Genomic DNA, 144,179 nt, shown 5'->3' with positions numbered 1-144,179 from the left:
CTTTGTGGATAATTTTTATATTGCAATACAAGTGATGGATATACTATGTGCCACACACATATTAAAGCATTATTCATCATTCTGCACTTTATGTGTGTGCGTGCAGTGCACTAATCTGAAGAACAAAATACTCAAATGGTACTGTAGGGCATTCTCTCTCTGTGCTTTTCTACTTTACACACAGAGGGGCTAATGCATTGATGTGTGCTGAAAATGGGCACTCATATTGAGCACCTGTTTTCCATTCATGCATGCAGCCACATCCTTTAGGTGCTTGATGTGGTTTTTAAATCAGAGGCTGCATAAAAAAGGGCACATGAACGGAGAATTTTGCCTTCATAGCACTCAATTGCTTCGGACACCTACAATTGTAATGGGCGCTCAATATGAGTGTTTGTTTTTATCCTGCTTTTTCAGGCTGATTTCTTTATTTTGCTGAGGTTGCTGAAGATGTCCATAGATAATTGCCCCTTGCTATGGCATATAAATTGTGCATCACACAAGATGAGTCATCAACATATGCAGACAAAATGTCAATAAATTGAAACTGAACAGATGTCTCTGCACTTACTTTCACAAAGTTAAATACTCAAAGAGCAACAAATTAAGAATTAACTTATATTAGGGACCATCATACTACCCCATGAATACTGAAGCCAAACTTTTATAGGCTTTCAGCTTTCTTACTGCTCGGGGTGCACTTTAATCATAGGTCCAGAAATATATTATTTAAGGTTTTTCTTAGATTTTTTGTAAAAAATATACTTCCCCCATTTGGCATAACCTGACATGATATCACGTTTCGCATACGCTGCCTCAGGGGCTGCCGATATACCTTCTTCAATCGGGAAGAAACTTGTATCTCAAAAAAGATTATTGCTCTGGAATAAAAAGAACAATTTTAAATTAAAATAATGGCACACCATCGAGATATATACATTCATATGCACTTCACAAAATTTATGCAGAGGGAGAGGGCATGAGGCAGGGAATAAACTGAGCAGGGCATTGAGTGGAGTAAGGGGGCAGAGAAGAAACTGACAGGGTATTGAGCGGAGGGGCAGGGAACAAACTGGGCAGGACATTGAGCAGAGGGAGGGGAAAGAGAACAAACTGGGCAGGGTATTGAGCAGAGGGAGGGTGCAGGGAACAAAGTGGGCAGGGCATTGAACAGAGGAAGAGGGCACAAGGTAAGTAGCAAACTGGGCGTTGAGCCTAGGAATGGGTGTGAGAGAGTTAGCTGGCAGCTGAGACAGGGGAGGAAGTGTGATCTGGGTTTCAGCCAGCGGAGGGGATTGCTGTGGGGCTTAAGCAGGGCTGAAGGTAAAATTATGGCACCAATAACCAGAGAACCAAGTGGGAGATTTTGCCCCCAGAAATTAGACAGCAGCAGGTGGGAGTCCCAGTTTCTAATTATCTTTAGAATTTGATGCCCATGGAGTATGCCTATGCTTAAATCCAGCCCTAGTTCTTAGCTTGATGTAATTTTACAGTACTCATGGGGGAATTCTGCATCTTTGAGTAGTAATTCAAAAGTAATACAAAAAAAAATTATTACTCAAAGGGAATGATTGTATTGTGCTTTGATTTTAAAATATTGATTGTGAACATGAGAAATAAGATTTGCTATAATGGATCAGGTGAAGGGTTCATCAAGCCCAGCATTCTGTGTCCAACAGTAGCCAATCCAAGTTACAAGCACCTGGCAAGTATCTAAATATTAAATTAATAGATCCCATTGAATGTGCTGGAGGCTGGCTGCTTGGCTGTGAAGAGGTACCAATTTTAATTTGTGGTCAACTATTCTGCATTTGGTATGATCGATTCAGCGTCCATTCTCCAAACCTGACTACCGGCACCAGAAGGAGTATATAAAATCAATATTAAAGTGTCGGGCACTTAATATTAATTTATTCACTCCTTCACGTATTGCTCATTGTTCCTTTTCACTGGCATTTGTCAGTGAATGGACCAATCCCCTTTCAGGACAGCCTTCTGAAAGGAGATTGGTCTTTTCACTGACATGTGACAGAAAAGGGACCAATCCGCAATACGTGAAGGAGTGAATAAATTAATATTAAGTGCCCAACACTTTAATATTGATTTTATACACTCCTTCTGGTGCCGGTAGTCAGGTTGGGAGAATGGACACTGAATTATCAGCGTCCATTTTCCTAACCTCTGCATGTGCACGGGGTCTATAGACATAGACATGTGCAGTGTCTGTAAAGGGCCCTTTCCAGTACTTTACAACATAGCAACAATGCCGTGGATCCAGTATTTCCATATATATGGTCATTTACCTGATTCATACATTTGACAGAATCAAGTTCTATGTACTTTTATACTGCTTTGTTTTGTTTTAATTTATATTTTCTCCCAGTGTGTCAGTTTGACAATCATACAAGACAGTAGAAATTCAATAATTCCTTTATTATACTAACAATATTGTATTAAGCCTGCTAATAATAGGACTGTGCATTAATTTTTGTAGTTTATGCATATTAATTTTTACATACAAAAAATCTGATGTTATGTATTTAAAATAGCATTTACATGCTTAAACTCCAGAAACAAATTAATCAAACTGAAGCAAAAGGCAACAATGAATGGATGAACCAATCTGGAAAATTTCTGTGTGAACATCCCTAGCTAATAAGGGTGTCAAGACGTACAAATTATGCTGGATACCTTTACAGTAGAAGATAGACTAAAAATTTCACTTCACATAGACAGAGATTTATACTTTGCAGTAAGAGTACTACAGAATCATCTGTATATATGAGGTTAAAAAAACCTTAATCTCTTTCATACTGTGAAGATTATAATGAGGATGGACAAGGAGGGACTCAAGGAGCTTCTGGTAATTGATTCTGCTCCCTTCCTACAGCTGAGAATGATTAAACACCAGGAACAGGTTTAGTAGGTCAGCTGTTTCAAAGGGATATGGAAATATCTAAAAGAAGAGGAAATTCTAGGTCTGTAAAGGAAAAGATAGTTCATGCAAAGGACTGAGGAACAGGGAGCAGAGGCAGCCTAGGCCAGTGGTTCCCAAACCTGTCCTAGAGGACCCTGAGCCAGTCAGGTTTTCAGGATCTCCACAATGAATGAGCTAGCATGAAAAATGTATCTCATGCATATTAATTGTGTAGATTGTGAAAACCAAATGCCTCGGGGTCCCCAGGACAGGTTTGGGAACCTCTGGTCTAGGCAGTTTGTTGGCTACTGAGACAGAAGGGCACAGATAAATTGATTCTCCTTTATCAGGATGAGGGCTATGGGCTCTTGATTTAGCTTGTGCATTAAATTACAGTATTACTTCTGTAACCTATGGTTAGGGTGGCAATATGTACCACAGGGGCCATAAAAAGAATTTTTTTAGTTCTCTTGGGGCTAGATCCTCATGCAAGCTCTCAAACAAAATTATTTCCTGCAGGGTCTGACTCCTTTGTTGGGGGGGGGGGGAGAGAAATTCCTCCTTTGATGAATGAAGTGACAGAGGTGCCTTTATAACTCTCTTCTCTGGGAGAGGTATAATTCTTTTGCTGCTCCTGTGAATGTTGTCAGTGCCAATAACACACAGGAAACGCTGAATGTCCAAAAGAAATATTTTATTGAAGGTGAATCAGATGAAGTAATGGCACAGATCAAAACAGTTCTTAACCTCACACAGGTATTTTTTTTTCCTGTTTACAGTCCGTCCTCTATCTATCTGTGTAAAGGTCTCTCAAATCCAGGGAAGGGAAAACACTTGGATAAATGAGGTTCCCAAGAGGGAAGGATATTCTTGTTTGGGCAGCAGAGACTGATTTAGGGTTTAGCCACATCTAGGCACTGCTGCTGATGTTGTGTCCTCTGTCCTTCTCCCATGGGTCCTGCCACCCCTGGAAAGTCAAACAACAGGGAGCAGGAGGTATAAAGTACAGCCCTACAGTTTGCTGCTACAGTTTGAGATAGATTATTTGGCAAAAATCTGAAATTTTTGAAGAACATTGGCAAATATTTCCAGCTTTTATATTAATGATACAAATATTACTTGTGTTTTCCAAACTTGTTTGTGTCTGTATATTTAAATGTTTTAATTGGGGGAGGAAAAGGGGTCTTAAGTATCAGAACAGGGATGAGATCTCAGGGATGAGCAGAAAAGGAGAGGGTGAGAGGAGCATGGATGAGGAGAGGAGAGGATGGAGAAGGACTAGGAACGAGGTGAGGGGAAGGTGAAAATACTCGGGACAGGAGGGAGGAGTATCAGAAGGAAAGATTAACTGGGGATGGTGAGAAAAGAGGTAAAAAGTGCTGGGGATGGAAAGGAAGGGATATGGGTGAAATCAGGAATCTGGAATGAGAGAAAAGGAGGGAGGATCCTTCTGGAATTGAGAAAGGGGAGGAGGATGTAGGATATTTCTGGTCACCGCATCTCAAAAAAGATATAATTGCGATGGAGAAGGTATAGAGAAGGGCGACCAAAATGATAAGGGGAATGAAACAGCTCCCCTATGAGGAAAGACTAAAGAGGTTAGGACTTTTCAGCTTGGAGAAGAGACGGATGAGGGGGTATATGATAGAGATGTTTAAAATCATGAGAGGTCTAGAACGGGTAGATGTGAATCGTTTTTTTACTCTTTCGGATAGTAGAAAGACTAGGGGGCATTCCATGAAGTTAGAATGGGGCACATTTAAAACTAATCAGAGAAAGTTCTTTTTCACTCAACGCACAATTAAACTCTGGAATTTGTTGCCAGAAGATGTGGTTAGTGCAGTTAGTATAGCTGTGTTTAAAAAAGGATTGGATAAGTTCTTGGATGAGAAGTCCATTACCTGCTATTAATTAAGTTGACTTAGATAATAACCACCACTATTACTAGCAACGGTAACATGGAATATACTTAGTTTTTGGGTACTTGCCAGGTTCTTATAGCCTGGATTGGCCACTGTTGGAAACAGGATGCTGGGCTTGATGGACCCTTGGTCTGACCCAGTATGGCATGTTCTTATGTTCTTATAGCCATCCCAGCTCCCTCAAAAGGAAGGGCTGTAGTGAATGGTGCCTCCCCACAATCTTCACCTCTCTGTCTCTAGTTAAAGGAGTTAAACTAAGGATGCTATTGGGAATGAATCCCTGCGGGTCATTATCTTTCCAACGTAAAAATATATGTATATTGTACAAGTTTTGAAGATGTAAACCTCATGCTATGAAAAGCATATGCACCTCTGTGTGCATGTGCAGAGTGAAACACCTGTACTGAACATACACACAGAATATTTAGTAAATGTATGGTATGCTTTCTTTTAGCCTCCTCCTAAAAGTTTAGACTGACATTCACATCCTGGGTAAACTGTTTGAAATAAAATTAAATGACAGTTAGTTACACCATGTCATTGTTGTGAAGTGGGTCATAACTCTGGTTAAGAAGAGGACATAGTTTTCATTTTTAGAGAAGATAATGCTGAAAGCAGAAGCTGCATCTTCCAGTGAATGAGTTATGCTTGTGATTTTTGGATTGCTGTGGAATAATGTATGTTTAAACTTGAAAAAGAAATAGAAGGTTAAACTTATCCTGTTTGTATAGTAGCTTAAGGAAAACAGAGTGCGTCAAAAAGACTATCTGGAGGGTTAATCTTATTCTGTGTGTGTGTGTGTGTGTGTGTATGTGAAGATCTTGCAAATGTCAATTGTTTTCTTTTTTATTATTATTTTTTTGTGGGAAGGTGAGCAGTTTCCAGGAGAAGTAATCAGTGGTATTTAATGCCCCTCCCCAATTTCCATCCACCACAGTCATACAGTTTCAAATATATGTGGCACCCTTACTTTCACTGCATTAGAACACTCTTTGTAAGAAACCTTTCATGCCCCCCAGCTCCTCTAACCTGGAGGTTCTGGATTGGATGTTTCACTGCTATTTAGCCCAGCCATGTTAATGTGGCATGGGGTTCACTTTGAGGAAGCAGTCAGAGAGTAAGGTTGCATTTTTTCCCACACTCTGGTAGGGCCTCCCAATGTTGCCCTGAGTTTTATTTTAGAAGCGATACCTCATTGTTCACTCCCTGCTAGAGGGTCTTTCTCACCATAAGTTAGGGATAGGTAGATTGTTTATTTCTAATCCCCTTTAAGAGCAAAAGGGTTCTCACCAGGAGACCAAAGACTTGTGAGCCTACTCTAAACACGAGGTAGGCAAGTACCAGCAGTGGATCCTGCTGCGAGACAGTGAAGAGTAAGACTAGAGAAATACTGTTTTAGAAGGCACTGTATTTTACCCTATTTTCCATCTGTAAAGTCATCCTCGCTGGTCATACTCAGAGGGCAGGGTCTGAAGACCAGTGAACCCATTCACAACTTGAATGTAGCAAGCACATGTGACATTATGAATATCAGTCTAGGAAGATGTATCCAGTTAAGATTTAAAGTATTTTTTGAACTTGAGTTAAGTGGGCAGGTTTTTTGATCTTCCCTCCCCACTGGGATTTCAATGCAAGGGTAATGGCCTGATCCCACTGACTTCTCCTTAAGAGAAGTCCCATGAAACATCAGAGAATAAAGGATGAAAGAACAATGGACTAAAGGAAGGAAGTCAAGTGTAAGAGATCCCATCTGGATTTCCATCCAAGGGACCAGGACAGGCTGGGTGTCCAGGATGAAAATGTTTAAAAGTTGGGATTTTGCAGTAAATCTGGGGATACCCCACTAGGATTCCCACACAGCTGCTGGGAGAGTTATGTGCATTAAAAATCACCATGTGCTCTACCCAGATATCTATGACAAGGAGACCTAACTACCCAGAACTATCTTGTAACACCATTCAGGTTTATACTCATCAATTTTGACAAATGGACTTTATTTAACTTTACCAATCAGAAAACTTTATTTTAATGCCCAGACCTGGTCCTGTCTGAGTTATTCCAGCCTCTCACCTTGGGGATAGCACCTAAAGTGCAGCATACACATTTGCGACCTTTCTCATCATCTGGGACATAAGTGAGAGCTTCCCCCTGTCAAAAGAGTCCACCCCAGGGATTAAGAGTCAGTGTGGGATGGAATGATTAGCCAGAGCAGCCCCAGAAGAGGTAAATGAAATGTGTGCTCTTAGAAGTAGTAGTCCTCCAAAAAAGGGGTTGCATTACTGACGTCCAAAGAACATGGGGCTCAAGGATGGTGCAAAAATGTATATAGGTTTGAAGTGAAATGTGAAGTTCAGCACTTGTACAATGTACCAAAAGAGCTTAGAAAATTAACTGCAATGTTTTTAACAAAATGGTGCTCATTCCCGCGTTTGAGTATCAGTGGGGAGAGGGGTGCACCAAAAGGAAATACACGTGACATATATGTCTGATGTCACTGCAGCATACGCAATGTACAACCAGTAAAGCAGTATAAAAGTGGCAGCATGCTCATCAACATGTTCCTCAGCATGAGGGATTGTGTGTAGCAGGTGTAGTGCTTAGTGGTCAGTGAGTAAGGCCGTCACTCATAATTTTGATAGAATAGCTGAGCAAGCGATCAAGTGTGAACTTTAACCAACTTTGCCATTATTACAAGTATGGTAATTCCTATTTCAAACAATTTCTAACCTTCATCAATTTATGTATTGTACACTCCGCAGCATTCATTGAATCAGAATGCCCCAAAAGCATTCGGGCTCCAGCGACAATACCCCTCCCAAATTGCCTACTGCTGAGGCCTACACATTGCAGACTGTTGGCGAACAGGGGGTTAGCAAAGCAATAGTCCTTATAGGTGGGCCTGGCCAATACTTTGACCTAATGCAAGCTGTGAAACTTGTACAGTACCATGCAGGCCTATGAATATTCTTTTCCAGTACCGGAGTCATTCTTGCTGTCGAATGCAACCACTGCAATGTCGTTCAACGTCTAGATCATGTATTATCTCATTGCTATTGCTGCAAGGGTCCCCTATTTCAAGATATCATTTTGGGCCCATGTATTACATGGGATGGCAGGCACGGCTATCCGCATCAAGTGCATTCTGTTGTCTAGCATTACCGGAATGGGAAGGCCCGTTTCTGCAGAGGGATCTGATACCAGTGGGAGTAAGACTGTAAGACAGAAAACTTCTTTGTCAGAAAAATCTCCTTCGCCAGTAGTGTCAGCAGCATCTGAAACAGTCCCTGCTGCAAAAGCTGAGCCGGGTTGAGGCCATAGCCCTGGAAGTGGTGATGCCAAGGATGTGGTGATGGAGGTCATCATGGAAGGCCACATGTTGGGTGGGTCTAGCAGAGATACCAGTGTACTTTCGTAGGCCGAGCAGATGGTGGTCCAAGAGCAATGTGAGCTGGAAGCACTGATTATTTTGTTGGTTATTGGGTGAAGTAGGTGGGTTATAAAGTCAGTAGAATCTCATCGTGCGAGGCCGTTAACCTCAATAAAGATCTAACCATGACACCTCAAACCAGTGCTACTGCCTCGGTTCACTTGAGCAGCCACAGCAACATCAGATACAGCATTGAATAGTTCAGTGTCATTGAGCCATCAGTGGGAGTTTCTCAGCAGCGGCAAATGGAGCGAAGAGACAACCACAATTACTCCTGAGCAAGCCAAATAAATGTACGGGGTTGTGATGCCCAAATGTAACCACATGGCAAGGGCCCTAAGACTTTCTGGAAATTTTGCTGGATGGCCAAAGGAGTTACCATTCAGACCCTCCAGGTCAGGCATTTCAATAGGAGCAGAATCTATCTCCAGCAGTGAGACACAGGACTCAGCAGAAAGGAAAGTGACAGCAGCAGAGAGCTTATATCCTTGGGTACCTCCAGAAGTGTCCGTGGAAAGAAATCTCCTGGACCAGCCATTACCATTGGCAACATGTGATCGGTCTTGGGTTGTACCCAGTGTTTTGGGAAAAAAGCCTAACATGTACAGGTTCTTGCAGGCCCAGTGCATCATAGCTCATCATGTCCAAGGGATCTTCAGACTACAGTTCACATACATCTCAGTGTATGTAATGAACTTTGTTGAAGAAAACTGGGATGCATGGATCTTGGCATACGCAGACCTAGAGACAATCAAGGATTCCAAGACTCTGAAATATACAAGAGACCATCTGGACTACTGGAAGAATTTAGACAGGAAAATAGCAGAACTGCTGCTTGCCAGGAACATCTTTAAACATGTCATCATCTATTACATGAGGAACAGGGAACAGAAACCCTAATGAATTAACTGTCTCCTGCCAAATGAAGTCACCATCATGAATTTCAGGCCAGAACATTACCAAAGGCGAAGGCTTCTGAAGAAGGAGGATGCTCCCAATGAGGATCTGATATCCCTGTAAGGTGGGATACCAGACTGCAACCCTGAAGAGACTGTTCCAGTTACAGAAGTGACTATGTTGTTTTCCTCTCTCTTTGTTGTTTGTCCTCTGTTTCTTTGCAAGGTATCCAGTTGTTGGTAACAGTTTCAGTTACAGTGACTTCTGCTGTTGTTCCTAACCAAAGAGACTTTTGCTGGCCCTCCTTGGGAGGGTGAAGACTCATGTCTCCTGCAGAGACTGTTAGTTTGTCCTCCGTGGGAGGATGAAGAAGAACCATTATCCCCTTTGGAGGGTGGACTGCTGAGTCAACAGGGATCATACTTCAATTAAGAAGAACAAAGATTCCACAGACATGAACCGTGTCAGCCCTTTGGGGAAGAATCTTATAATTAAAAATGTATTCTCAATGGAGAATTCTTGATTTTGAATTGATTGCAATGACTAGTATGACTACCTCATTTTAATGTAACATATTTCAATGTTTTTCTTTCTCTTCTTATGAGTTTATAAAGTTTACAAACTTAATTTAATGGATGTTTGATTTATTTATGTCAATTTTGTGATTGACTATTGCTTTTATTCACAGGTGGAATTCATTATTTCTTTACCTGGGAGTTACTCTGCATATGGAATGATACTCCTGTGCTTCAGTGTTGAAGCGGAAACCTATCATTTTATATGTGACAAGAAGGAGTTACAGAGAAAACGTAAAGAGAGACAGATTAAGGAAAGGACAAATTAAGAGAACTAATTTCTATTTGAGTATAAGGTATTCCCATGTATTCTGTTTCTATTAGAGTCCTCTCTCAAGGATGAAATTGTACTAAAGGATAACATTTGGACAAAAGAATACCTAATGGCTTTTCTTTGCAGAGACAGTGATGACATATGCTGCTATTAATGTCATATGTGTTGAATTGTGTTTAATTCAAAGGATAGTGAGAACATTTACCTCATTACTGGGTGGTGGAAGCACCCACATGTCTCCAGCAGTGGCAGTGCTGAACTCTGTTTCAAAATAATCACTATTCAGTTACAGGAATTATGGGCCCAAAGGTTGAGTCTAGGTTACAATGTAATATATTTCATTATGCCCTGTTGCTGTATAGGGCCATAAGTCTATAGGTTATGATGGCCATATCCTCTTCAGGGAGAGAACACCCTCAAGCAAGATTTATCATGATACTTGCTTACTATTTGTAATATTATTATATTATTTGTTTGAAATATTTGTGTCATTCCTCAGACCTTTTTTTTTTTTTTTTTTTTGGGGGGGGGGGGGGGGGGTGTGTGGCAAGACTGCTGGATTTGGCCAACAGATTTACCTGTCCCTGCATTAGAACACTCTTTGTGCCATCCATACCCCTCAGTCCCTCCCACTTGGAGGCTCTGGATTAGATGTTTTACTGTTATTTAGGCAAACCAGGTTTATGTACCATGAGGTTCAATTTGAGGAAGCAGTCAAAGAGTAAGGGTATATTTTTTCAACACTTTGATAGGGCCTCCCAACCTTGCCCTAAGAAGTTTTCTTTTAGAAGAGATACCTCATCATGCTGGCTGTACTCTGAGGTCAGGGTCTGAAGGCCAGTGAACCCATTCCCAACTTGAATATAGCGAGCACCTGTGACAGCATGAATGCCATTCTAGGAAGATGCATCCAATTAAGCTTTAAAATATTTTTTTAGTCTTGAGTTAAGTGGGGAGGTTTTTGGATCCTACCTCCCATTGGTGTTTGAGGTACTTGTGGGTTAATCCTTGGGCCGGTGGAAGATGACCACGCCCCCGGGGGAAGACCCCGAGAGGGACCACCGGTCAGGCTCAGAGTATGGAGACAGACACACACTGGGGTAGATTTTGAAAAAGTAGGCCCGCGCGTATTTTTGTTCGCGCACCAGGCACAAACAAGAGTATGCTGGATTTTAATAGATACGCGTGTAGCCGCACGTATCCTTTAAAATCCGGGGTTGGCGCGCGCAAGGCTGTGCAAAATTGGCAGCCTGTGCGTGCCGAGCCACGCAGCCTGCCTCTGTTCCCTCTGAGGCCGCTCTGAAATTGGAGCGGCCTCGGAGGGAACTTTCCTTCCACCCCCCCACACCTTCCCCTCCCTTCCCCTACCTAACCCACCCTCCCAGCCCTATCTAAATCCCCACCTTTGTTTGAAAAGTTACGCCTGCCCGAGGCAAGTGTAACTTGTGCGTGCCAGCCAGCTGCCGGTGCGCGATTCCCTGGCCCAGGAGCAGTTTCGGAGGCCTCGGCCATGCCCCGGGCCAGACCCACGCTCTTAGCCCCGCCCCCGGATGACGCATTACCGCGACACGCCCCTGACACACCCCTGGCATGCCCCCAGGAAAGCCCTGGGACTTACGCGCGTCCCGGGGCTTGCACACGCCACCGAGCCTATTCAACATAGGTTCGGTGCATGCAGGGGGAGCTTGGGGCAGGTTTTTTGGGGGTACGCGCGTATCTTATGCGCATATCCCTTTGAAAATCTGCCCCACTAGTTCTTTTATTAAACAGTATATTGAACCACCAGAGGTGGAAGTAGTGAGCTGGAAGTGCCCGGCAGGGCTGTAGTCCCTCAGGTACTGGAACAGTGATCCTGGATAACTGAGCTAAAGAGAAACTGAATATAGTGAGTAGGCAGAGTATGCAGAGTTCAGGAACAGAACCTTGATGGTAACACTCACACAATAGTCTCTAGAAGTAGTCCAGGTGTTGGAATGAGTTAGTCCCTCGAGGAGCGAGTACATGGTTCCAGTGAAAGCTCTGAGAGAGAGATGGTAACTCACTGGTGTAGTAGGAAGCGATGACTTCCAGGCAAAATAAGTATTCAGCAACCAGTCTGGGAACATGGGCCCTCAAGGGGCAAGTATCGGTTCCAGACTGTGACCTGAAAAACAAAGAGAGAGCGAGGCCCCCGAGGAGCGGGTACCCCTGGTAAGTCCAAGAAAGCAGAGTAGTGTAGAGCGAATACTTTCCTTGCTAACTCGAATAGTTAGCAATTTCTAAGACCTTATATATCCGGTACTGCTGATGTCATCTCAGGGGGATGCCCCTGAGGTTCGCGCCATTACTGGTACATCAGTCGGGGCCGTGCCGCGTGCGCGCCCTTAGGCCCTTGTGAAACATGGCGGATTGCAGCGTTGAGCCGCTCCGGAGACGCCGGAGGAAGACGGCAGAGTGACGCCGTGGCAGCCAACCTTCCACTTGAGCAAGAGGGATTCGCAAAGGAGGTGAGGAGGGTGGAGTGGAGACGTCAGGCAGTGACGTTCCAAACATTACCCCCCTTCAAAGGGTGATTTCCTCTTTGGGTAACAGGCTTAGGTTTTGAAAGATGCGCGAGGTGGAAATGACGAAGCATCTCTTTGGCCAGAATATTGGTCTGAGGCTCCCAAGAGTTTTCTTCAGGACCGAAACCCTCCCACTTTAGAAGGTACTCAAAAGTCGTGCCTTATATGATCATCTAGATCCTCTTCGACTTTGAATTTTAAGTTGTCTTCTGCATTGATGACAGGCAGATCTTGAGGTTTGGAAGAGAATTTTCTGAGTATGAGTGGTTTCAGATGAAAATGTGGAAAGTGTTATGAATATCAGCAGTAGTGGATGAGCTGCTGGGACGTCACTGAGCTTCAGTGAAAGTGGCAGTATTGGGAAACGTCCAAAGACCACTTCAAAAGATGACACAGTAGTGGATCTTCCAGCTTGATGGAGGGACTCCTCACGTCTTCCACTAGACGTCTGTGATTGAAGTTGCCTTCTGCCCCTGGGTCCATCGGGACAGGAGTCTGAACCGTGACCGGTCCAAGAGACTGGAAGGGAAAGCGGAGGATTGGGTGTGGTATGGCCTAAGAACAGTTCTCCTACAGAACTTAGGCTCATCCGTTTTCCAGACGAATGGAGCATGTAGAGAAATTATTGCCAGGCTGACCGCAGTACATTCATAGGCCGCACTTCTTCCATAAGAACATAAGAAAATGCCATACTGGGTCAGACCAAGGGTCCATCAAGCCCAGCATCCTGTTTCCAACAGTGAACAATCCAGGCCATAAGAACCTGGCAAGTACCCAAAAACTAAGACGTGAGGAGTCCCTCCATCAAGCTGGAAGATCCACTACTGTGTCATCTTTTGAAGTGGTCTTTGGACGTTTCCCAATACCGCCACTTTCACTGAAGCTCAGTGACATCCCAGCAGCTCATCCACTGCTGCTGATATTCATAACACTTTCCACATTTTCATCTGAAACCACTCATACTCAGCAAATTTTCTTCCAAACCTCAAGATCTGCCTGTCATCAATGCAGAAGACAACTTAAAATTCAAAGTCGAAGAGGATCTCTCTTTGCAAGTAAAATATCCATGACCAAGTTGCATTGGTTCATCTTTATCTACAGCTGGAATTACTGGAACCATCCGAGGGGCAGATATGGCACTAGCCTGTTTCAACCCAGATAACACCTTGGGCCGGAGTTCCTTCACCTTGTCCCTGAGCCAATGATAAATCCGAGTGGCCAAGGCTACTAATCCGTCCAGCGAGTCAGGTATTTGCTAGCAGCCAGCTCATCTTTTAAACGGGTATCCAGGCCTCTGCAAAAGAGTGTCTTGAGACATTTGGGGTCCCAGCGAAGTTCTTCTGCAAGAGTTTTGAACTCGATGGCAAATTCAGCCAATGATCTGCTGCCTTGCTTCAATTCCACCAAAGCAGAACCAGCTACAGCAGTTCGAGCAGTGTCATTGAAAACGGATTTAAACAAGTCCATAAATCCTTCTATGTCCTATAAAATAGGGTCCTTGTGCTCCCACAAGGTAGATACCCAAGACAAGGCCCTACCATCCAGGTATGAAAGGATGTAGGTGGTCTTGGAAAGAGCCATTGGAAATAAAGTTGGCTGTAAGGCAAAATGCATGCAGCACTGGTTTAAGAAGCCACGGGCCTTCTGAATTTCACCAGAAAAGCGGATAGGAGCCGCCAGTGGTACAGCAGTTTTTAAAGTTACCTCCCTTCCCCACAGATTAAGCCTTGAGCTCTACTAGCCAGAAAGACTTGTTTTCTATGGAACATCAGGGCATAGGCTGGAAGCCGAGTACATGCTTGGATATGAGGTCCTGCATAGGCTGGATGAGTAAGGGCAGGCTGAATGAGGCAAGGCTGACTAGACAAGGTAAGGCAGGCTGGATGAAGCAAGGTGGGCTAGAAGCTGGGGGCAGACACAGGCTGAGAGCTGGATATAGGTACTGGCTGTGAGCTGGATAAAGGGTCTGGCTGAGGACTGGCTATAGGTCTATTTGTGGATGATACTAAGATCTGCAACAAAATGGACATGCCTGAAGGAGTAGAGAAAATGAAAGGTGATTTAAGAAAGCTTGGATGCTGGTCAAGAATTTGGCAGCTGGGATTTAATGCTAAGAAGTGCAGAGTGATGTCTCTTTGGTGCATAAATCCAAAAGAGCTGTATGTGATGGGCGGTGAAAGACTAATGAGCATGGACTGGGAGAGGAGCCTTGGTGTAAAAGTGTCTGGTGATCTGAAGGCAGTGAAGTAATGTGACAAGGAGATAGCTAAAGCCAGAAGAATGCTGGGATGCATAGAGAGAGGAATAACAGTAAGAAAAAAAGAGGTGATAATGCCCTTGTACAGATCCTTGGTGAGGTCTTAACTGGAATACTGTGTTCAGTACAGGTGCCCATATCTCAAAAAGGATAAAGACAGAATAGAGACAATCCAAAGAAGAGTGACCAAAATGGTATGGGGTCAGCATCGGAAGACTCATGATGAGAGGCTGAAAGATATGATCTAGAAGACAGGAGATGCAGGAGAGATATGATACAGACCTTCAGATACCTGAAAGGTTTTAATGACAAACAATTGTCAAACCTTTTACATTGTAAATATATCAATAGTACTAGGGGTCATGAAATGAAACTCTAGGGAGAATGACTCAGAACCAATGTCAAAAAATATTTCTTCATGGAGAATTTAGTGAATGACTGAAATGCCCTTCCTGAGGAGGTTGTGAAGATGAAAACAGTGAAGCAATTCAAAGGAGCATGGGATAAACACTGTGGATCCCTAAGGCTAGAGGATGAAAATGAAGAAAGGAGTGCATGGGATAACTTGCTGGTGTGGTGGTTTCTATCCTTAACAAATAAGCCTCAATACTGTTAATGCAACTCCATCATTGCTCTTTGCTTCAACAGCAGAGGGAAAATGGGAATTGGATTCAAAGAGTAACCAATGAGGGTCCCAACCTTTACAGTTTGGGGAACTAATAAGCATGGGGGTAACTTGTTGATGCGACTTTACTACCCTTAACCAATAAGCCTGATACTTTTGATGCAACTCCAACATTGCTCTCTGTTTCCATGGCAAGGGTAAAGGGAAATTGGATTCAAACAGCATCAAACAAGAGCCCTGACTTTTACAGCCAGGGAATATCATAATCATGTATAATCTGTATCACTCCATGGTGAGACCGCACCTTGAATACTGTGTACAATTCTGGTCACCGCATTTCAAAAAAGATATAGTTGCGATGGAGAAGGTACAGAGAAGGGCAACCAAAATGATAAAGGGGATGGAACAGCTCCCCTATGAGGGAAGGCTGAAGAGGTTAGGGCTGTTCAGCTTGGAGAAGAGACGGCTGAGGGGGGATATGATAGAGGTCTTTAAGATCATGAGAGGTCTTGAACGAGTAGATGTGACTCGGTTATTTACACTTTCAAATAATAGAAGGACTAGGGGGCATTCCATGAAGTTTGCAAGTAACACATTTAAGACTAATCGGAGAAAATTATTTTTCACTCAATGCACAATAAAGCTCTGGAATTTGTTGCCAGAGGATGTGGTTAGTGCAGTTAGTGTAGCTTGGTTCAAAAAGTTTGGATAAGTTCTTGGAGTTTACTTAGGGATTAGCCACTGCTATTAATTGCATCAGTAGCATGGGATCTTCTTAGTGTTTGGGTAATTGCCAAGTTCTTGTGGCCTGGTTTTGGCTTCTGTTGGAAACAGGATGCTGGACTTGATGGACCCTTGGTCTGACCCAGCATGGCAATTTCTTATGTTCTTATGTTCTTATGGGGTAACCTGCATAGTGCGGAAGATACTAGCATAAGCTTGCTTGACAGACTGGGTGAATCATTTGGTCCTTTATGACATAATTTCTATGTTTCTATGCTTCTATGAATGTGGGCTGGATACATGTATTGGCAGAGGACTGGATATGTCTACTGGCTGGGGCTGGATATAGAGTACAAACTGGGGCTGGATATGAGGCAAAAGACAAGGGCAGGGCTTGGGGAATAGACAAGGGACTGAACTGGACTGGGCTGGACAAGGACTGGACAAGACTCAGGATTAGTCAAGGATTGGAGACAGGTAACAGGGAACAAGAAAGCCCATCAGGGCATAAGACTGAGCAAGGTAATCTTATTAGATCCAGATGCCATAAGGCAAAACAGAAAAGTCCAGAAGGGTACATAGTATGTTAGGGGGGCCCAAGAGGCCACAGAGCAAGGCCAAAAGTTCTGGAAGGGTCCAGAACAAGGCAGGAGGTACATAGAGGCCACAGAGCAAGGTGAGAGGCCAAGAAAGGCCACAAGGCTAGGCAAGGCAGAAGGCCTGAAGACCAAATGTTTAGCCAAGGTAGAAGGCCTAGAAGCCACAAATCTAAGGAAGGCAGGAGGCCCAGAGGCCACAGGTCTAAGGTAGAATAGCAAGGAAATTGTGGCTAGGTCAGAAAGCCAAGGTGATTCAATGAAGAGGCACTGATACATTGAGCAGACTGGGTCAGGTAGCGCTGATGTGACCAGTGAGGAGTAACTGGCACAGCTAGGAGGAAAGCTCACTGAGGACCCCTGGTGGAAGGAAGGTTCCGCATCAGGCAGAACCTTAGCATGGGGAGACTGTATAGAAAACACCATGCAGGAAATAGTTTCACGCTGTTAGGGGTTTTTAATAAGTTGTAAGGGATGCTTTTTATAGCAAAAATTTCCATTATTCTGTAGCTGAAATCTAGTTGCTGCATTTTCTGATTTTGTGGTTTTGCATGATTTCTCTCTTTCTACTCTAAGGGCCTGATTTTCAACAGCATTTATGTGCATAAAATTGGGTCTTACACATGTAAATGCCCTTTACCTGTGTAAGTGTGCTTTTAAAAATTGCTACAATATATGCAATTGAATTGTCCATAGGCTTTTCACATGTAAGGGCACTTTACATGCACAAATTACTTTTTAAAATTGCTATGACAGCATGTTACATTTATATTTAAAACTCCTTTTAAAATTACCCCCGAACCTCTTATTAGGGATGTGCAGACCAAAAGTTTAAGTTCATAAGTCGAAAGGGGGTCCCATTTGCGGTCAATATGGACATATGGAGAATTCCATAAGTTGAGTCTATGTCCATATGTGCAAATAAAAATTTAAACCCCTCACCCGCCTTAATCCCGCCCCCCCCCAACACTTACCAAAACTCCCTGGTGGTCCAGCGGGGTCAGGACGCCATTCCTGAACTCCTTTGCAAGGAGCACGTGACGTCGGCGTCACGTCGGAGTGACGCAGCGTCACGTGATTCCCCTCGGGTTCGCTCCCGGACCCCTCGTTGGGCCCAAAAGGCACTTTTGGCCAGCTTGGAGGGGAGCGAACCCGAGGGGAATCACGTGACGTCGGCGTCACGTCGGAGTGACGCGGCGTCACGTGATTCCCCTCGGGTTCGCTCCGGGACCCCTCGTTGGGCCCAAAAGGAACTTTTGGCCATCTTGGGGGGGGGCTCCTGACCCCCCCAAGCTGGCCAAAAGTGCCTTTTGGGCCCAACGAGGGTTCCGGGAGCGAACCCGAGGGGAATCACGTGACGTCGGCGTCACGTCGGAGTGACGCGGCGTCACGTGATTCCCCTCGGGTTCGCTCCGGGACCCCTCGTTGGGCCCAAAAGGAACTTTTCGCCATCTTGGGGGGGGGCCTCCTGACCCCCCCAAGCTGGCCAAAAGTGCCTTTTGGGCCCAACGAGGGTTCCGGGAGCGAACCCGAGGGGAATCACGTGACGTCGGCGTGACGTCGGAGTGATGCGGCGTCACGTGATTCACCTCGGGTTCGCTCCCGGACCCCTCGTTGGGCCCAAAAGGCACTTTTGGCCAGCTTGGGGGGGTCAGGAGGCCCCCCCCAAGCTGGCCAAAAGTTCCTTTTGGGCCCAACGAGGGGTCCCGGAGCGAACCCGAGGGGAATCACGTGACGTCGGCGTCACGTCGGAGTGACGCGGACGTCACGTGATTCCCCACGCGTCCGCTCCCGGACCCTGACGGAACTTTTGGCCAGCTTGGGGAGTTTTGGTAAGTCTTGGGGGGGGGGGATTAAGGAGGGTGAGGGGTTTAAATTTTTATTTAGATCAACAATCGCGATTTCCAACGTATTCAACATAGCTATGTTGAATAAGTTGGAAATCCGATCGTTTACGCCTCATCATTTTTTTAAGTTAAAAAAAAAAATAAGTTGCGTTTTCCATTTAAGTTCAAAACGAATGCACACCCCTACCTCTTATGTCATGCAGTATAGGAAATGGTTTCTCTTCAGCACCCTTTGTCTTGTGCTAGTATTTCTTTCTATGCATGAGGGATTTTTTGGAAAAAAAAACAGCTCAGTATTATCAAACATCAAACAGGGTGGGATAATAAAACTGAGATTGTGGAGGGTTTGGAGAGAAGGAAGTAGTAAAAAAACAGGTGCCGTGACATTGTAGTGAAACCTATATCTTTTTTTGACTATATTCATATTTTTGTTCTGGGGACAAAACATCCCTGGCCAGAATAACATAAACCAAGTATAAAGCAAAGCAAGTGTTGGAAGAATATCCCAAGGCTCCAAAAATGGGCACCAGCAACAAAGATGTGAACTCTTGATGTGGCATCAGCATCCTAAAAATGGGCACCAGCAACAATGATGTGAACTCGTGATGTGGCATCAGCATCCTAGAGCACCATGACGGGGAAATGAAGCAGAAAAGATGGCAGAAAACAACCCCAAGGAAAACACTGATAAAAGGACCAAGCAGAACAAACAGTGGTTTCAAGGCACCAAAACAATATGAGAGGTGCAAAGGTGTCCTCCCTCCCACTAGGCTGTCAAGAACAACTCTAGGAATAAGATATGGAGTATGACAGCAAGGCACAGTGGCAAACAGAATTCCAAAGTGTAAGGTCAGGGCACTCAAGCAAGGTTGAAAGGCACAAAGACCCAAAGATGCAGGGTAGAATTTGAATTTTCTTCTCAGTGGTAGCATAGTTGACTATATGCCCGCTGACTGTGCCATGCTAATGTGTGCGTGCAGGGAACATAGAGACAATACTGCACCGAGTGCCACAATGTGTGCTCTAGTTTTGACACTGCTGAGCTTAGTGTCAGACTTCTCAACACAGCCTGGAATGCTTCAATCTCTGCACTGTGCTAAGTGCTTATCTTGTGCTCACTGCTTATACTGCCTACTGCTCACTATATGGCAGAGACAAAATCAGAACAAGTCTGCAAGTATTTCTTCTCATATTCTGCTTCTACCCTCTCTACAAAGGAAAAAAAAGAACAGCAACACAAGTCTGACAGAGCTTCCGAAGCAGTGCCTGGCTGATTTTTTTTCTATTGTGTGTCTGGCACAGTGATATTCTAAAATTGGCTGCGGCCGAAAAGTTATTTAAGAACTTAGAGGGAACTCAAAGTGTCCTTCACAGATAGTGCTTTCAGAAGGAATTCATAGCAAATCTCAGATATGCTCAGCCTTCAAGATCAGCAACACTAGATCTGTTGCGCAGTGATATTTATTTAAAAAAAATTCTTACCTGCTCTTTCAAAGTTCACAGTGGGGTACAATAAAAGCATCCATAATAATCAAGGCACAAAATTGGAGTGGAAAAATGCCTCACTGCTATATGTCATCCCTGTTGTCTCCTTGACAACATTTCCATCTGCTAGCTGGCTGCTCTATATTTTGTATTAATTCATTACTGTATACCTGTTGCTCTCCCATGGATTTCTAGGAGCCCATTGAGTTTAATGGACTCGGTTAATTTCAGGATACCCATTTTTTTTAAATGAATATGATTCCCTACTGCATGGCTGGCTTTCTGTGTAGCTACAACCGATACAAAAAAAAATGCTTAAGTCAGTACAGCCACCTCATGTCCACTAAACAAACAATAAAAAAGATAAAATGGTAAAATCATTTAACTATAAAAAAAACAACATACATATAAATCTTTGCAGAGTGCTTGCAAATTAGTACATCTTCAAAAAATCTCTAAGAGCAAGAGAGTACCTTCAAACTTTTTTGCTCTGGTAACATATTAAAAAGAAAGTTTTATATATATTACCAGAGACAAAAAAATCAAAAGAGCCCTGTAATCAAGTAAAACATACCAAAAAAACGCTACTAAAATTATGTGAAGTACCATGCACAAAAGACTAAACTAAATATCTTAAAAACTGAACACACAAAGAATATATATAGTCACTATGAAAGAAAATAAAACTAAAAAACTATACAGAGATATACATAGTAAACATATTTTACCATATTGTCTTTATTTATTTATATTTGATAAAATGTATTAATCACTTTCCTGATTCCAAAGAATTGCCCAAAGTGATGTACAGCTTTAAAATCCACAAAACAAGGTGGGGAGAGGATCCAAGATGGCTCCCTGAATGGTTGCAGACTCGGACGCTCTCAGATTTCCTCTGAAATTTTGTATTACCTGAACCGATTCAATGCCTCACAAAAGAAAAGGCAAAGTGAGGGTGTATCCATCTGTGCCCTCACTTCCAGCTGGCTAGCGAGTGATCCTGCAGTTCGTGACACCCATTTTGCAGGAGTTCCGTCGCCGCCAGGGGAGGTATCGCTGACCCTTCCAGAGCCGCGAGATCAGCCGAGAATAACCCTCTCCAGGAACCGCCGAACAGGTTGAGTCGCCAGTGGATGACGACACAGGAGCAGCTCAGCAAAGTGGATTGCCCGGCGTTTTGGTGGAGTGGGAGAGTTCTTCCTCCCACCTCATGACTCCGGAGATCCCAGCGATGTCTAAGGACCTTACCGGGAGAGAACTGCAGATTCCATCGGCAGGAGGAGGAGGGAATGCGGTAAGTGGAGGTTTTAAACCCTCCCTGGAGGTAATAAGACTGTCTGTAATAACAATGGAGTCCCTTTGGGACTTAACAGTAGGGATGACCAGAGAGGTTAATGAATATACCCAAAAAACAGATGAACATTCCCTGAGAATGGATGCCTTGGAAAATCAAATTAAGAATGAAGGTCAAAAAAGCGAAATACTACAAGTTAAAAATGATTTGAAACAGCTTTCAGATTTAAATGCTAGTTGCATGAAAGAACAAGCAGCTTCAACCCGGAGGTTAGAAACTGTAGAAAACTATTTAAGGCAACTAAATATAAGGATATTGGACTTTCCCAAAGTATTGGGAGAACTGCCATTAATAACATTCAAAAGGTATTTAAAAGAGATCCTAAAGATCCCGGAAGAGCAAATACCTGCGGTGAAGAAAATGTTATACTTGAAACAAAGACAGAGCCAGATTCAGATATCCCCAATAGGGAATATTGGATATTTTGAAAATCTATCTGAATATCCAGAAAGCTCGGGATATGAAGTGGTTGAAAGATCTCTATTGTTTGTTTCATTGTTTTCTGAAATTGATAAGGCATTAATAATGAAATATTACTTCAAGGCAATAAATATTGAATATATGGGGGGTTTAATCCGTATATTTCCGGATTTATCCAGAGTAACACAAGCACGCAGAAAAGTTTTCCTAACAATGCACCCAGAGGCTCGTGTCCTTGGGGCTGAATTTCTTTTAAGATATCTAGCAAGATGTGTGATAAAATACTCTGGTAATGTATATGTTTTCTATAATCCAGAACATCTAAGGGAATTCTTAAACGCCAGAATAGTTACCCCTGCGGAATAAAGATATTCTCGCGCGTGAATAAGAAATGGTATTAAAGGAGCCTTATTTCTGTTTTTCAATTTTTTCTTAATTCTTCTCCCAATGTTTTCCATGCCTCTCCCTCAATATTTATTTGAATATTTGAAAGTTTCTGTATTTCCAGTTGTGTTTTAGTGAGGGGAAAATATATTGCTTATTTGTAAAACTTTCATGTAATTTCTAAGCAAAGTTATCTTTGTTTGTATTTGAAAAATCCAATAAATAAAGAATTTATAAATAAATAAATAAATAAAATCCACAAAACATAAAATAAGACAACAAAATCAACATAAAAACAAATAGCACACATATTCACATCATACAATTTACAATACTCTGCATCAATTAATCATGGTGAACAACACTTTCATCTTACACTTTCCATCTCTAGATCATTAATCAGGTTTTTTATTTCTTTCTAAATACTATAAATAATTCAGAAAGTATAAATCTCTTTAGAAAATTACTGTCAAGTAAAATACCTAATGGCACAAACTGGAGCAAATGCTCTTTGTACTCAGAGTTCGCAGCATAACAATAGCAGTTGCCACTTACTCCTCTGTCTGTCACCTATTTTAATCAATCCTCCCACCATACCCTTAACGTCCATTTTGGTCATTATCCCCTATGATAGTAAACACACATACTCAGTCTTTTTGTTATAAAACAGCCGCAGCTTTTATTATAACTTAACATGACAACTTATCATGTTAAGTTATAATAATAACAGGGGGGGTGAGCACCCACCCCCCCCTGCAGCCCGCCACGTGAACCAAGCGAGGCAGTCTGACTCTGTGGGCCCCCCACCTTGTTCACGAGCAAGGGAGCCATCGTCTCTTCACCTCCTGGCACCAACGGCAACCCCGCCATCATGTGATGACACCAGCACCACTTGTAATCCATCCTAACCGGCCCGGGTACCCACCCTTCCCTTGCTGCGACATAATCAGAATATTAGATACATAAGACTTCGCTAACTAGCAATAGTTAAGCTAACTGAAAACCTGTCCCAACACATCGTGTAAGTGGCATGGTAAGTGTAACATTAAAATTGATTGTTTGTTTGTTTTTTGATCAGGGTGAGTGGGTGGGAGTTTGTTTTGCTCTGGTGATCCGAAAAGGATCGCTCAGAGCATGTTGCAGCCCTTTAAAAGGCCATGGGAGTCATCCAAGGGTGCAGCTGGTGCCCTCCTATGATGTCATATCTCTCTCTCTCTCTCTCTCTCTCTCTCTCTCTCTATTTCTTTCTCTCTCTCTCTCTCCTAGCCTGCAGAACACTGAAACAGGCTGTCCGGAAACTTCGTGAACCACGATAAACCTTTACCGGCCTCTAGCGCACAACGTACCGCAAATGAAAGAGGTGTAGCTATTGGCCGCGTTAGGAGCCGCTCTAACACTGCAGCTGTTTTGCGGCACACGATAACTCTTTCCTACTTAACATATGCTCCGCCCCAACTCTGCCCCCTGAATACAAAATTAAAAATTTGCATTCGCTCTAGCACTTGCTTATGCTCTGTCAGATCTTCATGAACGAAAAACTGCATCTGGGATTCGTACACAATGTGTCCATTTCACTCATAACTAAGTCCTTGCTACCCATTTCTAGCACTCCTCTAATACTGAAGTTGTGTATCATTGTGTATCACAGATGTCAGATGTGTCATTGCAGAAAGACATTTAAAAGTTAGCTAGATACTTGTAGCCTGATAAGTTTACACTAGTATATTCAGCAGGAGGTTTAACCCATTGAATATACCAGACAAGTTATCTGTCTAAAATTCAACTGATAACTTGTCCTCTAAATGGCTTGCTGAATATTAGCCTCAACCTTTTTTGTATTGTGAGTGCCAGAAAGAAATGAACCCAAGAGTGGAACAGAAGGCAGCTGCACCTTATGTTCCTCTGCAGCTAATTTACATATTAACCAACAAAAGTTAGCAGCAAGAAGGAAGCTAGCAGAATGACACTAGGGAAATAATGAAACCTGCTCCTACAGCAGGCGTAGACAATTCTAGACCTTGCTATGCTCTAAACAAGCTTGGTTTTTAGGATATCATACATAAATACACAGTACATTTATTTATGTATTTATTTACTTATTTTTGTATTTATTTATTTAGATTTTTATATTCTACTTTTTCGACACTCCAAGGTGTACATAAAAGCAAATTACATCAGATATACTGGCATGCACTGCCTCCATTGTATACAAATGTTTCTCAGTCATATTCATTATGGATATACTGATAACTAGACTTATCTGTGGCATTTGAGGCATTTGCCTACTCTTCTCCCAGAGCAAATTTAAGAATATTCTATACCAGGGATTGCTAACTCTGGTCCTCAAGAGCCACAAACAGGCCTGATTTTCAGGATATCTATAATAAATATGTATGAGATGTACTGTATTTGTTTATAATGGAGGCAGTGCATTGAAATCTTTGTCATACATATTCTGTCTTTATCCTGAAAACCAGACATTTGAGGACTAGACTTGGCCACCCCTATAAAAATATTTAGCTATATTTAATCATTATCCCCATTTCATGGGGAAGGGTACTGGGACTGTGAAAATGATACATTTAAGCATCTTCGGAAACCTATGATTTTGTAACTATTTTATGTGATGTGCATGGCATAGGAACACCTAGCCAAAAAAGTCTTCAGGATTTTCACAATGAATATCCATAAGATAGATGTGCATGCCCTAGGTCTCCAATGTATGCAAATATATCTTATGCTTATTCATTATCCTGAAAACCCAACTGATTAGGTATGCCTCTAGGATGAGCTGGAAAAGACTGTCTTAATGAAATATCAGAATTTTACAGTTTGTTAAAGTTGGCAGAAAATGGTTAGGAGCTTGAAGACAAAGGAACTGTGCAGGATTTGTTCCTCCAGAGAAGCTCATAAACAAAGAATTAAAAGATAAATACTGTCTGGAAGTTGACAGTTCTTTAATGGCACCAAACACAATAGTTCCGAACTAATTTGAGAAATATTTATGTGTATTTGAGTTGTGTGAATGTGTTCTTAAATAATTCTTTACGCAAAACTTGACAGGAAAGGTAAGGAGATCAAGATCGTTAATGTATTAAAGAAACAGACATGGGAATTAAAATTGTCTGTTTCATATCTGATGAAGTAAATGAAAAAATGAGTGAATGTCTCCATTTTGACAAGCATACTTATAACTCCTGGGAAAGAGGAATATGATATTGCCACATTTTCTTAGAAAGATTTGACAGGCTCTTATATTTGGCCAAACAAAAAAAGAAATAAAACAAGTCTGATAACTGAACTCACTACAATTGCTGACAGGGCTAAATAAGGAGGTAATTTATTATGCAAAGACATTTTATCATGGGGGCAGGTATTCCAGCAATATCTATCCCTTCAAAGAAAATATTGTGGCAGTTCTCTGCGATATCTTTTCTTGTGGAAAAACTCAACAAGAAAAAATATCACAAAAAAAAAAAAAGAGAGAAAAATGTTCAATGCTGCCCCCTTTATAAAGGGCTGCCATCATCTTAAAGAACCACAACAGCCCAAAACATCCCTCTACCCAAATAAAATAACCCTTAGGGGTCTGTTTAGACCCTGTCTCTAGAGGAAGATCAGCAGGATCAAATGTCTAAAAAAAAATGTATTTAGGTGATGCCCTGTCCCCCTTTCCCAAACCCTTCTCCTTCAAAAACAAAACTAAACAAAAGCAAACAAAAAAGCTCCTGGTTCTAATACACCCCACTGTTTCCTAACCCTCCCCAAAAATCCCAAGAATTCCAACCCCACCAGACCCTCCTTTCATAGAGGAAATCCCTGGTCTCTAGGTGGCCCTGCCTAACCTAGACAGCCCTCCATACCCATCCTTACACCTTGGTGAGGAGTGGGGCCCAAGGACCCCTGGACCCATCCTTACCTTAGAAGAAATCCCTGGTGTAAAGCAGGGCCTGGAGCACCCCTAGATTCCAGGCTGCTCAACACCATCTGCCACCTCCCTTTGCCCTAACAGTACATGTCATGGAGCAAGGGCCAGCTGGCATCACTTAAAAGAAATGACATCAATTGGCCCAAAACCTGCTGGTCACTCTGGGCCCAACTAGACATCAGGGATTTCTTCTTAGGTATGGAAGGGGGGGGGGGGGTTCCAGGGATTTCTGGAGTCTCCATTCTGTACCAGGGAACTTCTCTATGTAAAGGTGGGTCTGATAGGGTTGGCGAGAAACTAGGAATTTCGTCTATGGAAGGGAGGTCCATGGGGGTTGGATTCCATGGAGGTAGGAGCCAGGGGTTTGTTAGAACTTGGGGTGATTTTTTTTTGTAAAGATTAGGTTGGGAAGGGGAGGGGCATCGTTGCATGAAATGCATTTTACTCTAATTTTATTTATTTTTAGGCTGCCTCTGGAGGTGGTGGCAGGGTGGGGGAGGGGGCGTGATTAGGAATTTCATAAGACCACCAGGGTATTTTATACTTGGGGGGGAATTTTAGGACCGCTGAAGTCCCTTTAAGAAACATCTTGGGATCATTATGATGCATATTAGCATCCTGATGCCCCTGGGATCAGTTATTTATAACTCCTGATTTTATATTAAAATAGCATTGCTTTTTTTGAGGCAAGGCACATTATAATATCACCATACAATTGGCTTATACAATTGAATATTTTATGCATGGAAATCACATACAAAGCAGCTCATTGTAATAGTGGTGGGATTTATAAGCAAATATTGTGCAATATCATGAACATCACAAGATATCACCACAATATAGATATATCATGTGATAAATAGTATTTTATGCACAATAAACATGATTTTTCACAATTTATACCCGTATTGCAGCTTAGTAAAACTCTACAGGCAGATTTTAAAAGTGTTGCTCATGCAAAAATAGCTCCATAGAGGCATATGTGACCCGCGCCTGGATTTTATGAAGCTCGGAAGCACGTCAAGAATAAGGAGAAGGGCATGGGCATGCCTGTGTGCTGCTAAGAACCACTGAATTTTGCAAGGCCAATCATGTCACCTGTGCATCTTTACTACTGGTCCTGAACACGAGAGCGAGAGAGAGAGAGAGAGAGAGAGAGAGAGAGACTCTTTTAAAGAGACAATCTGACACTGTATACCCTCCAATGTAAGAGGGACATTTTCAACTCACAGTGGGTTTTGGGGTGGGTTACATCGGTCTGCCTAGGGCACAAGAGTCTGTAGACCCTTCTAACACTGCCTTCCCTCCAGAAAAAAAATCCTGAGTTGAAAGTGCCCCTCTTATAGTGGGAGATATATAGTGTCAGATTGCCTCTCTCTCTTTTTCTCTCTCTCTCTTGTGAATACACATGGTTGGGATATTTTAAATGCTCTGCGTGTACTTGCATGCATGAAATAAAATTGAGCACGGTAATGGGCACATGTGCTCCTTTTAAAATGTACTTGTTAATGAGCCCGAAACATAGTCATTTTGAATTGGTAGTATGGGACTTGAAAAATCCATATTTGACAAAATAAATTAATTTGGAAACATTTTTTTTTGGAGAAAGGAAGTGATTTCCATTTTAAAAAGTCAAATTAATGTTGTTGCTAGGAGCAGAATGTTCAGCAGCAGTAGTCAGTGAGCCACGGAATGTTCAGTGCAGCCAGAAATAGTGAGAAATTTATAATAAGAAAATTTCTGTTTTAGAAAACCAAAAGCTTGAAGGAATGTCTGGTTTGATTGAAAAGAAATGAGTGCAAAAATTTGGAACAACAAATGTTGTAAGAATAAATATGCATAAGATTTAGAAATTAGGAGCATGCATTGAATTTAAAATAATTATGTTTTATAATGTTTAGCATTAAACAGTGCTACTGAGGTATTCTAGGAGGAGGAGGTAACGCTATACAGACCAGCCTATAGAAGAAATCTCGGGGAGAAGGAGTTAGCATCTTTTTTAATTTAGTTAAAGAATGGGGAACACAACAAAAGCCACCAGAAAAGAAGAAGAAACATAAAAGTGAATTTTTAAAGCTCAGCGTGTGCCAAAGCTGGGTGATACGCGCACAAGTCGAATCAGAGTGCGCTGAACAGATTTTAAAATCTGCTCGAGTACATGCATATTGCGTACTTGGCAACAACAGCACTTGATTGTTAACCTCATTTACCAATTCCCATTAAGACACAATTTTTATTTATTATTATTTTAAAACTGCACATTAATTTACTATATCACTTATCTTTTTTAAAATTGCTCCGTGAAACCTCTGATTACTTCCATCACCTCCTTTCGTGGCTCAAAACCTGATGTGGCTCAGCACATCAGGTTTTGAGCCACGAGAGGAGGTGATGGAAGTAATCAGAGGTTTCATGGAGCAAAAAAGTCCATAAATTCAATTTTTCAAATTTTTAAATATTTCCATTTCTTTTTTCCTTAAAAAACAAAGCGCTTTCTTAAAGCTATTTAAAGTTAGGGTACTTCCTTTTTTTGTGAATGTTCAAAAAAATCCGAGCCCAGAGTTTAGTCTGACATGATCACGTTTCACATTCCACCTCATCAGGAACGTCTCTGATATCGACAACATTGGCAATTCTATGTTAGGGATTATTCTCCTTCATAGTTTCACGGCTTTATTTCTACAAGAAAAATTCTTATCACAACCACGTATTTACTGGGATATAACACTTCAACTAACTTGAGTTTACTACAATACAAGCTCACCCTTCCATGAGCATTGACCACACTCCCGAGGCTCTGAATTCTCCTATTTACTGATCCCTCTTATGTCCCTTTTATATGCATGTCTAAGATCTAATTACTGAATGGTTAATTCAAAAAGCACAGCTGTTATTAATGATGTCTTCCAAATGAACAAAGCCCATTCTATTTCCCGATTTATACCATTAGGGGAAACAGATTATAGTCAGAAAATCCAGCGTTTTTTATGCTGTTTTAATTGTTTAACCCAGACTCCTCCCCGCCAGTGAGCCGGTATCAATTCCAAGATTGTCCATCTCATATCTTCGAATCTATGGTGAAACTCTTAAAGTGTGCAACCAAAGGAGCCTCTACTTTCCCCATTTTCAAGCAGCTCTTGTGCTCAGACTTGTCCTGATCAATCTTTTGGTCATCCCAATGTAAATTAAACTACATGAGCAAAAAGCAGCATAGACTGCAAAGCTTGCACATCTCTACTGGAAACTACAGGCCAGATAGCCTCACTTTGATGATGGGAAAATTAATGGAGACTCTGCCGTAGGAAAGGATAGTGAACTATCTATAATCCAATGGGCAGCATGGATTCACCAGAGGAAGGTCCTGTCAGACAAATCTGATTGCTATTTAAGGCAGGCTCCGCCATTTGTTCTTTGCCTTGGCAACAGGTCTCCACATTTGTTGTGTGCTTAGTTGCTACTCCTTCGCACCTGTTCCTGCTCCTGTGCTTGTTCGTTCCAGTACCTGTTACCTGTTCATGATTACCTTGGATGAATTCCTGGCTTTGACCCTTGCTTGTTCTTGACCACACTTTGGACAGATTACTGGCTTTGACCCTTGCTTGTTCCTGACCTCATCTCCAGCCACCTGCCCTGACTTCTGCCTGCACCTGACCTCATCTCCAGCTGCCTGCCCTGACTTCATCTCCAGCCTCCTGTCCTGACTCTAGCTTGAACCTGACTCTGTCTCCAGCTGACTCCTTGGACTTGGCCTTTCTTAGGTTCTTGCCTACTTATAAGCCTGATCTTCATTTGTTCCTGTTCTCTATCCTGCCTCAGTCTGTCCAGGCTTCTGGATCCAGACCCTGTCGAACTCAGCTCCTTCAGACCCTGTGTCTCCATTGCTTCCTGGCCCCCTGCCTCGAACATCTTCCTCGGGATCAACCACATGGACGCACACCTAAGACCAGCCGGCCCCGGTACCCAAGGGCTCAACCTGCGGGGAATGAGGGCTGGTATTGGTAAAGCTCCAGTCGGCCTCTGCCTCCCGGTCTGCTCAGCCTCCCAATGGCAGGGACCTGTGGGGGTTTCCCCATGGGTAGCGTCAACTCCACCTTGTGTGTGTGTGTGTGTGTGTGTGTGTGTGTGTGTGAAAGAGAATGATTAGGTGCCTGTCTGGAGATCTATGTGTGTGTGTGTGAAAATGAATGGGACAAGCCTGAGGGGGGGTTAACTGTGTTTGTGTGTAAAAATGAATGGGAGCTTTCCTGAGGGTCTGTGTGTGTGTGAAAGAATGAATGGATGCCTTCCTGCGGTGTGTGTGTGTTATAAGAAAGAAAGGGTGCCTGCCTGGAGGTCTGGGTATGTGTAAGTGTGTATGTGAGTTTATGTGTATATGTGTGTGAGAGAGAATGAATAGATGACTACATGGGTATCTGTGTATTTATGACAGAGAATGAATGATGCCTGTCTGGGGATATCTTGTGTGGGTAAAAGAAAGAGAACATATGTGTGTGCAACCACCTCCTCCCCTTCCTCTCTGCCTGCCTTGACAATCTCAAGGTATGTGGAAATCAAAAGTTCCTAGTATAAACAGTAGGAATTTTTAAAATTCTTTGCTAATTTTAATTATTGGGTATTTTTAATGTGTCTGTTTAGAAATATTTTATGGGTGTTTGGAACATTTTTTTTATTTTTTTACTATTTGATGTATTCTATTTGTTAATTCCATTTAATTATCCTTTTTATTGGTATGGTTGCTGCTTTGATCCTCTCACTGTAGGGTGTACTTGCTACTGTAACAATCCCCCCTGCTCACAGAGTTGTAAGGGGATTACCCCTCACTCATAGGGACCTCTACCCTTGGCTCCAATTAGCACTAGTAATGTGGCCCTCTTTAAAAACTAGGGATGTGAATTGTTTTTTGACGATTTAAAATATCGTCCGATATATTTTAAATCGTCAAAAATCGTTAGGGCCACGATACAATACCAATTCCCCCGATTTATCGTTAAAAAATCGTAAATCGGGGGAAGGGGGAGGGCAGGAAAACCGGCACACTAAAACCCCCTAAAACCCACCCCCGACCCTTTAAATTAAATCCCCCACCCTCCCGAACCCCCCCCCAAATGCTTTAAATTACCTGGGGATCCAGCAGTGGTCCAGAACGGCGGCGGTCCGGGACGGCCCCCTCAATTGAATCCTGTTGTCTTCAGCCGGCGCCATTTTGCAAAATGGCCGCCTCAAAATGGCGGCGGCCATAGACAAAAACGATTTGATGCAGGAGGTCGTTCCGGACCCCCGCTGGACTTTTGGCAAGTCTTGTGGGGGTCAGGAGGCCCCCCCAAGCTGGCCAAAAGTTTCTGGGAGTCCAGCGGGGTTCAGGAAGTGATTTCTTGCCGCGAATCGTTTTCCGTACGGAAAATGGCGCCGGCAGGAGATCGACTGCAGGAGGTCGTTCAGCGGCGGTCCTGAACCCCCGCTGAACGACCTCCTGCAGTCGATCTCCTGCCGGCGCCATTTTCCGTACAGAAAACGATTTGCGGCAAGAAATCGCTTCCTGAACCCCGCTGGACTCCCAGGAACTTTTGGCCAGCTTGGGGGGGCCTCCTGACCCCCACAAGACTTGCCAAAAGTCCAGCGGGGGTCCGGAATGACCTCCTGCGTCGAATCGTTTTTGTCTATGGCCGCCGCCATTTTGCGGCGGCCATTTTGCAAAATGGCGCTGGCTGAAGACAACAGGATTCAATTGAGGGGGCCGTTCCGGACCGCCGCCATTCTGGACCACCGCTGGATCCCCAGGTAATTTAAAGCATTGGGGGGGGGGTTCGGGAGGGTGGGGGATTTAATTTAAAGGGTCGGGGTGGGGTTTTAGGGGGTTTTAGTGTGTCGGCTCACAATTTTAACGATTTTCACGATAGTTTACACACCCAAACAGCAACAATACGATTCCCTCCCCCTCCCAGCCGAAATCGATCGTTAAGACGATCGAGGACACGATTCACATCTCTATTAAAAACAAGTTTGCCCACTCCTGTTCTAAAGCATATGGGTATAAACTTAAAGGTCTAAACATATATACCCTAGAGGAAAGGTGAGATAGGGGAGTTATGATAGATATATTCAAATATCTTAAAGGTTTCCATGCACAGGAGATGTGTCTTTTTCAATGGAAAGGAGACTCTACAATGAGGGGTCATGAGAGGAAGTTGAAAGGGGGTTGTTTCTGGAGTAATCTTAGGAAATATTTGTTGACAGAGAGGGTGGTTGATGTGTGAAACAGCCTCCCAGTGGAGACTTTTCTTGAAAACAGTATTTGAATCAAAAAAGCATGGGATAAATACAGGGGATCTCTAAGGAAGTGATGAGAATTATAATGCTAAATTAATTGGATGGATGACCAGAATGGATGGGCTGCCTTTTTCTTCCATCATGTTTTTATGTTTCTATGTTATTGGTGACCACAAGTAAAGCATGATGCATAGCACTAAGTGGAGTTCTGAACCAATTGTGCAATCCATATGAGCTCTGGGGGTTGTTATAGCCATTGCCAATCCCTGAGGAACCTTGGACCAACCTGGCCTTGGACTTTGCCACTGAATTTCACCTCTTATTGACTTCACCTCCAGCTGTGTAGTGGTGGTTTGATTACACAAAATGGCTCACTTCACAACACTCCCCAGCCACAGAATTAGCCCATCTCTTTTTCCAGCATATTTTCTGCCTTCATGGATTACCCAAGCATATTCACACTGATTGAGGAATGCAATTCAGAGCTCACTTTTTGAAAAGCTTATGCCAGAATTTTGGGATATCTTTGGACTATATGTCTCCATACCACCCACAAATTAATGTCCTACAGCCAAAACCATTAGCCAGGACCTTAAGGGCTTGTGGCAGAATATTCACCAACTCCTTACTGGAGCTCCCAAGAGATACAAACGACAAGCAGACAAAAGTTTCCAGCTAGCACCTCAACTCAAACCCAGAGAGCTGGTGTGGCTGAGTACCCATAAACTATGACTCAAGAACCCCTCTGCCAAATTCTCACCACAGTTCATTCAGCCATTCTCCACCATTTGCCAGGTTAGTCTGGTGGCCCATCAGTTGAAATTCCCACCCACTCTCAAAGTCCATGTCTCCCTCCTCAAACTAGAACAAAGGAGAAAGCTGACAGTCGCTCAGCAGTGCATGGTTCAGAGGAAAGTATCTTCAAAAGTCATCAATGAAGCAGGAGAGTTAGGGCATCACAACAAAGAAGTTGCAATAAAAGCAAAAATAGTCTATGTACCTATAAGTAAAAAGTCACCTTAGCTAAAATATTCCAAATTAATCCTGTCAACTGAAAAGCAGTTTGTTAATACAAACAAACAAAAAACAAAAAACCACACACACTACGAAATATCTCTTTGCCAATGCCAGAAGTCTAAGAAGTGATATGGGAGCATTAGAGTGTACAGCAGTGAATGATGATATAGATTTAATTGGCATCTCAGAGACATGGTGGAAGGAAGATGGTGCTATACCAGGGTACAAATTATATGGCAATGATGGGAAGGAGCAACTTAGTGGGGGGTGGTGCTTTATCTCCAGGATGGCATAGAGACAAAAGGATAAAGATCCTGCAAGAGGCTAAATGCACATTAGAATATTTATGGGTAGAAATCTCATGTGTGTTGGAGAAGAGTATAGCAATAGGAGTATACTACCATTCACCTAGCAAAAATGATGACAGATGATGAAATGCTAAGAGAAATTAGGGAAGCTAACCAAATTTGTTGAAACCTGATGTATTGGCATTAGGCGCTGTTATGGTCATAAAATATCCATGCAAATGTGTACTGAAACTGCATGGAACAACATTTATTTTTTGAAGCTAATCAATTACAAGAGTTTTTGAGTGCAAGAAGACAGGTCTCCATTAATGAAAATGAGAATAGAGGTGATGAGATGAATGGTAGGGACCTTTCATAGATAATCTATGTATTAAGCATTGTAGTTTTCTTAAATTGATCCTCATTTGCAAATTAAACATCTCCTGCATATTGCCTCTTTGATGTGTAGTCTTAGACATGTATAAGTAATAATGATAATGTTTTTTTTTAATTATAATTCTTATGGATAGTAGATAGTAACATGTCTAGTTCTATGTTATTTCATTTGCAAAGTTTTGCGTCTTTGTAAAAATTTTGAAAAAAGCAATAAAGAATAAATTTTAAAAAAATGAGAAAATTGTTAGAATAAAACTGAAAGGTGCAGCTACAAAGGTTAAGAGTGTACAACACATTTGGACATTGTTAAAAAAAATGCCATCTTAGAAACATAGTCCGGTTGTATTCCATGCATTATGAAAGGAGGAAGGAAGGTAAAATAATTAGCTAAAAGATATTCCTTTAAAAATTGGAAGAAAGAAATAACTATTTATTTATTTATTTATTTATTTATTTATTTATTTAACTTCTTTTACTATACCGACACTCAAGACCAGGTCTTATCGTATCGTAAAGAAAATAGATAAAGCATAAGCATTGCCAAATTAAATGTAAAACTCTGATAAGACATGCTAAGAGAGACCTTAGAAAAGAAGTTGGCCATAGAGGCAAAAACTCATAATAAAAACTTTTAAAAATATATCTGAATCAGGAATCCTGTGAGGAAGTAAAAATTTGTAACCTATCATTAAAATCATCCATTGTACCTGAAGACTGGAGGGTAGCTAATGTAACCCCAATATTTAAAAAGGGCTCCAGGGGCAATCCTGGAAACTACAGGCTGGTTAGCCTGACTTCAGTGCTAGGAAAAATAGTGGAAAGTGTTCTAAATATCAAAATTATACACAAAACTAACTGTAACAACTTACATAAGTTATCTTGATTTCTGGATCTCTGTTAAAAATTATACTTTAGTGTATTTTATTATACTTTATTTTTTCAAAAATATTTTTTAATTGATAGACAAAGACTTCAGAACTAGCAAAAAGGGGGTCTAATTGACCACTAATTTTGTGACCAGTAAGTTCAATCATAGGTCTTGATTTTGTCTCTTTTTTCTTTTTTTTTAGTTCTCGTTGTATATGAGCAACTATTTAGTTCTCATTGTGTACGAACAACTAGTATCAATTGTTTTTTTTTTTGGTAACAAACTTTATCAATATCACAGCAAACTTAACAATATTGTCTGCTGGCCAGTATCACGGCAAACTTGAAGATGTTGTCTGCTGACCAAATTCAAATGGCATATATGTTGTCACCGCTTTACTGCCACGATAACTTATGTTTAATATAAGCCCATCAACTTAATATCTCTTTCCTTCAAAACAGAGTTAATGTGTTTGAAGTTTCGCTTGTTCATGAAACTTGCCCAACATCATAACAAAGCACTTATCTTAAAACTTGTTGTAATTTTCCTTCTTTTTAAACAAGTTTGTGCTACACATCACCGCCAATGTTAACGTTTCGCCTAATGTTTCCTCAGGGTGGGTTCTGTAAAATAATGCAGTTGATATAGCATAAGTTAGAAATCATTTGAGATGTCAGTTTGTTTCTAAATTTAAATTGTAATCAGTTTGTACTCACATAATTCTCTTAACCTTTCAACGTTTGGGCTCCATAATGCCAACAAACATGGCTATGTTTTTTATAGCACTCCCTAACTTTGAAATGTAACCAATCAATGAACACGTCTAGACGTACACGGCGTTCTTACGTAAAACTCTTATTTGACAAGTGATTGACATTTGACTGCAAAAATTAAATTTATCATCTTATGTGTGTTTCAATATTTCAAGTTTATATCTGGCAACTTGGAAAATCTACAGGAGAATTTTAATTATCGAATCAAACTATTCCACTCAATCTTGCTGTTGATACCCTTTGACTCTTTGGAACCCAACTTAACGATCCATTCCTGTTCCCTTTGGTATAGTAATTTCTCTCAATTACCTCCTCTTGAATCCAAACTGATATGATCAATCACAAACCAATGTAATTCCTGTACTTTATGATTTTTGGAAAGACAATGTTCCACAATAGGTGCTGTTATTCTTTCATTATTTAAACAGTCTTGTGTTCACTAATACGGGAACTCAAATTCCTGGTCGTTTGACCTATATAAATCTTCTGACATGGACAGATGATTATGTAAATAACAAAGTTAGTTTGACAGGTCATAAAATGTTGTAACCTGTATATGATACCAGTTTGAGAGCAGGTATATATTTTCAATTCAATGGTCTGACCACAAATTTTGCAGTGGCCACATTTATAATGGCCCTGCAAAGCCACATTTATAATGGCCCATCTAAAGTCGTGAAATTAACCGCTTTATCTTTCAGAGTTGAGGGACATAGAATTTCTTTAAGATTCCTCCCGCTTGAGAAAGCCGCCCTGAATTCAAGTTCTTCTAATCCTGGGACCATTTGGATTAAATGCCAATATTTACGCATACTTTGTGTGATCTTCTTTGACATCGGTGAGTATTTGATGATGCAAGTAAGCATGTTGACATCTTCCTGTTTTGATTGAGATGATAATAATGCATCTCTATCATAATAGAGAGCTCTCTTGAAACCATTACTAATACTTTTTTTAGGATAAGCTCTCATCTTTAAATCCAGAATTAGTTGTACTGATTGATGTTTATAAATCTTGGTATCTGAACAGTTTCTCCTATACCGTAAGAATTGAAGCCCACCATCCTTTTCCTTCATGAAGAAGAACCCCACTCTGATGGGGGAATCAGATGGAAGATAAAGCCTTTCTCTAGATTCTCTTTAATATATTCCAACATAGCCTGAGTCTCAGGCTGGGATAAAGGATAGGATCTGCCTTTGGGAGGCGTAGTGCCCAGCAGGAGGTCAATAGGACAGTTGAACCTGCTTAAAGAACACATCGCTGAAGTCAGAATACTGTGGAGGTAACCCTGGAAGGGTAACTGATTTCAAGATGAGTATCATGGGGGATACCAGATGCAGACAAGTCTTTTGGAACTTGGGACCCCACAGTACCAACTACAGGGACTGCCAATCGAACTGAGGTTCATGGACCTGGAGCCAGGATTACTGGATTGGTTGAGCGATTTAGGACATAGAAGGGTGTTTCTTCCTCATAGAGTGTACCTACAGTGAGATGGATAGCCACTGTCTGGTGCATAATGAGACCTGGAAGATGTTCTCCCTGAATGGAGGAAATATGAAGACTCACCTCTAGAGAGGTATCTTGAAGAGTTTGATGATATCGTCCGCAATGAAACTACCACTCGCTCTGTTATTGATGAAAGCAGTGGTCGCAAAGGTGTGGGCCTTAATGCCCAGGGATACAGGAAGCAAAAGCTGAGGGCCAGAAACAGTTGCACCCAAGCTTGGGACCCCCGCCGGGCTCAGGCGTTGCATTTTCCCAGATGGACGGAGCAAAACTGCAGGCGAAGTCCAAAAGTGCCACAGTAAAGGCAGAGCCCTTCCTTTCACCAATGGAGTTTTTCGGTCAAAGACAATCGCCCACGATTCACCTCCATAGGTTCTACCATGGAGGAAGGTGGTGGTGCATGATTCTTCACTGGAGTGCAGGGTGCACTTGAAGGGCATACTGGCGAAGGGAGTGGATCCTTTACTTCTAGGTGTCTTTGCCGGAGGCGATGATCAATCCTCCTGGCAAGGGAGATCAAGTTTTCTAGAGAAGTGGGAGTCTCACGGACAGAGAGCTCATCTTTCAGAGCACAGGAGAGTCCATCAAGGAAGATGGCTTGGAGACAATCTTCTTGCCACCCACATTCTGTGGCCAAGGTCTGAAACTCCACTGTGTATTCAGAGAGGGTCCTTGACCCTTGATGGAGGTGGAGTAAGCTATGACTAGTGATAGCCATATGACCTGGGTCTCTGAAGGTCTGCTTGAAGAGGGCAATGAAGTCAGATAGCTTGGAGAGGATGGGATCAGAACGTTCCCATAAGGGAGATGCCCATGCCAGAGCCCTCCCGTCCAAACGAGATAGGATGAAGGTGACTTTAGTGATCTCCTTCAAAAACAACGAGAGTTGTAGTGCAAACTGCATAAAGCACTGATTAAGGAAATGACAACAGGAGTGTGGATCCCCATTATACCCGGGGGGGGGGGGGGGGGTGAAGGAAGTGCCAGGGTTTCTTTGGGAAGCATAGTAGGCGAGAGGCCCACCGGGGTGGCCATTGCTGTATCTTGTAGCTGAGAGCACAGTTCTTCAACCGAAGAGGCCAGCATCTCTAAAGCTTGATGATGTTGCTTCACTGTGGTGGCCAGTCCTGGTAGGGCCCTAGAGGCGGGAGACTCCACCGAGTCTGTGGCCTTGGCAACCTGTTGCGCTCAGGGGTGGACCCGTGTCTTGGGGCAGAGGTGGTATGCCTTCTGAAAGGGAACAGGAGGTAACATCCCCCAGGGGGCGGAGCACTGGAGGATACAGAGGCTAGGAAGAGCTTCACCACTGGAAGCCCGAGGTCCCCCCGGGAGGAGCCCGTATTGACCCAGGCCACTTACACTTAGGTGAGCCTCGCAGGGTCTCCAAAGAGAGTGAAAGTCTGGCGTGCCCACAGAGACATGGGGAGCACGATCGGGTTCAAAGGTGGCTGCTGGTTGGAACAGGAAGAACCAGAACAGAGTTGGAGATGACAAGGTGAGGAACAGAGCCAGAATCTGGAGATGAGGTCAGGCAGGAAAAGATCAAAGTCCAGAGGTCAGTCCGAGGAGTGGTCAGCAAAGCAGAGCTCAGGTACCGGAGGTCAGATGAGGTCGAAGGCAGGCTGAGGTCTTGAGGCAGGCGGCAGGCAGGCAGGCAGGTCAGGAGCAGGCTGTGGTCTTTGAGGCAGGTGGCAGGCAGGCAGGCAGGTCAGGAATAGGCTGAGGTCAGTACCAGTAAGACAGTCCGAGGGTACTACCTGGGTAGACAGACAGACGAACACAGGAACAAGAAGGACACAGGAACTAGGATGCAGGAACGAATCAGGAACAGAACTGGAACAGAAGGATCCTGGAAGAAGAGTAGGAACAAGCAGGAAGAGGAACAAGCGCAGAGGCAATCTCAGAACAAACCGACCTGATTGCCAAGTCAAGGAAGCAGAGACGGGAACTTCCTTATATCGGGGAATCAATCAGGGTGTGCAGCAGAGCTAGGACCCATCCTTGGCCCTACATGAATCCAAGCCCCGGCGACCGCCACCGTAGGACGCCAGGGCCTGGCAGGACTGGCAACTACCGTGAGGGAGGTTTTCCCGGGACCCGCTGTGGAAACTTGAAGGTGAGCAGGCCCGTGCGTGGGATGGCCGCGGGCGGGGCACATAACAAGTGCCAGATTCATAAACTAGAAATTAATATTTACTACAGATCATATACAGCACAGACATGCAAAACAGCAAGCTTCTCTAAACAGAAAAAATGTAAACAATTCCAGCAATGTCTTAAACACATTTTATAGGGCTATTTCTCTCTCACTCGTACTCACTCATTCCAATATTTACATATTTATTTATTTGTCAGTTTTTATATACCGTTGTTTGGAGAAAGCCTTCACAATGGTTTACAGCGATAACAATAGTTTTCATCAAACGGTAAAAAACTGTATACATTGTAACAGGAGAAACTTGAACAGTTGTTTAGGTTAGAAACTGTGATAATAGTATATTTACATGATAAAAACATATCTACAAGGGTCTGGTTTGAAAGTGAGAGATATGGGGGGAGGTGGGAGGGTGAGGGGGTGGAAGGAAAGGGAAGGGAGAGAACAGAAAACTAGGGGTGGACGCAAACAACAATAAATTGCAAATGACAATAAATTGGGTATTGAGGGGAGGTGGTGACAGCTATCAGGATAAAGATTCTAGGATAATGCATGTATCTGTGAGGGGTGGTATGCTTCGATAATTTATAGAAAGTCTTGAATTAGGTTGAGTTGAGTGGGGAATGCCATTATTAGAAAAGGGTTGGAGATGGAGGAACTGTGATAGTATAGTATTTGGATAGGAAACTTTTATCCTAAGCTGTCTCTGTATGTTTGTTTGAAGAGCCAGGTTTTTAGGAGCTTACTGAATAGTTTTATGTTGCTTTGTTTCTGTATGTTTTCAGGTAGGGTATTCCATAGGCAAGGTCCAGCTAGGGTGAACGCTCTGTCCCATACTGAGATAAGTCTGGCGGTGGTGGTTGTGGGAATTGCTAGTAAAGTTTTGTTGGATGATCTTGTGTTGCGTTTATGGATGTGTAATTGGATTGTGTTGTTTAGCTAGTTTATTTCCTTTACATAAATTGACTTGTGTAGTATGGTGAGAACTTTAAACTCAATTCATTTTTCAATGGGTAGCCAGTACAGAGCTTTTAGTGGCGGTGTGATGTGCTCTGTTTTCTTCTGGCCGGTTAATATTCTTGCTGTTGCATTCTGTAGAATTTGTAGTGGACGCAAGGTTGATTTGGGAAGGCCAAGTAGAATTGAGTTACAGTAATCAAGACTCATGAATATTAAGGATGGAAGAATGGTTCTAAAGTCTTGGGGATTTAGCAGGGATTTTAGACGTTTTAGGACAAGAGGTTTGTTGAATCCTTTTTTATCTTCATGGAGATGTGCTTTTTGAAATTGAGTTCAGGGTCTATCCAGATCCCGAGATCTTTCACTTTGTCATTTAGTTTGATGGTAGAATTGTCATTGCCATTGTTTTTCAATGTTATGTTTATTGTGGATTTCCATTCTAGTAGGATGCATTCTGTTGTATCCATGTTTAGGCAGAGATTCATGTTGTTTAGGAGTTGTTTGATGGAGTTTAGAAAATTTGTTGATATTGTGAGGGTTTTTTCAAGTGTGTCAGTGATTGGAATTAAGAGTTGAATGTCATCAGCATACATAAAGTAAGCAATGTGAGGCTTGAAAGGAGTTGGCAGAGAGGCATGAGGTAGATGTTGAATAGTATGGCTGACAAAGCTGATCCCTGTAGGACTCCTGTTTCTAATGTGGTTGGTTCTGATTTGATGTTGTTGATGTTCACTTGAAAAGATTGGTTGTTTAGGATGGGTTTGAACCATCACAGAGTAGTATCTGTGAGGCCTATATCAGAGAGTCTACTGATTAGATTTTTGTGGTCAACAGTGTCAAAGGCTGCTGATAGGTCAAGTAGGATAAGGAGGAAGCTTTGGCTTTGTTGAAGCCCTTTATAATTGTATCTGAGAGGGTGAGGAGTAGGGTCTCGGTACTGAAATTTTTTTGAATCAGTGTTGAGTGGGGAAGAGGACGGCATTCATTTCTAGATGATGATTCAGTTGCTTGAGAACTGCTTTTTCAATTAGTTTGGTGAGAAACGATAAGTTAGAAATTGGTCAGTAGACGGATTTAGATTCTTTTTTATAAGGATGGGTTTAATTGTGGCTACTTTGAGGATGTCAGGTAGGGTTCCTTCTTCCAGTGATTTGTCGATGATGTTTAATATTGTTGGAGAGATGATTTGTACAATTTCTTTTAAGGTATGATTAGGGATTGTGTCAAGATACTGGTTGGCAGGTTTTAGGGTCTTAATTAGATTTTCTATGTCAGTGCTGGAGTCGTGATCAATGGTAGACCAAGATGCTGTGTCTTTACTGTGTGGAATGATTTTTGTTTGAGGTAGGATATTGAAGCTTTCTGTAATTTTGTAGATTTTTTGTTTGAAGAAGTTGGCTAGTTCCTGGCTTAAGTTGGTATTTGTGAGGGCTGCAGGTGGGTTATCAGAGATTAATTTACTGACTATGTCAAATAGTGTTTTGGGGTTGTGGGAAAAGTTTTGAATTTTTTACTGTAGTACTCTCGCTTGGTTTTGTTTAAAATGTTCTTATAGTAAGCGTGGTATATGCGGTAATTAGCAAGGGTTTACTGGGATTTCTTTTTACGCCAATCTTTTTCTTTTTTTCTTAGGATGAGTTTGGTATCTTTCAATTGTTTATTGTACCATGGGTTGATGTTGGCTCGGTTGGGGATGAGACATTTAGTTATTTCTGGGTTGATGTAGTTAGCTACTTCTGAGGTTATTTGTATCCAGGATTATGTAGCGTTGTTGGTGTTTGAGAGATCAATGTTGGGGAGTTTATTTATTTATTTATTTATAGGTTTTTATACACCGAAATTTGTATGAAACATCATTATTACAATTAACAATTAAAGATGGAGAAATTGCAATGAACAGGGAGGGGGAAAGGGGAGAAGGCTAGAAAGAGAAGGAGAGAGAGGAAAGAGGGAAAGTAGAGAGCTAGCAAAGGAAAAATAAGAGGAACAATTAAATGGAAAGAAACAGGAGCATAACCTTGAAATGTGACTACAAACAAAATCACAGGATAAGTAAATGCAATTTTATACAATATACAGTTACTATATACAGTTACTATATGCACTATATACAGTTGCTTTTCAAGATCTTTTTGGAGTTCCTCTATTGGGAAGGATGGTCTGAATTTGAAGCTAGTGGTGGGTGTTTCATTTATAAGGTTTTTGGTGAGGATTCCAGTTTGGCAGTTCAGGAGGAAGTGATCCAACCAGGGGTTAGGTGAACAGGATACTGGGTGTTGCATAAGTGGATGTCGTTGGTGAATACTAGGTCTAGTGTATGTCCAGATTTATGGGTAGGTTAGTGTATTGCTAGTGAAAAGTTCAGGGTGGAGAGTACATCAATGAGTGTTTGGCATGAATGTGATGGTTGTTTCTCATCAGCATGAAGATTGAAGTCTCCAAGTATTATAGTGGGTTTCTTATGTTTCTTATGTATGTATGCCACACATTAAGAAAGGTGGAAAGAAGGAAAATGATTACTGGCATGGTTAAAAGGGGAGGTGAAAGAAGCTATTTTAACCAAAAGATCTTCATTCAAAAATTGGAAGAAGGATCCAACAGAAGAAAATAGAATAATGCATAAACATTGGCAAGTTAAATGTAAGACATTGATAAGAATGGCTAAGAGAGAATTTGAAAAGAATTTGGCCATAGAGGCAGCAACTCACAGTAAAATCTTTTAAAAATATATCCAAAGCAGAAAGCCTGTGAGGGATTCAATTGGACCGTTAGATGATCGAGGGGTTAAAGGGATACTTAGAGAAGATAAGGTCATTGCGGAAAGATTAAATTATTTCTTTTCTTTGGTGTTTACTGAAGAGGATGTTGGGGAGGTACCTGTACTGGAGAAGGTTTTCATGGGTAATGATTCAGATGGACTGAACCAAATCACGGTGAATCTAGAAGATGTGGTAGACCTGATTGACAATCTTAAGAGTAGTAAATCACCTGGACCGGATGGTATATACCCCAGAGTTCTGAAGGAACTAAAAAATGAAATTTCAGACCTATTAGTAAAAATGTGTAACCTATCATTAAAATCATCCATTGTTCCTGAAGACTGGAGGATAGCTAATGTAACCCCCATATTTAAAAAGGACTCCAGGGGTGATCGGGAAACTACAGAATGGTTAGCCTGACTTCAGTGCCAGGAAAAATAGTGGAAAGTGTTCTAAACATCAAAATCACAGAACATATAGAAAGACATGGCTTAATGGAACAAAGTCAGCATGGTTTTACCCAAGGCAAGTCTTGCCTCACAAATCTGCTTCACTTTTTTGAAGGAGTTAATAAACATGTGGATAAAGTTGAACTGGTAGATATAGTGTACCTGGATTTTCAGAAGGCATTTGACAAAGTTCCTCATGAGAGGCTTCTAGGAAAAATAAAAAGCCATGGGATAGCTGGCAATGTCCTTTTGTGGATAACAAACTGGCTAAAAGACAGGAAACAGAGAGTAGGATTAAATGGACACTTTTCTCAGTGGAAGGGAGTGGGCAGTGTAGTGCCTAAAGGATCTGTACTGGGACCCTTAATTTTCAATATATTTATAAATGATCTGGAAAGAAATATGAGAAGTGAGGTAATCAAATTTGCAGATGATTCAAAATTGTTCAGAGTAGTTAAATCACAAGCAGATTGTGATAAATTGCAGGAAGACCTTGTGAGACTGAAAAATTGGGCATCAAAATGGCAGATGAAATTTAATGTGGACAAGTGCAAGGTGATGCATATAGGTAAAAATAACCCATGCTATAGTTATACAATGTTAGGTTCCATATTAGGTGCTACTACCCAAGAAAGAGATCTAGGCGTCATAGTGGATAACACATTGAAATCGTCGGTTCAGTGTGCTGTGGCAGTCAAAAAAGCAAACAGAATGTTGGGAATTATTAGAAAGGGAATGGTGAATAAAACAGAAAATGTCATAATGCCTCTGTATCGCTCCATGGTGAGACCGCACCTTGAATACTGTGTACAATTCTAGTCGCCGCATCTCAAAAAAGATATAATTGCGATGGAGAAGGTAGAGAGAAGGGCGACCAAAATGATAAGGGGAATGGAACAGCTCCCCTTTGAGGAAAGACTAAAGAGGTTAGGACTTTTCAGCTTGGAGAAGAGATGGCTGATGGGGGATATGATAGAGGTGTTTAAAATCATGAGAGGTCTAGAACGGGTAGATGTAAATCGGTTTTTTACTCTTTCAGATAATAGAAAGACTAGGTTGTACTCCATGAAGTTAGCATGTGGCACATTTAAAACTAATCGGAGAAAGTTCTTTTACACTCAACGCACAAGTATACTCTGGAAATTGTTGCCAGAAGATGTTGTTAGTGCAGTTAGTATAGCTGTGTTTAAAAAATGATTGGTTAAGTTCTTGGAGGAGAAGTCCATTACCTGCTATTAATTAAGTTGACTTAGGTTTTGGGTACTTGCCATGTTTTTATGGCCTGGATTTGCCACTGATGGAAACAGGATGCTGGGCTTGATGGACCCTTGGTCTGACCCAGTATGGCATGTTCTTATGTTATGTTCTTATATTAGCTGTGAAAAATTCAATTAGTGAAGAAATATTGTTTTCAAGAATTCCTGGGGGGCTGTACACTAGACATATTTGTAGATTTGCAGAGTCAAAGAGGGCTACTTCATATTGTGGTGGTATTGAATGTGGGATTAATTTCTTGGTGAATTTCTTCTTTATTATTAGAATTATTCCTCCTCCTTGTCATAGTGTTATGGGTATTGAGAAGAGGTCATAGTTGTTATTGGGTATTTGGTTAGCTATTACTATGTCAGTTTTTTTCAACCAGGTTTTGGTTATTGCTATGAAGTCAGGTTTTTGATTATGTAGTAGGTCGGAGATCAGCATGAATTTTTTTTGTTAGAGATTGTTCATTAATGAGCAGGAAGATGAGGATAGACATTTTTGAAGGTTGTCTAGGGTAGGAATCTGAATCAAATGGCAGTTGTTATTATGATGGTGGTATTTGGTTGCAGCTAATGTTTGTTTTTGGGAGAGAACGATGTGACATGGTGCGTGCTTTTATGTTCTCTGGGGTAAGTGTCCTTAATAGGATTGACTTTTGAGGTGGTGATTTTGAAGTGTTGTCTTGTTCAGTAATGCCGGGGATGGTTGTCTGTTGTTTGAGTAGATTGTATTTATTATGTATGGTGTATAAGATTGAATAGAAAGGTGATGAGTACTCACTGTTGTTTTGTCTGTGTGGAGCAGAGTTCTGGTTGACTTTTTATGTCTTCATGGTCACTTCTGAAGTGGAAATAATTTTGTCAGCGATGGGCTTTTGATGGGGGTTGCTAGGGGGTTTCACCTCGGGGCTGCACAAAGGGGTGCAATAAGGGGCAGGCCCCTTTGTCGCGTTCCTTTGGCGCGCGACCCCAGATGCGGGGCATCTGCGACCCCCTTTAAGAAGGAGCTCTGGGTGCCAGAAGTGAGGTCGTCGAGTGGGTGGTCCTTACTTGGTCCGTTTGGTCTGTCCCCGAGGCTGGCTTGCGCTGGCTTGCGGCTGGGAGCTTGCCCAATATTAAATACATATGACTTTTTAATATCAGAATCATAGTCTAAACATGGTATTTAATCACTGAGTTCTAATCTGTGAACCATTATATATCATGGTAACCAAGGAGACACTTTTCAAATAGCTCTTGTAGTTGCAAAATACATAGATAATTTTACTCTGTTTACTTTGTCACTTATTTACAGAGAAAAACTTCTCAGGAAGCTTGTAAAATATATATTGCATTAGTCCAGTATTTAGATTTGTTATCAATAGTACAGCATTACATCTGTAGCCCATTTGTAAGATATTTAAAGATTCAGTATGAGTTAACTGTCCAAGCTATTTGAAGCTAATGGAAAACTATCAGTCTTTGTGATAACTTTAATATTCAAAAAGATATAAGAAAATGAAGCAATCCTGTATTCAGATTTTAGTCAACCGACTACCTGCAGAGATAATAGAAAATGTCAGAAAAAATGACAATTTAATGTTAGCACTTGGCATTTAAAATTTCCTAGTTTGTCAGTGTGATGCCTTTTATAGCACGACATATAATAATTCACTCCATATTGAAGAAAATAGCCTAATGGTAAACCCTAAGTGAAAAATTCTTTACAGTTCAACTTCGCATTGCAGATAAAAATAAAAATTTGAACATAAGCTTTGAATTTACTATGTCTAGTAGACCTGGTTAACAATGGTTCTAGTTTTAATCAATACATTTTTTCTTTTAAGAAAAGAGCTCCATGGCAACCACTGCTGCTCTAATTGCACTACAAACAAAGGCTATATTGCTTGCTGCCTGGATGTTTTAATGCCCTTGGGATCATTTCACTCTAATTCATAACTCAGAAAACTCTTAGGAAGAAATATATTCAATAACTTAGGTGTATACAAATATTCACATCTCATGTTTATATAAATGTGGCTTCAAGGTTGTGCCTATGTTTTTGTCATGCAAGCTTCTTTTGGGTGTCTTTTCTGCTTGCCCACTGCTCTGAATAGCAAAACACATGATGAGTTTAATTTCAATATACATGAGTCTTATCCTATATACAAAATTTGAATCACCATCAATATGTCATTATAAAATCTGGAATAAGGCAGAGAAAACAGAGAGAATGCTAAATCTTTGAAATTACCTCAAAGTATGGGCATATAATCAAGAATGCTTGCCCACAACATCATACCAATTTACACACTCCAATGTCATGGGAATCAATGAGATATAAAGGATAATGAAAACAGAAATAAATAATTTACTATTTATAATGATGTTATACAGAAAGGTGTAAATAAGTTTGAGAGTACAGACATACTGTATATATAGAAGGAAATGATAAGGAATAAGGAATAAGTAATTTTGTTAATCAGAAATTTACACATGCTGACTTCAATGTAAAACTTGTTTACTTAGTTTTTGTTCAATGTAAAACTTCTTTTATTCTGTTCTATGTAAACCGCTATTTGTAGCGATAGTTACTGTTCTTTGTGAACCGGGGTGATATGTATATTATACAGGAACCTCTGGTATATAAATTATTTTAAATAAATAAATAAATAAATAAATAAATAATACTTAAACCTGCCAAAATGGTTTTTGGGGAAAGCATTTGAATCATTCCTCAGTCAATCTCTATGCTTCTGATATGAACATTCTTCTATTTTTCCTGAAATAATTAAAAATCAAAATGGATTATAAGTATATTATCCAAACTAGTAGAAACAGCCCAGTGTTGCTTTACATTGTGGGATCCCATCCCATGGTGGCTGAAGAAGCTTGTAACATGGCTGCCCTAGTTCCCATCGCTTAGCAGGCAAAGAAGGAGAGGACTACCACATGACCACTTCCTGCAGTGGCTGAAGAAGGGGTCTGGTGGTGACTAAAGAAGAGGCCCTATATATCTGTGTATATGTGTTTATGAGACCATATGTGTGTATTAGAAAGAAAGAGAGAGAGCCTGTTTATGTGTGTGTGTGAATGTGAGCCTGAGAAAGAGTGAGTCTGTGTGTGGGTGTGAGGGTGTGAAACCTGAGAGAGTGAAAGTCTCTATGTGTGTGTATCTGTGTGAGGGTGAGAATCCCTGAGAGAGTGAGAGCCTGTACGTGTGTGTGTATGTGTTTGTGTGTGTAAGCCAGAAAGAGTCAGAGCCTGTGTGTGTGAGTGTTATAAATCTGCTGCTTGGAGTTGACAATCTGATATCGAGCTCCTCCTGTAGAGGGAGGAGTTAGCAATCTGTTATGAATCTCCTCCTGGAGAGGGAGGAGTTAACAATCTGTTATCAATCTCCTGCTGCTAGGAGTAGCAATCTGTTATAAGTCCACTAGGAAGTAGCAATCTGTTATGAATCACCCTGCCAAGAGGAAGAGCTAACAATTGTAATACTCCATAGGCGGAGTTAATGATTTGTGGTGGGTTGCTTCCCACAGAGTGGAAGTCTGTATAATGCCGCTCTAGTAGTGTAAGGAATGAACACTTAAGATAAATTGGTGAACCCCTGGGCCGATGGCAGATGACAGCACCCTCAGGAGGATATCCTGAGAGGGACCACTGGCTAGGCTGGAGTATGGAGACAAACACAGATAGTTCTTTATTAGACAGGAAGTAGAACCACCAGAGGTGGGAGTAGTGAGCTGTTGTGCCCGGCAGGGCTGAAGTCTCTCTGACACTGGAATTGCGGTCACTGGGTTGCTGAGGTGTAGAGAGAGACTATACATGGTGAGTAGACAGGGTATCCTGGATACATAACCAGTAGTAGATGATACACTCACAATTGTAGAGATCTGTAATGGCTTCTATGCAACAGAGAGTCTTCAGTATATTCAGGAACAGGAGCCGTAGGCGAGTACTGGGTCCTATATGCAGCCTGGAATGAGAACTCACAATATCTGTGTATGAAATGGCTTCTGGAATAGAAGAGAGTCTTTGGAGGGTTTTAGGAACATAGGCCCTCGTGGAGCGAGTACCGGTTCCTATCTGCAATCTATAATAGTAATGCACAAGATATAGGTATATGATAGCTTCTGATATAGAAGAGAGTTGAGAAGGGATTTAGGAACATGGGCCCTTGTGGAGCAAGTACTGGTTCCTATCTGCAATCTGCAGTAATGACTCACAATCTCCGTACCTGCAATAACGTCTTAGACAGAAGGGAGTCTTCGGAGATTCGGAACATAGACACTCATGGAGCATGTACCGATTCCTATCTGTAATAGAACTCACAGTATTCACGTCTGCGATCACTTCCAGGTAGTAAGGAATCTTCTGAGCATTCAGGGACCTAGGCCCTCGAGGAGCGAGTACCGGATCCTGTCTTAGCAATCTGAGATCAAGAAGAGAGAGTGGGGCCCCCGAGGAACGGGTACCCCTAGGTAAGGTTGTGGAGGCAGAGCAGCGGAGAAAGAATTCCCCTTGCTAACTTGATTCGTAGTTGCAAGCAAAGACCTTTTAAGTTGGAAGCAGATGACGTCACTCTGAGGGGATGCCCCCGAGGTTCGCGCCCTTGCTGGTACAAACTCTGGAACGCGCGCGCGCACACACCCTTAATTCATCAGGAACATGGCGGATCCGCAGCGTCAAGCAAACCCGGGGATTCCAGGAAAAAACGGCGAGGAGAAGCCGTGGCAGCATCTGTCCGTCAGACCCAAAGGGAGTCGCCACTAAGGTAGAGAGGGTGGAGCAAGGGCGAGAACAGGCACAAACACAACAGTGAGTGGGAGTCTGAATGTGTATATATATGTGAACCTGAAAGAGTGGGACCTGTGCATGTGTGTATGAGCCTCAGAGGGTAAGAGCTTCTATGTGTGTGTATGGGAGCCTGAGTGAAAGCCTGTGTGTGTGAGTGGGAGTCTGTGTAGCAGTCTGTGTGTGTTTATACAGTATGTGTAAGTGGGAGCTTGTGTGTGTGTGTAAGCTTGAGAAAGTGAGAGCCTGTATATGTTAGAGCCTGACAGAATGAGAACTTGTATGTGTGTGTGTGTGTGTGTGTGATCCTGAAAAAATGAGAGTCCATGTGTGTGTGTGTGTGTGTGTGTGTTTGTATGAGAGAGAGGGCCTGAGAGAGTAAGAACCTGTGTGTGGGTTTGTGTGTGAGAAAGAGAGAGAGAGAGAGAGAGCTTGAGAGAGTAAGAACTTGTGTGTGTGTGTGTTTGTCAGGGGAGGGTGAGCCTCAGTGAGTAAGAGTTTCTGTATATGTGCGGGAACCTGATAGAATAAGGGAACCTATGTAGTAGCCTGAGAGACTGAGAAACATATTTATTTGTGTTTGTGTTTTAGGGCGCCTGAGAGAATGAGAGCCTGTATATGTCTGGGGAGATACTGAGAGAGTGAGAGCCTGTGTGTGTTTATGTGTGGGAGCCTGAGAGTGAGAGCCTCTGTATGTGTGTGTGTAGGAGGCTAAAAGAATGAGAGCCTAAGAGAGAGGACTTTGCAGACAGCATATTGTCTTTGTGCAGTGCATCATTCACTGTTCAGTGCCACCTCTTGGCCACAGACAGCAACAGCCTGAGGTGACTGACACAAGACAAGCTTTTTGTATGTATAGATAAGAAACAGGCTTGGATGTGCCTCTATTTCTCCCAATTTTCTGAGTCTGTCTCTGAGTACCTCAGTTTAGGCAATTTCTTCTTTTCAGAAATCCTCTGCCTTTTTTTCTAGCTGTCTCCCTCCATTATATCGCCTTCCCTTCTCGACCCCATTCTTCCTTTTTGATTATCTAGTCAACCCCCTCCTTCCCTTTATGACTATCTTCCTCCAAGTTTTTGTGTGTGAATGCATGCTAGCAAGATGAGTAAGATCCTTGCCCCACCATAACCTTTCAATGTTTATTTATTTCATAGCTTTTCAGTGGTTAATCAAGGGAAGTTACATTCAGCTACTATGTAGGTATTCCCCTGCCTTCAGGGGGCTTATATTCTAAATTTCTACCTGAGGCAATGGAGGGGAAAGTGAGATGCCCAAGGTCACAAGAAGCATCATGGGATGTTAATGTTGGCTTCCTTGGCTCTCAGCTTGCTGCCAAAACCACTAGGCTTCTTCTCCATGCCATGTTCCTTCTCAGTCCACCTTCTCTCCTATTTACAATACTAATATTCTCCCTCCAGTAACCCTTCATCTCTCTTGTTTCAAACTCTTTCCACTAATGATAACACTTCTTCCTCATTTCTGGCTATCTATCCTTCCTGGACCATAAGTTTATAGTAGTTCTCTCATTCAACAATATTAATCAACTATCTCATCTAGCCTTCTCTTTTTGGCTTTCACCTCATTTTGTTATTGCCAATGTCAGCAAAAGTGCAAGGATAGCAAAAATGCAACATCCCTTTCATGGCTCATCTCTTCTCCTCCCTACAGTTTGAACTTCTATTCCAACTAGCAGATCGATAAAGTAAAGTGCAACCGCGGTTACCCTGCTCCTAACTCGCCTTCTACTCACTTTCCGGCCGCGTTAGCCCTTCCCGTGATACACTATCCCCTTTAACTCATCCCTACCACCTCATAAAATCCCCGGGTGACCCCTTCCGCCTGCGGCATGTATATTAAATGTAAACGAGCGAATTAGCTATTCCCTCCCATACAGTAACGCGCGCCCCGACTATCGCTTTTTTACCCTGCCGTTTTGCCGCGCGTTTACCCTGCTAACTTACTGCCTACCCTTACCCCAGCGTTAGAGGCAGGGGTAAGGGTAGACGGCAAACTTTCCCCCAGCCCCCGCTCACCTGCCCTGGCCGCGTCTGGTCTCCGGTGCAGCCCCAGTCCTGTCCCCTCCTCCTGAAGCAAAAAAAAAAAAAACCCGAAAAAAAAGTAGCAAGAGAGCGAGGGGAGAGACGGGCAATCCTAAGCTCGGGCCTGCTAGTCTCTTCTCCTCACCTCCCGAAGCAGGGCGTGAAAAGCAGCCTTGCTCCGGGAGGAGGGGGGGGGCAGTTTAAAGCGACGAAGCAACTTACTTTTGCAGCCCCCCCCTCCGGACATCAGCGACGACGACCGGGCAATCCTAGGCTCGGGCCTGCTAGTCCCTTCTCCTCTCCTCCCAAAGCAGGGCGCGAAAATCAGCCTTGCTCCGGGAGGAGGGGGGGCAGTTTAAAGCGACGAAGCAACTTACTTTTGCAGCCCCCCCCCCCTCCGGACATCGGCGACGACCGCAGCTCCTGCCTCCAGCCTCCAGCTGTCAGACAGATGCATCGCACGTGGGAAAGCGGCCCCTATGCGTGCAATTGGCTGCTCAAGACGTGACGTCACATGCCTTGACGCCAAACGTCGTGACGTCACGTCTTGAGCAGCCAATTGCACGCATAGGGGCCGCTTTCCCACGTGCGATGCATCTGTCTGACAGCTGGAGGCTGGAGCCGCGGTCGTCGCCGATGTCCGTAGGGGGGGGGCTGCAAAAGTAAGTCGCTTCGTCGCTTTAAACTGCCCCCCCCCTCCTCCCGGAGCAAGGATGCTTTTCGCGCCCTGCTTCGGGAGGTGAGGAGAAGAGATTAGCAGGCCCGAGCCTAGGATTGCCCGTCTCTCCCCTCGCTCTCTTGCTACTTTTTCGGTTTTTGTTTTTTTTGCTTCGGGAGGAGGGGACAGGACTGGGGCTGCACCGGAGACCGGACGCGGCCAGGGCAGGTGAGCGGGGGCTGGGGGAAAGTTTGCCGAGCATTGGAGAACATAACTGTCCACTTCCTGGTACCTGTCATTTCAAATGTCATTTGAAATGACATTTGAAATGACAGATACCAGCGTGGCCGTGAAGCGTTAGGCCCGTGCATCCAGGATACTGTATAGGCGCTCTATACAGTAAAATGGGTTGCTCGGGCCTAACCTTTGCCTAACGCTTCGCAGACGCGGCATGCATTTGCATGCAATTTGAAGAGAGTATCGAGCGGTAGGTGAAGAGAACTGTGCGTGCGGGGAACGAGGGTGCGCCTGGCACTGCCACACTCTTTCTAACGCGGCATAACTGTATCAACCTGTAGAAGAGGTGACAGTGGAATAGTAGAAAGTAGGCTACTGTGAAAACAGGAAGTGTAGTGCTTTTACTGCAATCACATGGCCTGGAACTTTCACTGTGATTGAATCAATGCTATCAGGTCCAGGATCCCACTCATCTTCCTCTTTTCTGGTATATCAGGCAGCCCTCTATGAATAATGGGAAGCACCTTGTATTGGATACAAGGTGCTTCCTTGTATCCAATACAAGGAAGCACCTTGAAGAGGAAGCCAATGAAGTGATTGAAGAACTGGAGGAATATGTTCTCTGCGAGGGATATTAGAAATTATATGTGTGGCTGAGTTTTGAATAAGTTTGAGAGGATGCATAGTAGATGTTGGGAGACCTTTGGGCAGCCTTTCCATGCTTCAATCATTCTTTTTGTTTAGCAATATCTTCTGATGTAGCTTCTGAGTCTAACTTTCTGCAACCTCATACCTGTTGTACTAGAGAATTATATGTTCTGTAAAAGTTTTCTTTATGTGCCTAATTTATACCTTTGAAGCTTTATTTTTGCATTAGTGTTCTGTAATAATAATCTTTAATTTTATATGGATTTTTGAACACTTTAGGTTCTTGTTTGCTATTTTTGCTTTAATATATAGTTTCTTTTTTGGCAAAGATGACTGATTCTTTTGATTCTAACATGTTTAGTTATAACGCGTACAATGAAGAGGGGGGTGGCCTAATGTTAATAGCAAAGAAACAGCTAAATCTTAAAATATTGCCCACTGAGATATGCCAACCTTATGAAGTGATGTTATTAGAATCAGAAGAGCTTAAAATTTGACTGTTATATTGTCCTCCCAGACTGCTCAAAAATATTATATCTCCACTTATTGAGCTATTTACCATCTCTCTAAATCCTAACAAGCCATCAATAATCCTCGGTGATTTTAACTTGCATATGGATGACATTCCACTAGACAACACATGTGATCTTTTACTTGAGTCCTTAGATGCTTTAGGTTATAACCTTTCTTCATTTAGATCCACTCACAAAGCCAGTCACGCTTTAAATTTGATCTTTACAAACACAAATCATTGTAAGAATACAAATGTTTCAATAACACAGGTACCCTGGTCAGATCATTCATTACTTCATGCAGAAACCCAACGTACTCTTCCAGTTTTACACGATACAAATAAATCCATTTACATGACTTACCAGCAACAGTCTAAACCTGACAATTTAGTAACTGAATTTAATAACATAACTGATAAGAATAAAAATCTAAATTGTACCGAAGCTATACTTTCTTGGCTGAAGGATTCACAGACCATTGCGGATAAGCTCTGCCCCTTTAGAACTAAAAGAATTAAACCTATTAGCATGAAAAACCCCTGGTTTTCAATTAAATTGAAACTAGAAAAAAAAACCACTTAAAAAATTAGAATTTATATGGAGATGAAACAAAGACTCTACATCTTTGGGTAAATTTAGAGGGGCCCTAAACCATTACAAAAAGAGTACAGACAAGCAAAAAAAGAGTATTTCAAACAGAAAACAGAAATTTTACTACAATCCCAAGATACTTTTTTCCATAGTCAATAATTTAACTAAAGACAAGTCTCAAAATAATGATACTCTCTTGGGGAACAGAAGAGATGAATTTGCACAAGATTAAAAAAAAATAGACTTATTACTTGCTACTTTCCCCTCTAACAGTCAGGAATAAAAATGACCCCAAAAATAGACATGATTTGGAATACATTTGTGACCGCCTCATCCCCTGAGATTGAGTCAATAATAAAAAATTTAAACCCAGCTAAACATCCATTAGACCCTATTCCAATCTCCACTCTTAAAACAATTGCTGATACTATTGCTAAGCCCATCACTACAATAATTAATCTTTTACTAACAGAGGGCACTTTGCCTGACATTTAAAAAAATGCTATTATCAAACCCATTCTCAAAAAACCTAAATTAGATATGGCTCAACCAAATAATTATAGACCCATATCTAATTTATCTTTTATCGCTAAATTAGTAGAAAAAATTGTCCAAAGGCAGCTAGACCAATATTTAGAATCTAATAATATTTTATTTCTGAATCAATTCGGTTTTAGAAAAAAAATTAACACAGAATCTCTTTTAATTTCCCTGACCGATACAATTCTTAGAGGCTTCGATTCTGGCCAGAGTTATTTTTTAGTCCTTTTAGACCTGTCTGCTGTCTTTGATACCATTGACCATGCAATTTTAATTTCTAGACTAAAAGAAATTGGAATAAAAGATACAGTTTTGAACTGGTTTACCTCATTCTTGAATAACCAATTTTTCCAAGTTAAGATAAAAAATTAATTTTCATGTAAAATACCTCTTGAAACCGGAGTACCACAAGGTTCCACACTTTCTGCCAATCTCATCAATATTTATCTCTTACCTGTCTGTCACTTCCTCTCAGTTCTAGGTCTTAATTTTTATATTTATGCTGATGACATACAGTTTCTTATACCTATAAACGTGTCTATAGAGCAGTCATTTAAATCTATAATCATATATTTGAACACGATCCAACAATTATTAAAACACATGAAGCTTGTTTTAAACACAGATAAGACAGAAATATTATTATTAGAAAGTAAATGTATGAAAAGTGAAATCCTCTATCTCTAGACAGCAAATCCAAGATAAAGCCTTCATTCTTTACAAGAGATCTGGGAATAACTCTTGATACTGAGTTAGGATTAAAAAAACACATTGCAATAAAACTGAAAGATGATTATTACAAACTCCTTACTTTGAGAAGATTGAAACCACTTTTAGAACCTAAAGACTTCAGGACTGTCCTACAATCCCTGATTTTTGTGAATATCGATTATTGTAATGCTCTATTGCTTAGTCTCCCCCACAGTACAATTAGACCACTTCAAGTGTTGCAAAACACAGCTGCAAGGGTTCTTTCCGGGGTAAAAAATTGTGATCATATCACCCCCATTTTAATCTTGCTACATTGGCTTCCTATAACTTCACACATACAATATAAAGCAGCATACATCATTCACAACATAATTTATGGAAATAAAACAGAATGGCTCAACACAGCAATTAGACTATACCGCAAAAAAATCTCAGATCCACCAATAAAGGTTTATTAACAATTCCCATAATAAAAACAGCAAGATTATGTAATTTTAATGAAAGGACAATCTCTATTGCAGGTCCCAAGTTGTGGAATAGGGGTGTGCAATGTGCATTCGTTTTCTCCGTATTGGCGAACCGCAACGTATAATGCACTATTCGTAGTATTCATGGGGAAGCGAAACGTATCGCGATTCCCCATGAATACACGAATCTTCGCCGAATTGTTCAGCCACCTAAATAAAAATTTAAACAACCCCCCCCCCACCCTCCTGAATCCCCCCAAGACTTAACAAAGCTCCCTGGTGGTCCAGCGTGGGGTCCGGGAGCCATCCCCTGCACTGGACCGTCCGATGCCAGTACTCAAAATGGCGCCGATCGCCTTTGCCCTCACTATGTCACAGGTACCGACGGTCGGCCCCAGTGACATAGTGAGGGTAAAGGCGATCGGCGCCATTTTGAATACTGGCAATACGGCCCGAGTGCAGGAGGTCGCTCCCGGACCCCCACTGGACTTTTGGCAAGTCTTGTGGGGGTCAGGAGGCCCCCCAAGCTGGCTAAGAGTCCCTGGGGGTCCAACGGGGGTCCGGGAGCGACCTCCTGCACTCCGGCCGTCTGATGCCAGTACTCAAAATGGCGCCGATTGCCTTTGCCCATATTATGTCACAGAGGCTACCGGTGCCATTGGTCAGCCCCTGTCACATGGTATGAGCACAAGATGGCGCTGATGGCCATGTGACAGGGGCTGACCAATGGCACCGGTAGCCCCTGTGACAAAGGCTATCGGCGCCATGATGAAACCGGCACCGAGGGTGAGTGCAGGGGATGGCTCCTGGATGCCCCGCTGGACCACCAGGGAGTTTTGGTAAGACTTGGGGGGGTTAAGGAGGGTGGGGGGTTTGTTTACATTTTTATTTAGGTGGCCGTATAATTCGGCGAAGATTTGTGTATTCGTTTGGAATCACGATACGTTTCGCTTCCTCACGAATACTACGAATAGTGCAATATACCTTGCGGATCACCAATACGGCGAAAACGAATGCACACCCCTACTCTCTGTGGCATAGAGACAATTGCTAACATCTACTATTGTGAGTGTACCATCTTGTATCCAGTATACCCTGTCTACTCACTACTTCTAGTATCTCTCTACAGCTCAGCAACCCAGAGATTAATTCCAGTATCAGAAAGACTTCCGCCCTGCTGGACACATTGACTCACTACTGACACCACTGGTGGTTCAACTTCCATTCTAATAAAGATCTATCTGTGTGGTGTCTATACTCCAGCCTAGTTGGTAGTTCCTCTCAGGATTCCCTCCTGGGGGCACTGTCATCTGCCATCGGCCCAGGGATTCACCAATTCCACTACAAGTGGTATTCCACAGACCGCCAATCTGTAGGAGCCAAACCGCTACAGACCATTAGCTCCACCTACAGAGTATTATAAATTGCTAGCTCCTCCCCTTGGAGGAGCAACATTGAACAATCTGTAAGGGATAAAAGAAGGGTTTCCGTGTTGAAGAACTTCCTGAAGCCGAAATGTGATGGGTAAAAGAGGTTATGTTTTTTGAGGTGCTCTGTAAGTTGCAGGTTGACCACCCTTTCCATAAGTTTGGCTAAGAATGGGAGGTTAGAGATTGGCCGGAAGTTAAAAGGTTTGGATGTGTCAAGGTTAAGTTTCTTTAAGATAGGATTGAGGATGGCTTGTTTCAAAGCAGAGGGGACCAGTCCTTGGGAGAGGGAGCAATTAATAATTTCTGATATTGATTTGGCTATAATATCGGGGATAGTAAGAAGTGATTTTGTAGGGATGGAGTCCTCTGCATGTGAATAAGGTTTCATTTTCTTAAGAAGTGTTACTATCTCGGAGGCAGAGGTAGTTTCAAAGGATTCAAGGGAGATGTTTGGGTTCTTAAGAATGGTGTGAGGGAGGGAGGGAGAAGGGGGGGAACCGTGAAATGAGATCGGTAATTTTGGTATGGAAAAAGGTTGCTAGTTCATTACATTTGTTTTTTGCATCATTATCTGCGAAGGGGGGGAGCAGTTTTTGTGAAGTATGAGACATAAGTGAAGAGGGCTTTAGCATCATACTGGTAATTGTGGATTTTTTTGGCGTAGTAGTCTTTTTTGGGTTTAAGGATGGTGGTTCTGTAGGAGTGGAGAATGTGTTTATAGGTTGCTAGCAGGGTGGGGTAGGGTCCTTGCACCATTTTTTTTTCTTTGGTTCGTAATTCTTGTTTAAGTGTCTTAAGTTCAGCAGTGAACCAAGGTTTCTTTGTATTAAATTAATTTATTTCTTTGGAGATGATAGGAGAGATTTTGTCTGCGATGTGATTGGTTATCTTGCTCCATGAGCCGTAAGCAGAATCCACGTTAGAGAGGTCCAGATTATCAAGGGCATTTGTGAGGGAGAGGATTAGTTCTTCTTGAGAGCATGGTTTTCTGTATTGTATAGTGTTTTGTTTTTGGTTGGGTCCTTATGCTTTATTTATAGCAAACTTAGTTACTATGAGCGAGTGATCTGACCAGGGGACTGGAGTGCAGGTGGGTGCTTCAGCAGTGATGAGGTGAGAGTTTATAAATATTAAATCTAGGGTATGGCTGGCTTTGTGGGTAGGGCTTGATATAATTTTCTTAAAACCCATGGCAGAGATAGAGGATAAGAAGGTTTCAAAGGAGGGGGGTAAGGGAACATTATCAACATGAAGATTGAAGTCCACAAGGATGATGGCTGGAATGTCCATGTCTATCTTATCAGCTATTAATTCAATGAGAGGGGAAGCATTGAGATTGAGGAGACCTGGAGGAGTATAAACTAGGCAGATTTGTAGTTGCGGGGATTTAAAAAAAAACAATTTCAAAATTAGCTGCTGTGTTAACTACCTGAGAGATTAGTTTAAGTTCTTTCTTGGCGGCCAATAGGAGACCTCCCCCTCTTTTTTTGTGTCTGGGGAGGGAGTAGATATCATAGAGGTGGGTGGGGAGTTGATTCAGTAGTACTATATCTGTTTGTTTGAGCCATGTTTCTGTTAAGGCACAGATGTCTAGCTGAGTGTCTAGCAGGAGGTCGTTCAAGATAGGGGGTTTTTTGGTTAGGGACTGGGAGTTGAAGAGTAGGAGTGAAAGCGTAGTTAGGCAGAGAAATTGAGATAATGGGGAGATCATAATTGGTACTAGGGATCTTGGGTTGGAGGGAGGAGAGAAAGGATGGAATTTTCTTCAAAGATAGGGCTGGTAGGTAAGTGTGGGAATAGAGTGGGTAATCATATTAGGGAGTTGGGGAGGGGTTGTCGGGGAGGATCTAGGGGAAAGAAGTAGGGGGGGACCGATCAGAGTGATGGACTGGGCTGGAGTGTTTAGCGTGGGGGTGAGGGGAGGGGAGGGTGGTGAGCTAAAGGTTTGAGGGAGCCGGAAGAGCCTAAGTCCAAATAGGGTGGGGGTATCCAGTGAGGACGGGGGGGGGGGGGGTGAGTTTCACTGTGAAGGGGAGTTTAGGTGGTAAGGAGTAAGGGGGGTGATGTCTAAGAGGGTGGTTGAGTAGGATGAGGAGGTTAATGCAAGGTGTTTCCTGGGGGGAAAGGGAGAAGTGGCTGCACAGACGTGGCTGCACAAAGGGGTGCACCAAGGGGCAGGCCCATTTGGTCATGCTCCTTCAGCACGCTACGCCTGGCATGCGGCGCCTGGGATCCGGACCTTGCTTTAAAGGTCCTGTGAGGTAGGTCGGGTGCCAGGCCTCTGATAGGCCAAGGGGCGCGGTGATGGGCAGGCCTCAGTGCTGGTGCAATCATGGCTTTAGTCAGGCTTTGGACGGCTTCGGTCAGGCATCGGGTAGGCCTCAGCGTGGGACAACCTTTGGTCGGGCGTCGGGTAGGCCTCAGCGTGGGACGAGCTAGTCTAGCAAGGGGGAAGAGGGATGGCCCTTACCCCGATGGGTGGTGCCAATCGCATGAGCCAGAGATGTACCTCTTCAGGGCAGGAAAGGTCTTCGGGATCCGGGCCTTGCTTTAAAGGTCCGAGCGTTGCAGCTGAGAGGTAGGTCGGGCGCCATGCCTCCAATAGGCCAGGGGGGCACGGCGATAGGCGGGCCTCAGCGCTGGTACGATTGGGCCTTAGTTGGGCTTGGGATGGCTTCAGTCTGGCATCAAGTAGGCCTCAGCGCAGGACGAGCTTTAGTCGGGCAGGCCTCGGCGTGGGATGAGTGAGTCTAGCGAGGGGAAGAGGGATGACTCCTACCCAGATGGGTAGTGCGAGCCAGCGATACATATCTAGCTTTAATAACTAACCACCTAACAGGGTCATTTATCAAATAGCATTAGAAAAAGAGGAGGAGTGGGCTGGGTTCACTGTTTTGCAAAGCCCTATTGCACAACTTTAGCTACACCTTTTTTGGAAAGAGAAAGAAAGAGAGAGAGAGAGAGAGAGAGAGAGAGAGAGAGAGAGAGAGAGAGAACCTAGCCATGACACCCTCACACTAGATAGGTATTTATATCTGTATGGGAGGCCCACTTAGTAACTCGAGGTGAGGTTTAGTTATTAGTGTAGGGTTTAGGGGCCACTTTGACATTCAAAGTGAGACATATGAACAGAACAGTGCTCTCGTTTGAAGATTTGATGACCTTTGGAGTGAAGAAACTCACTCAAAGATGAGATTTGTGCAATGTTCTCTCAACCTAGCTTGATGGACTCTCTACCTGGGTAACATCAAGCTAGTTTGAGAGAATATTGCACAAATCTCATCTTTGGGTGAGTTTCCTCACTCCAAAGGTCATCAGATCTTCACAAGAGACCACTGTTCTGTTCGTATGTCTCACTTTGAATGTCAAAGTGGCCCCTAAACCCTACACTAATACTTAGACCTCACCTCGAGTGACTAGGTGGGCGTCATATAGAGGTATAAATACCTACCTAGTATGAGGTTGTTATAGCTATTCTCATTCTCATTCTCATTCTTTCTCTCTCAGTGGCCCTAATAGTAAACATGGTCCCCCCAGTGGTTGTATGTAGGGAACATTACAATTCTGGCACTTATCTCAAAGTGCAAAAATGTTATCACAATTTGTGGCAACTTAGTGCTTTGCATAGGTATTAGTGAAAATTGTGATAAACTGCCTATTACCATAAAACATGCCCCTTTTTCTATTGCATGTGATATTTAGTGCATTTTGATAAATCCAGGCCCAAGTTAGCTAATATTCATTAGGGATGTGCAGACAAAAAGTTTATGTTCATAAGTCCATAAGTCGAAAAGGGGGGTCAATTTCGGTCAATATGGACATATGGAGAATTCCATAAGTTGAGTCTATGTCCATACGTGCACTGGTTCCCTAAATAAAAATTTAAACCCCTCACCCTCCTTAATCCCCCCCAAGACTTACCAAAACTCCCTGGTGGTCCAGCGGGGAGTCAGGAAGCCATTCCTCTATTCCTTTGCGAGGAGCACGTGACGTCCGCATCACGTCGGAGTGACGCGGCCGTCACGTGGTCCACCGCGGTTCCACTCCTGGACCCCTCGTTGGACACAAACGGAACTTTTGGCCAGCTTGGGGGGGCCTCCTGACCTCCCCAAGTTGGCCAAAAGTTCCATTTGTGTCCAACGAGGGGTCCGGGAGCGGAACCGCGGTGGACCACGTGACGTCCGCGTCACTCCGACGTGATGCGGACGTCACGTGCTCCTCGCAAAGGAATAGAGGAATGGCTTCCTGACTCCCCGCTGGACCACCAGGGAGTTTTGGTAAGTCTTGGGGGGGATTAAGGAGGGTGAGGGGTTTAAATTTTTATTTAGGATCAACGATCGCGATTTCCAACGTATTCAACATAGCTATGTTGAATACGTTGGAAATCCGATTGTTTTCGCCTCATCACTTTTTTAAGTTAAAAAAAAAAAAAGTAGCGTTTTACATATAAGTTCAAAACGAATGCACACCCCTAATATTCATTCTTGGGTAACTATTCATCTAGATGTGAGGTAAGGGATATTCATTCTTGGCTGGCTTTGAACCCAGGTGAGAGATGACTTGTTGACTACTTTAGTGGCTCATGAGTTGAACGTATCAATGATGGTAGAGGTACTGAAGACCAAGTAAAGTGCTGTCAGTTGTGTGGAAACCAGGTGGAAAAACCTCCTGTAGTAACACTGGATACTTTATGGAAAGCAATGGTCTCTATTGAATCGGCTATTACAACGCTAACGCAGACATTTTTGGACTTGAATAAAAGGGGTTTAAAGTAAACACCGAGAAAATAACAATTTACAACAGGAAAAAATAGAGAAGTTGGAAGAAAAAGTTACAACAATTGAAAATATACAAGGAACTTTAATAAAGTCTGAGGTAATTACAGAAGGAAAATTTGAGAGTATAGAAAACTCCCTCCGCTATTTAAATCTACGTATAGTGAATTTCCCAGTGGTGAATAGACTGTCTCCGGTTGAAATGTTTAGAGAATATTTGTTGAGTGTTTAAAGATCCCTAAAGAAATAATTCCAGTTGTTAATAAAGCATTCTTTGTTTCAAAGAAAACTATACCAGCTGTGGGGGCAGATGAAATGCAAGAACAACAGTTACTGATTGTCTCAGAGTTGATTGAGTTGTCTGTACAAACTGAAATTAAAACTAGAGGCACATTACTGGCGACCTTTGCTTTTGAACAGGACAGAAATCTTGTCCTAAAGTTTTTCTTTAGGAACAGAACTGCCCAGTACCACAGGCAAAGTGTGTGGATATACCCGGATATTGTCCGCTCCACTCAGGAGCTAAGGAGAAAGTTTTTGCTTATGAGACCCAAGGTGATTAATCTAGGAGCCAGTATGACGCTGAGATAACCTTGTAAATGCCTTTTAAAATATCATGAGGATAAATATATCTTCTATGAACCTGGTCAACTAAGGGGCTTCTTAGATGGGAAGGGATGAAGTGCCATATCATATTAGGGGGAACTGCCTTATGTAACGGTTTTATTTCTTATTTTGAATAAATCTGTATTTGAGCTCCTTTATTACTTGAACGTACATCTTGGTCATATATTTCCTATAAGTTTTCAGATCTAATTTTCAAAATTATAATTACTTAACATATCATTTCCATTTGTATTATAGTGATGGATCTCTTATACCTTTGATATATGATGTAATATATCTGAAACTGCATAAATAAAAAAATTAAAAAAAAAAAAGAAAGCTGTTATATCATAGGCTGGTTTATGATTGCAAGTAGAAATTTTAGACATGCTTGCCCTTTGTCATAGATCAGGTGTTTTATAAATGTTTCTTTTTGCAATCAGTTTTCTGACACATGCTGAAAGCTGAGAAAAGATAAGAATAAACGTAAGGCTTGATTATAAGTAATAGGCCAGTGGTCTGAAATGAGGACAGCAAGCAGTGCCCTGCCTCTGGAGTACACTTCTTTGGACTCATTATTAGAATGGCCCTTTGATAGCTCATTTATTTTTGATTAGGGGTTCTTCAGAGTTTGTAATTGATATGGAAGCTGGAGGGGAAAAGTTCTATAGGGTCTATGATTGACCTTTAACTACATTAAGAAGCCAAGAGAGCCACCAACTTGAAATAACAAAGGAGAGTAACAATGTATACTTACCATCTTCAGAGACCTTGGTTATACGTTTTCCCCTGTAAAACAAGAAGGAAATACAAAGACTCTTTTTCTTTATTGAAAAGCAGTAAAGAAACACACTTTACAAGAGAGTAAACTAGATTGTTTTAAAGAGGCCAACCTATCTGATAAATACGCTTTTAAATTAAGAGCCGGTTCTTTTCATAGGTAAAGTTGCAGATAGCTGTAAGAATATAAGAAAAGAACAGTGTTAATTGTTGATATTGACAGTGTGGATGTTATTACATATTTATTTTTGCATACTTGGTAGAGTGTAAGAAATAAATGTTAACACCTAAACTTTGTTTATATATAACTGCAGTTTATCTGACTTAATGCCTTTTAAAACTCTGTCTTCCCTCTCTACCCTGGGAGATTACCTGGGTGGGTTCAGACCTATATTTCTTGGAAGAAGACCCAGCAGGAGGAAGAGCATCATAATTTTTAGGGCTGTGCATTCGTTCCCTCCGAATTGGCAATCCGCAACTTATAGGGACATATTTGTTGTATTCATGGGGAAGCGAAATGCGCATGTTATAAAACCGGGTGTACATTTGTGTGCACTGGGTGGTGCACACAAATGTACCCCGCGCATGTAATATTAAAAATCTGCCCCTTAGTTGCTGCAATTCTCCCGCTTCAGTGTCTGAGTGAGAAATTTCACCTAATGGGCTTTTGATTGTTATTAAGAGGGTCACTAACAGATGTTATCAAAGTGCCTCTGGCAGGCATAACTTGTGCACGTCAGCCAGCTGCCGGCGTGCGAACCTCCGGCACGGTCGCTGTGCTGGAGGACTCGGGCCCGCCCCCGGACCACACCTGGACCACCGCCCCACCCCCGGGCCCGCCCCAAGACCGCCCATTTTTGAAAGCCCCAGGACATACGGGCGTCCCGGGGCTTGCGTGCACTGCCGAGCCTATGCAAAATAGGCTTGGTGCGCGCAGGGGTAGGTTTTTGAAAATCTACCCTAAGGGGTAGATTTTCAAACCGCGCAATTTGGCGTACTTGTGCTGGCGCATCAGGCGCAAACAAAAGTATGCTGGATTTTAGTAGATACGCGCGTAGCCGAGCGTATCCGCTAAAATCCTGGATCGGCACGCACAAGGCTATCGATTCCGTATAGCCGGCGCGCGCCGAGCCGCGCAGCCTACCCCCGTTCCCTCCGAGGCCGCTCCGAAATCGAAGTGGCCTCGGAGGGAACTTTCTTTTGCCCTCCCCTCACCTTCCCCTCCCTTCCCCTACCTAACCCACCCGCCCGGCCCTGTCTAAACCCCCCCTTACCTTTGTCGGGGGATTTACGCCTCCCGGAGGGAGACGTAAATCCCCGCGCGCCAGCGGGCCGCTGGCGCGCCGGGACGCGACCTGGGGGTGGGCATGGAGGGCGCGGCCACGCCCTCAGACCGCCCCGGGCCATAACCACGCCCCCGGGCCCGCCCCCAAAAGGCTGCCGACCCGCCCCCAAAACGCCACGCCGACCGGGCCCGCCCCGACACGCCCCCCCTCAGAAAACCCCGGGACTTACGCGAGTCCCGGGGCTCTGCGCGCGCTGGTAGGCCTATGTAAAATAGGCACACCGACGCACAGGGCCCTGCTCGCCTAAATCCGCCCGGATTTAGGCGAGCAGGGCTCTTAAAATCCGCCCCTAAGTGTCTGATTAGTGAGACTAATTTCATCCTTCTCCTCATGTATTTTAGTGATATAAGAAGAAGTAAGCACGAGCCGATAGAGCAGAGCAAAGAAGCTTCTGCCTTAGACTCTGTTCTGTTGTCCTTTGTCAGAGTCAGGGCATTAGGGAGGGGACAATGGCACTAACAGTGCAGTTGAAGAGGATTGGAAGGCTCATCTGCATACTGTTCCTAGCATCCCCTGGGAGAGGAGTCCAGAGGTCACCACAAGCGATCCAGGGATTGAATTCCACAGCCCCAGCTTCCAGAGGCCCCGCACTCTTTGCAGCAGAAGAGGACTGGAAGGCTCATCTGTATACTGTATATTGTATACATCTGTATACTGCTCCCAGCATCCTCTAGGAGATCTGAGCATCCCCCTGGAGAGGAGTCCAGAGGTTACAACAAGCGATCCAGGGACTGAATTCCACAGCCCCTGCATCCAGAGGTCCCACACCCTTTGCAGTAGAAGAGGACTAGAAGGCTCATCTGCATACTGCCCCCATCATCCCCTGGAAGAGGAGTCCAGAAGTTACCGCAAGTGATCCAAGGACTGAATTCCACAGCCCCAGCTTCCAGGGGCCCCGCCCCCTTTGCAGTAGAAGAGGACTGGAAGACTCATCTGCATATTTCTCCCAGCATCCCCCTGAGACAGGTGGTGCCCAGTAATAGAAGCCTTGAAAGTCCAAGGAGATACTGAAGGAGTAGACTGAGACAGGCTGATGTCAGGGCAGGCATCTGAGCAAGGCAAGGTACAGAGTCAAATGGAACAAGGGTCAATCTGAAGGTCAGTCCTGAGCATGATCCAGATGTAGCAGAGGTCAAAGCCAGAGGTAAATCCAGAGTGTGGTCCAACATAGCAAGGGTAAAAGCCAAAAGTCAGTCTAGCAAGACTAGGAAAGAACCAGGAACGAAGTCAGGATCAGGAATCAGGAACGAGGAGCAACGAGCACACAAACAAATGTGGAGACCTTTGCCAAGGCAAGGAACTAGTAGCGGGCCCTGCCTTAAGTATCAGGGCCTGATGATGTCATCATCCGGGGCCGCAGGCTAGTTTCCCGCCGCGGCCCCTTTAAAGGTCGGAGAGGTGCATGCACACGTGCCTAAGCGAGGGTCCGCAGGAGGCTGGACGGTGGCATCTCCCTGCAGCCCATGCAGGGAGACCCCCCCCCCCCGGGTGCTGGGGAGGTCTGGGGAGGAGCCAGGAAAGGGCCGAGGAGGCAGCAGGGTCTCGGGAGTGTAGGCGGCTGCCCACAGCCACGAGCGAGGATGGACCGGTTCTGGGAGCAGTGCTGCAAAGGTGAGTAGGTTCGTACGTAGGCCTACTGCAGATGGGACACACAACAGTAACCCCCCTTTATGCCCCCCACTTGGAGGCTGGGGTTTGCCTGGATGGGTACGAAGGAAGCGGAGGAGGAACTCCTTGTCCAAGATATTACTTGCAGGCTCCCAGGAGTTCTCCTCGGAACCATAACCCTCCCATTAGAAAAGGTACTGCCAACAGTGGCCTCTTCTCCTGGCGTCAAGGACTTCTTGCACGTGATACATGGTATCGGTTTCAGCGGTAAGCTGGGAAGGTACAGGAGCCTTACGAGAGGGCCCTGAGAGTACCACTGGTTTGAGCTGAGACACGTGAAAGGAGTTATGTATTCCTAGTGACAGTGGTAACCAGATTTGGTAAATAACTGGCCCAATATGCCTGGTAACAGAAAATAGGCCAATAAATCTTGGCACAAAGCTCTGAGACAGAAGTTTAAGTCAAATGTAACGGGTGCTTAGCCAAAACATTTGGCCTGGCTGGAGCCAGTCGATGGTGAGCATCAGCAGATTTCTTAGCATGAACCGCAGCCTGGTGGAGACGTTTATTAGTCTGAATCCACAGCACTTGGAGAGCATCTTCCGTGGCCTGAGCTGCCAGCGAGGGCACCACAAGTGAAATCAGTAATGGAAGCCAAGTTTGTCTACCAAAGTACTTTGAATTCGCTCTGAAAGTGAACACAGCATTTGTGCACTACTGAGGTCCGGAGTGTTATCTCTGAAGAAATTGATTCTTGCTCTGTACAGACTGGAGCATTCTTGCAATGCCCTTTGTTCATATATACAACATTGATGAGGATAGAATATCTATACATGCAAATACCCCTGATGCAGCCCTATTTAAAGAGGGCGAAACTCGGTTGGAGTCGGGCTCATTTGCATACATTGTTTCTACACAATAAAGTTGTATAAGATCGGACATTTGGTTGCTTATTGTATACTTTTGCTCTCACGGCTTTATTAAGCAACCTTCCTTGCTGCTTTTTTAGTCCCTCAGCTGAGCCTGACCTGTGGCCCCTCACGGGACTGCCCCCCGTGGGTGTGGTCAGCTGCCACAGTGTCCAAGGGTCCACCCAAACCTCACTAATTATAACAGTAGCCTAGGAAAGGCAAGCTGGTTTTTCAAAAAGATATTTGTCCAATTTGGCAAACAAATGGTTCTCCCATAGGTGCTAGAGTACAGTATGGATGTCAGCTCGGTGAGTGGTCAGGTCCTTTGAGAAGATGAGAATGTCATTTAGGTATGCAATGACCTTGGAATTCAGGAGGTCGCAAAGGATTTCATTACTCATTGTTGAAATACCGCAGGGGCATTACAAAGTCTGAAAGGCATGACAAGGTATTTGTAATGTCCATCCCTGGTGTTAAATACCGTTTTTCAAACATCCTTAGGGTGTATGTGGACCAGATTATAAGCACCTCACAGATCCAATTTGGTGAAAATGGTAGCACCCTGGAGGCAGTCAAACGATTCCGAGATTAACGGCAATGGGTATCTGTCTTTGCGGCTTATAGCATTTAGGCCACGGTAATCAATACATGGTCTCAAGGACCCATCCTTCTTCGTAACAAAGAAAAATCCCATGCCCAGGGGCAAGGTACACAGGCAGATGAAACCCTTAGCCAGGTTCTCTTGAATGTATTCAGTCATCACTTGGGTTTCAGGCACAGATAGTTGGTACGTCCTACCATTAGGAGGCATAGTGCTGGACAACAAGTCAATAGGACAGTCAAACCTCCGCAGAGGTGGGAAGATATCCACCTTCTGTTTAGAAAAGACATCTTCAAAATCCACATATGGAGACGGAAGGCCAGAAGCAGTCACCGCAAGGGGAATCGCAGGAAAAGGTGCCACCTTCTTGAGGCACTTTTGACGACAGGCTGGGCTCCACTCAACGAGCTGCAAGGTTCCCCAATCGAACTGGGGAGAGTGGCACTGGAGCCACGGCAATACAAAGACCACTGGGTGGATGGACTTCTCCAGCAGAAAGAGTTCAACCTCCTCTTCGTGTAGGGCTCCAATGAGAAGACGGACGGATGCCATTACTTGAGAAATCCTTCCAGGTAGTGGTTCACCGTGGATAGAGGCAATGGATAACGGTGTCTTGATGGTGTGAGTGGAGATGCCTAGGAGGTGTACCATGTCCTTTACGTGAAACTCCCACCTGCTCCTGAGTCGATTAGAGCCAGGGTTGGGAATGAGCGAGAGTCCCAAGTCAGGGTGACTTGCAGAGACAATTGAGGGGCCAGAGTAGTAGCACCCAAGTTCAGGACCCCAACTGAACTTAGGCCTGGGAATTTCCCGGATGAATAGGACAAGACAGGAGGTGGTGGCTGGAAGCCCTGCAGTACAGGCACAGACCCGAATGCCTCCGTCTAACGTGTTCCTATGGATTAAGGCACCCTCGGCCCAGGTGCATGGGTTCTTCCATCTTTGTAGATGGTGGGACTCCACTGGTCATGGATCCTGCTGCAGTTGCAGAATGGGAACACACCGCAGCAAAATGTCGGGGTGTCCGAACTTCATGGTGACGCTCTTGGAGGAGGTGGTCAATACAGCCTGCCAAGTAAATAAGATCCTCAAGGGAGGAAGGGAGCTTGCGTGTTGTGTGTTCATCCTTTGGTTGGGATGAGAGACCATCCAAGTAAATGGCTCGAAGGCAATCCTCTTGCCAAGCCAACTCTGTGGCAAGAGTCCGTAATTTGATAATATAGTTGTTGAGAGTTCGTTGACTTTGCCACTGACGTAAGAGACTGGTACTAGCTATAACTTGCCTCCCTGGGTCATTGAAAGTCTGACGGAAGACAGTTGAGTAATGTGATAATTCTTGGAGAAGAGAGTCCAAATGCTCCCATAAGGGAGAAACCCATGCCAGCGCTTTGCCTTCCAAACGAGAAAGAATGAAGGTAACCTTTGTGAGTTCATCCTGGAAGATGAAAGGCTGCAGAGCGAACTGCATATAGCACTGGTTGATAAACCCTCTGCAGAGTCGAGAATCCCCATTGAAGTGCGGTGGAGTGGGGTGGAGCGGGTAGGGCCAACAGAACCCTAGAGGGCAAGGGTGCAGGCTGTGGGCTGGCTGGTGCGGACATCGGTGCTGCTGTACCAGCGTGGGTATCTAGTTGTACATGAAAGTGCTCAACGGAGGAGGCCAGTGCCTCTAAGAACCACTGCTGTTCTTGGCTCTTCAGTGCCAGGCCTGGAATGGCCTGGGGGGTGGAAGGCTCCACTGAGTCCATGGCCTTGGCAATCTGTTGTGTTGGTGGTGGACCCTTGGCCCGAGGTGGAGTTGATGCTACCCGTAGGACAAGCCCCATGAGTCCCCACCATTGGGAGGTAGAGCTGACTAGGAGATGGAGGCCGACTGGAGCATTGCCAATACCAGCTCTTGTTCCCCACATGTTGAGCCCTTGTGTGCCGGGGCACAGCTGAGGAGGGATATGATAGAGGTCTTTAAAAATCATGAGAGGTCTAGAATGGATAAATGTGAATTGGTTATTTACTCTTTTGGATAACAGAAGAACTAGGGGGAATTCCATGAAGTTAGCATGTAGCACTTTTAAAACTAATTGGAGAAAAATTCTTTTTCACTCAATGCACAATTATACTCTGGAATTTGTTGCTAGATGATGTGGTTAGTGCAGTTAGTGTAGCTGGGTTTAAAAAAAGATTGGATAAGTTCTTGTAGAAGAAGTCCATTAATTGTTATTAATCAAGTTGACATAGCGAATAGCCACTGCTATTACTGGTATCAGTAGCATGGGATCTATTTAATCTATTTAGTGTTTGTGTACATGCCAGTTACTTGTAGCCTGGATGGCCACTGTTGGAAACAGGATGCTGAGCTTGAAGGACCCTTGGTCTAATCCAGTATGGCAATTTCTTATCTTCATTTGTATGTTTGTGTGTATTGAAATATTGTACAGTTATATAAAATAAGATAATGTTAAAATGTTCCCTCTTTCTCTGTTTAGAAAGGGGTTGAGTTGATGTCATAAGACACACCTTACTTCTCTCTCTCCTAGATTTGCCAAAATGCTATAATTTTTTTTGCATAGTAAGAAAGAGGGGTGTGTTTATTCTAATTTTAGAATTACCACACTTTGCATAGGTAAGAGAGAGAAAGAGAGAGAGAGAGAGAGACTCTTTATAAGTCTTCACAGTACTCAACTATTTATACCACTAAAAGCACAGTACACCTCAGTGAAGATCTGATATCATTTGGAGTGAGGAAAGTCTCGCAAAGATGATATTTCTACAATGTTCTCTCACCCTACTTGATAGTACCATGTTATAGAGTACATCAAGCTAGGGTGAGAGAACATTGAGAAATATCATCTTTGCGAGACTTTCCTCACTCCAAATGATGTCAAATCTTCACTGAGACGTACTGTCCTGTTCGAGCGTATCACTCTGCATGTCAAAATGGCCCCCAAACCCTAGACTATCACTGAAACCTCGCCTCAAGTAATTAGCTGGCCCTCTTATATATAAATATATAGAATATAAATAGTTGAATACTGTGAATGCCTACCCAGAGGCTTGCTCTCTCTCTCAGCCCTTAAAATCTATTTTGCAATCTTTTTCACAAATTGCATGGTGTGATAATGCCCCTCATTTTCATTAATCCCACCCAAACCCCTCCACAATCCTGTCCCTTTCCAAAATTTGCATTCACACAATGTGATACAGTTTTTATTGCATGCATTATGGCTTTATCGCGGGTGATAATGCCATAACGCATTTTGATGAATGGCCCTGTCTGTTGCTTTAAGTTTTCTCCTTCTGATCTGCACTACATGGGTGCTGCAGCTTCTAAAGGAGTAGGTATTCCTATTTTCCATAGATGTTTTGTTTCTCCAGTAAATAAACTTTTTAAACTTATTATTATGTGGTGTATGCATTCTTTCTGCTGGACTTCTTACTTTGAACACATGTTAAACTCCAGACTCCGATTCCACCCAATCAGTATTACACAATCAACAGCTTTAATATCACTCCAGATAAAAAATAGCAGGTGTAAAATTACTGAATTTGGCAAATCTACATTTATGAGTGTATTTTAAAATAACATTTGGACCGGATATTCAGAATTACGTGAGCACATAGATTTGTGCGCGCAACCCGGCACGCACAAATCTACGCCCAATTTTATAACATGCGCGAGCAGCCGTGTGCATGTTATAAAATCCGGGTTCAGTTTGCGCAAGGGGGGTGCACAGTTGTGTACCTTGCATATGCCGAGCCCTAGAGGAGCCCCGATGGCTTTCCCCGTTTCCTCCCTTCCCCTATCTAACCCCACCCCCCCCAGCCCTACCTAAATCCCCCCCACCTTTGTTGTCCTATTTACGCCTGCTTTTGGCAGGCGTAACTTGTGCGCGCCGGCCGGCTCCCGGCGCACGATTCCCCTGGCACGGCCGCTGTGCCGGAGGCATCATTCTCACCCCCGGACCGCCCCCGGATGGGTGCCCTGCCTATGCCCGCGCCCCTTCCAGCCCTTTTTTCAAAGCCATGGGACATACGCACGTCCTGGGGCTTGCGCGGGTCACTGAGCCTATGCAAAATAGGCTCGGCGTGCGCAGGAGGGGTTTTAAAGGGTTATGTGCGTATGTTACGCGCGTAACCCTTTGAAAATCTGCCCCTTTATGCATAAGTATTGGCCCTGCCCCAGAAGACCCTTAAACCACCCCTTTTTTACGCATGTATATGTAATGAATAAGGACCTCTTAATCTTTAGCACCATTGTTGTATGTAAAAGAATAATTATTTTCTTTTTCTCCTGTACTTTATTATTTATTTTCTGTTTATTATGTACTTATTGCAAGAAAAAACAGGAAGTAATTTTATTTATGTTTGTGAAATTACAATAATAGCTAGAATTCCTAGTAGAAATTCAGGTGTTCACAAAGCTGGGATCTATCTATATTGTAAAGGATCTAGGGAGATGTATACTTAGGCAATAGCCACACTGGTATGGACAGTTACTATATTTAAATTATTACAAAGCTTTGTGGTACACAAAGTGGGATGCTGCATGCAAACTTAATTAAGTGGCTGATCTTGTATTATAATCTGCCTAATATAGTGGAATATATATAAGAAATATTACAAAACTTTCTTGGATAAGAAAATAACTTATAAGCAGTCAATACAGTTAGATGCTGGCCTGTATCCTTGTAGTATGGAAAAGAATAAGTGGTTAGAGTGGATAGACATTTTCTGTTGTCCTTTGCTGTGTTACTATACTATGTTACTATTTGACATTAAACCTGTTATAAAATTAGTTTATGATACACTTCATATGATCATTCTTCCAATATTAGATACCTTTTTGTAGTACTTGCAAAAGTGGAATTTAGTAGCATATTGGCAATTATATTGCTTTATAGCAGGTAACATACAATTACTTATAAAGCTTAAGGGTATATTGACTTTGTGACATATTCTTTTATGTTCAGTTTCAACAAGTTTATTAAGAAAAATGTTCCACAATACATCTTATAACTAGATAGTAAGTACAAAGTCTTGAACTTATATCACACATAGAACAGGAAGAGATAAAGAGAATAAAACGAAACTAAAAATAGACATGAATATCAGAACAATTTGACCTTTTTTCAATTACATTCTTTGGGGTAATTTTCCAAAGCACTTATAAATGTAAAATATGGTTTTACTTATGTAAATGGGCTTTGGACAATTACCCCAGGGGTTGTATGTATAAAAATACACCAAGAAGCAATTTCATATATACTTTTAAGTGTACTGCAAGAAGGTATTCCCAGGTGTAGCGTTGAGACAGAGAAATTATTTATACTTGTACTGTCAATTTTCAAAACTTTGCATGTGAATGTTGGCATAGATATTTATACTTATTCTCTAGAAGATGCCACACTAAAGTACATTTGGTCTCACTAATTTTCAAAGAAGATTTATGCTCATAAGTTTGCTTTGAAATTTATGGCGAAGTATACCTATATTTTTACATGTGAACATCAGCCCTACAAAGGCCATTTTAAAATTACCTTCCCTATCTCTAAATAAACTGACAGGAAAATAAATCAATGGCAAAGCTCTTAGAGCAAAATAACATGTGTTTCATAGTCCAAGAATATCATGGCCAGTAACTTGGTAAGATGGGTAAGGAATAATAACAATAAAAGTACATCATTAAATTCAAGCAGCTTCTCCAAAGGTCCTTAAAATATGATCCCATTTTTAGCTACATCTCAATAATCATCTCTCAGCAGAAATGTTAAGGTTCTCATTGCACATGTAACATTAAGTGGGGTAATTGTGAGTGGTCTGTGTTGCACATTGAGGAATAATACGTTGTGTATTGTTCCTCTGTTCCTAATGAGGAAATGCTGACAGGTTGTGTATTGAACCTCAGACTCTGAACAGTCAGGAGACTTCCTTCGTTAAGATAATCATATTAGGGATGTGAATCGTTTTTTGACGATTTAAAATATCGTCCGATATATTTTAAATCGTCAAAAAATCGTTAGGGCCACGATACAATACCAATTCCCCCGATTTATCGTTAAAAAATCGTAAATTGGGGGAAGGGGGAGGGCAGGAAAACCTGCACACTAAAACCCCCTAAAACCCACCCCCGACCCTTTAAATTAAATCCTCCACCCTCCCGAACCCCCCCCCCCAATGCTTTAAATTACCTGGGGATCCGGCGGTGGTCCAGAACGGCGGCGGTCCAGAACGGCCCCATCAATAGAATCGTGTTGTCTTCAGCCAGCGCCATTTTTCAAAATGGCCGCTGCCATTTTGCGGCGGCCATTTTGAAAAATGGTGCCGGCTGAAGACAACACGATTCTATTGAGGGGGCCGTTCCGGACCGCCGCTGTTCTGGACCACCGCCGGATCCCCAGGTAATTTAAAGCATTTGGGGGGGGGGTTCGGGAGGGTGGGGGATTTAATTTAAAGGGTCGGGGTGGGTTTTAGGGGGGTTTAGTGTGCCGGCTCACGATTTTAACAATTTTTCACGATAGTTTACACACCCAAACGGCAACAATACAATTCCCTCCCCCTCCCAGCCGAAATCGATCGTTAAGACAATCGAGGACACGATTCACATCTCTAAATCATATGCCAAGTAACACATAGATATCAAGCACTGTGATCGATGTGTACTCAGCCCTAGGCTGTTGGTCTTTGAGCCCTACAACAATATCTGGGCTTTGCCAATTTCTACACTGCTCACCTCCTTAACACAGAAGGATGTGGATACCAGACATTAGACCCCAGAGGTCATGAATGCATTCTAGACACTGAAACAAGCCTTCTGTCAAGGGCTATGTCTATGACATCTGGGCCTCACTCATCCCTTTATGCTCAAGGTAGATGCCTCTTCCCTCAGGCTGGGGCTCCTCAGTAAACATAGCACAGAAGGGACCCTTCTCCCATGTTCGTTCTTCTCCAGGAAATTCTCCCTGTGGAGAGGAATTATACCATCAGAGAGAGAGAACTCCTAGCAGTCAAATTGGTCCTTGAAGATTGGTGGCATCTGCTAAAGGGGGGCCAAAACAAGATCAGCACTTGCACAAACCTTCAGCAGACCCAACAACTCAACCTCAGACAGGCTCGCTGGTCCCTTTTATTTTCCTAATTTTATTTTTAACTTTGCTACCAACCAGCTGTAAAAAAATCTGCAGGCAGATGATCTATCTCATTCCTTCCTAATTGAAAATATAACAGAGGCCCCCTGACATATCATTTATTCTGCAAAGATCATCCTTGCTTCCCTGCCCTGCATAGAAGATTGTTGTTGCTAAAAAATCTCTGGGAAAAATTGTTAAAGTGTGTGCATGAATCTTGTGTAGCAGGACATCCCAGAGAATCCCGAACACTTGATCTCCTTCATCACCACTATTGGTGGCCGCAGGTGAAGAAAGATGTGGAGTATGTGGATTCATGTTCTACCTGTGCACAGAACAAAGCTGTTCATGCCCAACCCGTGAGGGTTGTTACAACTGTTGCCAGCCCCCAAGGAACCCTGGACCCATGTATCCATAGACTTTATTATAAACCTCCCTCTGTCATATGGCTCCAGTGTGATCTGGGTCATAGTGGATAGATTCTCAAAAATGAATCACTTTGTACCTCTTGCTGGGTTACCCACAGCTCCTGAATTGGCCAGTCTCTTCATCCTAACTGTCTTCCAAATATATAAGAACATAAGAAATTGCCATGCTGGGTCAGACCAATGGTCCATCAAGCCTAGCACCCTGTTTCCAACAGAGGCCAAACCAGGCCACAAGAACCTGACAATTACCCAAACACTAAGAAGATCACATGGCCTACCATCTCACATTCTGTATAACAGAGGCATCCTATATACAGCCTGCTATTGGAAGGCCTACTGCCAGAAGTTTGGCATCTCTATAGATTTCACTATAAGCCTATCATCCTTAGGGCAACAGGCAGACCAAAAGGATCAATCAGGACCTCATGACATTCTTCCAGCTATTAGTGAGCAAAAGGCAAGATGACTGGGCCATCCTTCTACCTTGGGCAGAATTTTTGCATAATAATAACGTGAGCAGTACCACCGTTCCTCTCCATTTCAGATCATATAAGGGAAACATCCATAGGTACCACTCCCTCTGCCTCTCATTGTGGACTACCCTACAGCCTGTATCATGTCAAAAGAACTCCATGACCTTTGGACTCACAACAATTGACTCATCTCATGAGCAGAAGCTCAGACCAAGAGGTACACGGATGCTCGATGTTGACCAGCACCACAATTCAAAGTGGGTGATCTTGTATGGCTAAGCACCTAGCACTTATGCCTTTGGATCATCTTATCCCTTCTGGCACCCCAATTCATTGGTCCTTATTCCATCCAACATCAAGTGGTGCAAGTAATACACTAGCTGAAGCTTCTCATCACATTGAGAATCCATAATGTGTTCCACGTCTGATTATTAAAAACATTGATCCTTTCTTGGCCCTTCAGAAAGACTCCCACTCCTATGGATGATACCGCTAAAAAAGGTACATATTTTGAGGTACAAGAAATCATAAATTCATATAGGTGATGGAAAAAACTAGAGCATCTGATTGCATAGAAGCACTTTGTATTAGAGAATAACTCCTAGGACCCTGCCACCAACCACAAGGCAACACTTCTGTTAAAAGAGTTCCACAGACAATTCCCTTCCAAACCTAAGCCTCGGACCCTGAGGAAGGGGCTTAAGAAGGGGGTACTATTATGTTTCCTGGCTCACGAGCTGCTGCCATGAGCCAGCTCACTCACCCAGTACCGCCTTACTGCTGACATCAGCACTCCCACGTGCTCAGGGCACTGCTGCCATCACCATTGGGGTCTTCCTCCCAGGTGCCTATTCATGATGTCACACGGCCAGGTATTTAAACCCTGGCTGGGTAACAGTGCTTCACCTCTACAATGGGTCAACTACCTAGCCAGGCAGTATGAGGTGCTGTGTTCCTCATCCAGCCTTTCCCAGCCTTGCCTTCCTCTCTCCAACCTGCCTTCACCTCTCCAGCCTAGCCCAGACTGTGTTCATCTCATCTCCTTGCCCAGCCTGCTGTGTTCTCCCTCTCAGACGAACCCCTGGTATTATACCTTAGCCAGGAATATCATTATTCCTGCCTGCCGCCCACCTCTAAGCTCAGTCTGACACTGGATCTACTCTTCAGTCTATGACCCAGAGATTGTCTAAGACCTGCCAGTCCCCAAAACCTAAAGGCTAAACCCTAGGGAAAAGAGGCTAGTATAAGCAAAGCTCCAGTTCAGTCTCTGCACTTATCTGCTCTGCTAGTTGGCAATAAGGATCTACATGGCCTCCCCTATTGGTTGCATCAACCACATACCAAAACAAGGGTCCACAATCCTATCAGATTGCTAAGGCCAAGGACTTGGCAGCTTTGCTTTGCTCCAAGCGATATCTAGCTTGGCTCAAAGGCCAACATAAGGGTCCAAAACCTAACAGAGTAATTTTTGGATGATTATAATATCCTTAGTGACAGTTTAGAAAATAGGGAGGGATTAAGACATTGTTGATTACTTTAACAAACGGTATTCATTGTATGATGAATCAGTGTAAGAATGCAGTATTAGTAATGCTGGATATAACTGCAGCCTTTGATACTGTGCCACATGATATGTTACTGTCAAGATTATAATCAGTTGGAACAGAGGACATTGTTTTAGTCTGGTTTGTCTCTTCAATAAAAGTCAGAAGGTTAGGCAAGGAAATTATACATCTTGATAGAAATGTTTTTTTCTCAGGAGTGGCTAAAGGCTCCGCTTTATCAGCATCTCTTTTTAATATGTTTCTTCAGTCTTTAGGTTCAGTTTTAATGGCTCTTGATGTTAAATTTTATATATATGCTGATGACTTTCAATTTGTCCTATTATGTACTAAAGATGGAAAGGTATCTTTGTAATATTTGTCTAGATATTTTAATTGAATTAAATAGTGGATGTTTACCAGTGGTTTATTTCTTAATCTTCAAAAAACTTGAGGTACTGTGTTTAGGAAAGACAATCCTACCAGCTGAGATAACAAATGTAGAATCAGAGAAACTATAGCTTCACCTTAAGATAGAAGTAGGGATTTAGGATTTATTCTTGATGCACAGTTGACCTTTAAACCATAGCTAAATCTGCTTTTTATAAATTGCAGTTGCCAAGATGTTTATGAAATTTTATTTATACTTGAGATTTCAGGATTGTGGTTCAGGCTTTAGCTTTATCTACTATAGATTATTGTAATTCTTTATATTTAGGAGCAACTAAAAAATCAATTATGATGTTGCAATGTATACAAAATGCTACAGTGAGAACAATAATAGGATCCAATAGATGGGACAGTGCTTCACCTTTGGCTGCCTGTATTGAAATAGGTTCTATTTAAAAACTATGTTACAGTTCATATAATGAAATATAATGAGGATATACATTGTTTTTCCACACTGCTAATTTCCTATGATAGTAACTTTCAAACCTGTGTGCAGGTACACATTTGCACACGTTTCCAGCCCACACCCAGGGACGCGGCTATTTTATAACTTGCGTGCGTATATGAGACATTTTATAATATAAAACTTTGGCGCACATGTGTGCTTCGCCAGGCTAAGTGGGCGAGCACAAGTGTGCACAAATTCTGCTTCCACCATGTGAATCGAGGGATTTTAAAAGATGTGTGCACCGACGCCATTTCCAATTTTACCAGTTCGTACCCAGTTCACCCAGTTAAGTGATAGGTCCTGCAAACCCCCCCCCCCCCCCCCCAGTTCCCCAGTTTAATTGCCTTCAAACCAGCCTGTTATTCTCAACCCTTAAAACCGTGCAGATCTGCATATTTATCTTTATTTTATAACGTTTACGGCATCCATAGCAGAAGGAAAGTTTCACAGCAGGGAGCCTTGGTATATGCCGGATCTCATAAGTATTTACGTGCACATCTCAAGTTCACTCCCCAAAATGACCATGCCCTACCCAAACCATGCTCACAGCCCCCCTTTTTTAAAACTTCCAAGATGTGTGCATTGTCGCATTTATGTACATATGTAGGCACCTTTTAATATTTGCTCACTGCACGTGAGCCTGACATATTTGTGCATATTTTAATTTATGTATACGTTGGGTTTTTAAAATTCACCTTTAGATGCCTAGCTGATAGAGGTGTGCATTCGTTTGCAACGTATTGGCAATCCGCATTGTATAAGTCTATATTCGTTGTAGTCATGTGGTCGCGAAATGTATCGCGATTCCCCACGAATATAACATATCATTCATTCCATACGTTTGGCGCCGCGCGCTCGCAGTGATTTCTTAGCGGCCATTTGAAATCGGAGAACGCCATTTGGGTGTACCCATAGCCAAAAAACAGGCCTTTCCTGTGAGTCATCAGTAACCTCACAACCCTGTCAGAGTGGGTCGGACAGGTTGACAAGGAGACCAGAATGTAACATATCAGCGATAAGAATCTTTGCAATGCAGCCAATCGTGCTTTCACTCAGTGGTCGGTGACACTTTTGCTGATGACCAGCACTATATATACTTAAGCACACGGCGTGCCACACACTTTCTTTGCGGGGGAGGTGGTCTCTGCGGAAGGTGGCTATATTCAGAGCTAGTCTGAGTTCTCAAATCTGAATTCAATTGCTAGCTAGGCTAGCTACTTAGATAGAAAAATATATTTGTTCTACATTTGGCTGCAGTGTCAGCTAGCCATGTTTTTTTTTTAAGCACTTTTTTTAGTTGATCTGAGAAGGTATCTCTCTGTGCCATGGAGAGAAGCTGCTAGCAGTGGCATTTTGTTGTATAATTCACCCCCTGGGGTAGGTTGCAAGCACCATTTGGGTGTTGTGGGTGGGAGAGATATATTCAATTTCTAGCTAGTTTGCTAGAATTTCCATTGAAAAATATATTGCATCAACTGTTGCTGTGCCAACAATTCCAGATTTTTTGTTAACTGCATTTTTTTTTAATTGAACTCAGTCTCTCTGTGCACTGGGGGTCCGGCAACGACCTCCTGCACGCCGGCTATCTGATGCCCATACTCAAAATGGCGCCAATCGCCTTTGCCCTCACTATGTCACAGGTACCGACGGTTAGCCCCTGTGACATAGTGAGGGCAAAGGCGATCTGCTGCCAGTATTCAAAATGGCGCCGATCGCCTTTGCCCTTATATGTCACAGGGGCCGACCGTCGGTACCTGTGACATAGTGAGGGCAAAGGCGATCAGCTCCATTTTGAGTACTGGCATTGGACGGCCGGCGTGCAGGAGGTCGCTCCCGGACCCCCGCTGGACTTTTGGCAAGTCTTGTGGGGGTTAGGAGGCCCCCCAAGCTGGCCAAAAGTCCCTGGGGGTCTAACGGGGGTACCGGGGCGACCTCCTGCACTCCGTCCGTCCGATGCCAGTACTCAAAATGGCGCCGATAGCCTTTGCCCATATTATGTCACAGGGGCTACCGTTGCCATTGGTCAGCCCCTGTCACATGGTAGGAGCACAAGATGGCGCCGATGGCTATGTGACAGGGGCTGACCAATGGCACCGGTAGCTCCTGTGACAAATGCTATCGGCGCCATGATGAAACCGGCACTGAGGGTGTGAGTGCAGGGGATGGCTCCCAGACCCCCTGCTGGACCACCAGGGAGTTTTGGTAAGTCGGGGGGGTTCAGGAGGGTGGGGGGTTTGTTTAAATTTTTATTTAGGTGGCCGTATAATTTGGCGAAGATTTGTGTATTCGTGGGGAATCGCAATACGTTTCGCTTCCCCACGAATACTACGAATAGTGCAATATATGTTGCGGATCACCAATACGGCGAAAACGAATGCACACCCCTACTCATTACATTATGTGATCCATGTGTGAAAGGGAGTCTTGAAATGCAGGCCAGCAATCTGACACATATGAAGAGCATGCTGACAGATGAGGTCCAGCAACTAGAGGGCCAGAGGACGGATGTAGCAGAGGAGGAAACACTATTATTGGTCAGGTCAGACAGAATTACAAGTAAGAGCATCATCGTGTCATAAACACTTAGCACTCCCTCCTCCATTGTAAATCAGAAATTTTCCTCACTTCTTGCTCAGTTAATCGCAAAAGCAGTTGGGAAGAAAGACACCCATCTGTCATAAGCAAAGGATATGGCATCTCAAATCTCAGTGACACGGTATCTTGCAGAGACCATCGAGTACATGGACACAAATGTGCTGGTATATGTGCTGGTATATGCAGTCCAGAGTTTGGCCAGACCTAGCAAGTGTGGCTCAGCACTGTCTCTCTTGCCCATCAACAAAATTTCCCAGCAAAAGAGTGTTTTTCATGACAGTGGATACTATAAGCCCTCATTGCTCCAGGTGTCACCACAGTTGAGGGAAAGCTAGTGTTCCTGAAAATTTCTCTGCCTTTGCTTCAGTTTTAAGATTTGCCCTGTGAGTGGCAAGATGAATAAAATGATGTTCTGCCAAAGCCAGCTTCCAGCTTCAAACAACATACAATAATTGACTGTATCTGCCTGCTGTGTCTTCAGCACAATCAGTTGAGCAACACTTCCAAAAACATATTGCTGCTACCTTTCTGGCCTGAAAATCCATTCTGAAGTCCTCGACATACCAGTACTGAGTCCTGCTGTGTGCCCCCAACACTGCCAGTAGGATGATACTTCCAGAAATACATTGTTGCTACCTCCCAGGCCCAAGAAACCATTCAAAGGGCCTCAAAACACCAATGTTGAGTTTTTCTGTGTCCTCAACACCGCCAGTTACGCCATGCTTTCAGAAACACACTGCTGTTGCCTCCTAAGCCCAAGAATCCATACAGAGGGCCTGAACATATCATTGCTGAGTCCTCATGAGTCCCCAGCACTTCCAGTTGGGCCACACTTCAAGAAACAAACAACTGATGCTTCCTAGGCCAGAGAAGCCATTCCCAGGGTCTCAGCACACCAGTGTTGAGTCCTGTTGTGTGTCCAACACAGACAGTTGGGCACACTTCAACAAACACACTGCTGCTGCCTTCTAGACATGAGATGTCATTCCCAGGGCCTCAACACACCAATGCAGAGTCCTAATGTGTCCCCAACACTGCTAGTTGGGCCACACTTCAACAAACACACTACTGCTGCCTTATAGGTCAAAGAACCCATTCCAGAGTTACAACACACAAATGCAGAGTCCTGTTGTGCCCCCAATTCTACCAGTTGGGCCACACTTAAAAAAAAACAAACTCTGCTGTTGCCTCCCAATGCTGAAAGAGCCTGGTATCTCTTTGCTCTTTTGCAGAAGCTTAGGCTAATTTATGCCACTTTTTGATTCCACTTTGCCACTTTCTATTTGTCTATGTACCTTTTTCTTCTCACAAGTTTCTTTAGTATTGATAAGAAAATCACTATTCTGGAGAATAGAATAAAACTGCAATACTTCCCTCATAGAGTTTTAATGGCAAACAAACTAATGAAATGAGTAAACAATATATATTCTTTTTTGAATGGAAACTAATTAGTCAAATTTGGACCCCAAATGAATGAACCAAAACACATTTTTTTCTCCTGCACCTCCCTGGATTTACTAAGCCTCCCTGGATTTACTAAGCCACATTAAGGCAATATCATGAGTGTTGCACCGGAGGTGGACCCTTGGGCCAAGGTGGGGTTGACGCTACCTGTAGGAGGGGTCGTATGGGTCCCCATCATCAGCAGGTGGAGTGGGCTGAACATCGTTGATGGAAGGATCGAGAGGTCAGCCCAGAGGCAGATAGGATGGAGAAGTCTGTACTCGACAAGGAGGAGTCCCAGAGACCCGGATGCCAATAGAACCAAAGTCAGACAGGGGGAACCCGAGCAAGAACAGGCCAAAGCCTGAGTAGACCAAGTCCAAGACGTAGACTAAAGGAGCATCGTGAGGCAGGCTGGAGTCAGGGCCAGTGGCAATCAGGAAGTGGTGGCAAGACAGGCTGAGGTCTAGAGAAGAAGAGATTCAATAGCGTAGTCAGGCAATGCAGAGGTCTGGGCTGGAGAGAGTCAACGACATGGTCAGGCAATGCAGAGGTCAGGGCAAGAGAGAGTCAATGATGGGGTTAGGCAATGCAGAGGTCCGGACTGGAGAGAGTCAGGAGTGTAGTCAGGTAATGCAAAGGTCATGTCCGAGAAGGCAGTCCAAGGGTAGATAGGAATCAGGAATGCAGGAACAAGGAGAACTGGAACAGGAGACAATGAGGATCAGGAACCAGGAACGTAGAGGAATCACCAGGAAGCAACCAGCGTGGAGACCTGTTGCAAAGGCAATCCTTAGGAGTGGAGCCCGGCCTTAAGTACTGGAGCTCTGCTGACATCATCATCAGGGGCCACAGCCAAGGTCCCGCCCCGGGCCCTTCATAAAGCTGGAGGATGCATGTGGCGCCTGACGGTGATGTCTCTCCACGGGCCACGCGGAGAGGCCCAAAGCGGAGCACAGGGATCTGCAGTTTAGCCAGGGGCACCAGGGGCTGCCCGAGGACGGAGCCAGTGGCCCACCACCACTAGAGATGAAAAACAAGGCACTGGATGAGTCTGAGAGAGGTGAGTGGGCCGGTCCGCGGGTCTGCCGCAGCAGGCACGCGGAAGAATGAGTTAAACAGTATGTAGCATGTTAAATGCTTTTTATCTCACAATATTGCCATATCACAGTACTATCACACAATATCAAGCGATATTACACAAGATTTCCTCCCCTGTGGAAATAAACTTCTTTGCCTGCATTTGCATGCATAAAAGTATCTCATGTATGCAAATCAGCATATGTATTGGCAATCCTATGTTAATAAAATAAAGCGTCTAATTTAGAGAAAAGTCAGCCCTGTTATTTTAGTGGTGATTCAGTGTGCCATAGTTCTTTTCCTGAAGGAGTATTGGAACACCTGGAATTGGGATTTATTTGGATGGAGGGGAAGGAATAGGCTAGGGGGAAGTCTTGAAACCAAGGGGACATTTTAGACATTTTAGGTGACGGAGTATGGAAGGGAGCAGGTCATCTCCTCACTGTTGAACTTGATAATTGTTTTGAATTTGGGAGAGTCAGTGCTGCCTCAGTAGGCAGCGGGTGTCTCCATATTCCCTTGGGGTGATTTTTTAAGGATTGTAGGGTAAAAATGGTTTGGGTCTTGGGCTCTTTAAGTGATGGTGGTCCTGGCTGAGGTGGGCCACAATTGCACAGCATGATATTTGTTCTGCATTTGTCCTTTGATAAAAAAAATCACTCTGAAGTACTGCCACGATAGTTTGTCATAGAGCTGTAAATATTACAGGAATGCCCACCACAATATTTGGGCTCTCCTGCATTAAACTATCATGGTTTTATAAATCTCCCTACAAGTAAATTACAATAACCTGATAAAGTGGTGGCTGTAAAAGTTGAAAAATCCCAGATATATTTAAATGCAAAGCAGAGAGATAAAAATAACTCCAAACAGCCTGCATCATCTGATAATAAGCAGGGTCTGGGTACATATAAAAATAGAAATGCAAATAAACCTTTAAAATGTCTGTATGCAAATGCCAGAAGTATGAAAAATAAGATTGGAGAGTTAGAATGCATTCCATTATAGGAAGTTATAGACATAAGAATCTCAGAGTCCTGGTGAAAGGAGGATAACCAATGGAACACTGATACCAGCATAAAAATTATTTCAACATGATAGGGCAGATAGAATTTGTGAAGGGGTGGCACTATATGTTAGGAATGGCAGAGAGTCAATCAGGATAAAAGTTTTGCAGTGAAAAACTGCACTGCGGAATCCTTATGAATTCCAAATGTAAAAGGGAAGAGTATAGTAGTGCTGACCCATTTCCTCCTCCCTGGTCAGGATGAAGAAACACTGCAAAATACTAACAGAGATTAGATTGGCCAGTAAAATGGGCAGCACAGTAATAACTGAGAGATTTCAATTTCCCAAGTATTGATTGGGTAAATGTAACATCAGGTCAGCTAAGGGAGTTAAAATTTCTAGACACCATTAATGGCTGCTTCATGCATCAGTTTCTCAAAGAACTGATGAGAGGCAGAACTATATTAGATCTAGCTCTCAGTGGCATACAGCAGCTGGTGAAAGAGATAAAGATGGTGGATCCATTTGGCAACCATTATCATAATGTAATAATCACTGGAGGATGAATACTAAGGACAATTATTGCAGAAGAATTCAACTATAAAAAGAGAAATTAAGATAAAATGAACAATGTGTTAGATAGAAACTAAAAAGAGCAATCGAGAAGGTTAAAAACTAGGAGAAATGGATGCTGTTTAAAATTGCCATCTATGAGGTCCAGGCAAAAAGTATCCTGTGAAAGGCTGAAAGAAAATTAAATGATTGCTAGTTTGGTTTAATAGTGAGATGAAAGCAGAAATTAAAGCTTAAAAGATATCATTCAAAAACTGGAAAGCAGACTCAAATGAGGAAAGTAGCGGAGAGCAAAAGCAATGGCAAGTTAAATGTAAAAAAGCTAAGCAGACTAAAAGAAAAATTGAAAAGAAGCTTACCATAGTGGTAAAAGCAAGTAATATAACCTTTTTCAAGTATATTCAAAGAAAAAAGTCAAATAGATCATGAGATGACAGAGATGTAAAAGGGGTGGTCAGGGAGGAAATGAAATGAATTCTATGCCTCTGTCTTTACTGAGGAGAACATTAGGGGTCCTACCCACACCAAAAATATTTTTTGATAGTGATAACTCTGAATGTCTAGATGGAATCACTGTGAAACTGGAGGATGTAATAACTAGAGATGTGAATCGTGTCCTCGACTGCAGGAGGTCCGAAACCCCCGCTGAACGACCTCCTGCAGTCGATCTCCTGCCGGCGCCGTTTTCCGTATGGAAAATGATTCGCGGCAGGAGATCATTTTCCGGACCCCCGCTGGACCCCCAGGGACTTTTGGCCAGCTTGGGGGGGCCTCCTGACCCCCACAAGACTTGCCAAAAGTCCAGCGGGGGTCCGGAACAACCTCCTGCAGTCGAATCGTGTTGGTCTATGGCCGCCGCCATTTTGCGCTGCCATTTTGCAAAATGGTGCCGGCTGAAGACAACACGATTCAATTGCAGGAGGCCGTTCCGGACCGCTGCTGTTCCGGACCGCCGCTGGACCCCCAGGTAATTTAAGGCATTTGGGGGGGGGGGGGGTTCGGGAGGGTGGGGGATTTAATTTAAAGGGTCGGGTGGGTTTTAGGGGGTTTTAGTGTGCCGGTTTTCCTGCCCTCCCCCTTCCTCCGATTTACGATTTTTTGACGATAAATCGGGGGAATTGGTATTGTATCGTGGCCCTAACGATTTTTGACGATTTAAAATATATCGGACGATATTTTAAATCGTCAAAAAACGATTCACATCCCTAGTAATAACTTAGATTAATATCCTAAAGATTAACAAATCATCAGGATTAGATGGTATTTATCCCAGTTCTGAAGGAACCCAAAAATGAAATTGCAGACCTGTTTCTGGTGATTTCGCACCAATAATTTTAAACAAAAGACTTTAAATGCCAGAAGATTGGTGGAATGGTGGAATTGGGATGGGGTGTTTCTATTAACTCAAGCCATCATTAAAGCATGTTTTCAGCGCATCTCTCAACTCTGTTAATATGTATTACCGCGAAATGCAGTACAAATTTATCCGCCACGGTTATATTTCTGCTCAGGATTCCTTTAACTCAAAAATTTCCTACTCACCTAACTGCCAGCATTGTGGCTCTGTATCTGGTTCCTTATCTCACGCTTTTTGGGCATGTCCACCGATCAAGTCCTTTTGGCGTAAGGTGGTTCGTTACTTGGAATCAATGTTAGAGCTTCATATTCCATTTTCCTATTTTTGGCTGTTCTTTGGCTGCATTTCGCTGTTGCGTGTGAAAGTTTTGGGATCTTACTTGTTTATTCATAAAGCTTGTTTAGTCACCAAAAAGATTATACTTTTACATTGGAGAGATACTGCCACTCCACCTTACTGGGCCTGGCGCAACAGTTTGCATTGCATGATGCAAATGGAGGCAGCAATTATGCGACAACCGCAGAGTCAAAAGAAGAAGTTTCTTGACATTTGGGGTCCTTACTTATAGCATCTTCCTCAGCACATATGCAGCTTGATTTTAAATGAGTGACAGTACATGCCGTGGCAATTCCCTCAAGGGATCTTTCTTTGACATCGACTGATAACTTTATGATATTTCAAGATTCAGAAGTACAGACTTGGGGGGGGGGGGGTTTGCGGGACTTTTGGGGGTTGATATAGCAATTTGTCTTTCGTATCTTGGTTTATGTCAAGGGGCATCTCAGAAATCAGATGCTCTCTGTATTGTATATTTTGTGTTGCAAAAATGAATAAAAATCGTTTTTACATAAATGCCAGAAGAATGGAAGGTGGCCAATTTGAAAAAGTTTTTAAAAAGGGTTCCAGAACTGATCCTGAAAACTATAGACTGGTAAGCCTGACTTCAGTGCTGACCAAAATATTGATATTATTATTAATTGAAACAAAATTATTGACCATATAATTAGACATGGTTTAATGGGAGAGAGTCAACACAGTTTTTGCAAGAGGAAGTATTGCCATCAATTTACTAGATTATTTTGAGACTATAGTATAAATAAGCATGCAGATAAAGGTCAGTCATTTGAAATTGTGTATTTGGATTTTCAGAAGGCATTTGACAAAGTCTCTCATGGGAGACTTCTCAGGAAATTGGAAAGTCATAGGATTGGAGTCAGTGTCCTATTGTGGATTGGTAACTGGACAAAAGACAGAAAACAGAGGGTAGGCCCAAATGGTCAGTTTTACAAATGGAAAAAGTTTGTTAATGGAGTGCCACAAAGGTCTGTATTGGGACCTGTACTATTTAGCATATTCATAAATGATGTGGAGAAAGGAGCGATGAGTAAGGTGACCAAATTTGCAGATGACTCAAATTTATTTTGAGTCATTAAAACAGCAGCAGATTGTGAAGCACTGCAGAAGGACCATATGAGACTAGAAGACTGGGTTTCTAAATGACAGATGCAATTTAATGTGGACAAGTGCAAAATAATGCACACAGTGAAACATAGGGATGTGCACACATTGGGGTAGATTTTATAAATGTACGTGCGGGCGTAATTTTGTTTGTGCACCAGGCGCGAACAAAAGTATGCTGGATTTTATAAGATACGCGTGTAGCCGCGTGTATCTTATAAAATCCGGGGTCGGCGTGCGCAAGGGGGTGCACATTTGTGTAACCTGCATGCGCCGAGCCCAGCGCGCGCTGCCTGTTCCCTCCGAGGCCGCTCTGAAATCAGAGCGGCCTCAGAGGGAACTTTCCTTCCGCCTCCCCTCCTCTCACCTTCCCCTCCCTTCCCCTACTTAACCCACCCCCCAGCCCTATCTAAACACCCCACTACCTTTGTTGGAAGATTTACGCCTTCTGCGTGCGCCAGCGGGCTGCTGGCGCGCCATCACCCGACCCGGGGGCTGGTCCGGAGGCCTCAACCACGCCCCCGGGCCAGCACCACGCCCCTGGGCCTGCCCTCGAAATGCCGCGTCACTGCGGCCCACCCCCTGAAACGCCCCGTCACTCGCGGCACGCCCCCGAAACGCCCCTCCATGCAAGCCCCGGGATTTACGCGCATCCCGGGGCTTGCGCGCGCCGCCGAACCTATGCAAAATAGGCTCGGCGTGCGCAGGGGGGGTTTGGGGTAGGTTTTTGGGGGGTACGTGCGTATCGTACGCGCGTACCCCTTTGAAAATCTACCCCATTTTATTTTTGTTAGTGTTTCATTTTTGGGTCCGGGTGGGCCATTTCGGTCCATTCCCCAAACCCGAAAACTTTTTTCTTTTCTATTTCAGGAAAAACTAGGGATGTACATAGTTTTTTTGACGGATGAAAATATCATACGATATTTTCTAATCCATCAAATATCAGGGGTCCCCAAAAATGAAAGGAAAACCCCACAACATTTTCGTGTAGTTTTCTTATCAATTTTTTTTTGGGGGAAGAAAGGGCACACAGAAAAAAACCCCCAAACCCACCCAACCATTTAGATCTAACTATTTACAATCCCCCACCCTCCCGACCCCCCAAAAACTTTCCTAATGTAGCTGGTGGTCCAGCAGGGGTCCCGTGAGTGATCTCCCACTCTCGGGCTGTCGGCTGCCACTAATCATTTTTTAAGATGGTGCCAGCCGTCCATTGCTCCTACCATGTGACAGAGGCCAGCCAATGGCACCAATAGCCCCTGTCACATGGTAAGGGCAAAGGGCCACTGGCACCATTTTTTTTACTGGCAGCCAACAGCCAGAGAGCAGGAGATTGCTCCCGGGACCCCCTCTGGACCACCAGGTACTTTAGGAAAGATTTTTGGGGGGGTCGGGAGGGTGGGGGATTCTAAATATTTAGATTTAAAGGGTTGGGTTATTTTTTTTGTTTTTGGCTTGGGACAGCCTAAAACAAAAACCATGCTGACCCGCAGGAAATGGAATTTCCCATGGGTCCACGATCCCGAAACCGGAATTGATTCCGGCATCCGATTCACATCTCTAGGAAAAACACAAAAAAACAAAAAATTCCACCCCAACCCTTCAAACCCTAGTCTTTTTATTACCTGAAAGAGTAAATAACCGATTCACATCTACCCATTCTAGACCTCTCATGATTTTAAACATCTCTATCATATCCCCCCTCAGCTGTCCCCCTGCAGCACAGTTGCTGACGTACATCACCCAAATTAATCCCTTCACCACCTGGGCTAAAATCTACAGGGCTAAATAATATATACTTTAAGGGGCGGATTTTAAAAGGCGCGCGAATAGCCTACTTTTGTTTGCGCTCCAGGCGCAAACAAAAGTACGCTGGATTTTAGTAGATACGCGCGGAGCCGCGCGTATCTGCTAAAAACCTGGATCGGCGTGCGCAAGGCTATCGATTTTGTATAGCCGGCGCGCGCCGAGCCGTGCAGCCTACCCCCGTTCCCTCAAAGGCCGCTCCGAAATCGGAGCGGCCTTGGAGGGAATCCTCTAACGCCCTCCCCTCACCTTCCCCTCCCTTCCTCTACCTAACCCACCCCCCCGGCCCTGTCTACACCCCCCCCCTTACCTTTCTCCGGGGATTTACGCCTCCCGGAAAAGTAAATCCCCGCGCGCGAGCGGGCCTCCTGCGCGCCAGGCCGCGACCTGGGGGCGGGTACGGAGGGTGTGGCCACGCCCCCGGACCGCCCCGGGCCGTAGCCACGCCCCCGTACCCGCCCCCAAAACGCTGCCGACACGCCCCCGAAACGCCGCGACGACCGGGCCCGCCCCCGACACGCCCCCCTCGGAGAACCCCGTGACTTACGCAAGTCCCGGGGCTCTGCGCGCGCCGGGAGGCCTATGTAAAATAGGCTTCCCGGCACGCAGGGCCCTGCTCGCGTAAATCCGCCCAGTTTTGGGCGGATTTACGCAAGCAGGGCTCTGAAAATCCACCCCTAAGTATCCAAACTTCCATCTTTAAACTTCTCATAACAAATTGGTGGCAACAATGGAAAATGATTTGTTAAGTATTTGGGAAGCTGTAAACTATAGTAAAGCTGCATTAATAGTGGAAATTAAAGTAGGAAATTCATAGCTATGCATAGATTAAGGAGCATTGAGGTATTCCCTAGGGGTGTGCATTCGTTTTGAACTTAAATGGAAAACGCAACTTATTTTTTTTTTTTAACTTAAAAAAGTGAAGAGGCGTAAACGATCGGATTTCCAACTTATTCAACATAGCTATGTTGAATACGTTGAAAATCGCGATTGTTGATCTAAATAAAAATTTAAACCCCTCACCCTCCTTAATCCCCCCCCACCAAGACTTACCAAAACTCCCCAAGCTGGCCAAAAGTTCCGTGAGGGTCCGGGAGCGGACGCGTGGGGAATCACGTGACATCCGCGTCACTCCGACGTGATGCCGACGTCACGTGGTCCATCGCGGTTCCGCTCCCAGACCCCTCGTTGGGCCCAAAAGGCACTTTTGGCCAGCTTGGGGGGGCCTCCTGACCCCCCAAGCTGGCCAAAAGTGCCTTTTGGGCCCAACGAGGGTTCCGGGAGCGGACCCGAGGGGAATCACGTGACGCCGCGTCACTCCGACGTGGCGCCGACGTCACGTGCTCCTTGCAAAGGAGTTCAGAAATGGCGTCCTGACCCCGCTGGACCACCAGGGAGTTTTGGTAAGTCTTGGGGGGGGGGGGGATTAAGGCGGGTGAGGGGTTTAAATTTTTATTTGCACATATGGACATAGACTCAACTTATGGAATTCTCCATATGTCCATATTGACCGCAAATGACCCCCCCCTTTCGACTTATGGATTTATGAACTTAAACCTTTGGTCTGCACATCCCTAGTATTCCCATCTATGCTAGGATAGTATAGAGGAGTGATACCAGTGCTGATTGGTCGCTGACCAAAAGATTTAATTTGTTTTACATTAGATTCAGGAGCATTGATGTTCTTACTTTGAAACCTGCCTTTTTGGGAATAAAACACCCTTAGATTAGGGATTAAATTAGATTAGGGAGCATTGAAATTTCCCAATTTGATGTGGAAGAAAAAGTATTTTAGGGCAGAAAGCCTTTTAGATTAGATTTCAGATTAGGACAGGGAACATTGAGGTAATCAATTGAGACTGACTTTTTATTTTTTAATGGAATGCCATAAATTCTAGATTAGGGAACGTTGAGATACTTTAAGGCAAGTGTTGGCAGTAGGTCATTGACCACAGATTAGATTTTTTCATTTGAGTTAGGGATTTGCAGAACATTTGAGTTAGGGATTTGCAGAACTTTCTCATATCCCACTTCACATAATGTCTATCTTTAACAGAGTTCAGAAGAGCAAAAAGATAGATGTAGAAATACCTCAGAATTTGATTAAAAAAAAAAGAAAAAGGAAAGCTATTTGCATCAGATATTGGTGCAACAAAGAATCTGTCCCTTTGGGTTGAGTTATTGTGACAATTGTAGCTCCCTTACAGACTTATAAGATACGTTTGAAAATTACATCATGTTATTTAAAATAATGAACAAGAAGAGAAAAAATTAAAGCCGCAATGTGGCTCCTGCTTTTAGCCCTAAAAAGTATGGTGAAACAGTAAAATGAACATAAGGCACATATTCAAAATGTATTGACCGAAGTTCAACAGTTGGCAGATAAAGCAGATTCTCTAGCAACAGTGAATGTATTTTTACAGGGACAGAATGATTTATTAGAACGTGATCTACAGAAAGCAATGCTAGCAAAAGAAAAGGTAGAAGAGAATTTTACTGAGGTGAACACAAAAGCCACTGTGATATCAGGTTTTATTGCTGCCCATGGTCACCTAGTGGACATAGAGAAATGAGAAAGAAAAAAAAAAGTAAAGTCTTTCAGTGCAAACAATCCATTCATATGTCATTCACCTTCAGTTTCTTTTCTCTATATCTTATCCATACAGCTATGCAAGATTCACCAGCTGAAACAGTTCAAATCCCTTCCCCCATCATGACTCACTCCCACAATTTACCATATAACAATCAATTGCTTCCTAAAGGTAGAGAATTTAGTTCCCATATGACTGGGATGTAAACCTCACTGTCCTTGGCTCAGTTTCTTTGAGTCTACTGTTGCAATTGATTTTACTGAGCCACCTGCTTTCTGATATTTTGCAATGCGCCGCTTCTGCTGAATCAGATCCATACAGCAAGTGAGATCTCCTCTCCATACTGCCATGGGATGAAATGATTCGGAATATCGGTTCAGATCTCTTGCTATCTGTCTCCACTCATCAGGGAGACCGCTTAAATCATAAAGTTCCCCAACAAAAGCAAGGTCCTCATCTTCTTTTCAGCTTTTCTGGATGATAGTGAACCTCCCATTAAACTCCAAACTGTTGCTTCCTTCTCATATTGCTTAGGATCTGCAGATCTTTGATTCAATATAGATTCCTGATTTCTACACCTTCTCTGTCCCAGTTCAAGTACTAAGCAAGATATGAACCATAGAAGGGTCCGACTCTGCCATTTAGCATGTATTTATTGACTGACTTCTCTATTCTTTCTAAAGCACCTTTTAAGGAATCAGGGACAGCCATCCTAAGCATCTTAACTCCTTCTGTTCCAGACATCTCTTCAGTAGTTGCAGCCTTTTGAAATCTCAGTAAAAATCCCCCTGTGTCCTCAAATGTTTTCCATGGAGGAAAATTTGAAAGCAATGCTTTAATGACAGTGTGAGCCATAGGGTGCTGAATCATTGTCTCCCCTCCTTCAATGGGCATAGATGTACATGTTACTACCATTATAGAGAATTCCTTATTTCTGGTACATACGTTCTGGCCCGAGTTAATCCTTCTGGGGCTCACTTCTGGCATCTTACCAGGACTAAGGGAAGCAATTTCCACCCGAACAGTCCCTTGGAGGTAGAGGGGAAAGGCAAGGTTAATAAATGAAAGTGAGGAAGAAATACCTTTTGGTTTAACTTATATATTTTTTCTGTTTACTGTTTTTTTTAATTCAATTTTAACTTATATATTTTTTCTGTTTACTGTTTTTTTTAATTCAATTACAATATTTATTTTACACCCAAAATATTCAAAGAAGAATTAATACCAATCTTAACTCCATTATAGGTGGTCAGTCAGAATCTCAGAGCCAGCTCCAATAATCACGAGAATTCTCATCAGATAAGAATTTCCTTTTTCATACATATACCTATTTTTAAACTTATTCCAATGTGTTACAATAAGAATTGAGTTTGTGTATATTTCTTATATTTTACAGGCTGCTGAGATAGAACCTATTGCTCGGTATTTCAGAATTGCAGGGAAATGTATGATGTATTGTATTTCTTTCTTTTCTGCTTTCTGTCTTTCTGTTATCTCTTTTCTTTCCCTGTTATGTTTTTCTTCTTTCAATGTTTTTCTTTATTATTGTCACTAAAGATGATGTTGATGTGTGCATACACTTAGCTATGACTCATTCTACTATCTTCTTTATTCTTTCTTTAATCTTCTTCCTACTACCTAGTTCTTTAAACAACTCAAAAAGAGAATCTAACTCCCTTCATTGTCAATCTTCCACAGACTATTATATGAAGTGTACCCTGGGTATTTGTCCACGCCGGCTTGTTGGAATCTGTGTCTAACTAATTCTCAAAATAAACAATAATTAATTTAACACTATCTATAGAGAAAGAACAGTGAAGTATATTAACTGACTCTATTCTCATTCACTCCCAAATAAGCACTGTTTGTATCATTAATTACCTACTGTAGCATAAAAGTCTGGGCAAGGTTGTTATTATATATTCTATTTCAGCAACCTCTTATAGGTATTGCTGAATGCTGATGATGGGTGCACACATTCTCCCTTCTCTGGAGAGTGACAAAGAGTCAACATCTATGACAATAAGTAGCTCAGTGTTCTTGGTATTATTTTGTTTCTTTTTTTTACCAATTGTTATCACTCTAGCTTGTCATCACAGTCACTCTCTACCTTACTTAAGCTGCTCTAGTCACCACGTGACAGCTCCAATATTATCTTCACCAAACTGGCTTTTACCTTACCTTGCCTCGATACAGTGCTCAAACTTAATTCACACACATTGTTCATGCACTCTTATGTTTATATTTTACTGTTCTTTCCCTTTAAATGGTGATTGTTTTTTACTTTCTGGAGCTTATGGGAGAGAGTACGGAGACAGTGCTTTTGCCTTGTTCAACTACAGCCCCTAATCAGAGTAAATTTTAAACTGTTTCTTGCTTTTGCTATGTTCTTCAAATTCCTGCGCTCTGATGTCATTAGGTATTACTTTTTAGTGATACTGAACAGCATCAATTTAGAAATTGTTGTTTTGCATTTTTACTACTCTGAGTCAATTCTGCAGGATGCCTAGAATTTTTCTGTACTTTTATTTTTATTTAATAATGATTGATATCTTAAATCCAAATGGTACTTTGACCTAAGTTAATGGCATTACACAGACTGGTTTACCTGTTGTTAAGGAAGCCATAACTATGCCTTCCTTGGATACGGTTTTGGAACTTTCCTGGTCACTATAGCAGCCTTTGCTTATGTTGGGATGTCTTGACCAGTCCACCAGTTCTAGGGGTGGCTGGATGATACCAATGGGTTTATCATATTCATTTTATTTTTGTTGTGGACATCCAGAAACATTCTTCTCATTATTAAATACATTATCCTGTCCTAATAAAATGTATACATTGTTGTTTCCAAGGCTTAAAAGTCATTTTATAGCTGTCAATAAACATTTATTATACTAATTTAAAAAAATGTTAAACTCCATCCTTCAAATTCCACATGGATTGGGATCTCCATAATCTCTCCTGCTGCACATAATCAAACTTCCCTGGTTTCTAGGGAATTTTACGGGATTTTATCCCATAATTGGTGAGTTCCTTCAAATGGGTCTGGCAGCATTTGTAAAAGTTACCTCATAGGTCAGTAAGTAGGTCTTTCAGGTGGCCAGGGTCTCCTTTCCTGGCCATCTCTGCAATTTTGCCCAAATTTCTGTTAATTGTCTTAATTTTTTAAAAAAATTGAACACACAACCGCAGAGCGATGAGTGCCCCGCAGACTTCATTGATGATGTCAGTGAACATGTCTGGCATCCTAACTGCAGCATTCGGCTTCCCTAAGGCCCTAATGCTGATTTTCCCATTTTCTATTTTTTTTAATTGTGGCGGCAGTCAGTAGTGGTAACGAGATCAGGGGCTTATCCGATCTCAGAATAGACAATGGCATCGGCAATACCAGCTAGACTGTTGGGCTGTTGGCATGCAGGACATCGGGAGGATCGGGCCTAGGCTCAGGCCTAGAAAAGGCAGTGCAGCTTGGTACAGAGGAAGGATGCTGCCGGCAGCAACGAAGATTGTTAACACCACACTGCTGCCGGCCAGCTAATCCCCCCTCGCTCTCTTCATTTCAGCCCTGGACCACTCCAATGCTAGACAAAGGAGTGGAACCCGGCATGGCAGAAACAAGCCCTGCAAAGCCGCAATGTGCCATTTCACATCAGGCCTCTCCTTCTGCTCAGTGGCGGCTCTTTTCACTATTTGCAGCCCTCTCATCGTGACTTTCCTTCAAAATAGCTCTGCTGCAATCTCCCAAGGCTCAACTGCTTCCCTACATGTCCCAGGTAATATTATTAATTTACTTTATTTTGTTAGGGGGTGGGTGGGTACTTATTTCCCTATTAAATTTTAAAACCACATTAAATATTAAAACCACACACCTCAATGCCACGAAACAACATGCACTATCTATTGCTGGGCCAACACTCTGGAACACATGCCAACTTACTGGAGACAAGAACTCTGTCCCAAAAAATGTAAACAAAAACTCAAGACGTGGTTATTCAAGCAGGCCTACACCTGTAACTCATTCACTGAATCACCACTCTTGCCCCACTAAGCCCCCCTTGCCTCTTCCAACCTCCTTTTTTATTCATCTTCTTACTTCGCCTTCCATTGGGACACCACCAGCCCACAGCTCAACTAATATTCAACTTTCTACTCCTCCCTGAATTCACCTCTTCACAGTATATTGAACTCTCAAAGCTTAATGTTTCTCTTAGAAGTGCAACTCCACTACTATTGTATTGCATAGTACATTTTAAAACTCAGTCAATGTATTACGATGTCAATTTCACTGACAAATCATTAAACCGCTACGCTTGGTTATATAATGTCACTGGTCAAATTTAAATATACCATCTTTAAAACTCTACACTATCAATCTTCTTTGAAATGACTTAAAATGTCAAAATCACAAATCAGTCCGACGCGCGTTTCGCATCGCTGCATCAGGGACTGAGCCGGTAAGAGGAAACGGCAGCAAGGTTGGAAAATTAATAGCCAAGCAAGTAATCTGAGTAAAACGGGGCAATCCGTAAAAAATTGAAGCGGAGTGTGTTTCAGTCCCTGATGCAGCGATGCGAAACGCGCGTCGGACTGATTTGTGATTTTGACATTTTAAGTCATTTCAAAGAAGATTCAACCCCGACACAGAATTTTATGAAAAAATGAAAAAACTTAAAAATTTAAGTAGTAGAATAAAGGACTAGAGCCAATGATTAAATGTGACCTGAAGTGGCAAGACCTCAAAGCAAAAAAACGCTGGTATGCCTGCAGGTGTTATGATGGCTCTGTAAGTAAACAGCACATTAAGTAAAATCATATTTACATGACGTCTATTTAGAGAAGATTTGCACTCGTTGTGTTTCATCATAACTGTTTCTAGTGTGTAGACTTCAATTACCCCAATATTGACTGGGTAAATGTATCATTGGGACACGCTAGAGAGATAACGTTCCTGGATGGAATAAATGAGCAATTGGTTCAGGAACTGGCGAGAGAGGGAGCAATTTTAGATCTAATTCTCAGTAGAGCACAGGACTTGGTGAGAGAGGTAACGGTGGTGGGGCCGCTTGGCAATAGTGATCATAATATGATCAAATTTGATTTAATGCCTGGAAGAGGAACAGTGTGTAAATCCAAGGCTCTCGTGCTAAACTTTCAAAAGGGAAACTTTGATAAAATGAGAAAAATTGTTAGAAAAAAACTGAAAGGAGCAGCTATAAAAGTAAAAAAATGTCCAAGAGGCGTGGTCATTGTTAAAAAATAACATTCTAGAAGCGGAAACTTTGATAAAATGAGAAAAATTGTTAGAAAAAAACTGAAAGGAGCAGCTATAAAAGTAAAAAAAATGTCCAAGAGGCGTGGTCATTGTTAAAAAATAACATTCTAGAAGCACAGTCTAGATGTATTCCACACATTAAGAAAGGTGGAAAGAAGGCAAACCGATTACCAGCATGGTTAAAAGGGGAGGTGAAAGAAGCTATTTTAGCCAAAAGATCTTCATTCAAAAATTGGAAGAAGTATCCAACCGAAGAAAATAGGATAAAGCATAAACGTTGGCAAGTTAAATGTAAGACATTGATAAGACAGGCTAAGAGAAAATTTGAAAAGAAGTTGGCTGTAGAGGCAAAAACTAACAGTAAAAACTTTTTTAAATATATCCGAAACAGAAAGCCTGTGAGGGTGTCAGTTGGACCGTTAGATGATCGAGGGGTTAAAGGGACACTTAGAGAAGATAAGGCCATCGCAGAAAGATTAAATGATTTCTTTGCTTCGGTGTTTACTGAAGAGGATGTTGGGGAGGTACCCGTAATGGAGAAGGTTTTCTTGGGTAATGATTCAGATGGTCTGAACCAAATCATGGTGAACCTAGAAGATGTGGTACGCCTGATTGACAAACTGAAGAGTAGTAAATCACCTGGACCAGACGGTATACACCCCAGAGTTCTGAAGGAACTAAATAATGAAATTTCAGATCTATTAGTAAAAAGTTGTAACCTATCATTAAAATCATCCATTGTACCTGAAGACTGGAGGATAGCAAATGTAACCCCAATATTTAAAAAGGGCTCCAGGGGTGATCTGGGAAACTACAGACCGGTTAGCCTGACTTCAGTGCCAGGAAAAATAGTGGAAAGTGTTCCAAACATCAAAATCACAGAACATATAGAAAGACATGGTTTAATGGAACAAAGTCAGCATGGCTTTACCCAGGGCAAGTCTTGCCTCACAAATCTGCTTCACTTTTTTGAAGGAGTTAATAAACATGTGGATAAAGGTGAACCAGTAGATGTAGTATACTTGGATTTTCAGAAGGTGTTTGACAAAGTTCCTTATGAGATGCTTCTAGGAAAAGTAAAAAGTCATGGGATAGGTGTGATGTCCTTTCGTGGATTGCAAACAGGCTAAAAGACAGGAAACAGAGAGTAGGATTAAATTGACAATTTTCTCAGTGGAAGGGATTAGACAGTGGAGTGCCTCAGGGATCTGTATTGGGACCCTTACTTTTCAATATATTTATAAATGATCTGGAAAGAAATACGACGAGTGAGATAATCAAATTTGCAGATGACACAAAATTGTTTAGAGTAGTTAAATCACAAGCAGATTGTGATAAATTGCAGGAAGACCTTTTGAGACTGGGAAATTGGGCATCCAAATGGCAGATGAAATTTAATGTGCATAGGTGCAAGGTGATGCATATAGGGAAAAATAACCCATGCTATAATTACACAATGTTGGGTTCCATATTAGGTGCTACAACCCAAGAAAGAGATCTAGGCATCATAGTGGATAACACATTGAAATCATCGGTTCACTGTGCTGCAGCAGTCAAAAAAGCAAACAGAATGTTGGGAATTATTAGAAAGGGAATGGTGAATAAAACAGAAAATGTCATAATGCCTCTGTATCGCTCCATGGTGAGACCGCACCTTGAATACTGTGTACAATTCTGGTCATCACATCTCAAAAAAGATAGAATTGCGATTGGGAAGGTACAGAGAATGGCTACCAAAATGATAAGGGGAATGGAACAGCTCCCCTATGAGGAAAGACTAAAGAGGTTAGGACTTTTCAGCTTGGAGAAGAGACAACCGAGGGGGGATATGATAGAGATGTTTAAAATTATGAGAGGTCTAGAATGGGTAGATGTGAATCGGTTATTTACTCTTTTGGATAGTAGAAAGACTAGGGGGCACTCCATGAAGTTAGCATGGGGCACATTTAAAACTAATCGGATAATATTCTTTTTTACTCAACGCACAATTAAACTCTGGAATTTGTTGCCAGAGGATGTGGTTAGTGCAGTTAGTATAGCTGTGTTTAAAAAAGGCTTGGATAAGTTCTTGGAGGAGAAGTCCATTACCTGCTATTAAGTTCACTTAGAGAATAGCCACTGCCATTAGCAATGGTAACATGGAATATACTTAGTTTTTGGTTACTTGCCAGGTTCTTATCGCCTGGATTTGGCCACTGTTGGAAACAGGATGCTGGGCTTGATGGACCCTTGGTCTGACCCAGTATGGCATTTTCTTATGTTCTTATGTTCTTAAACAAAGCCCGACACAAAATTTTTACCCAAAGTACATCTCTACAAACAGATACTGTAACCATAAATCCTACTTCTTTTATGTAAAATCCTATTTTGGCACATGTTTGTGTGCAGACTTTCATACCTCGTCAACATACACAGAATTTAGAATTTTCTAAAAAACACTCACAAGGCCAGTCACACTAAAGGCCCGATTTAAAAAAGTCCTGTACACGTAAAAAAATGGGGGTTGCGTGCACTGCTGGGCCTTGTACGTGCCACATATATTTTAGAATGGGCCCGGCCCCGCGTATAATCCCCGTTATGTGCAGAAGTACCAGGCCCTGCAAAAGGGGTGAACCAGGGGGGCGTGGTCTGGTCATGGAGGGGCGGGATGGGAGTGGGCCAGGACAGTGCCATTAGCCAGAGGAGCAGTAAGTAACAGAACAAAAAAAAATGTGCTTAGCTAAGAAGGGGTTAGAGGAGAGGGAGGAGAGGGGAAAGGATAGAAAGGTTAGGTAGGGATATGGGGAAGTTCCCTCTTAATCCACTCCTTAATTGGAATGGACTGGGTAGGAACCGGGGAAGCCTTACTCGCATTGCTGTGCGTTGCCTTTTAAAATTCCCTCCCCCCATCACAGAGGAGGCCATCCACCCATACATGCACATGTGGACATTAAAATCTAGTGTGCATGTTATAAAATCGGTGCACGGCTTTGAAAATTTGGCCTTTATTTTCTCTCTTCCCTAGTGGACAACAACATGAAATTACAGTAGCAATAAGATGATCAACCATTAACTTAGTAATGGTATCTCAGAAACCCCCATGGAGGTTGATTTGTTCCTCTGAACACCTTGTTAGAGCTGCACCTTATTGCCTCCTTAGAATAACTAAACCACTTCGAAACATCATATCAGAACTGAGTCCTATTAATGCACACTAAGATAAATATTAATTTTTATGAAATGTCATCATTTTTTTTGTTTCATGGCACTCTCGAAACAAAATGAAATAGACGATTTTGTTACCATTGTCTATTTCATTTAAAATGAATGCACATCCCTATTGTGAAATAAAAGGTTTACTGACAAAGCTTATTGGTCCACAAAATATTTATTTGTGGAATTCATCACTTTACATATTCACAAAAAGCACATAAGAACATAAGATATGCCATACTGGTTCAGAACAAGGACCATCAAGCCCAGCATCCTGTTTCCAACAGTGGCCAATCCAAGTCACAAATACCTGGCAAGTACCCAAATATTAAATAGATCTCAAGCTACTATTTCTTATTCATTAATAGTAGTTTATGAATTTTTCTTCTAGGATCTTATCCAAATATTTTTTAAAACCCAGTTACACTAACTGCTGTAACTACATCCTCTGGCAATAAATTACAGAGGTTAACTATGCACTGAGAGATAATTTTCTTTGATTTGTTTTAAATGAGCTACTTGCTAACTTTGGGGTAGATTTTTAAAAACGGCGCGTTTGTGTACTTTTGTTTGCGCTCCAGGCGCAATCAAAAGTACACTGGATTTTAGTAGATACGCGCGTAGCCGCGCGTATCTGCTAAAATCCAGGATCGGCGCGCGCAAGGCTGCCGATTTTGGGCAGCCGGCACGCGCCGAGCCGCGCAGCCTGCCTCCGTTCCCTCCGAGGCCGTTCCGAAATCGGAGTGGCCTCGGAGGGAACTCTCTTTCGCCCTCCCCTCACCTTCCCCTCCCTTCCTCTACCTAACCCACCCCCCCGGCCCTATCTAAACCCCCCCTACCTTTGTCCGGGGATTTACGCCTCCCGGAGGGAGAAGTAAATCCCCGTGCGCCAGCGGGCCACTGGCGCACCGAGACGCAACCCGGGGGTGGTTCAGGAGGGTGCGGCCACGCCCCCGGACCGCCCCGGGCCGAAACCACGCCCCCGGGCCCGCCCCCGAAACGCCGAGTCCCGCCTCCAAAACGCCTCGTCAATCGGCCCCACCCCCGACACGCCCCCGACAAAAAACCCCAGGACTTACGCGAGTCCCGGGGCTCTGCGCGCGCCGGCAGGCCTATGGAAAATAGGCGCGCCGGTGCGCAAGGCCCTGCTCGCGTAAATCCGGGCGGATTTACGCGAGCAGGGCTTTTAAAATCCGCCCCTTTATGGAGTGCCCCCTAGTCCTTCAAGTAATTTCATCATTTTATAGACCTCTATCATATCCTCCCTCAGTTATCTCTTTTCTAAAGTGAACAACCCTGTCCCCTTTAGCCTTTCCTCATAGGGAGCTATCCCATGCCCCTTATCATTTTCATCTCCCTTCTCTGCCCTTCTCCAATGCAACTATATATTTTTATAGGTGCGTCGACCAGAATTGCACACAATATTCAAAGTGTGGTCTCACCATGGAGCGATACAGAGGCATTATGACATCCACTGTCTATTTGCCATTCCCTTCCTAATGATTTCTTACAATCTGCTTGCTTTTTTCATCACAACAGCACACTGAGCTGACCATGTCAATGCATTATCCACAGTAGGGATGTGAATCGGGCTTCGGACGATTGAAAATATCGTCGATATTTTCAAAATCGTCAGAAATCGGGGGCTCCCCCAAAACGATAGGAAAACCCCACGATATTGATCCCACCCGATGGCCCGAGTGCAGGAGATCGCTTCTGGACCCCCGCTGGATCACCAGGGCTTTTGGCAAGTCTTGGGGGACCCTCCTGACCCCCACAAGACTTGCCAAAAGTCCAGCGGGGGTCCGGGAGCGACCTCCTGCACTCGGACCGTCGGCTGCCAGTATTCAAAATGGCGCCGATAGCCTTTGTCCTTACTATGTCACAGGGGCTATCAGTGCCATTGGTCAGCCCCTGTCACATGGTAGGAGCACAAGGTGGCGCCGGCCATCCAGTGCTCCTACCATATGACAGGATCTGGCCAATGGCTCGGATACCCTGTCACATGGTAAGGGCAAAGGGCCATCGGCGCCATTTTGATTAGTGGCAGCCGACGGCCCGGGAGCGGGTGGACGGCCCGGAGCAGGAGATCTCAGGAGATCGCTCCCGGGACCCCCACTGGACCACCAGGTACCTGTAAAACGTTTTTTGGGGGTCAGGAAGGTGGGGGAAGCTAAGGGGTTACTTTTAAAGGGTCGGGGTGGGTTTTTTTGTTTATCGATAAACAAAACCGTGATCGTGCCCGATTGAAAATACCCCATATGTGAATCGGAACCGCAGTCCGAACTGATTCCGGTTCCGATTCACATCTCTAATCCACAGTGACTCCTGGATCTATTTCCTGGGTGGTAACTCCTAAGATAGAACCTAACATTGGGTAACTACAGCAAAGGTTATTTTTTCCTACATGCATCTCATTAAATTTCATCTGCCATTTGGAAGATCAAACTTTCAGTGTCATAAGGTCCTCCTGAAATTTATCATAATCCACTTGAGATTTAACTACTCTGCATAATTTTGTGTCATCCGCAAATTTGATCACCTCACTTGTCGTCCCCTTTCCAGATTATTTATAAATATATTAAAAAGCAACGGTCCAAGTACAGATCCCTGAGGCACACCACTGTTTATCTTTTTCCACTGTGAAAACAGACTATTTAATCCTACTCTCTGTTTCCTTTTAACCAGTTTACAATCCACAAAAGGAAATAGCCTCCCTCTCATGAGGGACTTTGTTGAACACCTTCTGAAAATCCAAATACACCACATCTACCGATTCACCTTTGCCACGTTTTTTCACTCCTTCAAAAAATTGTAAGAAATTTGTGAGGCAAGTCTTCCCTTGGGTAAATCCATGCTGGCTGTGTCCAATTAAACCATGTCTATCTAAATGATTTGTGATTTTATTCTTTATAACAGTTTCCATGATTTTTCTTGGCACTGAAGTCAGGCTCACCTGTCTATAGTTTCTCGGATCACCCCTGGATCCCTTTTTAAATATTTGAGTTACATTGTCCACCTTCCAATCTTCAGGTACAATGAATGATTTTAATGATAGGTTACACATTAAGGGGCAGATGTTTAAAAAATACGCGAGCGCGAACAAAAGTACGTTGCATTTTATAAGATACGCGCATAGCCGCGTGTATCTTACATAATCCAGGGGTCGGCGCGCACAAGGGGGTGCACATTTGTGCAACCTGTGCGCGCCGAGCCCAGCGCGAGCTGCCTGTTCCCTCCGAGGCCACTCCGATTTCGGAGCGGCCTCGGAGGGAACTTTCCTTCGCCCTCCCCCCACCTTCCCCTCCCTTCCCCTACCTAACCCACCCCCCTGGCCCTATCTAAACCCCCCCCCCTTACCTATGTCGGCAAAGTTACGCCTGCTGAAAGCAGGCGTAACTTTGCGCGCATCGGCTGGCAGCCCCGCTCCGTCCTCCGATCCTGGGGGCTGGTCCGGAGGCCTCGACCACGCCCCCGGGCCGGCGCCATGCCCCCGGGCCCGCCCCCGAAACGATGCGTCGTTTCTGGAACACCCCCGGACACGCCCCCTCCCGCCCCTTTTCGAAAGCCCCGGGACTTACGCGCGTCCCGGGGCTTTACACGCGCCGGCAGCCTATGCAAAATAGGCTGCCGGCGCGCGGGGGCCTTTTAAAATCCGCCCCTAAATGTAATAGGTCTGAAAATTCCTTCAGAACCAGGGGGTGATTTTCTACTCTTCAGTTTGTCAGTTTGGCCTACCACATCTTCCAGGTTCACTGTGATTTGGTTCAGTTCATCTGAATTATTACCCTTGAAAACTATCTCCGGAACTCGTATCTCCCCAACACCCTCTTTAGTAAATACTGAAGCAAAAAATATATTTAGTCTTTCTGCTATGGCCTTATCTTTCTTAAGTGCCCCTTTAACTCCATCATCTAATGGTCCAACAAACTCCCTCACAGGATTTTTGCTTCAGATATATTTTTTAAAGTTTTTATTATGATTTTTTGCCTCTATGGTCAACTTCTTTTCAAATTCTCTTTTAGCCTGTCTTATCAATGACTTACATTTAACTTGCCAATGCTTATGCTTTATCCTATTTTCTTCTGAAGGATTCTTCTTCCAGTTTTTAAATGGAAATCTTTTGGCTAAAATAGACTCTCTTCACCTCACTTTTAGCCATGCCTGCAATGGTTTTTAACATGGAATTGTTTATATTCACACCCATATATAATATCTCAGTGACTAATGCTGATTTTCAGGTATACTGTGTAGGAAACTATACATTGGTAATTCAAACAGAAATACTAGTGATAATCCTTTGGTCTAATACATTTGAAATACATCATAACCAGTGTCTTTTCCCTATTAATGGAACATTTGAGATTATTGGGAACCACAATTATTGCTGACTTCTTATTTAATATGGTCAGTACTGGTGTTCCCTGAAATTTCAGACATATATCTTCTATCAGCATTTACCTCCAACATTACAGAAAGTATTGCTGCTGTTATAAGACTGTTGAAATCATCCAAAACAAGTTTTAATGCAATCAAGCATTTTCTAAGCAATAAATGCAGTCACAAGAATCAGTTCACCTGAGATGGTGGAAATCTCTATTTGCTTACAGCCCCACTGCTCTGAATTTTCTCAATGTACTCTTATAGCTTGTCATTATGCTGGGTACTGTTCAAGCTATTGTATTTTTGTTAATTAATGGATTGTTAATTGAGCTGAAATGTATTACCAGCAATATTAACATACAAATGAGTAAGCTTCAAGCTCAAGTAGATGCAATCAAGTATTTTAACATGCATATTAACAAATGATATATACAAATAGTATATTTATCAAATATATTTAAACTAATTTAACATTTTCAAGTAGACAGAATTAAATTACATATTTCAATGACTTAAAGTTAAGAAAAGACAACTATATCTGTCATATAACTGTAATTGAATTAATTCACATGTATTTATATCATTATTATTCATTATTTTATGTTTAATATTTTCAGGTTTAGTTATCTATAACCCAACCCTTCAAATATAATGAAGGGGAAAGTTATGGTAAGTTTTGAGATGAGGTTAACTAATTGATAGAAAAGAGATAGGAATATAAGGAAGCCCTGAGGTGTCCAATTAAGTACCAAAAGCCCCTAAACCCCTGGTCATTTTTTTTAAGGGCTCTCTCCTTCTCAAACAAAAGACTATATTTTGGGGGACTTTCCATGCTGACAGGCAATTTTGCAATGATTCCAGTTTTTATTTATTTTATTTTGACTTGGTTGCTGAAAGTGGACATTGCAAATATAACAGCCAAAATGGAAACAGTCAAATATTCATAGCTGAAGTCATAGATGTTTTACCAGATATTGATTGGCTGGTGATGCTGCAAAAACTGGTTCTAATAAGAAACATCATTATATAGGACTAATCAGAAATGGCTCCACATTGAAATGCCTTTCTACACCCCTATGATATGGGAGAAGAAATCAGCAAACATGTATGTTGCAATGAACTGTTTTAGTTTCTTTTAACATGATTAACCTGGAACAAATTGAATGCCCTGACATTTAAGGCGGCATAGGTTTGCTTTCAGGCTCAAACCAATGAACTGAGAGACCCGTACACCTTGCTTTTCATTGCATGGAAAAGCATTATAAAAGGACCAGGGCTGAGGCCAGATTTTTGGCAAGCAGTCAGCCCCACCACTCAAAAACAGAGGAGCAAAAGACACAGAGAAGAGGAGGAAACACCAGCTTCGCAGAGGCATCTAAGGGCCCTTGGATCACTGGCCAATATATATATTATTAGTTTCCTATAACATATGGTATGTGCTAAGCTAGTGTATAATTGCCCAGGATCTTCCCATTACTCACTTATGAAATGAGGTACATATAAATACAAACCTACCCCCAAAACAAATTTTTGGAGAAAAGAAAAAAGCACTTTACCTTGTTCCAAACAAATACCATACATCAAAGCTTTCAAATATATAAAAGCAATTTATTTATTTCAAATATATTAAAACAATTAATTTCTTTCCAATTTAAATTTTTTATAAAAACATTTAATATTCCTCTCTGGAAATATTACACTTATTCCCTCACTGTAAGAGTTACAGTGAGGGAATAAGTATACCATTTAGATATCATTAAAAAAACTGGAATCATTGCAAAATTGCCTGTCAGTATGGAAAGAGTTACAGTGAGAGAATAAGTGTAATATTTCCAGAGGGGAATATTAAATGTTTTTATAAAAAATTTAAATTGGAACGAAATTAATTGTTTTAAAATATTTGAAATAAATAAATTGCTTTTATATATTTGAAAGCTTTGATGTATGGTATTTGTTTTGAACAAGGTAAAGTGCTTTTTTCTTTTCTCCAAAAATTTGTATTGGGGGTAGGTTTGTGTAACACAATAAGCACATGTTAAGGTATATATATTGCCTTTTTTTGGATTTATATATATATATATATATATATATATATATATATATACATATTCATCTATATTAGGCCTGGGTTTATCAAAATGTGGTAACTATTGCATGCGATAGCAAAAGGGGTGTGGTTTATGCAAATATTCATTTTATCACAATTTGTGCCAATTACCTATGGGGTAGATTTTCATACAGGGCGCCCTTGCGTACTTTTGTAGGAGCATCAGGCGCAAACAAAAGTACGCTGGATTTTAGTAGATACGCGCGGAGCGTGCGTATCTGCTAAAATCCTGGATCGGCGCGCGCAAGGCTACCGATTTCGTGTAGCCGGCGTGCGCCGAGCCGTGCAGCCTACCTCCGTTCCCTCCGAGGCCGCTCCGAAATCGGAATGGCCTCGGAGGGAATTCGCTAACGCCCTCCCCTCACCTTCCCCTCCCTTCCTCTCCCTAACCCACCCCCCACGCCCTGTCTAAACCCCCCCCTACCTTTGTTGGGGGATTTACGCCTCCCAGAGGGAGAAGTAAATCCCCGCGCGCCAGCAGCTCGCTGGCGCGCCTAGACGCAACCCGGAGGCGGTTCCGGAGGGCGCGGCCATGCCCCGGACCACCCCGGGCCGAAACCACGCCCCCAAAACGCCCCCGAAATGCCGCCAACACGCCCCGAATACGCCACGGCGATCGGCCCTGCCGACAACACGCCCCCCTCGACAAACCCCGGGACTTACGCGAGTCCCGGGGCTCTGCGCGCGCCAGCAGGCCTATGTAAAATAGGCGTACCGGCGCGCAAGCCCTGCTCGCGTAAATCCGGGCAGATTTACGCGAGCAGGGCTCTTAAAATCCACCCCTATGTGAAGAGCTAAGTTAGTGCAAATTGTGATAACATTATCAGACTTTGTAATAGGAGCCAGACCTGTTGTATTTCCCACATATGACCACTGTGGGGGGGGGGGGGGGGGGGGAGAGAGAGAGACTGGCCATAATGTTATCTCCCTAGATAGGTATTTGTATCCCTATGGTAGGCCCACCTAGTAACTCGAGGTGAGGTTTAGGTATCAGTGTAGGGGGTTAGGGGCCCCTTTGACATTCAATGTTAGATGTACGAACAAAACAGTGGTCTCTTTTGAACATTTGATGACTCGAGGTGTGGTTTAGGTATTAGTGTAGAGGGTTAGGGACCACTTTGACATTCAACATGATACATACGAACAGAACAGTGGTCTCTTGTATAGCCTGCATTTGACTCATGTGATTATCTCATGCAACTATGCCTCAGTCAGCAGCTCTTCCTCCTCCTCATCCTGATTTCTTACCATCCCTCTGCATCTGGTTTTGGCAAGGTTATGTAGCATACAGCAGGCTAGAAACATCTCACAGACATTAGGATGTATTTGTATTTGTTTTTACTGTGTAAGCATGGTTTGTGCAGAATATAAATAATAAATGAAATGTAAAATGAAATGAAAGGTGGGCTGTAGAGAAGTCATCCTCTTAAACTGTCCAGACAGTGGAAGCATTTTTTAAGTAGGCCAAAGGTTCTCTTAATGACAACTAGAGTTGTGAATTTGTTTATCACGAATTAGGCAATTTCAACGAAATTGCCTAATTCGTCGTGGTTAGGGGGACGTGAACCACGAAACAGATTTTCCCCGAACTTCAGGGAAAATGTGTTTGTTGGGTTAGTGAGGGGGGGGGAGGGGCACATTTATTTAAAAAACCCCAAACACCCCAACCCTTCACATTTACTGTATTACAACACCCCCACCATCTTGGTCAGGAGTCCCCCCCAAGACTTGCCAAAAGTCCCTGTTGGTCCAGCGGGGGTCCTGGAGCGATCTCCTGCACGCGGGCCGGTGGCTGCCAGTATTCGAAATGGTGCCGATAGCCTTTGCCCATACTATGTCACAGGAGCTACCGGTGCCATTGGTCGGCCCTTGTCACATGGTAGGAGCACAAGATGGCGCCGGCCGTCCATTGCTCCTACCATGTGACAGGGGCTGACCAATTGCACTGGTAGCCCCAGTGACATCGTAAGGGCAAAGGGCGATCGGCGCCATTTTGATTCATAGCAGGCCCGACAGCCTGACGGCCTGGAGGGAGAGATCACTCGTGGGACCCCGCTGGACCACCAGGGCTTTTAGTAAGTCTTGGGGAGGGATCAGGATGGTGGGGGGGGGGTTGTAATACAGTAAATGTGAAGGGTTGGGGAGGTTTTTTTTCCAATTCAGATTTTTTAATTCTTTTTTCTGGTTTCAGGTTCGGGTTCCAGCTTCGTTTTTGCCGAAAAACGAGTTTTCCCACAAAGCACCCGAACTGAAACCCAACCCGAAACCCAACCTAAGCCAGAAAAATGAAGCTCATCTCTAATGACAACCCTGATCTTCTGGTGTGCCTTGTTGTAGTGACACTCAGCTGCAACCCCTGCAGTAGCTCTAGGGATCATGAGCCAGATTTTGAGTGGATGGCCTAAGTCATCTGTAGGGAAGAAGCCACATAAATCTGGGTTCGAAATATCTTCAGGACAATTTACAGGACAGGATTTCAACAGTCCTCCAGTGCCAATACTGGAGACTATCATGACTTCTTGATTTCAAGAGAATGTAGGCATTATGAATGGATTTTGGAAACCTGGGCATTACATTCAGGATGATGCCCTTGGCATCACAAACCACTTGCATATCAAGGGAGTGGAAGCCCTTATGGTTGCAGTAAGCAGCCTCATCTGCCCCTGGTGCTCTTATGGGGATGTGAGAGCAATTGATATCTCAAGAGAGAGAGGAAATAGCAATTTGATTTGAATCAATCATTATTTGATGTTATTACTGCCTTTTGTTAGGGAAGGATATAGAGTGTTGTGTTTTATTGAGCAAGGCAGTTAGGACCTGATCTATACACATAGAGGTGGCAGACTGGCTGATTCTAGATGTGTCCCCTAGAGCTGTCTGGAAGGTGCCGGTAGAAAAATAGACCAAGGCGGTAGTGATCTTGATGTGTACTGGCAAGGTATGGCCTCTTTGAGTGGTAGGTTGCGGGACCCGCTCTAACAGATGGCATAGGTACAGTATGGTTTCCTTTTTGAACCTGAGCCTGCACTTGACTTGCTGCTCTGACAGATCCATAAAACTGTGTCCTAGTCCTGTAAACTCTGTGTAAGGGGTACCTCCTCCTCCTCATTCTCCTCCTCCACTCTCTTTCTATCCTCAGCCGTATTGATTTAGGTATACATATGGCTATCATAATCATATTGAAAAGGAACCAAGAATGATTAACTCCCTCAATATGTAGGTACAACACACTCTCATAGTCTCCTTTGTAGACCTTACTGTCCCTATGTCATCTCTATCTATTGCTCTAAGACCAGTCTACACATGATTATCCCATTTACCAAGTATAACCCTCTTTTTTTCTGATTCACATATTGCAACCCCTGTAGTATGTCCCTATAACTCTCCTAGGGACCCCCTGTTACACTCCTTCCCACTCCCCCATCTGCTTCTGTGTCCACTCACCTAGAGAGACCAGTGCAGCAAAAGAAAGTACACTATTCAAAGAGAAAAGATCACACTGTGTAAATGGACAATAGCTAATACACAAGTGTGTAAATTCTTCAACGAGCTGACACATTGATGCATGTACCTTATAAGAAATGCTATATGTGAATATGTGGAAGGCCCCTCCCTGACACACCCATGCCATGTTAGGGATGTGAATCGTTTTTTGACGATTTAAAATATCATCCGATATATTTTAAATCGTCAAAAATCGTTAGGGCCACGATACAATACCAATTCCCCCGATTTATCGTCAAAAAATCATAAATCGGGGGAAGGGGGAGGGCAGGAAAACCAGCACACTAAAACCCCCTAAAACCCACCCCCGACCCTTTAAATTAAATCCCCCACCCTCCTGAACCCCCCCCCCAAATGCTTTAAATTACCTGGGGATCCAGCGGCGGTCCTGAACGGCGGCGGTCCGGAACGGCCCCCTCAATTGAATCGTGTTGTCGACTGCAGGAGGTCATTCAGCGGCCCGCTGAATGACCTCCTGCAGTCGATCTCCTGCCGGCGCCATTTTCCGTACGGAAAACGATTCGCTGCAGGAAATCTCTCCCGGACCCCCGCTGGACCCCCAGGAACTTTTGGCCAGCTTGGGGGGGCCTCCTGACCCCCACAAGACTTGCCAAAATTCCAGCAGGGGTCCGGAACGACCTCCTGCAGTCGAATCGTGTTGGTCTATGGCCGCCACCATTTTGCGTCGCCATTTTGGAAAATGGCGCCGGCTGAAGACAACACGATTCAATTGCAGGAGGCTGTTCCGGACCGCCGCCGTTCCGGACCGTCGCTGGATCCCCAGGTAATTTAAAGCACAGATGCAGCTTTGATTTCCTTAAGAGAAGCGAGACACGGGAGTTGGATAAACCTGTCTTACACAAACAGTGCAGTTAGCCACCTTTGGGCAAACTCAGCTGGAGCTAAGCTAATGAAATATATTAGTGAAAAAATTAAGTAGAGCAAGAAATAAGACCGCCGCCGTTCCGGACCGCCGCTGGATCCCCAGGTAATTTAAAGCATTTGGGGGGGGGGGGTTCGGGAGGGGGGGATTTAATTTAAAGGGTCGGGGGTGTGTTTTAGGGGGTTTTAGTGTGCCGGCTCACGATTTTAACGATTTTCACGATACTTTACACACCCAAACGGCAACAATACGATTCCCTCCCCCTCCCAGCCGAAATCGATCGTTAAGACGATCGAGGACACGATTCACATCTCTATGCCATGTCCCACCATGTCCCTTTTCCCAACATGCCCATATTTGTGTGCATGTATACAAATGCACATAAATCTTGACTTTATAAAATAGAATTCCCATGCACCTGGTCAACATATGCATGTATATATCCCTTTTTGTGCTTGCCAGACCTTTAAAATTCACCTTAAAAATAGTGAACTATTAACACTATTTTAGATAGCCACAAAATATGCTTAGCTCAGACTTTATGGTGATGCCTGTAGATATTTTATCTTTCTTATTTTCTCCACAAAAAAATATCAAACACAAAAGAAACTTGTTACAATTCTGGCTCCTGTGCATCCTCCTTACCACCAGAGGCCTTCCACGAGCAATCTTCCGTGATTGGCCCAGCCTTCCTTGCCTACCTGCCCTAAGTAGGAAATAAATAAATAAATGTAAGGAAATAAATGTAAGGAAATGTAAGGAAATAAATGCTAAATCATGTTACAAGTTACCATGAGGACGGCTCCTTGCCGCTCACATATTCTCTTGTATATTGCACTTTATCTTCGTTTCCCCCTTTCTTGTTTCCTATTCCCAGTTAAGGCATCCTTGTTATAATGTAACTTTATACTCCTTCAATTTGTCTCTTGTTGTTTGGTTTGGTTATAGTTACTGAATTGTTCGATTTGTATCAAGAAAGTCGGTATATAAAAGCCTTAAATAAATAAAATAAATATGTCAAATTCCAGTATTTAACTCTGCCTTGCCCATGTCTTGGTGTTTTGGCATCGAGTTCCTTTGGGATCCCTGCTCTAGCCACCCATTTCTTGCCTTGCCTTGTGTGCCCTCAGGCCTTCTGGTTCCCTGCTTGCCTTGCTCTGTGGCCTATGGCATTCTGGTTCCCTGCTTGCCTTGCTCTCTGGCCTTCAACCCTTCTAATTCCCTCCTTACCTAGTGGCTTATCCTTGCCTTCTAGACCCTTTGCCCAGCCTGAGATTTTCTGTCTCCCCCTTGAGTATTTGCCACCTCCTGCCCTGTTCTCTAGCCCCTGCTTTTTCCTTGGGGCTTCTCGTGCCTTGCTGCCTTCAGGCATTCTGTGTTTTGTGTTCAGTGTAGTCCTTGTTCTGGATTGTCCTGTCTTCCTTGTTCCACTTCCCTTCCTCAGTTTCCTTGCTTACCTGTATCCAGTATCATGCTTACCTGCATCCACTACCATGATTATTTGCATTCTGCTCCTGTGTTCTGGTGCACCCATACCTACACTCAGTTCCAGTGCTCTAGCTCCATGCTTACCCACACCCACTTCCACGCATACTCACATTCTGTTCCAGTGTTCCTGAAATTCACCCTTACCTCCATGCACCTCAGTCTGTTCCAGAGACTCAGCCCAGCCTTCACCTTGCTTCAGAAACTCAGCCCAGCCTGTACCTTGCTCCAAAAACTCAGCCCATCCCACTCCTTGCTCCAGGGACTCAGCCCAGCCTGCACCTCAATCCAGGGACTTCTACCCAGCCTCACCTGACCACTCTCACTTGCTCAATCCTTCTGCCCCATGCCACTCCTGGAGCTGGTGTTCATCTCACCTGGCTCCCAACCAAAATCCTAACAAAACTATTCCAGTACAATGTTACCAAATTTATTTTCAATGTAATATTGCAATTTACATGGAGAAGGCCACAATTTGAACAAGCTCCATGAGCGTTCCCAAATTCTGTATATACAGCAAGACTTACATAGATGTTCTAAAAGAGTCAGCATTCTTCAGCAAAACTTATCTTATCCTAGTATTTTATCTCAGCTTGACTATTCACAGTTTCATTTCTGCATCTTATTTCAGCAGCACATGTCTTAAGTCATGATCAGTCAACAGGTCAGCATAGCCTAAGTTCTAATAATTATCTCCAATTATCTACATGCACAACACATTTTTCTTCTGATAAGGAAAGATTATTTATCATTATATCTATTTTCTACCAAATATAATTAATTCTTCAACCTTGATATAGTTTTAATCTGCATAGCTAAATGGTGTTTAGACTTCATCGCTTCCTCATTATATTTTATCTCATCCATGGAGCCAAAAAGTATAACAGTACAGCCATGAGCAAGTTTGAAACAGCTATTACATATCTCTGTTTTCAATATAATCTAAGAATGATTAGGGTCTAATTAAGAAATCTTGCAAACTAGTCTAATGAGTATAACAGGGATGGCAAACCTGTGGCTTAGGAGCCAGACGCAGATCTTTCATGTGCAAAATGTGGCTCTTGCCCTCCTGGCCACCTGGTAGTTACTGCAGAGGAAATGGGGAGGGACTGCAGCAGGAAATACAAGGAAAGAACAGAAGAAAGCCATTCTGCCCCATCATGCCCTCTCTCTCCTGACCTGACACAGTGCTGCTGGTTGCTGCAGAGACAGTTGAAGCAGGAATCGTAGGGTGTTCTCTGCTTATTCCTGCTCTAATACTTACCCAACTTCTTTCACACACCCCCCCCCCCCACCCCTTGCCCCATTTACAATCAGCAACAGAGGAGAGAACAGGAGTTAGTGATGTTGTATTTGATAGGAGAGCAGAGAAGAGCGCTCCAGACCTCCGCCCCTAACCTGTCCAACCTTCCACCCCACATGCTGTTTTGAGTAGAGGTCTTTTCTCTGGTCTGCTGTCCAGAGGAGACAGGCTGGAGTGTACACAACTCAAGATCCAGTAGCTCAATGTGCTTCCATTACTTGGGATTCAGCTGACAGCAGAAAGGGAAAAGGCAGGCTTCCAAAGTGCCAACCATATCAGAATAATTTCATTAATTTGAAGCAATGGAAAGGTGTTGAATACTGGGAGAAGAGGAGGAAGAAGGGTGAAGGGCTGAATGTAATTGGTTAATACTTGGAGGATCCGTGCATGAAGTGAATCTTTGAAGGATAAATGATGCAAGAGGGGCTGAATACTTTTGAGGGCAAAGACATGAAAAAAGGTGAATGTTGCAAGAGTTTGGGGAGGAACAACACAATCAGAATTTTATGCTGTGGGGGACATGGAGGAGGCTGAATATTGGTGGAAATAGAGGGAGAACGAGAGGACTAGGATAGGGTGTTGTTTGAGAACCATGTGAAGAAAATGGAGGTAGCATAAGAGAGCCAGTAATGGCTGTAGAAAGGGTTCAAAAAAGGGGAAAGGCAGTAGAACGGTGTGAGAAAGCCAGTGGGGAGGTATGTGTGCTAGAGGGAGGGGAGGATGAAAAAACAGAAATGTCATCAGGGTGAAACAGAGGTGATGATGAGGTTGTGTATGTGAGGAAGCCAGAGGGGGTAAAAGGAGAGGGCGGGTGAGGATAGGTGAAAATCATAAGTAGTTGAAGGTGGAAGGGAGAGTGAAAGAGAGAGATAGAGATAAAAGGGGTAAAAGTTGAAGATGGCAACAAAACCAGAAGGGGTGATTGGAAAGGGGGGGGGGGGGAATGGAAGCTAAATGTATGATGGGGTGAAGAGGTGAGAGAGCTAGGAATGGTGATTGGAGGGGGAAGAATTTCAGAGAGACATATAGTGTGAAATGTTTGAATGCTTCTAGGGAATGTGACTTGAAAAGGGATGAATTATGGGGAGAGGAAGTGGGTGTATGAAAGCCAGATGGGTAATGGTGAAGGGTGTATGCAAGAGAGCCAGAGAATTCACTGGAGGGCAGGAGTCAGATGGAGAGAGAGAGAGAAAGAGTAAGAGGGAGTGGGGGCAATAGAAATACTGGAGGTAGACAGAAGATGAGGAGAGGAGACAGAATAGCACATGGGTTGGGGCAGGAGATGTTAATGTTGGAGCCACTGAGCCCATGTCATTGTTCTTGTGGGATTTGAGGTATGTTAAACTGGGGCTAATCGAGAGAGTGATGGGGATAAGAGACAGACAGACAAATAAACATTGGGCAGAGCATAGGGGGAGAGAAAGAAGAAAATACTAGTCAGAGACAAGTGGGGATAGGGTGAGAGGATTGATAGAGAGCCTGATGCGACTGATACATTGCGGAGACAGGATCTGATTGAGAGAGATATGGGTGGGGTAATTGATAGAGACTAGTGGGGACAAGGTGGGGAACTGAGAGAGAGATAGGTGAGAACAGGATGAAAGGATTAAAAGATTTGGGGGGGACAGGGTGCAGTGATTGTTAAAAATTTGTGGGCAGAATAAAAAAAAGACTAACAGGATGGGAATAGAATGAAATTGAGACAGTGATACTGGTGGGGATTGGGTTGGAGGATTGAGAAAGAGAGAGAGACAACTGGGGGGATTGAGAGAAACTGCTGGAAACAGAAAGGAACTGACAAAGAGAGACTGTGGGGCAGGGTGAGAAAACTGAGAGAGGGAGAGAACTGTTGGAAAGGGGGCCTCCACACCCCAAACCCTTTATCTTATGAAAATGTGAGGCTCTTTAGGATTGTGCATCCTGATTTATTGGCTCTTGGTGCTTGAAAGGCTGGCCACCTCTGGAGTACAACTTTAAATAATCTATATGAGCTAATATAACCAAAATTGTACAGGGAGGTAAATAAAACATTGCAGTTTCCCCGTGCCTATCTAACAGCAACTTGCTTCAAAATGATATCCCAACAAGAAACACATGTACCCTTATAGGTCAGATATGATTTAAAGAAACTATTCAAAGAAAGAATAGGTCTAAAAGAACTATCAAATGATATATATCACTATAAAAAGTAATGCTATTCAATGTATAAATTCAAGCCATATGCTTATTAGGAATGTGCAGAGGGACGCCATACGTTGCATTCAGGATTCGTGTTCGTCAGGGGGCAGATACGTTGCATTCGGCAAGCGCCCCCCCCCCCCCCCCCCCCCGATATGTTTATACATCAATTCTTATTCGTTTCCTGGCTAAAATTAAATTTTCTACAACCCTCCACCTCCTGACGCCCCCAAGACTTACCAAAACTCCCTGGTTGTCCAGCGGGGGGTCCGAGACCACCAGGGACTTTTGGCAAGTCTTGGGGGACCCTCTTGACTCCCACAAGACTTGCCAAAAGTCCAGCGGGCATCCGGGAGTGACCTCCTGCATTTGGGCCGTCGGCTGCCAGTATTCAAAATGGCGCCAATAGCCTTTGCTCTCACTATGTCACAGGGGCCGGGAGCGATCTCCTGCACTCGGACCGATGTTCGGCCCCTGTCACATAGTGAGGGCAAAGGCTATCGGCGCCATTTTGAATACTGGCAGCCGATGGCCCGAGTGCAGGAGGTCGCTCCCAGAACCCCGCTGGACCACCAGGGACTTTTGGCAAGTCTTATGGGGGTCAGAAGGGTTCCCCAAGACTTTCCAAAAGTCCCTGGTGGTCCAGCGGGGGTCCGGGAGCGATCTCCTGAACTTGGGCCGTCGGCTGCCAGTAATCAAAATGGCGCCGATAGCCTTTGCTCTCACTATGTCACAGGGGCTACTGGTGCCATTGGTCAGCCCCTGTCACATGGTGGGAGCACAAGATGGTGCCGGCCATCCATTGCTCCTTCCATGTAGGAGGCCAGACTTTGAGGAGCGAAGATTCCTTGTGGGAGTATGGAGGAGAAGGGGGGTGGGCAGCCAGTTGGTTTGGTTGTTATGGATGATTTTGTGGATGATGGTTAGAGTTTTGTACTATATTCACTGAGGGATTGGAAGCCAGTGTAGGTCTTTGAGGATGGGTGTGATGTGGTCTGATTTCTTGCTGTTTGTGAGTGCTCTGGCCGCAGCGTTCTGGAGTAGTTGAATGGGTTTGAGGGTGGAGGCTGGAAGGCCTAGTAGCAGGGCATTGCAGTAGTCAAGTTTAGAGAAGAGAAGAACCTGTAGAACTGTTCAGAAGTCTTGAGGGTAGAGCAGTGGCTTGAGCTTTCTTAGGATTTGGAGTTTGTAAAATCCATCTTTTAGTAGGTTGTTGATGTGTTTCTTGTGGTTGTTGAGAAAGATGCCAAGGTTTTTGACCGTAGAGAGTGTTTGGTTTGTAGGATGCTGTGTGGAGGTGTCGGTGGGGGGTGGTAGGGGGGTTGCTAGATATGTATAAGATTTCAGTTTTTGTGTGATTGAGAGTAAGTGATAGTTGTGATAGTAGGTGCTTTATTGATGAAAGGTGTGTGTTCCATCGCTCTAGGGTGTGTTCGATGGAGTCTTTGATTGGGAGCAAGATTTGTACATCATTGGTGTATACATAATGCAATAGACCTGCTTCCTTGAGGAGTTTACATAGTGGGGTCATATAGATGTTGAATAAAGTGGAGGATAGAGAAGAGACTTGTGGAACTCCGTGGGGTAGGGGGATTGGCTTGGATTTGATGTCATTGAATTTGACCTTGTATGACCTGTTGGATAGGTAGGATTTAAAACAGCTGAGCATTGTGTCTTGTAGTTCGATTTCCTGTAGTCTGTGTATTAATGTATCATGATCCAGTTTTCTAGTCACCCAATCAAATAAATTAATCAGATTAATCTGATAGGACCTTCCCATGGTGAATCCATTTTGCTTCTTATCAAGCAAGCCATTGGATTTATTGTATTTATTTATTTATTTTTAACTTTTCTATACCCATGTTCCTGTAAAAGATACAAATCACATCGGTTTACAATGTAACTCCAAAATTCGCTCAGGGGCCATACAAATAACATTGGTGACAATTAACAGTGGAACAGGTCATAACAAGACATATCATAACCTAACATGTCATCTCAAAACAAATGAGATGATAACTGAGAAAAAACAACAGGAACAATGCATTGGACTGTGGAGTCCGACTGGAATGTCCGCTTGGGAAAGTCAGGCTGGAAGTGAGGGAAAATTAAGTGTCAGGGAAGGCTTGGCTGAATAGCCATGTTTTGAGTTTTTTTTTTTTAATGTAGATGGGCAAGGCTCTTGCCTGAGGTCCAGAGGCAACGCATTCCATTGGTGGGGTCCTGCTGTCGATATGGCATGCTTTCTTAGGGATGTTTTTGCTTGCGGGGTATATAGAGTGTCTTTGTAGGCACTTATGATTGGTCTAGCTGAGGTATGTGGTCTTATTTGTAGAGAGGTGTTGAGAGATGTGAGGTTGTGTTTCGCTTTATGTATGATCGTGAGGACTTTGAAGATAATCCTGGATTTGATGTGGATAGCCAGTGGAGGTACTGAAGGGTGGGGGTGATATGTTCCCTTTTTTTGGTATTGGTGAGAATCCTGGCAGCAGAGTTCTGAACCATTTGAAGAGGTTTGATAGAGTTGGCCGGGAGACCGAGAAGGAGGGAATTGCAATAGTCCAATTTTGACAGGATGATGGATTGCAGCACCAATCTGAAGTCCTGGAAGTGAAGGAGTGGTTTTAGGTTTCCAAGGACTTGCTGTTTGAAGAAGCACTCATTTGTGGTGGTGTTCACAAACTTCTTTAGGTTAAGCTGGTTATCCAGGGTCACGCCTAAATCTCTAACAAATGGAGAGTGTTTAATAATTGTGTTGGCTGATTGGGAAGAGGATGGTGAAGTAGAAGGTGTGGCGAGGTCTTCTTGTGAGATGATACGAATCTCAGTCTTGCCAGTGTTCAAGACCAGGTTGAGAGTGGAAAGAAGTTGGTTAATTGCTTGAAGGCAGTTGTTCCAGTGGTTAAGAGTTCGGGATGAGTATTTGGACGTCATCCGCATACTGATAGTGGGATAGTTTTAGCTTTGTAAGTAGGTGGCAGAGTGGTAAAAGGTAGATGTTGAAGAGTGTAGGTGAGAGAGAAGATCCTTGGGGGACTCCCAGATTGGAGCGGACGGGGGGAGATTCTTTATTGTTAATCCTGACTTTAAAGCACCTGTTGGACAGGAAGGATCTGAACCAACTAAGAGCCAGTCCCTTGATGCCTATGTCTGCTAGTCGTTCTAGGAGGATAGCATGGTTAACTGTATCAAAAGCAGCGGATAGATCGAGGAGCGCAAGTAGGTAGGTTTGTCCTTTTTCCATGTTTATTAGGTTAGTGTCTGCTAGGGATATAAGAAGGGTTTCTGTGCTTGAAGTTTTACGAAATCCATATTGGGCGGGGGAGAGAATGTTGTGATCCTCAAGGTATTCTGAGAGCTGTTTGATGACTATTTTTTCCATGACTTTTGCAATCATGGGAAGGTTAGCAATTGGGCGGACGTTGGCTGGGTCTGTTGGAGACAAGTTGGGCTTTTTTAGAATAGATTTAAGAATGGCGAGCTTTAGTGGGTCTGGCACTAGGCCTTGAGTTAAGGAGAGGTTAATGATTTCTGAGATTGGCTTTGAAATGGTGTTTGGGATGTTGAAAAGAAGGTTGGGTGGTATAGAGTCTAAAGGATGTGAAGCTGGTTTCAGTTTTTTGAGGATACTTTCTATCTTGGTTTCTCTGTTGGCAAGGATACTTTCTATGTTGGTTCAAAAGCTTTGAGCGTTGAATTTAGTTGTTGCGATGAGGGGAGGGCGAGAGGAGGCATTGCAGGGGGAGAGGATAGCGAGGCGGTTAGGTTAGAGATTTTTTTCTCAAAGTATTTTGCAAGTTCTGTAGCTTTGTTGAGTGCTAGGTCATCCGGAATGATGGGGGGAGATGGTTTGATGAAAGCCGAGACACATGTGAAGAGGGCTTTCGAATCAAAGATGAAATGGTGGATTTTCTTAGCAAAGAAATCTTTCTTCATTTTGAGGATGGTGATCCTATAAGCGTTAAGCAGGGATTTGTAGGCAGCTAATGATGAAGTGGATGGTTTTTTTCGCCAACTGTGTTCGTTTCTTCTGAGGTCTTGTTTGAGGGCCTTTAGGTCTGGGGTGAACCATGGTTTTCTGTTATGAGACGAGGGGCGTATGACTTTTCTGGAGGTAAGGCAAGCTTGATCTGCAACTTTTGTGCTGATGTTAATCCAGGATGTGATGGCTGCATCTGCATCTGAAAGGTCGAGGAGTGTTAGTTCCTTGGAGAGATGGCTGTCGAGGTGGGCAGAGGAGCAGGGTTTTCTGAATTGTATTGTGGTTTTTGGGAAGGATTGGGGAGGATGATCTTTGATCTCCAGCGCAGTGGAGATGATCTGGTGGTCTGACCATGGGACCAGAGAGCTCTCAGGCTTGGAGGAGAGAGAGATACCATCATTGATGAATATGAGGTCTAATGTGTGCCCCGCTATGTGGGTAGGGCTGTTAACGATTTGAGAGAAGCCTAGGTAGCTGAGTGAGGAGAGTAGGGTTTTGCAGTTATGAGATTGTGGGGAAGCATCCACGTGCAAGTTAAAGTCTCCCAATATTATAGCTGGTTTGTCTGCATTGATGTGCTTTGTTATGAGTTTGATGATGGGAGAAGGGTTGGATTCCAGGGTTCCTGGGGAGGCGTAGATTAAGCACATTTGTAGGTGATTTGACTTAAAGAGGGCCGCTTCTATTTTGTAAGTAGAGTTGGTAAGTTGGAGGGTGAGGCCTAAACCTTTTTTTGCCACTAAAAGAAGTACTCCTCCTCTTTTCTTAATACTGGATATGGAGAAGAGATCATAAAGATGTGTGGGAAGTTGATTTGTGATCACTGTGTCTGTAGGTTTCAGCCATGTTTCCGTGATGGCACAGATGTCTGGACTGACTTCTAGGAGGTAGTCATTAAGGATGTGTGTTTTTTTGGTGAGTGATTGGGCATTAAAAAGTGAGAGCGTGAAGAGAGAGAGACCCAGCAACTGTGTGATAGGAGAGATCATTAGTGATATTAGTCTCTTTTGGCGAATGAAGCGTGGAGAGGGGATTTTGGAGTGGTTTTTGCAGTTTCTCGGGTGATATTTGATTGAGGGGATGGTGAAGGTTTCCATGTTAGAGATTGATAGGTGAGGATCTCTAGTGAAGGAGCAATCTGCTGTGGAGCAGATAGCGAGAGAAGGCCGTTCCCGGCTGGAAGGGAGCAGGGGACTAGGGCTCTCTAGATTTGGAAGAATATATCTAAGGTTTGAACTATGTGAATTCAAATTAAAGGATTGTGGGCTGCCCAGCAGGGCTGCACGAAGGGGCGCACAAAGGGGCGGGCCCCTTTGTCGCGCTCCTTAGGCGCACGACGCCTGTTGCCATCGAGAGCCCTATAAAGGGCTCCGGGGTGCCTTAGATGACGTCGGGTTGGTGAGGGTGGGGCTTACCACGCTCTTTTTTTAAAGTTGTTTGTATCTCGGTCCGGGGCGGTCCATTTCGGATAGGGTTCCGGTCGCAAGTCGGTGTCCCTGCCTCAGGTCTTCCTCCCCTGACCCCAACGGGTCAGCGCCGAGAGTGTGGGGAGGGCCAATCTGGACAGCATGGGAGCTGGGAGCAAAGAACGCGCCTGTGGCCATCGAGAGCCCTATAAAGGGCTCCAGGGCACATTAGATGATGTCGGGTTGGTGAGGGCGGGCTTACTGCACTCTTTTTTTTCTTTTTTTAAAGTTGTTTGCGTCTCGGTCCAGGGCAATCCATTTCGGGGAGGGCTCTGGTCGCAAGTTGGTGTCCCTGCCTCAGGTCCTCCTCCCCAGACCCCGACGGGTCAGTGTGGGGAGGGCCGACCTGGACAGCTTGGGAGCAGGGAGCAAAGGGCACTCCTGTTACTGTCAAGAGCCCTATAAAGGGCTCCGGGGTGCCTTAGATGACGTCGGGTTGGTGAGGGTGGGCTTACCACTCTCTTTTTTTTCTTTTTTTAAAGTTGTTTGAGTCTCGGTCCGGGGTGGTCCATTTCAGGGAGGGCTCTGGTCGCAAGTCGGTGTCCCTGCTTCAGGTCCTCCTCCTCTGACCCCGACAGGTCAGCGCCGAGAACGCGGGGAGGGCCGACCTGAACAGCGTGGGAGCAGGGAGCAAAGAGCACACCTGTTGCCATCGAGAGCCCTATTAAGGGCTCCGGGGCGCCTTAGATGACGTCAGGTTGGTGAGGGCGGGCTTACCGCGCTCTTTTTTTTCTTTTTTTAAAGTTGTTTGCGTCTCGGTCCGGGGCAGTCCGTTTCGGGGAGGGCTCCGGTCGCAAGTTGGTGTCCCTGCCTCAGGTCCTCCTCCCCTGACCCCGACGGGTCAGCGCCGAGAGCGTGGGGAGGGGTGACCTGGACAGCATGGGAGCAGGGAGCAAAGGGATTCTAGATAATTCACTAACCTTTCCTTCAGCAGAGTCTCCATTATTTTCCCCACCACTGAGGTGAAGCTAACCAGCCTGTAGGTTCCAGCCTTTTCTCTGCTCCCACTCTTGTGAAGTGCAACCACCACTGCTCTTCTCCAGTCACTCAGCACAATTCCCATTTCCAGGGATCTATTGAACAGGTCACTCAGCAGACCCACGAACACATCTCTGAGCTCCTTCAGTATTCTGGATGAACCTCATCAGGCCCCATGGCTTTGTCCACTTTCTGATTTCCTAGCTCTTCCCAAACATTCTCTTCTGTACATGGAGTTTCATCTACTCCACCCCTTCTACATTTTTGTTAACTAGCAATGGTCCTTCTCCAGGGTCAAGTGTAAGTGACATAAATAAAGCTATAATCAGAAAATCTCTTCTCTCAAATCAAATCAGAAATACTATTAGCCAGTTATAATAGGCATTACCGGCAGGACAATGTCTTTTTTGCCTTATATATCATTGGCTATGGTATGTTTTTTTGAAAGATCACTTTTTTTTTGTATTTTCTTATGTAGATAAAACTTATCATTAAAGTCCATCTGCGAAGGCAACAAGTTTCAAGAAGATATGGTGAAAGCTACTAGTGCAGTTGGGTTTAAAAAGGATTTAGAAAAGTTTCTAGAGGAAAAATCCATAAAACATTATGTCATATAGACTTAGGAATGCCACTGCTTATCCCTGGTTTCGAACAAGACTTTAGGACATAAGATTTTCAATACTGGGTCCATCAAGCCCAGTATCCTGTTTCCAACAGTGGCCAATCCAGGACATATGTACCTGGCAGAATCTCAAAAGGTTGATAGATTCCATGCTGCTTATCCCAAGGATAAACAGTGGATTTCCTCAAGTCTACCTTAATAATGGTTTATCAACTTTTCTTCCAGGAACTTGTCCAAACCTTTTTTAAATCCTGCTACACTAACAGCTTTCACCTCTATCAACAAATTCACTAGTTTAATTATGATTTGAGTAAAAAATTATTTTAATTTGCCTTAATATATAATCTAGTAACTTCATTGAATGTCTCTTAGCCTTTGTACTTTTTGAAAGAGTAAATAACCAAATCACATTTCTTCCATTCTACACCACTCATTATGTTATAGACCTCTATCATATCTCGTCTCAGCCATCTCATTTATAAGCTGAAGAGCTCTAACATCTTTAGCCGTTTCTCACAGGGGAATTGTTTCATACCCTTTATCATTTTGCTCACCTTTCTCTGTACCTTTTTAAATTCTTCTATATCTTTTTGAGATGTAATGACCAGTAGAGATGAGCATAGTTTTTCCATGTTGGTAAGATTTCGGTTCGGGCACTTCGTTGGAAAATTTTGTTTTCCCACGGATCGTTTTTCAGTGGCATGGATCAGGAAAAACGAGCCGGAAAACGAATTAAAAAAAAAACAATTGGAAAAAAACCACTCCAACCCTTCTATTTTACTTTATTATAACTCTCCCCCACCATTCTTATCCCTCCCCAAGACTTACTAAAAGCCCTGGTGGTCCAGCGGGGTCCCGTGAGCGATGTCTCCCTCTCGGGCCGTCGGGCCTACCGTAAATCAAAATGGCACCAGTGCCCTTTGCCCTTATGATGTGACAGGGGCTACCGGTGGCATTGGTCAGCCCCTGTCAAATGGTAGGAGCAATGGACGGCCCGCGCCATTTTCTAAGAGGGTTCTGACCATCCATTGCTCCTACCATGTGACAGAGGCCGACCAATGGCACCGGTAGCCCTTGTCACATAGTAAGGGCAAAGGGCACCGGTGCCATTTTGATTCATGGTAGGCCCTACGGCCCGAGAGGGAGACATCACTCGCGGGACCCCACTGGACCACCAGGGCTTTTAGTAAGTCTTGGGGAGGGATGGGGATGGTGGGAGGGTTGTAATAAAGTAAAATTGAAGGGTTGGGGTGGTTTATTTTTTTTAAATACATTTTCCCCTCCCCCTTGCACTAATCCAAAAAATGAATTTTCCCCGAAGTTCAGGGAAAATCTGTTTCGGGGTTCGGGCCCCCCAAACCAGGATGAATTAGGCAATTTCATTGAAATTGCCTAATTCGTGATAAAAGAATGCACATCTCTAATGACCAGAACTGCACACAGCACTCAAGGTAGAGTGATACATAGGCATTATTATATTCTGGTTTTATTCTCCCTTTCTTTTCTAATAATTCCTAGCATTCTCTTAGCTTTCATGACTGCCTCAGCACATTGAACAGAGGATTTCAGCATGCTATCCATGATCATACCTATTTATTTATTTATTTATGAACTTTTAATATACCGACATTCGTAGAACACATCACGCTGGTTTACAATTAACTCAAAAGAAAGGAAAATTGCATTGAACGAGGAGCGGGGAGAGGGGAGCAGGCAAGAAAAGGGGAAGAAGAGATGGGCCGGGAGTGAAAAGACTAAAGGGAGAGATGATGGCATGAAGTTAAGATGAAAGAGCGGAGAGTAACCATAATAACTATAATAGCTTACTAAAATCACAACATGGGAGGAGTACATAATATAAATGGATTAGCCGTACATATATATATATATATATATATATATATATATAAAATGCAGGGCAAGTTCTGAAAGGTAGGGGGGAGGGCACTGTCTAGGTTTGGTTAGCATCTGGGTAGGCTTGCTTGAAGAGCCATGTCTTGATACCTTTTTTGAAATTGCGTAAGGACGGTTCAAGATGGAGATCAGTGGGAAGGGAGTTCCAGAGTAGGGCCAGCAATAGAGAAGGCTCTTTCTCTGGTGAGGGTAAGGTGTGCAGTTTTGAGGGATGGGGTGTGAAGGGTGCCCGCAAGGGAGTTTCTGGTGGGGCGGTTAAAGGAATGGAAACATGGCATTTCCTCGAGCCAGGAGAGATTGTCTTTGTAGAGTGTGTTGTGTAGGATGGTAAGAGTTTTGTATTGAATGTGGAAGGGAAAGGGTAGCCAGTGCAAATCCTTTAGTATGGGGGTGATGTGGTCCCTTTTACGGGTGTTGGTTATGATTCTCGCCATGGTGTTCTGCAGGATTTGTAGGGGTTTAGTGGTGGATGATGGGAGGCCTAAATGAAGGGAGTTGCAGTAGTCCAGTTTAGATAGAATGGTCGTCAGCAGAACTATGCGGAAATCCTGGGCTTAAGTTTTTTAATGACGTGGTGTTTGTAGAAGCCCCCCTTTAGAAGAGACTTCATCTGGGGTTTGAAATTTAACCTAGTTCCTGTTCCTAAGTGCTGACTCCCAATGTGGAACCTTGCATTGTGTACCTATAATTTAGGTTGTTCTTCCCTATATACATCACTTTGCACTTGTCCACATTAAATGTTATCTGCCTTTTGGATGCCCAGTCTTCCTGTCTTGCAAAGTCCTCTTGCAATTTTTATCAATTCTCTTTTGATTTAACAACTTTGAATAATTTTGTATTATGAGCAAATTAGATCACCTCTCTCAATCCCATCTGTAGTCATTTATAAATATGTTAAAAAGCAGTGGTCCCAGTACAGATCCCCAGGGTGCTCCACTATTCACCTTTCTCCATTGAGAAAAATGACAATTTAGACATACTCTGTTTTGTAACTTTTAACCAGTTCTTAATCTGCCTCCTATCCCATCACTTTTTAATTTCCTCAAGATTCTCTCATGAGGTACTATGTCACATGCTTTCTGAAAATCCAGATACACTTTATCAACTGGTTCACTTTTATTCACATTTTTATTCATGCCTTCAATCAAATTTGTGAGGCAAGACTATCCTTGTCTAAATCAATGTTTATTTATTTAGACATTTTATATACTGTTGTTCCATATAATGATCACAGCTGTTTATAGTAGTAATATTCATAACTATTAATCAGCAAATCTTGGGGGTTTACATAGGTAGTATTCATAAGCAGGGATTAACATATCTCAAATTAAATGAAATATTCCAATACATATTAAATTGCCCACTAAAGATCTACGACTAAAAGCAATTAATTCAGGAAATACTATAACAAATATATATAATAGTCTGTACATTGTCTTAAGATTCTTATATTCTCTCATTATGTTTTATTCCTTATGCTTCAAATGATATCTCTCGTCTCTCTTGTTATTGTAATTCATTACATTCTTATGTTTTTAGGTTAGGTTATATGCATTTCTGAATAGCCATGCTGGCTTTGACCCATTAAACTATGTTTATCTATTTGTTCAGTAATTTTGTTCTTTATAATAGTTTCAATCATTTCCCCTTGCACTGACATCAGGCTCATTGGTCTGTAGTTTTGGACCTATTCTTTGGGATCCTGCCAGTTTCTTGTAACCTGAATTGACCACTGTCAGAAACAGGATGATGCCTTAAAGTAGAGAGATGCCCTAGGTATCCCGATTCATTGTCACACCTAGGCCGGATCTGGATGACAGTAAGGCAGTTTTAACCCCTCAACTAATATATCTATAAAGCCAAACGTTTGCTGTATACTGGCAGTACACACATCTGTATCTCCATATCAGAATACCCCACTCATCTCCTCCAATGAGCACCTCTTTATAATGTAGCTAATATTATGCACATTGAGGAAGTTTTATCCACATTTGATGAAAGTAATTTTCTCACATATATGGCAAAAGAATTCCAGAAGTTATCCAATTTCATTTTAGATCCTGGCAGCATTTGGGAAGGGAGTAGGAGTGTCACCTAGCTTTAGGACCTATTTGAGCCACATATTTGTATGATTCAAAATGAGCAAAAATCTAGGAGCCAAAACTTCTCTACCTAGGTTTAGACATTTAGCTACCTAACAATGATTTGCAATGTTAGGTGGCTTAGCACCCACTACCACCTTGAATACAGACTGCACACTGATGGGGCCATAAAATAATGTTACTGCCTTCTTGGGGCTGGAACCTCAGGCTAGCTTGAACACAATCTGTTAACCCCAAGGTCTACATTCTTTGTTAGGTGGGCAGAAAGGTTTTCCCTATCAAGGCCCAGAATGCTAGGGGTGGCTTTAACTCTTTCTTGTCACTAGGTGAGGGGTGTCTTCCCACTGTAGGCTATAAGTGCCAAAACCACCCCAGACTCAGAATGTAGTATCCAAAATTAAATACTTTACTGATGTGTAATCAATTGATAAAGGAGATAATAAACATGTAGATAAAGGTGAAACTGTAGATGTAGTGTATTTGGATTTTCAGAAGGCGTTTGACAAAGTTCCTCATGAGAGGTTTCTAGGAAAAGTAAAAAGTCATGGATTAGGTGGTGATGTCCTTTCGTGGATTACAAACTGGCTGAAAGACAGGAAACAGAGAGTAGGATTAAATGGACAATTTTCTCAGTGGAAGGGAGTGGGCAGTGGAGTGCCTCAGGGATCTGTATTGGGACCCTTACTTTTCAATATATTTATAAAGGATCTGGAAAGGAATACGATGAGTGAGGTAATCAAATTTTCAGATGATACAAAATTATTCAGAGTAGTTAAATCACAAGCGGATTGTGATAAATTGCAGGAAGACCTTGTGAGACTGGGAAATTGGGCATCCAAATGGCAGATGAAATTTAATGTGGATAAGTGCAAGGTGATGCATACAGGAAAAAATAACCCATGCTATAGTTACACAATGTTAGGTTCCATATTAGGAGCTACCACCCAGGAAAGAAATCTAGGCATCATAGTGGATAATCGTAGGTTCAGTGTGCTGCGGAAGTCAAAAAAGCAAACAGAATGTTGGGAATTATTAGAAAGGGAATGGTGAAGAAAACAGAAAATGTCATAATGCCTCTGTATCGCTCCATGGTGAGACCACACCTTGAATACAGTGTACAATTCTGACCATCGCATCTCAAAAAATATATAGTTGTGATGGAGAAGGTACAGAGGAGGGCAACCAAAATGATAAAAGGGATGGAACAGCTCCCCTATGAGGAAAGACTAAAGAGGTTAGGACTGCTCAGCTTGGAGAAGAGATGGCTGAGGGGGGATATGATAGAGGTGTTTAAAATCATGAGAGACCTAGAATGGGTAAATGTGAATCGGTTATTTACTCTTTCGGATAATAGAAGGACTAGGGGGCACTCCATGAAGTTAGCAAGTAGCACATTTAAAACTAATCAGAGGAAGTTCTTTTTTACTCAACGCACAATTAAACTCTGAAATTTGTTGCTAGGGGATGTGGTTAGTGCAGTTAGTGTAGCTGGGTTTAAAAAAGTATTGGGTAAGTTCTTGGAGGAGAAGTCCATTACCTGCTATTAATCAAGTTGACTTAGAATATAGCCACTGCTATTACTTGCATCAGTAGCATGGGATAGACTTAGTTTTTGGGTACTTGCCAGGTACTAATAGAATGGATTAGCCACAGTTGGAAACAGGATGCTGGACTTGATGGACCCTTGATCTGATCCAATATGGCATGTTCTTATGGAAATCCGTTGGTTACAGTCTTTTTTTTCCTCTATATGTGCACAGGTATTGTTATGCCAGGTACCAGAGGTGTCTCCACCCTCCAGGGTGTGGAAAAATTAAGACTCCAATTGGACAGGGTATTCTTTAGATGGGCAGGAACACCCCTCTAACCCCGACCAAAGATGAGCAAAAGTATATCCACACAGAGAGCCCAAATTTGTCTCTCTCCCGAAGGAGAAAAAATAATCTATTTGGGTGTCCTCAAAGGTGTCCAATAATTATTTCTTGCATTGGAGTGATCTTTCTTCACTTCTATTTTTATTTCTCCCTCTCTATCTCTGTCTCTGGATCCCTGATGGGAGGGATCCACTTGAAACAGGCAGATCTTACTACTTTGATACAGGAAGGAAGGGACAGGCAACAAAATCTTTCTCCTGGGTTTCACAAAAACGTCCTTTCTCCTTCAACTGAAGTTAACACCAGAGTTCATCCTTGCAGAAGTTCACCACCATACTTTCTTTCTCATTCAGACCCTGGGCCAAGGTGATATCCCTGGGACTCACAAGGCTCCTACCATGAACAAGTGTAAAAAGAACCTGAAAATCAAACCAGTGGGAAATTCTCACCAGCCAGGACTAGAAGGAACCCACCTCCCAACCCTGCTCAGGATCCCCAAACAGGGTATACATGGTTCCTACAAGTGGGCCTGAAAATCCAAACTCAGGAAATGTTCCTACTCCCTCCTAACTCTTAGCAAACCTAAAAGGACTGTCAGTAGAGAGGGGGGTGGCCAGGGGGATGGCCGTTCGAACACCTTCAAAGGGGATGGACTGTAAAGGATGGTACCTTCCCTTACACACAAACCTATACTGCTCTAACTAAAATAAAGATTTACCCAGAGCTTAATGTTTATGTTCCCAGAGGGTCCATTACACTAATATCGTCACTCGGCCTCTGAAGCCATTCATTTTTTGAATAGTTACATAGTGAAATTAGGTTAATACATTTAGCTGCTGTAAGGGGATACATACTGCCTTCAACTCCCATAGAATCTAGCCAGTTAATTCCCTATTTAGTCAGCTAAATCCCACTGACAATTGTTCTCTTAGTAAATAAGCAACTTATACTATATGAAATAAATAATAAATTATTTTGGGCTATAGCGACCTAATATCACTTACTATAATGAGAAGAGCAGTCACAAGTATGAAACATTTTAATTATCCAGAAATTATAAAATGAGGCCAGGACAATTCACTACAACACATTTGAAAACATTCAATCAGTTATTTGATGCGTTGTATTCATTTTAGTCTCAAGCTGTTTTCCAAACATACTTCATAAGAAAGCTGAATAAGGACTGGTGTAGCAATCAAAGGAGAAAAATAATGCTGCTGAGCATCTTCAAGGACACTTACCCCTCTGAGTTAGAACTTCTATCAACCTGAGAAAAATTTTGTATTGCATCATTAGGAACCAGAAGGTGATCATTATGGGACCTCAGGTCATTAAGTACTGGAGAAAAATGACCACAGTATGATTATGTTTAAAAGCAGGATATAAACAGCAAAAACAAGCAAGACAAACAAAATTAACTCCTTAATAGTTCTTTTTGACATGCATGTATATCCTAAGGGCCAGTATTTTGAGAGTTACAAGGATGTATATCCATATATCTCTTCCTCTTAGCCACTCCTGGGCTCCTATATCCAGGGTCACAACTGCAACAGCTCTAGGTTATATTCTAATGCTCTTTGAAGCACAGGGTTTGACAATGGCATTAACACTGGCAAAATCTTCAATCCTATGAAAAGTTCACTGCGAAATTACTTAAAAAAATGCTGCAGGGTTAGTTAGGGAGAAGAAGAGAAGAGGTAAAAGGAAAACTAAAAAATGAAGAAAGATGAAAAGTAGAAGAGATAAGAAGTGGTGCATTGTCAAGTATTATAATATAGAACAAGACAAAGAAAGAGTTCTGGGGTGGGTGACAGGAACTGGAAATTGAACAAAGAGAAGGGATACTTCTGAGGAAAGGGAATAGTAAGTAGATGGGAAGGAATATAGGAATGAAGTCAAAGGAGGATGATGTGGAGGACAGATTATCAATGGGAGTCAAGAAGCATAGGAGAGTTGAAAAAAGGTGGTAGGAAGATAACTGGAAAGAAAAAAAGAGACTAGAGGGGGGGAGAGAGAGAGAGAGAGAGAAACTTGCTACAGTATCTCTTCCCTAGACAGGTATTTGTATCCCTATGAGAGGCCCACCTAATAACTCGAGGTGGGGATTAGGTAGATCAGGTATTAGGTAGATCACTCCAAGATGAGATTTGGACAATGTTCTCTCCACCTAGCTTGTTGTTGCCCAGGTAGAGTGTCCATCAAGCTAGGTGGAGAGAACATTGCCCAAATCTCATCTTGGAGTGAGTTTCCTCACTCCGAAGGCCATCAAATCTTCACAAGAGACCACTGTTCTGTTCGTACGTCTCATGTTGAATGTGAAAGTGGCCCCCAACCCCCTACACTCATACCTAATCCCCACCTCAAGTTACTAGGTGGGCCTCTCATAGGGATACAAATACCTGTCTAGGGAAGAGACACTATAGCAAGGCTCTCTCTCTCTCAGGTAAGGTATAGAAATTTCTGTTTGAGTGTTTAGTTAGGTTGTGAACCATAGAAAAAATTATCTAGGGATAAAACTAAAATTGAGTATTTTTCTAGAATAAAATTATATTATTACTAAGGGTTCTATATTTAGAGAGATAGGAGGTATAGGATCCCAGATAAAGAAGAGATGGATTTTTTCACCAGAATTTTTCTTTCATTCTTAAAATTCACTTGCCTCTCTAATTTCAGCATTTTACCAAAGATTGGTATACATTGGCTTCCTGAATGTAATTCACATTGAAATGCCTGAAAATAAAATATTTAAGCTTTTCCTGATAACACCTCTCCATGAATGTCTGTGATGTTTCTCATATTTTCTGTTTGAAGTATTTATTGTTTAGTTTGTTTTTTGTTAGGTGTTTTATTATGGTTATTTTTAGGGGTAGATTTTCAAAGGGTTACGCGCATAACGTACGCGCATAACCCCGGAAAACATACCCCAAACCCCCTTGCATGCGCCGACCAGGATTTTATAAGATACGAGCGGCTACGTGCGTATTTTATAAAATCCGGCGTACTTTTGTTTGCACTTGGTGCGCGAACAAAAGTACGCACTCGTGCTTTTTTATAAAATGTACCAATTGTTCTCCACCTTGGATAATGGATAAGGTTGATATAAATATTTTAAAAATAAAATAAATTAATGAATAGAATTTAAAAACACACATAGTTATCCAGTGGTATTCACTTTTATTACGAGAGGACCAGAAAAGGTCAGGTTTTCAAGATATCCCTAGTGAATATGCATCAAATTGATTTGCATGCACACTGCTTCAATTGTATGCAAATCTATCTAATACATATTTTTTAGAGAACTTCTGAAAACCCAACCTGTTTGTCACCCTCAAGGACTAGAAGTGAATACCACTGCAATAGTCTATATAAACTGATAATATGTGGATGTGGGTTTATGTAATGATTGTTAAATTGGTTTCATTTTATTTATTTATAAATCATATTCTACAATAGTGATATGCATTAAAACAATTTTCATGCTGGTTTGTTTTTCTGTTTGGGGGTGGGCCATTTTAGTCCTCCCCCGAATCAGAAAATTGTATTTTGTTTTAAAAAAAATGAAAAAAACAAAACCCCACATCAATCCTTCAAATTTAACTAAATATAAAGCCCCCCCCCCCCACCCTCCCAATCCCTCCAAGACTCACTCAATATTACTAGTGGTCCAGCAGGGGAGCCAGGAGCTCAGAGCGATCTCCAGCTCTCGAGGGCCGTCAGCTGCCAGTATTCAAAATGACACCATCAGCCATTTGCCCTTACCATGTGACAGGGGCTGGCCAATGGCACCGGTAGCCTTTGTCACATGGTAATGGCAAAGAGCTACCGGCACCATTTTGAATGCTTCTACCATGTGACAGGGGCCAGCCAATGGCACCGGTAGCCCCTGTCACATGTTAAGGGCAAAGGGCCGCCGGTGCCATTTTGAATACTGGCAGCTGACGGCCCCCGGGAGATGGAGGACGCTCTGAGCTCCTGGTCCCCAGCTGGACCACCAGGGCTATTTAGTGAGTCTTGGGGGGATTGGGAGGGTGGGGAGGCTTTACATTTAGTTAAATTTGAAGGATTGGTGTGTTTTGTTTTTTCTGTTGTTAGGTGTCAGTTCTTCCCGAAATGCAACAAAATAGGAAATGCTGTCTTTATTTCCTATTTCATCTTTATTTCCTATTTTGTTGCAAACGACTGCACATCTCTATTCTACAACATCCTATTATTATTGATCATTGCAGATAACAAAAATAATGTTTATAAAATAAAGTCACAAACATGTAAAATCATATATAATTCACACCATAATAAAATGTTGATATGCTGCAATAATCCCTGTCCATAAGTCTGACAAAAGGTAGAGCCTTAACCTGTTTCCTAAATTTGAAAGTTAGTCTCACATTTCAATTCAACTGGTATAGAGTTCCATAATATTAGACTGGAGATAGAAAATGCTCTGTTTCATGTATACTAAACCTTGTATTTTTGGGGGAGGTAACCAGTAATAATTTTTGAAACTGGGACCTTAGCTGCCGAGATGCTATGTAAGGAAAGATAGCAGTTTAAAAGCTGTTAGGAAAGTTTCTGCAACATTGCTGTGAATCATTCTTAATATCTTAAATTGGATTCTATGCAATCCTGGCAACAAATACAACTCTTGAAATTTTGGTGTAATATGTTCCCTAATTGCTGTACACATTATCCTCATCACTGCAATGTTTTGGACTATCTGTAACACCCTTACTAGTACCTTCGACACCCCTAAATATAATTAGTAATAGTAATCTAACCTACTTAGCCTTATTCCCTGCACAACTGTTCTAAAATAAGAATACAAAATGTAGTTTTTCAATGGTCTTATTGTCTTCAATTTAAAGAATGCTGCTCTTGCCATAGTCTTACACTGTGAGGTAGATCTTTAAAAAGTACGCCGGATTTTGTAAGAAATCCGGGGTCGGCGCTCAAGGCTGCGCAAAATCAGCAGCCTGCGCACGCCGACCCGTGCAGCCTGCCTCCATTCCCTCCGAGGCTGCTCCGAAATCGGAGGGGCCTCGGAGGGAACTTTCCTTCTGCGTCCCTCCACCTTCCCCTCCCTTCCCCTACCTAACCTACCCCCCGGCCCTACCTAAATCCCCCCCCTACCTTTGTTGGGCAAGTTTCCCCTGCTTGAAGCAGGCGTAACTTGTGCGTGCTGCCTCGCATCCCCCTGCACAGGCCGCAGTGCCGGGGGACTCGGGACCGCCCTCCCGGCCCGACCCCGAACCGTCACCACGCCCCCAGACCCACCCCGGACTGTCCCCTGACCCCAGACACACCCCCTGGACATGCCCCCTCCCGCCCCATTTTACGAAGCCCCGGGACTTACGTGTGTCCCGGGGCTTTGCGCGAGCCGGCAGCCTATGCAAAATAGGCACACCGGTGCGCAACTGCCCTGCGCGCGTAAATCTGGAAGGATTTACGCGCACAGGGCTTTTAAAATCTAGCCCTGTGCTTTCATCTTCAAGATTACTCCAAGATTTCTACCCTCCCTTAGTAAAACTATTTCCTCATTCTTAAGGTTCATATGCATCATACCTACTAGTGGTGGACATCTTCCTACCCACAATAATGCAGTTTTTTGGATGTTTAATAGTAATCTATTATCAAACATTTAGTCTTTTACTATATGAAAACTGTGATTTAATCTCTCTGTAGGATGATTTGCAATTATATCATAGGGAACCAAGAACTGAATATCGTCTGCATAAATATAGTGTTATATATGTAGTCAGGAAAGGATCAAAACTAACAGTCGTAGGTATATATAAAAAAATGCCAGCTGACAATGCTGAGCCCTGAGAGACACCAGGCTGCACTGTTTGCCAGGATGACCTACTTCTTCCAATTCTCACCTATTAACTTTCTGATAGAAATAATAAAAACCATTCTATCACTGAGGCAAGCCCGATCTCCTCTAATTTAGACTTTAAAATATTGTGGTACAGGGAATTGCAACCTTCAAAAATTTGTTATGGTTCATTCACTCATTTTATAGACCACAGTAATTCATCAGGTTTGTCTCAAATTTAAAAAAAAAAATATATTTTGCTTACTCACTTCACTTGTTGTTACATCCACCGGCCGCGGCCACCCACGGCCGGCTCAACTCACTTCATGACTGGCATGGCTCTTTGCTCCGGGTGTTCTCACAGCTGCAGCCAGCTACTGCCGCCACATTCTGCCTAGCTTCCAGTGCTTCATGTGGTGGCTGGGATGCCACCGACCAGCATTCTGAACCTGGCCCTCCTTAGGCGCATGCATGCGCCATCAGTCCTCCCTTTAAAAGGCCAATGGCAGGAACTTCGGGTTCATCCCTGGCTGATGACATCAGTGGCCTGGGATATTTAAGGACAGCCTCTCTCCTCCACTAGCTGACTTGCAACAAAATCCCTGGTTCCTGTTCTGGTGCCTGTCTCTACTACGCTGGACCTGTTGTTCCTGCTCTACGGATTCCTGCTCTGCTTTTCGGGATCCTGCTACTGTGCACCGGCTCCTCGGGGCCTGGCTCAGCGCTCCTACACCTCGGGACACTGTCTCAGCATCCCACTCCTTGGGACCTGGCTCAATGCTACTGCACCATGTGACCCTGTCACTGTGCTTCCGCTCCTCGGGGCCTGGCTCAGCGCTTCTACATCGTGAGACCTTGTTTCTATGCTCTTGTGCCTCAGGGCGTGTCTCAGTGCTTCTACATCACAGAACTCTGTCTTTGTGCCCCGCTCCTCGGGGGATTCCTCAGCGCTTCTATTCCACTAGAACCTGTTACAGCAGATTCACTACACAGGTCCTGCTGCATCACTCTATTCTACAGGCTCCAGCTCCAGCATTTCCTTTCTTCTGGGTCCACCCCACGTGGTCCTGCCCTACTCTCTCCGGAACTGCTGCAGCCTCTCATTTCTCGGGGCCTTCTCTCTCTCTCTCTCCTCGAGGGCACCTCGGACTGAATCTGACCCCCCTGACTCTCCCTGCTCTCTGCCATCTGTCTCCTCTGGGACCATCCACACAGAGGCCCACCTAAGACTAGCTGGCCCCGGCACCCAAGGGCTCAACCTGTGGGGAAAGAGGGCTGGTACTGGCAAAGTTCCTGTTTGCTCTGCTACCGGCCAGCCTTGCCTCGCGATGGTGGGGACCTGCGGAGCTCAACCCCACAGGTAGCACCAACCTCACCTCAGGCCAAGGGTCTACATTTCCTAACAATCGTTTCTCTCATTTTTCATTGAGGTCAAAGGGGAGAAGCAATCCTTAGGACCTATTGACTTAATTGTAAAAGAAAATATGGCCTGAGACAAGGCCTAGGTCTAAACATAGGTCAGAAGTTGGATCCCATTTCTGTGGACCAGGATTGACGCTGAAGCACAATCCAAGGCCAATTTCCATTTATGAGGCTCAGGACTGATGCCAGAGCATGGTCCAATGCTGGTTTCCATTGCCGAGACCCAAACCAAGGTCTAAGACAGGCCCAAAACAGGGACCCTGGACAATTGCAAGGTCCTAGTTCAGGGCCAAGTCAGGTCACTGAAACCAGGGCCAAGGCCTCAGAGTAATGCCAGGGCCTGGATTAAGGCAGATTGCTAAAGCCTGGGTCTACATCCAAGCCCAAAGCCAGGGCCCCGAAATGATATTGGGACTTGGCTTTAGCTCACCACCAGGAATTGGCCTTAGGCTGGGTCCCACCTCTGATTCCCAGTACTAGGGCCAAGTATTAGGCCAGGTCCCATTATTGAGGCCTTGTTGGGCATCAAGCCAGGACCCAGCTCATGGCTAAGTCCCATAGAAAAGGCTTGGTCTAAGACCAGATTCAAGTCCAATGCTGGGGCCCATCTGAGGCTGTCATATCACCGAAGATGGAACCTAGGTCTGGAAATGATACCCAGGGCTTGGCCCAAGGCAGAGTCCCATCACAAACAATCAGACCTATGCCTAGACCCAAGTTTAACACAGGGGCCCAGCTCAAAGCCAGGTTGACCTGGGCCTTGGAGATTGGACCTGGCCTCAGTACCCAGTCTCAGCTGGGCCTGAGCCTAAGCCTTGAGCATAGGCTTCAACAATGGGATCTGGCCTCTGTGATATAACCCATCCTTGGCTAGTCCTTAGTTTCATGCCCTGAGTTAGTCCTAGGGCCTAGGCCTCAGTGATAGGACCTGGCCTTGGATACACTGTATCAGCACTGACAAAATAACATGTTATGCTACTCTATGGCAATCCATTTTGAATTTTCCGGTGTAATTTATCCATTTCTGAAACCAAACATAGCTCCATGCTATTAGGGATGTGAATCGTTTTTCAACGATTAAAATTATCGTCCGATAATGTTTATATCGTCTTAAATCGTTATAGAACACGATACAATAGAAATTCTAACGATTTATCGTTAAAAATCGTTAAATCGTGTTAGTGCGCACTAACTCGAGTTAGTGCGCACTCATCGGAAAAAACGATTTTTAACGATTTTTTAACTAAAAAATCGTGCCTAAGACGATTTTCTTGCCCTGCCACACGATTTCTATCGTTAAGACGATATGGAAAACGATTCACATCCCTACATGCTATGATCTTTTCTAAAACCAAACTGCTATGGGTTCAGGATAATTTGTTCCTCCATTTAATCATTTAATTGTGATCAGTCCTATTTCTCTATGATTTTACTAATTAAGAAGATTGGAAATGGAGCAATAGTTTGATAATCCATATCAGATGCCATATTATTTTTTTTCCACAGGTCTAATTGTTGATCAGTTTAATCATTTTAGTAGGTATTTCTCATGAAGAGAAGTATTCACAATTTCAACTAGATTGTCATTCATACTAACACATTTATTTATTTATTTAAAGGCTTTTCTTTGCCGACATTCGTAAGGCACATCATGCCGGCTTACATTGAACTGATAAGAGGAAATACAAAGAACAAAAAACCAAATCGTAGTCAAAACAAAACAAAGAGGTAAAACAAAAAGGGAACTAAATACAAAGGAGGCATTATAAAACAGATATTTGAGGGCTAGGTGAGCAAAAGGGGCAGAGATGTCGGGGGGGGGGGGGGGGGGAACTTTATACAGTCAATACAATGTTATCTTAACTATGAATTTGTGTGTCGAGGGAGTACCAAACAGGATTCAGGGACAGGGAAGGTAGCGTACCAGAGAATCAGGGAGAAAGATGAGGAAGGGAGGCGCTAGAGGTGGAAGGTGCGGAGGGGGGGCGGGTGGCTCGCTGGGGAAGGTCAATAACGAGAACTGTTTAGGATAAGGTCTACGTTATGTTTGTATCAGGGTAGGCTTGCTTGAAGAGCCAAGTTTTGACTCCTTTTTTGAATTTGGTGAGAGACGGCTCTATACGGAGGGGGGAGGGGAGGGAGTTCCAGAGGGAGGTACCAGCTATGGAGATAGCCCTTTCTCTGGTGAGGGACAGATGCGCAGACTTGAGGGAAGGGGTATGGAGGGTGCCAGCATGGGCACTTCTTATGGGGCGGTTCGATGTGCAGAAGCGAGGCATTTCTTCGAGCCAGGTGTGGTTGAATTTGTGTAGCGAGCAGTGAAGAATGGTCAAGGTTTTGTATTGAGATCGGAAGGCGATAGTTAGCCAGTGGAGTTCCTTTAAAATAGGGGTGATGTGTTCCGTTTTGCGAGTATTTGTTATGACTCTGGCAATGGAGTTTTGGAGGATCTGGAGTGGCCTGATGGTGGAGGCCGGGAGGCCGAGTAGCAGGGAGTTGCAGTAGTCCAGTTTTGCAAGCATAGTGGTCTGAACTACAGTGCGGAAGTCTTGAGCGTGTAGTAAGGGTTTGCGTTTTCTGAGGACATTTAGTTTGTAGAAACCTACAAACCTACATATAAATGTAGGATTATCATAAGTGGACATGGAGCATGGGGATTTTAATTTGATCACATCTGTGAGATCAGCATTCTCAACTCAACATTAGTAGTAGGCTCAAACTTTAACCACCTATCACTAAAATCTTCATTGGCTAATCAATAGCCATCTTGGTTTTTGAACACTGAAATGATGCCTTTAACTTCACTCTGAAAATAATTTGTTATTTCTTCACAGTCAGTGGTGTCTATTTTTTATTTTTAGTTTTGTTTTTTATTCTGAAGACAGCATGATAAGGCAATAATACAGTGTATATAATGGAGTATAGATGTTATAACCAGATAATCGTATTCAAGTATAGTTTCAATACAATGGTTTATAAAACTACAAACATGCAGTCAAACCTATTTTTTTTTCCATTTTTCAACTCCCTCTCACCCACCAGACTAATGCCCCCCAACCCACTCCACCACATTCACATGTATACAGACCACATGCACAATGATCCCTAAAAAGCTTCAAACATTTTTATTCACACAATACAGACTATCCCAATTTCTTTAGGAATTCCTTTAACCTTCTGGCAAGGAATCATGAAAAGCATTCTGTGCTTGCATATAATCTTTATCCACCTTTCTTTCTGTAGCCAGTTTGACATCCAATCTTTCCAAATGCATTAATTCTAGCATCTTCTCCTGCAGAGCCAAAAAGAAGTGTAACACTCAGTTCAATTATGTACGGCACATTTCCTTGCTATCAATAAAGTCATCTTTAAACCATGTTTGTCATTTAGGTGGAGAAGATGAGAAAGATAGTTTACCCGATAAGAGGGGAATTCCAAATAAAGACTATTTAACTTGTGTCATCCTTTGAATTGCCATGTGAAACATCCTTTGGCCCACCAAAAAAATTATGGACCAATGTACCTTGAGCAGTTTTGTATTTAAGGCATTTATCCATTTCATCTAATTCCATTTTTATCTCTTAATTTTCCCCAAAAACTTACCATAATAGAATCTTGTTCTCTTATTCGCTCTTGGAAACGGACATCAATCTTGATACATAAAGACAGAAGGTCATCCAAGCCTGCTGGTAATCTTCGTTCCATAAGCTCATCTTTAATGAGGTCAGCCAAGCCTTGACAAAGATGACCACTAAGCTTTCTTCATTCAATCTGAGCTTGCAGGCCAAGGTCCTAAACTGCATGGTGCTCCCCCCTCCTCCCCCTGAGGCATAGCACAGGTCAAATCACCTCTTGGAGTTGTGCCCTGTCGATGATTTGAAATGCTGTAGATGTGGCCAGGCAGGGGGTCAGAGTTCCCAGAGTTGTGGCAGCTAAGATTGTCGGTGATAATATTTCTAGGTAACTGGCAACTCTTCCACACTCCTAGGAATCCTACTCTCTGCTTCCCAACTTTCCCTATCATTTGCACCTGGGGAAGTGGGAGATGGGCGAATGAAGACAGTCTCTGCATGGCACACTCTCTCAGGGCCAGAGCAAGGTTATAAGGTGTTTTACAAACTCTGCAGCCTTGCACCCGTCCCTGCTCTCATCACACCCACAATTAAAAATTATTCATTAATAATAACAAATTTTACATGAAAAAGGATATTCAAAATATAATCTTCTGATATAAAAATATGACTTACAGCAACATGGATATTATATGCACTACAGGATTATTATGCATTGATAATAGATTTTACATAAAAAATGACATTTGAAGTATAGCTTTTGATATAAAAATATCACTTACAACAATATGGATATTATATTTACATGCACATGCACCCATGAAAATGCAACACTGCAAATAGTACACCAGACCCTAAAACACCAATATATCTCCTATTAAGACAATAGAATAAGACAGACTACTATAGATCCCTACTCAGAAACTACACAGTAGAAGAATATCTCACCTCCAGCACACACCAGAACACAAACAGACCCTCATGAAATGTAGAATAAAATGACCATAAGGTAAAAATTTAAACATGCAGAAAAAAACTGAGCTTGAAATCACAAAAAGCCAGACTCTGCATTCTGTGCAACAGTTGAAAAACAGAAACCCCATTTCTCATAAAACAATAAAATCTGGAAATACAAAATAACAATCATAATAGTAAAGCAATACTAATAAAAATAAATAAATATTTCACAACAGTAGATGAACAAATAACATTCCATAATTACATTTATATAAAAAACATTCCCAAAACCAATAAAGTATTTGAAACAGAAGGAGACACATCAAATAATATCCAATAATTAAGGATCAAAAAATTCCCAGCTTTCAATACTTGGGAACATTTGATTTCCTATCACCTTGACATTAGTGATTTCTTGTTACCCTGGATGAGAGGGCAAGTCAAGCTATACACATTCTTTGTTCACTCTGTCTCATATACACCCACTTTCAAACATACTCATATTCATTCTCTCAGACACACGTGTACGTTTTCTCACACACATGCACAGGTGTACTCACTCACAGGCTCTCATGCTCTCCTCCTTTCCATCCCCTTTTTCATCCTTCTGCTTTTTCAATAATTTCACTTTCACTTTCATCCCCTCACTCACTCAGCCCCCTTTGCTTCACTTTCCTTCCCTCTTATACACTCAACTCTCCCAACCCATTTCACTCACTTACTTACTTACCCTACCATGCATTCCATTCTATTCTCCATGGGCATTCCATAATCTCATGCCATGGCCACTACTGTCTTCTTCTTTTTCATGGGCCTGGGATCCCTTTGGGCAAGTAATAATTTTGCACCACCGTCTTCTTCCTGCCTGTGAGGATGTCACAATTTTGCATGCTGCTGCTATCTTCATGCTGCCTGTGGAGCAAGTGATCCCTGTGGGCAGATCACAATTTCAGACCGCCGCAGCTATCTTCATCTTGCCCATGGGGCTTGGGATTCTTGAGGGCAGATCACATTTCAGGCTGCTGCCACCACTGTGTTCTTTCTGCTGGTAGGTAATCATCATTTGTCGCTGTGTATGTTTGTATCTGCATGCAGGGTGAGGTGGTTGCCTCAGAGGTGTTTCTGGACATGGGACACTATTTGCTGCCCCACAATTTTGCTGCCTGAAGTGGCCACCTCACCTTGCCTAATGATAGAACCACCTTTGACCTCTAAGTTTCCAATGAGAAGATGATTTCATTCCCAGAGAGGAGATACCCAGGCTAAGGCCAGACCCACCAGCAGGGGCACGATGAAAGTGACCTTGGCCATGTCATAGGGAAAACTGTCTGCATGCAGTTCAAAATGTATGAGTTATTGGTTGATGAAGTCTCTGCAGGACCTGGGTTTTTCATCATACCTGGGATGCAGAGCAGGGTGTGGCATAGGTCCCGGTGCTGGTGGAGGTGGCAAGAGAGGCTCAGGTGCCATGAGTCAGGCTTGCAAAACATCTTTGTGGACAGCCAGACATTGTAGTAAGTCTGCTATCTGGTTGAGTTGTTCTTGTTGTTGATGGACCCAGTGGGCTAGTACAGGGATAACCTGATCTGTAGGTATTTCTGTCAAAATCATGGCCTCAGCAAGCTGTCAAGGAGTGTGAGTCCTTAGGCTATCGTGTGCTTGGTCCATGCTGACACAGGCTGACATGCTCAAGCTAGGGCAATGACTAGGCTTAACCTATACCAGCCTCTATCCCAGCAGGTTGGATTCTATAACCTGCAGGACTTAGACGAGGGTCCTTCAAAAAGCAGTCGAGAGGGGTCAAGAACCAGGCAGAGGTCAGGCAGAGTCAGTAACCAATCAGAGGTCTGGGCAGGCAGACTTCAGGTAGAGTTAGGATTCAAGCAGAAGTAAAAGTACAAGAAGTCTGTCTGAGTAAAGAGGAAGAGGAAAGGACCAGGAGCAAACAGAAGGATTAGAAAGAGGTAAGGCAGAAACAAGGCTGGAGAAGGCAAGGCAGGTGAGAGCAGGAATGAGGCAGGGCTGGAGCAGGAATGAAGCATGGCTGGACCAGGAACAAGTTATATACAACCAACACAAACAGCCCAGTGTAGATATCAATTGCACTGACAAATAAATAACCATGGGTAAAAAGCAAGGAGACTTTCATATAATTGAGAAATATCTGTTTGCTACATGCTGTTCCAAAAATACTCTTAATTTTGTGTTGGAACGCAAAGGGCCAGATTTTAATAGCTACGCGCGGGTGTAGATTTGTGGCGCAACCCGGTGCGCACAAATCTATACCCAACTTTTTTACATGCACGTGCAGCCGCATGCATGTTATAAAATCCTGGGTCGCCGCGCACAAGGGGGTACATACTTGTGCACCTTGGACGCACCGAGCCCTAGGGGAGCCCCGAAGGCTTTCCCCGTTCCCTCCGAGGCCGCTTCAAAATTGGAGTGGCCTCGGAGGGAACTTTCTTTCCACTCCCCCCCACTTTCCCCTCCCTTCCCCTATCTAACCCGCCCCCCAGCCCTACCTAAATGCCCTCTACCTTTATTTTGTTATTTACGCCTGCCTGTGACAGGCATAACTTGCGTGCAACAGCCGGCTGCCGGTGCGCGATCCTCCGGCACAGCCGCTGTGCCGGAGGCCTCAGTCCCGCCCCTGGACCAGCACCCCACCCACGCCCCGCCCCCAGACCCCC

The sequence above is a fragment of the Rhinatrema bivittatum genome, chromosome 5 (genome assembly GCF_901001135.1).
Source record: "Rhinatrema bivittatum chromosome 5, aRhiBiv1.1, whole genome shotgun sequence".
Taxonomy (NCBI): Eukaryota; Metazoa; Chordata; class Amphibia; order Gymnophiona; family Rhinatrematidae; genus Rhinatrema; species Rhinatrema bivittatum.
Note: the sequence above shows the minus strand (reverse complement) of the source record.